General features: G+C 43.1%; 1 protein-coding gene across 1 annotated transcript; it reads left to right on the top strand.

Annotated features, from left to right (window-relative positions):
- The first annotated feature begins 23,883 nt into the window (after nucleotides 1–23,883).
- Nucleotides 23,884–134,009, top strand: STPG4 (sperm-tail PG-rich repeat containing 4). Its single transcript, XM_069768640.1, has 7 exons — nucleotides 23,884–23,934; nucleotides 59,663–59,728; nucleotides 64,185–64,436; nucleotides 70,820–70,884; nucleotides 80,465–80,519; nucleotides 104,264–104,368; nucleotides 131,886–134,009. Exons 1-7 carry the CDS (start codon nucleotides 23,917–23,919, stop codon nucleotides 132,000–132,002), a joined length of 678 nt encoding a protein of 225 aa, XP_069624741.1. The 5' UTR covers nucleotides 23,884–23,916; the 3' UTR covers nucleotides 132,003–134,009.
- The last annotated feature ends 10,170 nt before the right edge of the window (nucleotides 134,010–144,179 follow it).

Here is a 144,179-nt window from a genome sequence, read left to right as displayed (position 1 = left end):
CAGGATCGGGGCCCGACTATGGACACCCAGCAATGGGAAGCTATATAAACGTAATGCCCAGCTCAGAGAAAGGAAGACCCCCTCTTTTGCGCTGGTGGGATGGCTTTTGTGCTTTCACTAAGTAGCCTGTGTTATTTTTATATTGCTTTTTACTTTCTTATAGGACCGTTTATGTTCATTTTGCTTCTATCTTGGGTTTTGTCTGGTTCATGGCCAGTATGAACATGCTCCTACATGTTGCATGTATACCAACTTATACTCCGGTTCATTTCTTTCAGTTTTGTTAAAATTGTGCAGCTTTTCTGTTCCAAAACACAAGGTAAACAAAGATTTATGTTTTCTTTTGGAATGACATTGACAAAACGGAACCTGAGTTTTGTTTTCATGTTGGCGTCAGTCCTGCCAGCGGGAACAGCCACAAATCTACAATCTAAAATATGTGAAATCGAGACAGGTAAATGGACCTCCTGCCTGATGAGAAAACCTGTACAGACATGAAGGGAATCGCTAGAGATGCTTTCCCAACTTTGTGCTTTGTGATTATTGGCACACTATGTGCACACATTATTCCTCTGCACAGATGCGCAGACCCTGCATTACAATGTGCGCACCGCTATTGATTAGTGTCATTGTGTCCTGAGGAGTGAGAGAAAATTATAAGATGGGTTCATCTGCAATGATAGTAATGACGTGACAATTTACTAAAAGAACATACTCTGAAATGTTAATGAGCTTGGCTGGAAAACTGGTCTAACAAGGTGTCCCAGGGTAGGGTGTGAGAGTCATGTGGAAGGCTACCACCCATAACCATCACCAGAGTCTCGTCAATGGCTATCACCTATCATCATCATCCAGAGTCACATGAAAGGCTGTCACCTATCACCATCACCCAGAGTCACGTGAAAGGCTGCCACCTATCACCATCACCAAGAGTTACGTGAAAGGCTGCCACCTATCACCATCACCCAGAGTCATGTGAAAGGCTACCACCTGTCACCATCACCCAGAGTCACGTGAAAGGCTGCCACCTATCACCATCACCAAGAGTGACGTGAAAGGCTGCCACCTATCAGCATCACCCAGAGTCACGTGAAAGGCTGCCACCTATCACCATCACCAAAAGTGACATGAAAGGCTACCACCTATCACCATCACCAAGAGTGACGTGAAAGGCTGCCACCTATCAGCATCACCCAGAGTCACGTGAAAGGCTGCCACCTATCACCATCACCAAGAGTGACGTGAAAGGCTACCACCTATCACCATCACCCAGAGTTACGTGAAAGGCTGCCACCTATCGCCATCACCCAGAGTCACGTGAGAGGCTGCCACCTATCACCATCACCCAGTGACGTGAAAGGCTGCCACCTATCACCATCACCCAGAGTCACGTGAAAGACTGCCACCTATCACCATCACCAAGAGTTACGTGAAAGGCTGCCACCTATCACCATCACCCAGAGTCATGTGAAAGGCTACCACCTGTCACCATCACCCAGAGTCACGTGAAAGGCTACCACCTGTCACCATCACCCAGAGTCACGTGAAAGGCTGCCACCTATCACCATCACCAAGAGTGATGTGAAAGGCTGCCACCTATCAGCATCACCCAGAGTCACGTGAAAGGCTGCCACCTATCACCATCACCAAGAGTGACGTGAAAGGCTACCACCTATCACCATCACCAAGAGTGACGTGAAAGGCTGCCACCTATCAGCATCACCCAGAGTCACGTGAAAGGCTGCAACCTATCACCATCACCAAGAGTGACGTGAAAGGCTACCACCTATCACCATCACCCAGAGTTACGTGAAAGGCTGCCACCTATCGCCATCACCCAGAGTCATGTGAAAGGCTGCCACCTATCACCATCACCCAGTCACGTGAAAGGCTGCCGCCTATCACCATCACCCAGAGTCACGTGAAAGGCTGCCACCTATCACTATCACCTAGAGTCACGTGAAAGGCTGCCACCTATCATCACCCAGAGTCACGTGAAAGGCTGCCACCTATCACCATCACCCAGAGTCACGTGAAAGGCTGCCACCTATCAGCATCACCCAGAGTCACGTGAAAGGCTACCACCTATCGCCATCACCCAGAGTCACGTGAAAGGCTGCCACCTATCGCTATCACCCAGAGTCACGTGAAAGGCTGCCACCTATCACCATCACTCAGAGTCACGTGAAAGGCTGCCACCTATCGCCATCACCCAGAGTGACGTGAAAGGCTGCCACCTATCACCATCACCCAGAGTCACGTGAAAGGCTGCCACCTATCGCCATCACCCAGAGTCACGTGAAAGGCTGCCACCTATCGCCATCACCCAAAGTCACATGAAAAGCTGCCACCTATCACCATCACCCAGAGTCATGTAAAAGGCTGCCACCTATCACCATCACCCAGAGTCACGTGAAAGGCTGCCACCGATCACCATCACCCAAAGTCACATGAAAGGCTGCCACCTATCACCATCACCCAGAGTCACGTGAAAGGCTGCCACCTATCACCATCACTCAGAGTCACGTGAAAGGCTGCCACCTATCGCCATCACCCAGAGTGACGTGAAAGGCTGCCACCTATCACCATCACCCAGAGTCACGTGAAAGGCTGCCACCTATCGCCATCACCCAGAGTCACGTGAAAGGCTGCCACCTATCGCCATCACCCAAAGTCACATGAAAAGCTGCCACCTATCACCATCACCCAGAGTCATGTAAAAGGCTGCCACCTATCACCATCACCCAGAGTCACGTGAAAGGCTGCCACCGATCACCATCACCCAAAGTCACATGAAAGGCTGCCACCTATCACCATCACCCAGAGTCACGTAAAAGGCTGCCACCTATGATCATCACCCAGAGTCACGTAAAAGACTTCCACCTATCGCCATCACCCAGAGTCACGTGAAAGGCTACCAGCCATGAACACCCTGGTCGACAGGATACATCATACCTCTAATGATTACCATCTCACAAGCAGTAAAGATTATCACGGAGCATGAAGGTCATTAGTCACCAGGATCGAATATTTCTAGGATGTGGGAACCCAGATCGGGCTATCTTGGTGAACCATTGTAACTTTCATGACAGATCTTTTAACATGTTGGTAAAGACTATAATGGTACTCTACGGCATTTCCCATTGACATAACTGAAATTAATTGCTGTATTAATATCACATTCTGATTCTGCAGAGATAAGCAGCGATACATTGACATTACTTATCACTTTCTGCAGAAGCAGTAGGTCACAAATAACTATTGAAGAACGTTCCTTCCCTGACATTTAGCTCTCTCATAATAAAAGAGGTTCTCAAGCAGCTGCAATGTGCAAACTAAAGTTCTGTCTCGTAAGTGCTGCAGCGCCTCATAAAACATGGACAGTGTTATCTTGGTGTACTGTGAGGTAAGGAAACTGCACTTGGACACTATTGGGATCGCTTCAGGGGTGGACATAGACATAGACAGAAGATGGCCCCTGTGCAAGAACAATATATATGGTCCCTTTGCAGTCCAATAGCTCAGAATAATGCACAATTCCTTTGGAGGTGATAGTGGCCCCCTTATCTCTTGGGCCCTGGTGTGGCTGCACCAATAGTATATCCATCCCTCTGCGATTTAGCTCCAATATGAATAAAGGATTAGACACAAGATCCAATATTGACATTTTTTTCCTGACTTCAGTTGTATGACATTAGGAAACAGGAGCTGTAATTCCAGACACAACCAATAGATAAGAGAGGCGCTGTTTTCTAATGCTTTTTATGATCTTGTACACCCCTTTAATGCATATGGTCACATTTATCCATCTTACTTTTTCTTCAACTTCACTTTTCTGTCTATTCTTTCATCAACTCAGGCTAAATTTTTCACCTAAGGGAAGAATAAAATTAAGAAATTACACTGCTCAAAAAAATAAAGGGAACGCTAAAATACCACATCCTAGATATCTCTGAATTAAATATTCCAGTTGCAAATTTTTATTCATTGCATAGTGGAATGTGTTCAGAACAATAAAACATAACAATTACCAATGTAAATAAAAAATGAATATCCCATGGGGGTCTGGATTTGGAATGATACTCAAAATCAAAGTGGAAAATCAAATTACAGCCTGATCTAACTTCAGTGGAAATGCCTCATGACAAGGAAAAGATGCTCAGTATTGTGTGTGGCCTCCACGTGCCTGTATGACCTCCCTACTGTACAACGCCTGGTGCATGCTCCTGATGAGGCAGCAGATGGTCTACTGAGGGATCTCCTCCCAGACCTGGACTAAAGCATCCGCCAACTCCTGGACAGTCTGTGGTGCAACATGGGTGGATGGTGCGAGACATGATGTCCCAGATGTGCTCAATCGGATTCAGGTCTGGGGAATGGGCGGGCCAGTCCATAGCTTCAATGCCTTCATCTTGCAGGAACTGCTGATACACTCCAGCCACATGAGGTCTGGCATTGTCCTGCATTAGGAGGAACCCAGGGCCAACTGCACCCTCAAATAGTCTCACAAGGGGTCTGAGGATCTCATCTCGGTACCTAATGGCAGTCAGGCTACCTCTGGAGAGCACATGGAGGGCTGTGAGCACAACCCCCATCTGTGGACGTCGGGCACTCAGACCATCCTCATGGAGTCAGTTTCTAACCGTTTGTGCAGACACATGCACATTTGTGGTCTGCTGGAGGTCATTTTGCAGGGCTCTGGCAGTGCTCCTCCTGTTCCTCCTTGCACAAAGGTGGAGCTAGAGGTCCTGCTGCTGGGTTGTTGCCCTCCTATGGCCCCTCCACGTCTCCTGGTGTACTGGCCTGTCTCCTGGTAGCTCCTCCAGCCTCTGGACACTACGCTGACAGACACAGCAAACCTTCTTGCCACATCTCGCATTGATGTGCCATCCTGGATGAGCTGCACTACCTGAGCCACTTTTGTGGATTGTAGAGTCCGTCTCGTGCTACCACGAGTGTGAAAGGACAACCAACATTCAAAAGTGACCAAAACATCAGCCAGAAAGCATTGGTATTGAGATGTGATCTGTGGTCCCCACCTGCAGAACCACTCCTTTATTGAGTGTGTCTTGATAATTGCCAATAATTTCCATCTGTTGTGTATTCCATTAGCACAACAGCATGTGGCATTGATTGTCAATCAGTGTTGCTTCCTAAGTGGACAGTTTGATTTCACAGAAGTTTGATTTACTTGGAGTTAGATTCTGTTGTTTATGCGTTCCCTTTATTTTTTTGAGTAGTGTAGTTTGTAAACCCCATATCCTTCTCTGATTGTTTTTGGAGCCATGATCTATTGGCACTATTTCTACAATCCTTTCCATAAACACTTTTGTAAAGCCCTGGATGGTCTTTTAAAGGCAATGGATTGTCTGTGAAAAAGAAGAAGGATTTACATGTTAATTAAAGGCTATGGACATATTTAGTAACTTTTTTTTTACAGGGGTTTTCCACTACTCAGGCAACCCCTTCTCAATTACAATGTTCCCCCATGTACATCAAAACCTCGAAGTCAGCACTGTGTCTCTCTATTTTAATAATCTAATAGTTTTTCTAATATGGTTTAATTTTAGACATTAATACTTTATCCTGTTACTGTAAATCACTGTATGATCACTAACAGGATACTACCCCATAGCACAGGAAATTCCTTGATGGCTGCTGCTCAGCTTTTTGCAGAGAACCTCAGTGTTACTACTAAAATATTCCTGATTCTATAAACCTGTTATGCGAGCCTCAGTCACTAGTCACTACTATACGTGCCCTAAACAGGTCTATACAGGAGTGCTGCAGGTGTAGGATGGGAGTTGTCGTTCCAGAAGGCTTATGATTGATGTTTCTATCTCTAGAGTTCAAAGAAGCCTTCTCACTGTTTGACAAGGATGACGATGACACCATTACAACAAAGGGGTTGGGCACAGTGATGAGGTCGCTTGGGCAGAACCCCACAGAAGCAGAACTGCAGGACATGATCAATGAAGTAGATGCTGATGGTACGTTTATCTGCTGGTTTTGTATGATGTGCATCCTAGCCATTGTATTGACTTGTTTTTCTTACTCCAACAGGTAATTGAACAATTGACTTCCCTGAATTATTGACTATAATGGCTAGAGAAGTGAAGGACACTGATAGTGAAGAGGAAATCAGAGAAGCATTCCGTGAGTTTGACAAGGTATTCAATGTTTCAGCAAATAAAGGGTGGTCCTACCACTTCAAAAAAAAGCTATATAATGAGCATGAAGCCTGCACACCATTCTGCCATTCGGACACTTGTGACCGCACCGGCACAACCACAGGCAGTAGTGAGGAAATGTAGCTTGTCGTTAGTAATTGACAGTATCTGTCACACATCCCTCTACACTGTAAAGGAAGTAAAGATCAGTTAAGGAAATTTGATCACCAAAGTGTAAGCTTTTATTGCTTACAGCTGCATTGCTAAAGTGCTCAAATCAGTACTTTACACAGTCCCTCAGCCATCTTACAGCATCTTGTCTTCATATAGGGTACCTGCTGACCTAGCTTAACTTTAGCAGATTGGAACGGTAAATTTGTGATACCGACTGAAGTGCCAAGGCCATCTGAGTGTTGGCCTACATGGGACTTGTCTTGGGCAGTGTACATACTAGTTTAAGATGACTGTGTAGAATATCACAGGACTCGTACGATGTTTCACATGAGAACTCGTAACTATCAAAGCTGAATGGGTTTCCTGGATTTACTTGCCCTAGATTGTGTGATCCTTGTAGGGCTGGCATACAACCACATGCTTCACTGCATTGGCACTTAGAGCTGCTAGCTATGTGAGAAGTTTGGAAATGCCAGTGCATAATGCTTAGTTGCCTCTAAGGTTTTTACATCTTGGTAAGGGTTAGGTTTTAGCTGCCAACGCTTCATATTATCTGTAAGGCTAGATCACAGGTTTATTGTAACTTCCACTGTAGTCACTGGTTGTAGGAAGCGCCCTGGACTCCAAGCACAGATTTGCATATGGTTTATTCTGCTGGCCAGGATTGACACATCATACAGCATTTTAGTTTGCATACAGCACAATCCCAATGTAGACAGGTGCTTCCACCAAACAGAAACTTTAAAAGAATGTCTACTCCAGAGATTCAGGGTGAGTGCAGTCACTCCTTAACCAGACTGGTGGCTTGTATGGTCAGGACTTCTGCTGATAATGTGGATCTATAGTGTATCCTGCCACTGTAATCAGTAGTAGTTTCTCTTGGCTCAGTCTTTGCTGTTACTTTCCACATAAACAGGTTCAGCTGTGATCATGTTTATACAGTGGGAGTAAAGAGACATCTTGAACAATATTCTTATCGTAATCCAGGTTAGAGTAGTATCGCTGCATGCAGTCGTGACCTGGGGTGCTGCCATTCTAAGTACTGTAGCTACAGGACACCACGCTGAGTCTTCCTATCTCCTACAGGATGGAAACGGCTACCTTAGCGCTGCTGAGCTCAGTCTTGTGATGAAAAATCTGAGTGCGAAGTTAACGAACGAAGAGGTCGATGATATGATCAGGGAAGCAGATATTGACGGAGACGGCCAAGTAAACTATGAAGGTGGGTTCCAGCCTAATGCTTAACTGGCTATGCGGAAAGTTTATTTCATGGTGAACCCAATGGGTGGGGCTGAACAGTTTTATAAAGCGGAGCACTCATCAGTTAAACATGTCATAAAGACCTGATTAATGCAGTGCACATCCTATAGCCTGCCATCTTACACTATTGATGAGCACAATTTGCGCTACACTGCAAGTCTGACATTCTGTTCACTAGATGCTTAAATATCTATCTTTCTTTCTGGAACCATACAAAGGCATGGTGGTGAAATTGTCCAAGCTGCCGAAAAAATAGATATCCGGACGTATTGATGAAAAGGAATGGTGAGGATGTACATATAAATAAGTTTTTCTTTCTGCATAGCCCCATTCAACTCCTCTTGGCCACTCTTCAGTTTGCTTCCTAATGTCAGCTCTTGTTTATAAAGATAATCCCAGATGAGGAAATGTGCAATGGCCAAAGATGGACATGCATACCATATTTTTCAGACTATAAGACGCACCCCAAATTTTCAGAAAGAAAATAGGGGGAAATTGTCAAATGCGGGTCCATCTTAGTCTGAAATTGGCTTACCAGGAGAGATCTGCACAGGTAGGAGTGGTCACAGGGGTCGTTCGGTGGTCCAGGCTGGTGCGGTGGCTCTGCTTGGGTGGCTGGGCTCTGTGCTGGGGCAGCAGCGGCTTTGGTGTGGTGGCAGCGGGGCTCTGTGCTTTGTGGGGGGCTCCGCCAGCATTTTGTCAAAGCCCCTGCAGATCTATTGCTGTGATGTGGTGGCCTCCGGAAAGATGGCCACTGGGGTGGAGCATACTCATATTCAGATTTCAGCAACAAGATCTCGTTGCTGAGATTTGAATCTGAGCATGCGATGCTCCTGTGGCCATCTTTCCAGAGGCCACCACATCACAGCAACCGATCTGTGGGAGCTTTTGGGCTTTGACAAAATGCCAGTGGAGCACCCCCACGAAGCAGAGCACAGCTGCATCGGGACTGCTGCCACAGGATTTGTAAGTATATTGCAACCATAAGGTGCACCCCATTTTCCACAAAAATTGGGGGAAAGTGCATCTTATGGTCCAAAAAAATACAGTATTCACTACATGCAGGTTTCACCTGGGCACTAATATAATCTGAGTGAAGCAGTGGTCACTTATTTTCAGAAGCCACATAAGCAAATCTAAACCTGCAGATGCTGGGCACTGCTCTACAACATTCAATGTCCATAAACTGCGGTTCACTATGGACAAAATGGTCTTGTTATAGTTGACTTCTCCTAGTTTAACCTTACATTCAAAGTAACAATGTTTTGGTCATGACCTTTCATTACATTGATGTAAAAGGTAATTCCAACAACTTAAAATCAAGTGCTGTAGCTGGCATAGCAGGTTTGCCGAGGGATAATCAAAAGAATAAAGTGGCACATCACCAAATTCCTTGGGATTTAAGTAGAGCAAGATATGCAAACAGGCAACTTATCTTGCAAAAAACTTTCAAAAGGGGGTTGTACAGAAGATCTAACTTCTTACAACTATAAAATGACAACCTGGTCTCTTTGTGCAAAGAAAGCAGAAAGGTTGTCATTGCAAACACTTGTCAAAGTTAACAACAAGATTTGTTTGCTACAAATGGTTAAAGCCAACTATTAATGCTTTATAGACTGATCAGTAACTAGTGTAAATCTCCTACACTTTTGCTCTGGTCTTAAGTCTCATCAGTCTCTTTAGACTGTGCCCACAATCTGGAAGTAGCAGCATTTTGGATTCGGTGTATTTTCACTGCTTTCTATTGACTGCAGGCAAATCTGCAGGTGTTCACTGTACCATGTGGATTTACCACATTCTATTGGTGAGAAATTGACATGCTGTGGTCCTGAAAGACGTGCCATGTTTCAGTTTCTGCAGGTGGTCTGCAGGCACATGTGCATAGTAAACATGGGATTTCTAGAAATCCCACCCAGTAAGCTAGAACACTTGGCAGCTGCAGTTTTGACGCTGCATTAATGCACAACATCAAACCCTCAGCAATTCCTGATTATGGGCACATACCCTAAGTGGACGTGATATAAATGCTTCTGGCACATATGAATATATCCAGACCAAGCAAAAAGCATGCACATCTAAGGCTGGGTTCAGATTAGCATCTTGCTGGGCTGCGGATGGCTGCGTAATTCCTCCCTTAAGCTCCGCATGCATCCTGCATACCTATCTTTACCATTGGGTATGCAGATACATCAAAATGCCACATGCAGATGCATGCAACGCATGTCCCTGTGTACCCAATGTCAAAGATGGGTATGCAGGATGCATGCAGAGTAGGCAGAGCTTAAGGGAGGACGTACGTAGCTATCAGCAGCCCAGCCAAACACTAACCTGAACTTGGCCTAACTTGGTGCTAACAATTTCTGTACAGGTCAGAGGCAGATCATGTAAGGATCCTAAGGGCTCTGGGTATGTTTACTGCACTGACTTAAAGGGAACCTGTCACCCCCAAAATGGAAGTTGAAGCTAAGCCCACTGCCATCAGGGGCTTATCTCCAGCATTCTGTAATGTTGTAGATAAGCCCCTGATGTATCCTGAAAGATGAGAAAGGTTAGATTATACTCACTCAGGGGCGGTCCTGCTGCAGTCCGGTCTGATGGGTGTCACAGTCCGGGGCCTCCCATCTTCATAGGATGACGTCCTCTTGTCTTCACGCTGCCGCGCAGGAGTACTTTGTCTGCCCTGTTGAGGGCAGAGTACTACAGTGCGCAGGCGCCAGGCCTCTCTGACCTTTCCTGTGCACTGCAGTACTCTGCCCTCAACAGGGCAGACAAAGTACTCCTGCGCCGCAGCGTGAAGACACGAGGACGTCACCCTATGAAGATGGGAGGCCCCGGACTGTGACGCCCATCGGACCGGACTGCAGCAGGACTGCCCCTGGGTGAGTATATTCTAGCCTTTCTCATCTTTCAGGATACATCGGGGGCTTATCTACAGCATTACAGAATGCTGTAGATAAGCCCCTGATGCTGGTGGGCTTAACTTCAACTTCCATTTTGGGGGTGACGGGTTCCCTTTAATTTATTGTTGCCTGTGATTTCATTGTTCTCTTGTTCTTTTTCTTGCAGAGTTTGTACAAATGATGACAGCAAAGTGAAGAATGTACAGAATGTGTTAAATTGCTTCTACAAAGATGTTTATTTGCCTTTCTTTGTAACTTATCTGCAAAATGTTTCCCCCTTACTGTCAGAAAATGCATGTATAGTAATTTAGAATTCCATTCATGTTTCCCATTCCTGTCACTGTCTTTTCTTAAACTTTTTATTTCGGTTTCCATGGAAAGAGTTGATTAAGTAACAAATGCTACCAAAAAATGAGTATCTACTACCCACAGACCACTATAGCACAAATGTCATAAAATCAATAAAGTTTATTAAGAATTAATTTAAAAAGTATACATAATACCATGTGAGTATGTTCAAAGAGAATAAATCAATGTTCCATATAGAGCAGAGGTAACACCTCTGCACGTTCGCCCACGTGCACACTCCCCTTGAAAAAGCACGTGGGCGAAACGCGCGTCGGGGTGTTCCTGTGTAGCGGTACATAACAATGGGTAAGCATTGAATCTATTTCTAACACTTTTACAATGTTCTTTATGTTGAATTCTCATCATCCGGGAACAATATATTTATGATTACCTTAAAGGATGTCTCTGGGAACCTCATATTGGACTAGTACCGATTACAGTGTGTTTCAATGCTAAGCAATATGGCTATATGTGTTACCTCTGCTCTATATGGAACATTGATTTATTCTCTTTGAAGATACTCACATGGTATTATGAATACTTTTTAAATTAATTCTCAATAAACTTTATTGATTTTATGACATTTGTGCTATAGTGGTCTGTGGGTAGTAGATACTCATTTTTTGGTAGTTATACGTATTTGTCCACTATTCTTTATATGGTTGGATATTATTGATGGAGAAGTAGCTATAAGCAGGCTCGGACTGGCCCACCGGGGAACCGGAGGATCCTCCGGTGGGCCCTGGCACTGACACCTACTGGCAGGGCCCCCACTGCTCCAGGGCTCCCCCCCGCTCCAGGGCCCCCCCCCCCGCCGCTCCAGGGCCCCCCCCGCCGCCCGCCTTGAATACTCACCCTGTTCCAGCGATGGTCTCGGCGTCTGCACTGCAGCTCGTCCTGAACGAGCGGTCACGTGACACCGCTCATTAAGATCATGAATATGCGCATATTCATGATCTTAATGAACGGTGTCACATGACCGCTCAAGCAGGAAGAAGCTGCTGCGCCGGCGCCGCCGCCTGGAGTCGGGACAGAGCGCGAGGGATGTCGGCACGGCCGTGCAGTGGAACAGGTGAGTATGAGGGACGGGGGGGACGAAGGGGATGAAGGAGGACATAAGCCGGCGCGCCGAGCAGGAGCAGGAGCGGGTGCTGGTGCAGAGAGATAAGCCGCCATGCAGGGGGGAATATAAGCCATGCAGGGGGAAATATGAGCCATACAGGGGGGAATATAAGCCATACAGGGGGGAATATAAGCCATACAGGGGGGAATATAAGCCATACAGGGGGGAATATAAGCCATACAGGGGGGAATATAAGCCATGCAGGGGGGAATATAAGCCATGCATACGGGGGGAATATGAGCCATGCATACGGGGGGGAATATGAGCCATACAGGGGGGAATATAAGCCATACAGGGGGGAATATAAGCCATACAGGGGGGAATATGAGCCATGCAGGGGGAATATAGGCCATGCATACAGGGGGGGGGGTAATACGAGCTATGTATATGGGATAGGAGGGAGATGAGCCATGCATACAGGAGGGGGGTCATTATACAGTATTCAGCATCATGTGTGGCCGTTATACAGTATGGAGCATCATGTGTGGCCAATGGACATAATACAGTATGGAGCATCATGTGTGGCCGTTATACAGTATGGAGCATCATGTGTGGCCAATGGACATAATACAGTATGGAGCATCATGTGTGGCCGTTATACAGTATGGAGCATCATTTGTGGCCATTATACAGTATTGAGCATTATGTGGGATCATTATACAGTATGGAGCACTGTCTGGCCATTATACACTATGGAGCATCATGTGTGGCCATTATACAGTATGAAGAACTGTGTGTGGCCATTATACAGTATGCAGCATCATGTGTGGCCATTATACAGTATGGAGCATCATGTGTGGTCATTATACAGTATGGAGCATCATGTGTGGTGGCCGTTATACAGTATTGAGCATCATGTGTGGCCATTATACAGTATGGAGCACTGTGTGGCCATATTTTTGTTTTATATACAATAATTATAAGCAAACAGTGTGATCAGCAGTGCTAAACGGCTGCGGTTGGGACGTGGATATGGGTGTGACTAGTTGTGAAATGGGTCTGGTCAGAGGCGTGGCCTAAAATTTGCCGCGCCGCAAAACGCGCGCCGCAAACGTTATACCTCCTTCCCTTCTTCAAAAGTTGGGAGGTATGGTACCACATTTGCCAGATCACGGCAAGTGCCGCAAATCCCATAAGGAATGAATGAGGCCGAACGCAGTGTTGCCGTAAGTGATCCGTTACGCGGCAGATGCAGAAAAACTGTAGGATCTGCTGCAAAAGGCGACTTTCACATCAGCGATTCTTGCCAAAGTCTATGCCGATAGTGTCATACTCACCAAAGGGGGAGGCAGCGCTAAAAGTGCCTAGGTGCCTAGCCCTGGGGGGCTACATTATATTCTGTGGGGGGACTGCATTATACTCAAGGTACTACATAATATTATGGGGGCTACATCATACTATATGAGGGGGCTACAGTATACTCTATGGGGGGGCTGCATTATATTCTGTGGTGGAACTGCATTCTCTCGGGACTACATCATATTCTGTGGTGGGTGGCATTATACTATATGGGGGGGCTGCATTATACCCTATGGGGTGCTACATTATATTCTATGGTGGGGACTGCGTCATACCTGAGAGGGTTGCATTATATTTTGTGGGGTGCTGCATTATATTCTATGAGAGGGGACTGCATTATATTTTATGAGGGGGCTACATTATATTCTGTGAGGGGGCTACCCCAACCCTTGCTACATTATTAAGACGTGAACTACCTTATATTATACCCTGATATTAGCGCTTTTTACCGCACAATTGGTGGTCTTGTATCTATTTCTATGTAGCTACATAGTGGGCCCCAAGAATGATTTTCTCTGGTGGGCCCAAGGTGCTCCAGTCCGACGCTGGCTATAAGAATGCTTCTGGCTGAGATTGGTTATTTCTGCTTTCTGAATCTGTATTTTAACAAATGCTGCATGTGGCTTACTCTGGATTTTTATCAAAGCCCCTTGTGCACATGGAAGACCTTGATGAATTTAGTCACACGGGAACATCCGGGCTCTTCAGTTTTAAAAACAAAAATGTGTTTTTCTTTCCTTCCCCTCAAGTTGGATTTCTTCAAGTAACTTGTCTGCTTGTTGGAATGTGGAGTAAACGGCTCTAAACTACAGATAGTTAACAATATTGAACTTATGTTGCACTAATGCAAAGCTGGTATTAAGACACTTTTCAGAAGAACCTGCTTAGGGCACAATTTGCCTCAAATCCATTCCAAGTTGTATCTTTGCTTTCCAATAAAAACAAAAAAGTCAATCTTGGTGGCTGTGTCTTGTATGTGTGGATCTATGGCAAGTAAATGGGATAAGAAAGCGCCTAAACTCCTAAAGCAATTCATGGGGTTCCAGAAAACTGAAAGGGCCTGCACGCAATACAGAATTCTTCTGTCATCAAAGCAAAAAATCCTGAAGTCTCATGCACACTGCTTTTGACTTGCAGATTAAGTTTGCAGCATGTTAACTCGGCACTTTTGCAGCAGTTTTCACCCATATAAATAGGGGATAAATCTGCAGCAACAATGCACTTACTGTATTTTAAGCAGTTTCCTGCCAGGAGATGCAAACATTTCTGCACCAAATATTAAACATGTGCACTTGTCCCAATGGCTCAATCAATAAACACCCCCAATCATTTTACTAGTTTACAGCTCAGCCAAAATAGCCAGACCTGGAGAGGGTACAGGCATGGCTGACAGTGTCCCCATGCCAGAAATGTTACTAGTCACGGAGGACATGCCTGTTAAGGGCTGACGAGTACAATGCAGTAAATTCTGCCCTGAAATCGCTCCAAACAACCACAATAATATATGCCTAGGAGTGTCAATTCCCTATGCACATGGTGAACAGCCTGAAACTGGCAACTGTTGAACTCCTAAGTAACTCCGCATACAGCAGTAACTTTACAGGAAAAGAACTGGCATATTACAGCATACTGTATGTATTCAATCTAGAATGATTATCCATTACTTTCATATTATTATTATTTATTATTATTATTCATTTTTATAGCGCCATTTATTCCATGGCGCTTTACATGTGAATGGGGCAAATATAGACAAGTACAATAAACATGAGTAAAACAAGGCATACACAAGTATAGGAGGAGAGAGGACCCTGCCCGCGAGTGCTCACAGTCTACAGGGGATGGGTGAGGATACACTAGGTGAGGGTAGAGCTGGTCATGTGGCGGTTCAATAGACTGGGGATCACTGCAGGTTGTAGGCTTGATGGTAGAGGTGGGTCTTCAGGTTCCTTTTGAAGGTTTCCGTGGTAGGTGAGAGCCTGATGTGTTGGGGTAGAGAGTTCCAGAGTATAGGGGAAGCACGGGAGAAGTCTTGGATGCGGTTGTAGGAGGAAGAGATGAGAGAGGAGTGGAGAAGGAGATCATGAGATGATCGAGGGTTGCGTGTGTGTAGGTAACGGGAGACCATGTCACAGATATATGGAGGAGTCAGATTGTGAATGGCTTTGTATGTCATTGTTAGTGTTTTGAACTGTAGCCTCTGGGCAATAGGAAGCCAGTGAAGGGCCTGGCAGAGAGGAGAGGCTGGGGAGTAATGGGGAGACAGGTGGAATAGTCGGGCAGCAGAGTTTAGGATGGATTGGAGTGGTGCTAGAATGCTAGAGGGGAGGTCAGAGAGTAGGAGGTTGCCGTAGTCGAGGCGGGAGATGATAAGGGCATGTACTACTGTTTTTGTGGTTTCATATTCAAGGAATGTACGGATCCGGGAAATGTTTTTGAGTTGGAATCGGCAAGAGGAGGCAAGGGCTTGGATATGTGGCTTGAAAGAGAGGGTAGAGTCAAGGATCACCCCGAGGCACCGAGGGTATGGGAGCGGGGAAAGTGAGCAGCTATTGACATTGATGGATAGGTCGGGTGGAGGGGTAGAGTGAGGTGGGGGAAAGATGATGAATTCTGTTTTGTCCATGTTCAGTTTTAGAAAACGAGCAGAAAAGAAGGATGAAATAGCAGACAGACATTGTGGGATTTTGGTCAGTAAGGAAGTGAGGTCGGGTCCAGATAGGTAGATCTGCGTGTCATCAGCGTAGAGATGATATTGTAAACCGTGGGATTCTATGAGCTGTCCCAGGCCGAAGGTGTAGATGGAGAAGAGTAGGGGTCCTAGAACTGAGCCTTGGGGAACACCGACAGACAAGGATCGAGATGAGGAGGTGGTGTGGGAGAGGGAGACACTGAATGTCCGGTCAGTTAGATATGATGAGATCCAGGATAGAGCCAAGTCTGTGATGCCAAGAGATGAGAGGATCTGTAACAGGAGGGAGTGGTCCACAGTGTCGAAGGCAGAAGACAGGTCCAGGAGGAGGAGGACAGAGTAGTGTCGCTTGCTCTTGGCGGTTAGTAGGTCATTGGTCACTTTAGTTAGGGCAGTTTCAGTTGAGTGATGTGTTCGGAAGCCAGATTGTAACCGGTCAAAGAGGGAGCAGGAGGAGAGGTGGGAGGACAGTTTAAGATGGACGTGTTGTTCCAGTAGTTTTGAGGCATAAGGGAGAAGGGATATCGGGCGATAGCTGGACACAGAGGATGGGTCGAGGGAGGGTTTTTTGAGGATAGGTGTGATTGATGCGTGTTTGAAGGATGAGGGGAAGACACCCTTTGTAAGTGAGAGGTTGAATAGTTGTGTTAGGGTTGGGATGAAGACTTTTGCGAGGTTAGGGATGAGGTGGGACGGGAGCGGGTCAAGAGTGCAAGTGGTGAGATGTGATCTTGATAGAAGGATGGAGAGCTGATCGTCTGTCATGGTGGAGAAGCTGGCTTCGGAACAGGGCTGAGAAGTCAAGAGGAGGGGCATTGGGGGCTGCGGGCCAAAGCTTTGTCTGATGTTATCTATCTTCTGCTTAAAGAAAGAGGCAAATTCTTCAGCTGAAATGAGAGGGGAGGGAGGAGATGCTGGGGGACGGAGTAGAGAATTGAAAGTGTTGAAGAGCTGTTTAGGGTTGTGAGTCAGGGAGGATATGAGAGATAAGAAGTAAGTTTGTTTTGCGGCAGTGAGCGCGGACTTGAAGCTGGCGAGGGACTGCTTGTATGCAGTGAAGTGCTCAGCAGAACGGGATCTCTTCCATCGCCGTTCAGCGATCCTGGAAGCCCGTCTCAGTTCTTTGGCCAGGCTGGTTAGCCAGGGCTGCCTGTTGATTCTACGAGTTTTGCTATGCATGAGTGGGGTGGCCGAATCGAGTGTTGCTGTTATTGTGGTGTTATAAAAAGAGGCAGCAGCATCTGTGTCATGGAAGGAAGCTATGTCTGTAAGAGGGAGAAGGGACTCAGAGAGTGATTGTAAATTGAGGTGCTTGAGATTTCTGCGAGGGTGAGTGAGTTTGTGGAGTGGAGGTTGCGCGCTAGGAGGTGAGAGAGAAGAAAATGTCAGTAGGTTGTGGTCAGACAGGGGGAGGGGTGAGTTAGTGAGATTAGTAAGGGAACAGGGGCAGGTGAAGATGAGGTCCAATGTGTGGCCATCTTTATGGGTGGCTGCAGATGACCATTGAGTGAGACCAAAGGAGACAGTGAGCGATAAAAGTTTAGAGGCGGCTGAGGTGGAAGTGTCAATGGGGATATTGAAGTCACCCATGATGATAGTGGGGATGTCGGCTGAGAGGAAATGAAGTAGCCAGGTGGTGAAGTGGTTGAGAAAGGTGGAGATGGCTAGTTCTGGGGGGCGGTAGATGACAGCCAGCTGGAGATTGGAGGGGGAGTAGATGCGGACGGAGTGCACCTCGATCGAGGGAAGAGTAGCAGAGGGTGGTAGTGGAATTGGGGTAAAGGAGCAGGTATCGGACAGGAGCAAGCCAACCCCTCCACCACGTTTGTTGCTGGGGTGAGGGGTGTGAGAGAGGTGGAATCCACCATAGGAAAGAGCGGCTGGAGAGGCTGAGTCAGAGGGGGTAAGCCAGGTTTCAGTGATGCCGAGGAAGGAGAGTTTGTTATTGATAAAGAGGTCGTGGATAAATGACAGTTTATTGCAGACAGAGCGTGCGTTCCACAGTGCTCCAGGTAGGGAAGTTGGGGGATTGTGGGCTGGATGAATGGGTATGAGGTTACTGTGGTTGTGAAGACATGTAGAGGATCGTGGCAGGGGATTAGAAATTAGTGTGGGGATGTGATGAGGAGGGCCAGGATTTGGGGATATGTCGCCAGCAATGAGGAGCAGCAGACAGAGCGTTAGAAGGTGTGAGCTGGATAGGTCATGATGTGGCCATGTGTGTCTCGAGAGAAAGGATTGTATGTGGGGGAATAGTTCTGTGGAGGAGGTGAGGTGGCTGGGAAGGATGGAGGAAGAAATTACTAGTTCCTTACTGGGTGGAGGGATTACAGGAGATAGGAAGAAATAAAGTAGTATGGGGGTGAATGTTACAAGAAACCGATACATTATAGTAGTTTTCTATTCCTTTACCTTCCAGCCAATTCCAGTCCAATTCTAGTCTAATTCATAGTAATTAAAAATCTGTAAAGATGGTCAGACACGTCTGATCAGACTCATGGCTAACAGATGAGTTGTGCAATGCAAACTGATCACATCTAGCCAGCACCATGGACAGCTGAAAAGGTAGGAGCAACACCAAGCCTCCCCCCCTGCCCCCGGACAACACCCCTCCATGTCCATGCCTTCTGCCAATGTCTAATGTGGTTGATGCCATCTGATCATGTAAATGTTTCAATCAATTCCTATTTTAGGTGGCAGCCTGACAACTAACTTCTAAGCTGCTTTAAAGGGAATCTGTCACCCCAAAATTCACCTATAAGTGAAGACAACCAGCATCAGGGGCTTAGCCACAGCATTCTGTAATGCTGTAGATAAGCCCCTGTTGTAACCTGCAAGATAAGAAAAACAGGTTATATTATACACCCAGGGGTGGTCCTGCTCCAATGGGCATTGGTCCGGGTCAGCGCCTCCCATCTTCATACAATGACGTCCTTTTCTTCCTGCTGCGGCTCCTGCGCAGGTGTACTTTGCCCTGTTGAGGGCAGAGCAAAGTACTGCAGTGTGCCGGGCCTCTCTGACCTTTATCGGCGTCTCCTCACTGCAGTACTTTGCTCTGCCCTCAACAGGACAGATAAAGTACGCCTGCGCCGGAGCCACGGCATGAAGAGGATGTCTTCATATGAAGATGGGAGGCCCCGGACCGACACCCATCTGACCCGAACCAGGACCGCCCCTGGGTGAGTATAACATAACCTGTGTTTCTTATCTTGCAGGTTACATCGGGGGCTTATCTACAGCATTTCAGAATGCTGCAGATAAGCCCCTGATGCCAGTGGCCTTAGCTTATAGGAGAATTTTGGGGTGACAGATTCCCTTTAAGGTATATTTGTAACAGATGGGTTTTCATGTTCCGTTTGAAGGATCCAAATGTGGTGGATAACTGGACATGTTGGGAGATATTCAGGAGAAGTCTTGGAGGCGATTGGGTGAGGAGCGAATAAGCGTGCAGGAGGTCTTGGGAGGACTGGAGATTACTTGAGGGAAGATATTGAGAAATTAGTTTGGAAATATACAGAAATATTAGTTTGGAAATATACAGAGGAGAAAGGTTATGGCTTTGTAGGTCAGTGTTACTACGCTGGGAAATTGGGAGCCAGTGAAGGGATTTGCAAAGAGGGGAAGCGGGAGTGTAGCAAGGAGAGAGATTAGTCGGGCAGCAGAATTAAGGATGGACAGGAGGGGTGTTAAAAGGTAGGCCACAGAGGAGGATGTTGCAGTTGTCGAGGTGGGAGATGAGGGCATGCACAAGCATTTTGGAAGTGAGTTAAGGAAAGGACAGATTCTAGAAATATTTTTGAGCTGGAGGTGGCGAGAGCTTGGATGTGCGGTTTGAAGGACAGGGCAGAGTCAAGGGTTACTCTGAAGCAGCAGATTTTGGGGAAAGTGTTAATTTATTTTGATAGATAAATCAGGTAGGGAAGATGAGAGATGGAGAAAAGATAATTAGTTCAGATTTGTCCACATTGAGCTTGAGGAAGCGAGAGTAGGAGGATATGGCTGATAGACACTCTGGGATTCTGGACAGCAGAGAGGTGACATCTGGGCCAGAGAGGTAGAGCTAGCGGTGTCATCAGCATATGTGTAAGCAGGCTGCCAATAAACACGCAAACATCATACAGGTTGTCACGAATCCCTTCTCCGTGGTGTCACTTATTCGTCACGTGCCTGCTCTCACACGTGACTTGGGGTTGTGCCTGCAAGGGTTAATCTATCTCCCCACTCTCAGTCCAGCATTCAACCTCTGTCCTATGCTGTAATGGGAGCATAAATCACACACCGACCCAGGCCACACACCCGCTCATACACGCTGCCACCACTCACCGAATACACGGGCGATGAGTCCCGGAAATAATAATACTAAAAAAAATATGTCTATCACTCATAAGGCTCACACACCTTAGGCTATGGATTCTTTTAGAACATTCAAGGTTCAACTTGTTAAAGTTTTATACTTTAATAACAAAAGGTTCAATGCTTACAATAAGAAAAAAGGTATAAAAATATGATAATAAAAAGACATACAACTTATGCAAAACAGTATCAAAATAAACAGGAGAACTTACAGAAATTATCTAACTGGTAGTTGCTTTCTGCTCCCTGAGGGTAGGAAGAATGTAGATTGGATCACACCAGCTTTTCAGACTGCCCCCATCATGTAAACACAATTCTCTGTCTGCAGCCTAAATTTATAACTTTGATCTGAAGGTTAGGTTTCTAGACCGGCCCCTCAGGTCAATATCATAACTGCTGCCTGTTTGATTGGGCCACAGCCGCGCCCCCAATGAATATATCATTTTCTCTTGTGAAAAGGTTCTCAGGAATAGATTCCCTCAGGCCGCAATTAGCATCTCCCCTCCAAGACCTAGTAGGTGCCAAATGTTACTTTTCTTCTTGGCCCTAGCTAGACCTCCTGGTGAGATATGGAGACACAATTTCTACTAGTCCCAAGGAAGTACCTATTAACACCTAGGTGCGACTTGCCTTCAGGACAGATGTTATATTATCACTAGTCACACATATAACCCTAGACATATGTCACTACACACACATATATATATATATATATATATATATATACACATATTTCACCACACAGGTAAACTTCAGGATTACACAATCACTCGGTAGCATATTGTGCTGTGTAAACAACCTGTGCTGCCCAGTCTCTTTCCAGATTGTTCTGTTTGCATCTGAAGTGGTCAGCTTCTGTGAACTGAACAAATTAATGTGTGATTTAACAAGGTAGTTTGTTGCAGATGTCCAAAACCAGAGATCCTGATCTTCCCCCAGGTGACCTGAAGAATAGCATTGTGCCAGTGTGCAAGGATGCGTTCTATCACAGCCCACTCCGAAAGGCATCCCCCAACAAACTTCAATATCCCTTAGCCAGAAGGCCACAGAGTGGGACTGAGACAAACTATTTTCCTTTGCTGGAGCTCAGGGAAAGTCCAAACTGCTCAAGGTTGCCACCCAAGTGAAACATGGAGCCAATATAGACTGGCTCCTCTCTCAAAGGAAGGGAGCCAGAGTTTGTAAGAGGCAGTGAACCTGATGGTGACGCACTCCTTCCACCACCCACAACTTTTAAGAGGGAGCCCATAAGGGATCCGCATCTTGGAAGTTCTTGATGCAGGACCCACATGCGGGGGAAAAAAATAAATAGGTATTTTCAGTGTAAAACTGACCACACATTGAATTTAAACATTCCTCCATCTTTTCCAGAAGGTCCAGATTGTGGGTGTCTGCTTGAATAAGGGTACCGTCACACTATACGATTTACCTACGATCACGACCAGCGATATGACCTGGCCGTGATCGTAGGTAAATCGTAGTGTGGTCGCTGGGAGCTGTCACACAGACAGCTCTCCAGCGACCAAGATGCCGAGGTCCCTGGGTAACCAGGGTAAACATCGGGTAACTAAGCGCAGGACCGCGCTTAGTTACCCGATGTTTACCCTGGTTACAAGCGTTAAACTAAAAAAAAACAAACAGCACATACTTACATTCTGGTGTCCGTCAGGTCCCTTGCAGTCTGCTTCCCGCACTCAGTGACTGCCGGCCGTAAAGTGAAAGTGAAAGCACAGCCGCTGTGCTCTGCTTTCACTTTACGGCCGGCAGTCACAGTGCTGGAAGCAGACTGCAAGGGACCTGACGGACACCAGAATGTAAGTATGTGCTGTTTGTTTTTTTTTAGGTTAACGCTTGTAACCAGGGTAAACATCGGGTAACTAAGCGCGGTCCTGCGCTTAGTTACCCGATGTTTACCCTGGTTACAAGCGAACGCATCGCTGGATCGCATCGCTAGATTGCTAGATCGGTGTCACACACACCGATCTAGCGATGACAGCGGGAGATCCAGCGATGAAAGAAAGTTCCATACGATCTGCTACGATGTACGATTCTCAGCAGGATCCCTGATCGCTGCTGCGTGTCAGACACAGCGATATCGTAACGATATCGCTGGAACGTCACGAATCGTACCGTCGTAGCGATCGAAATGTTATAGTGTGACGGTACCCTTAGTGTGAAAATTTGAAGTGTTTGTGCAATGTGCCAGAATTTAAGTGGAATTACCAATCCCAGTGAATTAAGGCACCACAGGGTACCACTCCTGGGACACTCTGGGCTTTCATACTTCGCCTAATAGTGTTGATCCTGGGTGGAGGTGGGTTGGTGGGGTTAGCGTCTTCCTACAGATGACTATGCATGCCACCTGGCGTCCTAGCCAGTGCACCAAAGCCAGAGTGCATGATGTATGCAATAGGCCCACCAGACCGAAGTTGCCTGTTCAAAAGATGCTACACTTGGTCCTAGCTAAAAGGTCGATATACAGACATTTCACTTAAAGGATAAGTGATTGCAAAGATTAAGAAAACCCTAGGATTCCCCAGGGACTGCCCCTTGCTGTTGATCCCTTAAGGGGATTACTTCTTGTTAGAAATGACTGTCACAGTAAATGAGCATTGGCGAGCCTTACGTGTGGTAATTGCTGATCACAGGATCATTATTTTCTGTGGATTATATAGTTATACTTTGAGGCTACTTCCAGTTTGGGATAATGACTAATTTGCATAATTTGGCACATACATATCCAGAACTTCCTTTTGGTTTTACCATAATCTCCCGGATTAGCGGTCATTCCTAGAGCCATTCATAAGTGACTTCAGGAACGATGCGCAGGGGGAAAGTAATCTCCTCTAGTATCCTCAGTACACTTTCTTCTCACTAATCCTATAACCTTTGAATAAGGGCATTATATGGATCGATCCAAATCTTCATCTACTTTGACAATAATCAGAATACGTATGTATTAAGATTTAGCTCCTGATTGGCATATAGGAGTAAAAAGCGTCTCCTAATGAATTGGGCGCGTCTTAACACTGGCATGCACCTCGCCTTTAAGTGGTGTGACTTTGCAAGAATTTGTTGGCAAAGTTTTGCCGTGTCCTGCCCATGCCCCGCCTAAGAGTGGAGTGAAAATGCCAAAAATTGTAACATTTATACACAACTTTGAGACTGAAAAGTCACAAAACTTTCTCACAAGTGGTTTACGCTTTGATGAATTGGTGCCTTAGTTTTCAAGCAATAAGGTCAGACTGCCTAAGCCAGAAGAGGGTGATTTGAACTTTCATATTATTTTTATTTTTTTATATTTTTAAAAACTTTTTTGTTTGTACTTTGATAGTCAACTGAGGAGACTAGAAGCGGTGATCTTCTGATCGCTTGTGCTACCCATAGCAGGTCTCCAGCAGTCTGGTTGAGCTGCTCTGTATAGCCTGCAGCAGGTGTCATGGCAAACAATTGCACTACCGGTATGAGGAAGCTGCTGGGGGCCATTGTCTCGATTGTCCGGTTGGGCCACATGTCAGCGAAACGTATAATACATTGTTTTGGTTACCAAGAATTAGTAAAATGGCAGAAGTGAAGGTAAGAGGGAGAAATCCGCTGATGAAGCGACAGAAGAAGGTAACATATCCCCATCTGTCTGATTTTCTTCATGGTTGGTGGTAATTTATTATCTACAATGAATGATAGAAACTTCTGGATCAGTGTGAGCCCCAGAGGGAGCGTATTTGTTGAGAACGATGAGAAAGGAAAGTTTAGATGGCAGTGGAAGATAAACTGGTTACATTGCATGGATATTGCACATATTTAAGTTGTTTTTTTTTTTTATATAATTGATTAATGATTTTTATGTTCAAATTAACTTTTTGGGATTCGATTAAGGGGCTCACGTCAGATCCGTGCTCGACATGAAAGTATCTGTATCATACGTGGTTTTTTCAATGGACCATACTCGGAGCTGCAATTTTTGCGGAGCCCTCGAACACATCAGATGCCCACAGTCCCATCAAAAGTTTTGGGTGACCTAAAACTAAATGTGCATGGGAGTCTTAATGGGGTTGTCCACTTTTGGGGACTTTTTTATATACTTAAGTCCATATATTTGGGGCAAGAAATCATGAAAAAAATGTGATTCTTACAGTCTCTTTGTATCCAGACACATTCATCTTTGATGTGGTCTATGGTTATAAATCAGCTGAGAGCCGGTCAGAAAGAGACAGATAATAGAGTTACAAACTGTCCCATCAGATGGTCAGAACCAGCTCATACGCAGCTTCTCCGATAACTCGCCCTGCAGCCGGCAATAGACAATGCAACATACACTGGCGACAGAAGGCAAACGGTGCAACATTTGTGATGAATCCCAATTACAAAAATAATTTTAGTCCTCAAATACATGTAATTAGCCAAACAAAAAATTGTCCAAATCCTTTTATAGAAAACAACTCCATTTCAGGCTACAGTAATATGCAGGGAATCAATTTACTTTTTGGGACTAAATTTATACATTTGATTTAGAAATTACCGGTGTAAGCACTGGTGAAATAATTTAGAACATTGATTGTAAAGATTGATTATAGCCTCGCAAAGCAGTTTATTCTGGTCTGGCCAAGGTAAGCGAGTAGCATCGGACTGGGGTGCCAAGGGCCCACCAGTAACATCAACTCCAGGACCCCACTTTTCAGCTACATGCAAATATGACATTACCCTCATTCACAAATTTCAATAGCAATAAACTGGGTTGATTATTAAATTAACAAAATGCTGCCTTTATCTGTATAAAATGAGTCAACTGTTTTTGTGCCAAGTACTGCTCATATAAGAGGGTGGTGACCCATTCCTTCATGGGGGCCCACCGGAGGATTCTCCTGTTCTCCTGTAGGCCAGTCCCAGCCTGCAAGCGAGTCCAACACACAGGAGAGATACAGATAGGATAGATGATAGATAATAATAGATAGATAGATAATTATAGATAGATGATAGACAGATAGATAATGGATAGATGATAGATAGATGATGGATAGATAGATAATAGATGATAGATAGATAGATAGATAGATAGATAGATAGATAGATAGATAGATAGATAGATAGATGATGGATAGATAGATAATAGATGATAGATAGATAGATAGATAGATGATGGATAGATAGATAATAGATGATGATAGATAATGGATTGATAGATAACAGATAGATGATAGAAAGATAATAGCTGATAGATGATGGATAGATAGATAAATAGATGATGGATAGATAGATAATAGATAGATAATAGATGATGGATAGATAGATAATGGATGGATGGATAGATAGATGATAGATTTTATATATGGTATAGATGACAGACACTTTTTAACCATATCTTTGGATATAATTTCTTCATTACTTGTTATTGGGCACAAGTATTTGAAGAGGCGTCAGGACTGATTTCTAGCACCCTCCTTCGAGCTCTTCTCAAGATGACTCAGATTTATTCCCAGCACTTGTACAACATTTATAGAGGACACACCAGACTTGTACTTAAAGGGATTGTCCAGGACTTTAACACTAATGGCCTATTCTTAGGTTAGGTCGTCAATGTCTGATCGGTGGAGGTGCGAGACCGGGTTACTCCACCAATCAGCTGTTGAAGGGACTGCTCAGTTATAGATCTGCACAACAGAGCTCCGTTAACCGTAATAGCACCCACAACTGGATATTGCACATCTGTCCCTAAGGCCGGGTGCCGATGATCCAGAACGATCAGCACTTTGCATGTGCAGCGCCCCAGAGACCTGGTCGTTGCAGTATGACGCTCTGTGTTATGAACAGGTGATTCAGAACCACAATGGACCTGGTGGTTAAGAGCACACAAAGTGACCTGATAGTTACCAATAACATAGGACGAGCTCTGAGACGTGGAAACTCTGCTGACCGCAATCCCTAATCCTATCATACCACACTAGAGGTAGCCGTGGATTGCGCCTAACGCTCCCTATACAACTCGGCACAGCCTGAGAAACTAACTAGCCCTGAAGATAGAAAAATAAGCCTACCTTGCCTCAGAGAAATTCCCCAAAGGAAAAGGCAGCCCCCCACATATAATGACTGTGAGTTAAGATGAAAATACAAACACAGAGATGAAATAGATTTAGCAAAGTGAGGCCCGACTTACTGAATAGACCGAGGATAGGAAAGATAGCTTTGCGGTCAATACAAAAACCTACAAACAACCACGCAGAGGGGCAAAAAGACCCTCCGCACCGACTAACGGTACGGAGGTGCTCCCTCTGCGTCTCAGAGCTTCCAGCAAGCAAGAAAAACCAATATAGCAAGCTGGACAGAAAATATAGCAAACAAAAGTAACACAAGCAGAACTTAGCTTATGCAGGGCAGACAGGCCACAAGAACGATCCAGGAGAGAGCCAGACCAATACTGGAACATTGACTGGAGGCCAGGAACAAAGAACTAGGTGGAGTTAAATAGAGCAGCATCTAACGACTTAACCTTGTCACCTGAGGAAGGAAACTCAGAAGCCGCAGCCCCACTCACATACACCAGCGGAAGCTCATAGACAGAACCAGCCGAATTACCACTCATGACCACAGGAGGGAGCTTGACCACAGAATTCACAACAGTACCCCCCCTTGAGGAGGGGTCACCGAACCCTCACCAGAGCCCCCAGGCCGACCAGGATGAGCCAAATGAAAGGCACGAACCAGATCGGCAGCATGAACATCAGAGGCAAAGACCCAGGAATTATCTTCCTGACCATAACCCTTCCACTTAACCAGGTACTGAAGTTTCCGTCTCGAAATACGAGAATCCAAAATCTTCTCCACTATATACTCCAACTCCCCCTCAACCAAAACCGGGGCAGGAGGATCAATGGATGGAACCACAGGTGCCACGTATCTCCGCAACAATGACCTATGGAATACGTTATGGATGGAAAAAGAAGCTGGAAGGGTCAAACGAAAAGACACAGGATTAAGAACCTCAGAAATCCTATACGGACCAATGAAACGAGGCTTAAACTTAGGAGAGGAAACTTTCATAGGAATATAACGAGATGACAACCAAACCAAATCCCCAACACGAAGTCGGGGACCCACACAGCGCCTGCGGTTAGCGAAACGTTGAGCCTTCTCCTGAGACAATGTCAAATTGTCCACCACATGAGTCCAAATCTGCTGCAACCTATCCACCACAGTATCCACACCAGGACAGTCAGAAGACTCAACCTGCCCTGAAGAGAAACGAGGATTGAAACCAGAATTGCAGAAAAACGGCGAAACCAAAGTAGCCGAGCTGGCCCGATTATTAAGGGCGAACTCAGCCAAAGGCAAAAAAGACACCCAATCATCCTGATCGACAGAAACAAAACATCTCAGATATGTTTCCAAGGTCTGATTGGTTCGTTCAGTCTGGCCATTTGTCTGCGGATGGAAAGCCGAGGAAAAAGACAAATCAATGCCCATCCTAGCACAAAAGGCTCGCCAAAACCTCGAAACAAACTGGGAACCTCTGTCAAAAACGATGTTCTCCGGAATGCCATGTAAACGAACCACATGCTGGAAGAACAATGGTACCAAATCAGAGGAGGAAGGCAATTTAGACAAGGGTACCAAATGGACCATCTTCGAGAAGCGATCACAAACAACCCAAATGACCGACATTTTTTGAGAGACGGGGAGATCCGAAATAAAATCCATAGAGATATATGTGCAGGGCCTCTTTGGGACTGGCAAGGGCAAAAGCAACCCACTGGCACGAGAACAGCAGGGCTTAGCCCGAGCACAAATCCCACAGGACTGCACAAATGAACGCACATCCCGCGACAGAGACGGCCACCAAAAGGATCTAGCCACCAAATCTCTGGTACCAAAGATTCCAGGATGACCAGCCAACACCGAACCATAAACCTCAGAGATAACTCTACTCGTCCATTTATCAGGGACAAACAGTTTCTCCACTGGGCAAAGGCCAGGTCTATTAGCCTGAAATTTTTGCAGCATCCGCCGCAAATCAGGGGAGATGGCAGACAAAATTACCCCCTCCTTGAGAACACCCGCCGGCTCAGACAAACCCGGAGAGTCGGGCACAAAACTCCTAGACAGGGCATCCGCCTTCACATTTTTAGAGCCCGGAAGGTACGAAACCACAAAGTCAAAACGGGAGAAAAACAGCGACCAACGAGCCTGTCTAGGATTCAACCGTTTGGCAGACTCGAGATAAGTCAAGTTCTTATGATCAGTCAAGACCACCACGCGATGCTTAGCTCCTTCAAGCCAATGACGCCACTCCTCGAATGCCCACTTCATGGCCAGCAACTCTCGATTGCCAACATCATAATTACGCTCAGCAGGCGAAAACTTCCTGGAAAAGAAGGCGCATGGTTTCATCACCGAGCCATCAGAACTTCTTTGCGACAAAACAGCCCCTGCTCCAATCTCAGAAGCATCAACCTCGACCTGGAACGGGAGCGAAATATCTGGTTGACACAACACAGGGGCAGAAGAAAAACGACGTTTCAACTCTTGAAAAGCTTCCACAGCAGCAGAAGACCAATTGACCACATCAGCACCCTTCTTGGTTAAATCAGTCAACGGTTTAGCAATACTAGAAAAATTATTGATGAAGCGACGATAAAAATTATCAAAGCCCAGGAACTTTTGCAGACTCTTCAGAGATGTCGGCTGAGTCCAATCATAAATGGCCTGGACTTTAACAGGGTCCATCTCGATAGTAGAAGGGGAAAAAATGAAACCCAAAAATGAAACCTTCTGAACACCAAAGAGACACTTTGACCCCTTCACAAACAAAGAATTCGCACGCAGGACCTGGAACACCATTCTGACCTGCCTCACGTGAGACTCCCAATCATCCGAGAAGACCAAAATATCATCCAAGTATACAATCAGGAATTTATCCAGGTACTCTCGGAAGATGTCATGCATAAAGGACTGAAACACTGATGGAGCATTAGAAAGCCCGAATGGCATAACCAGGTACTCAAAATGGCCCTCGGGCGTATTAAATGCTGTTTTCCATTCATCGCCCTGTTTAATGCGCACAAGATTATACGCACCACGAAGATCTATCTTGGTGAACCAACTAGCCCCCTTAATCCGAGCAAACAAATCAGACAGCAGCGGCAAGGGGTACTGAAATTTGACCGTGATTTTATTTAGAAGGCGGTAATCAATACAAGGTCTCAGCGAACCATCCTTCTTGGCCACAAAAAAGAACCCTGCTCCCAATGGCGACGACGACGGGCGAATATGACCCTTCTCCAAGGATTCCTTTACGTAACTCCGCATAGCGGCGTGCTCAGGCACAGACAAATTAAACAGTCGACCTTTAGGAAACTTACTACCAGGAATCAAATCGATAGCGCAATCAAAATCCCTATGCGGAGGTAGGGCTCTGGACTTGGGCTCATCAAATACATCCCGGTAATCCGACAAGAACTCTGGGACCTCAGAAGGGGTGGAAGATGAAATAGACAGAAATGGAACATCACCATGTACCCCCTGACAACCCCAGCTGGACACAGACATTGATTTCCAATCCAATACTGGGTTATGGACTTGTAGCCATGGCAACCCCAACACGACCACATCATGCAGATTATGCAACACTAAAAAGCGAATATCCTCCTGATGCGCAGGAGCCATGCACATGGTCAGCTGGGTCCAGTACTGAGGCTTATTCTTGGCCAAAGGCGTAGAATCAATTCCTCTCAATGGAATAGGATACTGCAAGGGCTCCAAGAAAAACCCACAGCGCCTAGCATACTCCAAGTCCATCAAATTCAGGGCAGCGCCTGAATCCACAAATGCCATGACAGACTAGGATGACAAAGAGCAGATCAAAGTAACGGACAAAAGAAATTTCGACTGTACCGTACCAATGGTGGCAGAGCTAGCGAACCGCTTAGTGCGCTTAGGACAATCGGAGATAGCATGAGTGGAATCACCACAGTAAAAACACAGCCCATTCCGTCGTCTGTGTTCTTGCCGTTCAGCTCTGGTCAAAGTCCTATTGCATTGCATAGACTCAGGTTTATGCTCAGATAATACCGCCAAATGGTGCACAGTTTTACGATCACGTAAGCGTCGATCGATCTGAATGGCCAAAGACATAGACTCATTCAGACCAGCAGGCATAGGAAATCCCACCATGACATCCTTAAGGGCTTCAGAGAGACCCTTTCTGAAAATTGCTGCCAGAGCACATTCATTCCATTGAGTGAGCACAGACCACTTCCTAAATTTCTGACAATATATCTCTACCTCATCCTGACCCTGACACAGAGCCAGCAAGATTTTCTCTGCCTGATCCACTGAATTAGGTTCGTCATAAAGCAATCCAAGCGCCAGGAAAAACGCATCAACATCACGCAATGCCGGATCCCCTGGCGCAAGGGAAAATGCCCAGTCTTGAGGGTCGCCACGTAATAAAGAAATAATGATCTTTACTTGTTGAACTGGGTCACCAGAGGAGCGGGGTTTCAAAGCCAGAAATAGTTTACAATTATTTTCGAAATTCAGAAACTTAGCTCTATCTCCAGAAAATAACTCAGGAATAGGAATTTTAGGTTCTAACATAGGATTCTGAACCACTAAATCTTGAATGTTCTGAACACTTATAGCGAGATTATCCATCAAAGAGGACAGACCTTGAATGTCCATGTCTACACCTGTGTTCTGAACCACCCTGATGTAAAGGGGAAAAGAAAGACAAAACACAGTGCAAAGAAAAAAAAATGGTCTCAGAACTTCTCTTTTCCCTCTATTGAGAAGCATTAGTACTTTGGGCCTCCAGTACTGTTATGAACAGGTGATTCAGAACCACAATGGACCTGGTGGTTAAGAGCACACAAAGTGACCTGATAGTTACCAATAACATAGGACGAGCTCTGAGACGTGGAAACTCTGCTGACCGCAATCCCTAATCCTATCATACCACACTAGAGGTAGCCGTGGATTGCGCCTAACGCTCCCTATGCAACTCGGCACAGCCTGAGAAACTAACTAGCCCTGAAGATAGAAAAATAAGCCTACCTTGCCTCAGAGAAATTCCCCAAAGGAAAAGGCAGCCCCCCACATATAATGACTGTGAGTTAAGATGAAAATACAAACACAGAGATGAAATAGATTTAGCAAAGTGAGGCCCGACTTACTGAATAGACCGAGGATAGGAAAGATAGCTTTGCGGTCAATACAAAAACCTACAAACAACCACGCAGAGGGGCAAAAAGACCCTCCGTACGACTAACGGTACGGAGGTGCTCCCTCTGTGTCTCAGAGCTTCCAGCAAGCAAGAAAAACCAATATAGCAAGCTGGACAGAAAATATAGCAAACAAAAGTAACACAAGCAGAACTTAGCTTATGCAGGGCAGACAGGCCACAAGAACGATCCAGGAGAGAGCCAGACCAATACTGGAACATTGACTGGAGGCCAGGAACAAAGAACTAGGTGGAGTTAAATAGAGCAGCACCTAACGAATTAACCTCGTCACCTGAGGAAGGAAACTCAGAAGCCGCAGCCCCACTCACATACACCAGCGGAAGCTCATAGACAGAACCAGCCGAAGTACCACTCATGACCACAGGAGGGAGCTTGACCACAGAATTCACAACAGCTCTGCCACTAAGGGGAGTGATGGTACGTCTGATGGCACTAAAGGAGTTCTCCTGACCAGGTATCACCAAAACACATTACACTTCACACTCCGGCCACTAGGGGGAGAAAAAGGCTTTACTTATTGGGCCACTCCTCACACTGGTAAAACTAGGGGTTGGGGAGGAAGTTAGTCAGAAGCTGACTGGGTTGGATTCAGGCAACATCCCGTGGCAGGGGGTTTTGCAGGGAGAAGACACAAGGGGGTCCCTGTCAGGCCTGGGAACCTGGCAGGTGCCTAGCGAACAGAACAGAACGTAACGGAACCGCACCTGCACTACCTTGCGGCGGTATCCTAAGAAAGAGACACGAAGGGAAGGATATTGTGGAACAGTGTAAACGCAGCGAACATGAACTGCATGTGGAGCGCCCCCAGACACAGGGCCACGAGTTCTCGGTACCGGGCCTCTCTGGTTCAGTTCTGAGGCTGTCACGGTGGCTAGACCCGGTCCGCGACCCTGCTAAGGGGCATCCAATAAAGGTGGTGCAGTCTGTCAGGGGTTCGTGACGCCACCTGTGGTGTTCGGTCAGGGTGACCGACGCTGCTGTGGGGTCCGCTGGGGTGATGGAATGGCAGCTGGATGGTATACCTTCCCACAGGTGAAGTATGTCCCCAGGGCTTCCCAGTAAGGTAGATGGTGATGGTGTGAGGTGCAGTCAATAACGAGGACACAAGGTTGCAGTCTCTTTACGTCTTTACTGAAGACTTCAGGATCCTCAATCCAGAGCACGTTTAACAGGGCTGTCTGAGACCGGCCGGTCCGATGGACACTTCCAGAGTTTCCTTCGCAGATGGAAATCGTTGCCCACCACTAGCGCCTGTGTGTTGTAGTCCTACCCTGCTGAGCATTCGGAATAGTCCTCACAACTGCTGTTCTCGTTCATCGTTCTCTACAGCTCTCTCTCTCTTTAGTTCCAGATGTTGCTAGTTTCTCGTCCCCCAGATATGTTATGGCTAGGACGCACCCGTATGACGGGAAGGCTCGGAGCTCTTCCGGGACCCTAGAGACGCCCCTCTCCCATTGTTGCCCCCTATGTCTTCGTAGGAAATTTAAGGTAGACAGCCAACCTATAATTAACTGTCCTGCGGAGTTCGAAGTAAGACCTAGAGTCAGTTACTCCTGCGGTGTTCCTGCTACCGGCTACGCGCCTCAGTAGGATGTTGCCTCGGTCTCACGGCACGATTCCTACTGGTACTCCTTTGTGCTTGATCTCGTTTACACTTTTTTAAGCCCTGGATGGTCTTTTAAAGGCAATGGATTGTCTGTGAAAAAGAAGAAGGATTTACATGTTAATTTGAAGGCTATGGACACATTTAGTAACTTTTTTTTTACTTAAAGGGGTTTTCCACTACTCGGACAACCCCTTCTCAATTACAATGTTCCCCCATGTACATCAAAACCTCGAAGTCAGCACTGTGTCTCTCTATTTTAATAATCTAATAGTTTTTCTAATATGGTTTAATTTAAAGCCCCTACTCTTACTTATCTAATTTAACTGCTTTATTTATTTTATTCTTTGTATCTATTTCCGTTTTGTCGATACTTCATTTGAGAATCACCAGTGCTGGGATACTCAAAGGGAACATCATCAGGGAGTATATTCAGTATGTGCGCCTTTCTTACTGTGAAATATTTTCCTAAATTCACAGTGATAGTGCGCACCCTCGCCGACTCTAATGAGAAGTAATGAGCCAGCAAGAGAGCGCACTGTCAGTGGGCATTATAAGGAGATAAACCCTGGGAGCAGAAAACACACCTGCCTCAGAAAGTGACCTCTTTTTCGAGGGTGGTACTGGTCTCTGCTTGATATTTTCTTTCCTTACAATGCACACTGACAGTGCACTCTCTTGCCGCCTTCTCACTTCTCATTAGATCCGACGAGGGAGTGCACAGAAACTAGTATTAAAATAAATAGAGATACATTTAGAATTAAAATCAATATTAGTTTCGGACCACCCCTTTCATATGGATATAAACATTCAACAAGAATTTCCACAATTATGGTCACTTAAGGAGTTTTCCAGTTTAAAAAAACCTTTGTCTCCTAGCTTCAGTTTGTTTAAAAAAAATAAAAATGAACCATGCTTTACCCACCCTCTCCAGGTCCAGTGATCAGTATCAGCCGCTGACGGGAGATTGTCATTTTTTTCTATTTTTTTTCTAAGTTCCTCTCAGCACATTTATGACCTCATGAAGGATGTGGTCATCAGACTGGGGCTACATGACAAATTGTGGCAGCAATTCTCAGACAAATCGCACAACCATAAAATTCTCTGAAACTTTTGTGCAACCACATGACTGTTTTAGAGCTATAATTTTGCTGTAAAGAAATGTGCAAATCACAGGTAAGTCGCAATTGCATGCAACTTGCATTGAAGTCTATGACAAGTGAGTCGCGTGTGACTTGAAACAGAAAATCCAAGACATTTGGAAACATTTGCGATTTTGTGTTGCAGCTGCAGGAGGTTGCAGGTCGTTATGTTTGCAGCTGCAGGAGGTTGCAGGTCGTTATGTTTGCAGCTGCAGGAGGTTGCAGGTCGTTATGTGACACTATAGGAAATGTTTAGATGCAGTGCTGCACTGCGATGTAAGTGTCGCATTACATGTCACCTAGTAGTCCTAACCTAAATCAGCTGCAAAAAAATGTCACAAAAGGCCAGATAAGGGAATTCAGTCTCACTGCCAAATTCACAGTTACCTCATTCTACAGCCAGCAATGTGCAGGGAAATGAATGAGCATGTAAAAATTGCAAAATATTAATGAAACTCAATTGGAAAATTGCTTTTTAGCCCTAAATATGTGCAGTTAAAGGGGTTGTCCACTACTCGGGCAACTCCTTCTCAATTAAAGCATTCCTTCACGTAGAATAAAAAGAGCCTGTATTCACTTCAAGGGCCGGTGCCATTCTAGTGATGTTGTTGCCGGGTCTCCCGAGGCTTGCGTGACATTATGTCACATGAGCACTGCAGCCAGTCAATAATTGCTAATGGGTTGCTTCACTCTCACTTCCTTCATATGAAACTGGCAACTAGAAGAAGCGAGAGCTGCTGCTCCTCTCTGACCTCCACCGAATGTCAGTTGCATCTGAAGAAAGTGAGAGTGAAGTCACCCATTATCGGCTACTGATTGGCTGCAGGGCTCACGTAAGGCTGCGCCCACTAGACGGGTTCTCTCTTGCATACTTGACGCTCCACGTGGAGGTCAGGTAGAGAGTGATATAACCCTCACAGGGCTAGGATGAGGGTTAGGCAGGGTAGGCACCTGCCTAGAGTGCTACCTCCTGCCTACTCGAGGGGGACGCAGGCACAGCAGTGAGCGATGTTTGCATTTGCATTGCATTTGCGTCTATCAGACGTGAATACATTTGCTGTGTGCCACCTGGGACAGGAGCAGAAGAACTGCCATCTCCCCTGCTCCACTGGGATCTCCAGCAAGACACAGGCTGCTTTCTGACTGCGCCTTGTTGAAGAAGGCGCACGAAGAGAGCATTGGACGTCACCGCGCCATCCAGCGTTCACTGCTGCACAGAAGAGATGGTAAACCGGGAGCCTGGATTAGGTGAGTATGATTTTTTTAAAGTTCTTATATTACTGTGCAGGAGGGCATAAAATTAGGGAAGGGGCTGTGCAGATGGAGAGGGAAATGATTGGAGGGGCTGTGCTGATGGGAGGCAATAAAATAAGGTGAAGGTTGTGCTCAGGGGAGTTACAGCAGCCAAATAGGAAAAGGAACCTATATAAATCTGCTATTGCTGTAATTGCACCGACTAGAATATTAAAGTCATCTAATTACGGTACTTTTATCCACACGAGGAATGATGTAAAAAATAAATAAAACAAATTCTTCACCTGCTGTTGATTTGTTTATTTTGCCTCCCAAAGATAGCAGTAAGGCTCAGCGCACATTTATCCTGCATTTCTATGTAAATCTCTGAAATATGTGTTTCAGATGGAAATCTTGATTAAAGATTCCCTATAATGAGGCAGATGGAGGCACTGTGGACTGTACTCAGGGCCGTATTTAGAGTTTCTGCTGCCCTAGGCACTGTTAGTGCTGCCTCCCCCATTGGTGAGTATGACACTATCCGCAGTGACTTTGGCAAGAATCGCTGTTGGAAAGTCGCCTTTTTCAGCAGATCGGGCAGTTTTTCTGCATCTGCCACGTAACGGATCACTTACGGCAACACTGCGTTTGGTTTCATTCATTCCCTATGGGATTTGCGGTACTTGCTGTGATCTGGGAAATGCGGTACCATACCTCCCAATTTTTGAAGAAGGGAAAAAAGTGTAAAGGTTGCGGCGCACTATGTGCGCCGCGGCAAATTTTGGGCCACGCCTCTGACCACACCCATTTCACAACTAATCACACCCATATCCAAGTCCCAACCACACCCATTCAGCACTGCTGATCACACTGTTTCATATACAATAATTAAAACCAAAAAAAAATATGGCCACACAGTGCTCCATACTGTAGAATAGCTACGCAGTGCTCCACATTCTGTATAATGGCCCTACATGATGCTCCATACTGTATAATCGCCACACATGTAAGCGGTTTATACCTTGTGGGAATAAAAGGACTAGAAATAGGAAAAACCCAATGTGGCTAAACAAAGAAGTAAGACAGGCAATTAACAGTAAAAAGAAAGCATTTGCACTACTAAAGCAGGATGGCACCATTGAAGCTCTAAAAAACTATAGGGAGAAAAATACTTTATCTAAAAAACTAATTAAAGCTGCCAAAAAGGAAACAGAGAAGCACATTGCTAAGGAGAGTAAAACTAATCCCAAACTGTTCTTCAACTATATCAATAGTAAAAGAATAAAAACTGAAAATGTAGGCCCCTTAAAAAATAGTGAGGAAAGAATGGTTGTAGATGACGAGGAAAAAGCTAACATATTAAACACCTTCTTCTCCACGGTATTCACGGTGGAAAATGAAATGCTAGGTGAAATCCCAAGAAACAATGAAAACCCTATATTAAGGGTCACCAATCTAACCCAAGAAGAGGTGCGAAACCGGCTAAATAAGATTAAAATAGATAAATCTCCGGGTCCGGATGGCATACACCCACGAGTACTAAGAGAACTAAGTAATGTAATAGATAAACCATTATTTCTTATTTTTAGTGACTCTATAGCGACAGGGTCTGTTCCGCAGGACTGGCGCATAGCAAATGTGGTGCCAATATTCAAAAAGGGCTCTAAAAGTGAACCTGGAAATTATAGGCCAGTAAGTCTAACCTCTATTGTTGGTAAAATATTTGAAGGGTTTCTGAGGGATGTTATTCTGGATTATCTCAATGAGAATAACTGTTTAACTCCATATCAGCATGGGTTTATGAGAAATCGCTCCTGTCAAACCAATCTAATCAGTTTTTATGAAGAGGTAAGCTATAGACTGGACCACGGTGAGTCATTGGACGTGGTATATCTCGATTTTTCCAAAGCGTTTGATACCGTGCCGCACAAGAGGTTGGTACACAAAATGAGAATGCTTGGTCTGGGGGAAAATGTGTGTAAATGGGTTAGTAACTGGCTTAGTGATAGAAAGCAGAGGGTGGTTATAAATGGTATAGTCTCTAACTGGGTCGCTGTGACCAGTGGGGTACCGCAGGGGTCAGTATTGGGACCTGTTCTCTTCAACATATTCATTAATGATCTGGTAGAAGGTTTACACAGTAAAATATCGATATTTGCAGATGATACAAAACTATGTAAAGCAGTTAATACAAGAGAAGATAGTATTCTGCTACAGATGGATCTGGATAAGTTGGAAACTTGGGCTGAAAGGTGGCAGATGAGGTTTAACAATGATAAATGTAAGGTTATACACATGGGAAGAGGGAATCAATATCACCATTACACACTGAACGGGAAACCACTGGGTAAATCTGACAGGGAGAAGGACTTGGGGATCCTAGTTAATGATAAACTTACCTGGAGCAGCCAGTGCCAGGCAGCAGCTGCCAAGGCAAACAGGATCATGGGGTGCATTAAAAGAGGTCTAGATACACATGATGAGAGCATTATACTGCCTCTGTACAAATCCCTAGTTAGACCGCACATGGAGTACTGTGTCCAGTTTTGGGCACCGGTGCTCAGGAAGGATATAATGGAACTAGAGAGAGTACAAAGGAGGGCAACAAAATTAATAAAGGGGATGGGAGAACTACAATACCCAGATAGATTAGCGAAATTAGGATTATTTAGTCTAGAAAAAAGACGACTGAGGGGCGATCTAATAACCATGTATAAGTATATAAGGGGACAATACAAATATCTCGCTGAGGATCTGTTTATACCAAGGAAGGTGACGGGCACAAGGGGGCATTCTTTGCGTCTGGAGGAGAGAAGGTTTTTCCACCAACATAGAAGAGGATTCTTTACTGTTAGGGCAGTGAGAATCTGGAATTGCTTGCCTGAGGAGGTGGTGATGGCGAACTCAGTCGAGGGGTTCAAGAGAGGCCTGGATGTCTTCCTGGAGCAGAACAATATTGTATCATACAATTATTAGGTTCTGTAGAAGGACGTAGATCTGGGTATTTATTATGATGGAATATAGGCTGAACTGGATGGACAAATGTCTTTTTTCGGCCTTACTAACTATGTTACTATGTTACTATGTTACATGATGCTCAATACTGTATAATGGTCACACATGATGCTCCATACTGTATAATGACCACAAATGATACTCAATACTGTATAATGGCCATACTTGATGCTCCACACTTTATAATGGCCCCACATGATGCTCAATACTGTATAATGGCCACACATGATGCTCCATACTGTATAATGGCCCCACATGATGCTCCATACTGTATAATGGCCGCACATGATGCTCCATACTGTATAATGGCCACACATGATGCTCAATACTGTATAATGACCACACATGATACTCAATACTGTATAATGACCGCACATGATGCTCCATACTGTATAATGGCCGCACATGATACTCAATACTGTATAATGACCGCACATGATGCTCCATACTGTATAATGGCCGCACATGATGCTCAATACTGTATAGTGACCTCACATGATGCTCAATGCTGTATGATGGCCATACATCATGCTCCATACTGTATAATGGCCACACATGATGCTCCATACTGTATAATGACCGCACATGATGCTCCATACTGTATAATGACCTCACATGATGCTCAATACTGTATAATGACCTCACATGATGCTCAATACTGTATAATGACCGCACAGTGCTCCATACTGTATAATATCCGCACATGATGCTCCATACTGTATAATGACCTCACATGATGCTCCATACTTTATAATGGCCCCACATGATGCTCAACACTGTATAATGACCGCACATGATGCTCCATACTGTATAATGGCCATGGCTCATATCCCCCCCCTCCTCCTGTATGCATGGCTCATAATTCCCCCCCCCTGTATGCATGGCTGATGGCTCATAATTCCCCCCCTGTATGCATGGCTGATGGCTCATAATTCCCCCCCCCCCCGGTATGCATGGCTGATGGCTCATAATTCCCCCCCCTCCCTATGCATGGCTGATGGCTCATAATTCCCCCCCTTGAATGATGGCTGCCCCGCTATACTGTGCTTCCCTATCTGACTATCAGGAAGTAGTCATCTTATACTAGGACTTTCCCCTCCCACTATGGACCAGTCCCAAGCTTTAACTATGTCTGTCCATACATTATGCATCGGGGCAGATTTCCACCACAAACACTAAGTATTACATTTACACACATTACGCATATTATACCCAGACTTTGACTGGCTACAAGGAGAACAGAAAAATCCTCCGGGAGGTCACTGTGCAAGAGTGGGCCACTTTATACTTTGTTACATTAATAAGATGCTGCCTTTGTACATAGTGAATAATCTACGCATTGGATTGTTATAAAATTTGTGATTGAGGATAATGTCACATTTGCATGTAGATGTAAAAGTGGGGCCCTGGAGTTGGTTACTGGTGGGCACACCAATCCTACACTGCTTGTAGCTCGTCCTCTATCTGGTAGTTTGTTGTGTAGGACATATACTATTTTAGGGCTCTGCCTCCATAACACTTTTAATGTAATTTTGGACAGGAGATGACATTATGATACCACAATGGGTGGAGATATATGTGGTCTGCCTTCTGTAATTGGCGCCAACGCATAATTCCTGGTTCAACTTGTAGAGTATTGAGGGTAGTAATGATTACTCCCATCATTGTAACTGTATAAAAAGAAAGTGAATACAAAAAAACTCCCATGACACTTTTATGTTTTCTTTTATTTTTTTTTATTAGAATAGCAATAAGCAACATTGTAATAAAAATATTACTGGCCCTTTAAGAAATTAAACCATGATCACAATGACTCTCAGGTCAGGCCCTATACAGACCACGGAACTAGCTGTGGGTATTGAGGACCGGCTAAGAGCCACTGGACCGAAAGATCCAGAGGAAGGCGAAGAAACCCCCCGGAGAGTTCTGCCTCAGGGGGGGAAAAAATTCCTTCCTGACCCCAATTGTGGCGAACGGATATTTCCCTGGATCACATCTGTCCTGCTGCATATTGCTGTATATCTGCATGTATTATAAGCTCCGGAGAGTCGATTTGGAAGGAAAAGATAAATACACCCTGCTCCTAGGAGCTTACAATCTAATATACAATATACACCCTGCTCCTAGGAGCTTACAATCTAATATACAATATACACCCTGCTCCAAGGAGAGCTTACAATTTAATATGAAATATATACCCTGCTCCTAGGAGAGCTTACAATCTAATATACATTATGCACCCTGTTCCTAGGGGAGCTTACAATCTAATATACAATATACACCCTGCTCCTAGGGGAGCTTACAATCTAATATACAATATACACCCTGCTCCTAGGCGAGCTTACAATCTAATATACAATATACACCCTGCTCCTAGGGGAGCTAACATTCTAATATACAATATACACCCTGCTCCTAGGGGAGCTTACAATCTAATATACAGTATACACCCTGCTCCTAGGAGCTTACAATCTAATATACATGCAGGTATATTGGGCTCTCACAAGATGTCAGCACCGGTGAGCGGAGTCTCCTTTTCCATTGATTTCCCTGTGGTGAGCTTTGGAAAAATGGGTGCCAGAGGTGGCGCATGCGCAGATTAAGATCTTGGGAGACAAGATTTTCTTCAAAGGTTTCATCTCCCAAGATCTCAATCACTGCATGCGTGGCCTTTGGCGGCAATTTTCCCGAAGCCCACCACAGGGAAGTCAATGGGAAAGGGGACTCCACTCACTGCCGCAAGCATCTTATGAGAGCCCAGGACCTGCAACATCACCCGACTTCTGACGCTGCTGGCTTCCTGAAGCAGTGACTCTGCCTCCTGTGATGCCGCCCCCCCTTCCCCCCTGCCCACCAAGCTATTGTTAAAACAGACTAGAAGACGCATCCCCATGTTATTTAAAAATGCTTTTTCCTATTTTCCACCGCAAAAATTGGGGTGCATCTTATGGTCAGGTGCGTCTTCTAGTCAAAATACATATATATATAATAGAATTGCACACTCCGATCGGCATTGATCAGAGAAGCATCAGTGTCTCTTGGAGGTGGAGAGGGGGAAAAAAGTTATATTTGATTTATTTATATATAGTATGTATACAGAGCGCTGTGGAATTAATGGCGCTATGTAAGCGAATAAAATAAATAAACGTATGTGTTTCTTTCTATTGAGCCTGTACGTAGATTTGAGCCCGCTCAGGCAGAAGCTCTGTACTTTTCTATTGAACAGAAATGCTACAGAACAGCTGTTTGGAGCAATCGGTGGATTTCTCAGGACCCAGTCGTCCACTGATCCACTCCACATAAGGGCTCATGCACACGACCAATTTTGTCATCTGAATGCTATCCTTGGTTTTTCGGAAAGCACTCGTACCTATGATGTTCTTCTATGGGGCTGTGCAAATGTCAGATTTTTTCCTCGGACCCAGAGATCCACATAAAAAATCATAGACAAGTCCTATTTTGATCCCAGTGCCAGGTCAAAATCGGCAATGCAAGTCTATGGGCCTGTGAAAAAATTGGACCCCGCTTGGATGGATGACATTTGAGTGCGATCCGATTTTCACACACTGACATAATGGAGAAACCTTTTTTTCCCCTCTCTACGTCTGAGAAAAACTGATGCCACTCTGATCAAAAGCTGAGCTGAGTTTGATCAGAGTCTGTAACTTTATTACGCCAGTTGCCGTTTAATCAATTCTGCTCATAATATCCTGTGGTTCCAGTTCTGGTCCTACTGCTGCCATCAAGCTACTACGTTCTCCGTTGTTTCTACTCGGCCTTCCTGCTGCGCCACCCTCATCTGTCCGTGCTTCACTACAGCCGCTCATCTGAACTAGATGAGACATCACACACCTATCATTACAAAAAAAGAGGATTGAATGGTAGGTCCTATTTAAGGAATCCTTCCGATACACAAGAGAAAACACGTCACTCAGAGATGTTTGCTGAGATTTTTTAGGGGAAACTGATGCAGTTCTAAACTTTACAACGATCACCCCACAGCTACACAATGTGTGAATGGGGCCTTAGTGTTTAGGCTTCTTTCACACTTCCGTCTTCCAAATCTGCACAGGATCCGTCAAGACGTTGAAATGACGGATCCTGTGCAGATTGTGGAAAACGTGTGCACTGGGCCTGTCTTTCTGACGGACCCGTCGAGTCTATGTGCACCTGTTGTGTATGTGTCTTCGCAGCGGTTTTCCGCTGCGAAAACGCATACACAACACAAACCAGGTTAAAAGAAAAAAAAAATCATTCTCACCTACCGGCGTTCCCGCGCGGCGATGCTCCCGGCAGCTAGCGTTCCTAGTAATACATTGCGAAATATCGCGAGAAGTCGCAATGTATTACTAGGAAGTAACGCTAGCTGCCGGGAACATCAGTGACGCTACATGGGAACGCCTGTAGGTGAGAATCTTGCAATTTTTAATTTTTTTAAAATTTTTAACATTATATCTTGTTACTATTGATGCTGCATAGGCAGCATCAATAGTAAAAAGAGAAAGAGAGCAAGCGAGAGAGAATTTCCCTGATGGGAAATTCTTCCACGCACGCTCTCTTTGAAAAGGTGGGACCCGTCGCTGGATTCCTGCTTTTCACAGGCAGCGACGCATCCTGCGCCCATAGGCTACTATTGTAGCCAGTGACAGGCAGCGCAGGATGCGTCGCTGACCGATTTTCCGACGTGCAGAAAAAACTTTCCTCTGAATGTTTTCTCTGCCCGACGAACCGTTTTTTTTTATGCAGGATCCAGTGAAAGACGGATGAAACTGATGGCCATCCATCACAATCCGTCGCTAATACAAGTCTATGAGAAAATGCAGGATCCTGCATTCTCAAAAAAACGACGGATTGTGACGGGGGCTGAAAGACGGAAGTGTGAAAGAGGCCTAAGTGAGCAGCTACCTACTTGGACTTGTCTTCCTCAAGCTGCTGCTTCTGAGGACACAAGGTGGTTCAGGATAATAACTGTATACATTCCGTACCAATTGTGATTTTATGTGATATCTATGATGTCATGTGCCCTGTGATGTCATGTCCCCTGACGTAATACCTGCCAATGGTGTGTTAAGTATCAAGTTTCCAAAATCAAGAGTAGAATTAATAAAGCAAAATCACAGACTGCAAATAACCACCAGCCTCATTTTTAATTGAGTGAATATGTTCGGAGTTGGTCGCCGAATCAGAATTTCCCATATTCGTGCCATATTGGTGCGCTATTCGTGCCAAATTTATGTTAGCTGATTGGTTCAGAACATATTAGTTAATTTTTACTCCAATGACGTTCGGCTGTGTTTGGTGAATATTGCAAAAACAATATTTGCCGACGATCATAATTGGGACAGAATTTAGAAAAATTCGCCCAACTCTATTCATGACACACTTTAAACCCTAAACATTTCCACCCTTTTATTCTAATCTGTATCACCTACTGTTCTATGAACTAAAGGAAAAGACAGGACGCCATACTGCAATTCCTGATTTCGAGAAACCGTCAGTTCCCCGTCACCCCTGATCCAACAGGACCAAGGGAGCTGATCATGGAGAACTGTAGCAGTCTGCAATGAAATTTATGTTATGATTACGCTTTCACCACATTAATGGCAAAGCTACCCAAAAATGGAACCAAATGGAGTTGCCTCACCTGGCCCACCCCTTCCTATATGCTTTTATTAGAGCACATGGGTGTCATGGAGGGCAAAACCAGCCAATTTCTGAGGTTCTTCAAGAGCAGTAACACATGATCAGTTGATCACCAGCAAGTCCTCATTTAGGGAAGGGGTTGTCCAAATTGGTAACCCCAGTTAGGCCGGGCTCACACTGGCTTAATAAAGAACCAAAATGTTCATATTTTCCTTGGAATCTGGTCAATAACATTTTTTTTAAAATCATAGAATCATTATAACAATCGCAGGACACGTGATATAGCGGTTTTTGCTAAGATTTTCAGGTGAATTATGCCGTTCTGAATCCCACTACTAACCCCCCAAATATAAAATTTGTGAGTGAGGTCATAAGTGAAGAGTTCCCTACCTGGACTCGGTTCCTTCAGGCTATCAGGCTCTAATGAAACAAGATGGCTCAGGGGTTGCACTTTGCCACATTCTATGCCAATTGTGATGTCATATGATGTCTATGATGTTTATGTGCTTTGTGATGTCATCCAAACTGCCTGTTTAACCCCTTCCCGCCCAATGAATTACTTTGTGAACAGGTTATTTGTAAGCAACAGCGCAGACAATGAAGGGGCAATGGTAATCATCCAAAACGATTTATCTTTCTGCAACAGAAAGGAAATCTAACTATAGGGACACACATATATAGATATATGGATAGAAGCAGGTAAGCAATGTTAGGAGTAATAACAATAAGAGCAGCACTGTACTTTAATAAATGCAATATCTTATTCAACATTTTATTTGTATACATTATCCTTATGGTTCAAAAGGCAAACGAATATTTATGCCTTTCTGTCTTCTCTCAATGGGCGCCACTCTCAGCACTAGACCTGTCACTGTCGTATTCTCTATGAGCGCATTTGATTGTTACACTGGCAGTAATGGGGGTCACCAGTATTTGCCGCTAGGCCGCAAGTCCTTCATAAGGGAGTCACTTAGTATCCTGCATGTGCTCGCCACACTATCCACCTTCGTCCTCTTCCGAAGCATAGCCACAGCCCACACTCTGTACCGTATGTCTATGCTGGAATTGTCGGCCCCGAGGAACAGTCCTTTGCTACAGCCGGTGGACACGGTGACTTTGGCAACAACACCCGTCGGGTAGCACAATCATAACACAGGTAACGCATTGCAACTACGAGGGTGCTGAGACAAACCAGTTGCAAAAAATTCAACTGGGTATAATTTTTGCGTCTTGTTTGCCACGGTCCCATTACCATTTGGGTTGCAATGCGACCTGGTTCACTTGTATTATGCTGCGATTCAGCAGTAACACCTAGCAATGTTTGGTCGCCTGACGTGTCGCGGCAAAAGTCACCAGGTAGCTCCAGCCTTACACCCCCTGCCGAAGGATTAATTCCGAAACGCACGTCGGGGTGCGCTGTACTTGAGGGACGGACATCATCGGTCATCAGGTAGTTTACTGTTCGCTCTATGCTATATATATGGCTTGTTATTCTTAGGACAACGGTGTATGTTTTCTATTATTGGCCCACCATCTTTCAATATATTGCCTCCACTTTTCCTTGGTTTATTTACACTTCATAAGTGGCAGCTTCTTTATCATTAAACCACACTCCCCCTTATACTTTTTTCAACATTTATGATACATTTTACGTTTTATATCCTTCCTGACATTTCCTTCACGTTATATTATATTATATATATGTATATGATTTATATATATAAATTTAACCTCTACACGTTTGGCTAAATTACTGCCTTTGTTATCCTAATTGGCGGTTATATGAGCACGGTTGCACTTTCAATAACACACATAGCGTTGGTATTATTTACTATAGCATAGCACACATAGCACTATTTGCACTTTCTCTATATTTATTTTATGAGGTACTACTACATATGTATACATATTTTCTATATCTTCCTTTGTGGGTTTATAGTTTTCTTACACCCTGTGTCCTAAATATTGATTTATATGTATAATTGTCCGTCCTGAGATTTATTATGGTTTTATGATCCTTTCAAGTACAGGCACATGTGATAGTGCCATTTTGCCAAAATTCCGAATAAAGGCTTTTTTATTAATATTATATGCTCTTTGGCGTTTTTATATATTTTATTATTCTTTATCCAGATTTGTTTTCTGTTGTTTTTCCTGTACCGTATGTCTATGCTGGAAGTAACGGCCCCGAGGAACAGTCCTTCGCTACAGCCGGTGAACACGGTGACTTTGGCAACAACACCCGTCGTGTAGCACAATCACAACACAGGTAACACATTGCAACTGCGAGGGTGCTGAGACAAACCAGTTGCAAAAAATCCAACTGGGTATAATTTTTGCATCTTGTTTGCCACGGTCTCATTACCATTTGGGTTGCAATGCGACCTGGTTCACTTGTATTATGCTGCGATGCAGCAGTAACACCTAGCAATGTTTGGTCACCTGACGTGTCGCGGCAAAAGTCACCAGGTAGCTCCAGCCTTACAGTGCCATGAATTCCAAGGTATTCTGAGAAAAACAAGCCGGTAACTTGATGTTTGCCACTGAAACTTCAGCTAACCTTCGCCCACTGTTCTCTCTATCATATTCAGTCTTATCCAAGTGGCTGCAATTTTCCAACCTGTTTGTAAAGTAACTCTCAGACATTTGGGAGACGTTAAATCCATCGCAGGGGTGGTTTGTATAACCATTTTCTGAGACCCATAACTTTTTTTATTTCTCCATAGACAGAACTGTATGAGGAATTTTCTCTTTTTGTGTGTGGAACTGTAGTTTTGGGATCATTTCAGGGTACATTTGGACTGTTTTAAATACATATGCGTATCTTGTGTGCAGTAAACCACATATGATATGACTGTATCAATAAAGTTTCTCAGAGCCATATATAAAAACCGCAGCATCAAAATGATGATAAAAACACATGTAAAAATAACAAACTCAACGCAATTAAAAAATGCAAGTAACCTAATGTATATACTGTAATAGGTACAGAAGTGTTTTACAGAAGATCTGCAACATTAAAAAGTCACCAAATACTCAGGGAATGTATCGGGAAAAAAAAACAAACAAAGCTTGTTTAAATCATTTTTTTTGCAACTTTACTTATTTTTACCTTTTTCTTTTGCTCGTCTTTTTAAACATTTTTCTTCCACATCAGGCTGTGGAAAACACTTGATGGGAAAGTGTATGTCAAAGATTGCTTGGTGTTGCATCTCCTAATGAAAAACGCTCCAACCTCAATCAAAAGACGACAAAAATAAAACTATTCAGGAAACAAACTGAGCAAAACGCTTTAAAAAAAATTCAAAATGGTTTAAAGAAACTAAAAAACTCCTTAAAACTCCTTAAATTAATCCCTGAAGGAGAAGTATTTCCTTTAAGAGGTTGTACATTCCTAATTGATAAGTCTGCAGTCACTGCCTGAGCAGTCACAGTGCAGAGAGCCGGAAGACGCCGACGCTGAGGAGTCCGGGGCAGAGCAGCAGTCAGAGACGAGGGGCGAGTATTTCATTTTTATTTTTTTACTAGCTGAAGAGCCCGGCGTTGCCTGGGCATAGTAAATATCTGTGGTTAGTTATAGCACCTCACTTCTCTTATTTTCCCATCACGCCTCTCATTTTCCCCCTCACATCTATCATTTTCCCCCTCACATCTCTCATTTTCTCCCTCACACCTCTCATTTTCTCCCTCACTCCTCTCATTCCCCCTAACACTTGTCATTTTTACCTCACATCTGTCATTTTCCAATCACTCCACTATTTTCCCTCACTCCTCTCATTTTGCACTCACACCTTTTCATTTTCACCTCACACCTCTCATTTTCACCTCAGTATATTCATATTTGTCATCTCCCTTATATATAGTATACACCTGCATGTCATCTCCTGTATATAGTATATACCTGTATGTCATCTCCCTTGTATATAGTATATACCTGCTGTGTGTCATCTCCCCCGTATATATCGTATATACCTGTATGTCATCATCTCCTATATATAGTATATACCTGTATGTCATCTCCTTCTATATATAGTATATACCTGTATGTCATCTCCTCCTGTATATAGTATATACCTGTGTGTCATCTCCCCTGTACAGTATATAGTATATATCTGTGTGTAATCTCCTCCTGAATATAGTATATACTTGTATGTCATCCTCTATATATAACATATACCTGTATGTCATGAGGTGAGTTTTGCACTTGTGGCGAGTTTTGCGTGAGCCTAGTTTCTGCATGTGGCGAGTTTTGCACGTGGCGAGTTTTGAGCAGCGACTTTTGTGTTTCGACTTTTATGTGGCGAGGTTGGTGTATGTGTGGTGAAATGTGTGCTGAGGGTAATATGTGTTCAAGCACGTGGTAGTGTGTGGCGCATTTTGTGTGTGTGTTCATATCCCCGTGTGTGGTGAGTATCCCATGTCGGGGCCCCACCTTAGCAACTGTACGGTATATACTCTTTGGCGCCATCGGTCTCATTCTTTAAGTCCCCCTTGTTCACATCTGGCAGCTGTCAATTTGCCTCCAACACTTTTCCTTTCACTTTTCCCCATTATGTAGATAGGGGCAAAATTGTTTGGTGAATTGGAACACGCGGGGTTAAAATTTCACCTCACAACATTAGCCTATGACGCTCTTGGGGTCCAGACGTGTGACTGTGCAAAATTTTGTGGCTGTAGCTGCGACGCCTCCAACACTTTTCCTTTCACTTTTTTCCCCATTACATAGATAGGGGCAAAATTGTTTGGTGAATTGGAAAGCACGGGGTTAAAATTTCACCTCACAACATAGCTTATGATGCTCTCGGGGTCCAGACGTGTGACTGTGCAAAATTTTGTGGCTTTTGTGGCTGTGGCTGCGACACCTCCAACACTTTTCCTTTCACTTTTTTCCCCATTATGTAGATAGGGGCAAAATTGTTTGGTGAATTGGAACGCGTGGGGTTAAAATTTCACCTCACAACATAGCCTATGACGCTCTCGGGGTCCAGACGTGTGACTGTGCTAAATTTTGTGGCTGTAGCTGCGACGGTGCAGATGCCAATCCCGGACATACACACACACACACACACACACATTCAGCTTTATATATTAGACTAGCTGAAGAGCCCGGCGTTGCCTGGGCATAGTAAATATCTGTGGTTAGTTATAGCACGTCACTTCTCTTATTTTCCCATCACGCCTCTCATTTTCCCAATCACATCTTTAATTTTCCCCCTCACATCTCTCATTTTCTCCCTCACACCTCTCATTTTCTCCCTCACTCCTCTCATTCCCGCCTAACACTTGTCATTTCGACCTCACATCTGTCATTTTCCGATCACTACACTATTTTCCCTCACTCCTCTCATTTTGCACTCACACCTTTTCATTTTCACCTCAAACCTCTCATTTTCACCTCAGTATATACATGTTTGTCATCTCCTTTATATATAGTATACACCTGTATGTCATCTCCTGTATATAGTATATACCTGTATGTCATCTCCCCTGTATATAGTATATACCTGCTGTGTGTCATCTCCCCTGTATATAGTATATACCTGTATGTCATCTCCTCCTATATATAGTATATACCTGTATGTCATCTCCTCCTATATATAGTATATACCTGTATGTCATCTCCTCCTATATATAGTATATACCTGTATGTCATCTCCTTCTATATATAGTATATACCTGTATGTCATCTCCTCCTGTATATAGTATATACCTGTGTGTCATCTCCTCCTGTATATAGTATATACCTGTATGTCATCTCCTCCTGTATATAGTATGTACCTGTATGTCATCTCCTCCTTTATATAGTATATACCTGTGTGTCATCTCCCCTGTATATAGTATATACCTGTGTGATCTCCTGTATTAGACCTCATTAACACTTTATTTGCTCAGTATTTTTACCTCAGTATTTGTAAGATAAATTGGCAGCCTGATAAATCCCCAGCCAACAGGAAGCCCTCCCCCTGGCAGTATATATTAGCTCACACATACACATAATAGACAGGTTATGTGACTGACAGCTGCCGTATTTCCTATATGGTACATTTGTTGCTCTTGTAGTTTGTCTGCTTATTAATCAGAATTTTATTTTTGAAGGCTAATACCAGACTTGTGTGTGTTTTAGGGCGAGTTTCGTTTGTCAAGTTGTGTGTGTTGAGTTGTGTGTGGCGACATGCATGTAGCGACTTTTGTGAGATGAGTTTTGTGTGGCAACATGCGTGTAAGCAACTTTTTGTGTGTCGAGTTGCATGTGACAGGTTAGTGTTGCAAGTTGTGTGCAGCAAGTTTTGCGCATGGCGAGTTTTGCACGTGGTGAGTTTTATGTCTGGTGCCTTTTGAGTATGTGCAAGTTTTGTGTGAGGCAACTTTTGCATGTGTTGCAAATTTTGTGCATGTGGCAATTTTTCCGCATGTGCAAGTTTTGCGTGTGGCGAGTTTTCCATGAGATGAGTTTTGCACTTGTGGCGAGTTTTGCGTGAGCCTATTTTTTGCATGTGGCGAGTTTTGCACGTGGTGAGTTTTGAGTGGCGACTTTTGTGTTTCGACTTTTATGTGGCGAGGTTGGTGTATGTGTGGTGAAATGTGTGCTGAGGGTGGTATATGTGTTCAAGCTCGTGGTAGTGTGTGGCGCATTTTGTGTGTGTGTTCATATCCCCGTGTGTGGTGAGTATCCCATGTCGGGGTCCCACCTTAGCAACTGTACGGTATATACTCTTTGGCGCCATCGCTCTCATTCTTTAAGTCCCACTTGTTCACATCTGGCAGCTGTCAATTTGCCTCCAACACTTTTCCTTTCACTTTTCCCCATTATGTAGATAGGGGAAAAATAGTTTGGTGAATTGGAAAGCGCGGAGCTAAAATTTCACCTCACAACATAGCCTATGACGCTCTCAGGGTCCAGACGTGTGACTATGCAAAATTTTGTGGCTGTAGCTGCGACGCCTCCAACACTTTTCCTTTCACTTTTTTCCCCATTATGTAGATAGGGGCAAAATTGTTTGGTGAATTGGAAAGCGCGGGGTTAAAATTTCACCTCACAACATAGCCTATGACGCTCTCAGGGTCCAGACGTGTGACTGTGCAAAATTTTGTTGCTGTAGCTGCGACGCTTCCAACACTTTTCCTTTCACTTTTTTCCCCATTATGTAGATAGGGGCAAAATTGTTTGGTGAATTGGAATGCGCGGGGTTAAAATTTCACCTCACAATATAGCCTATGACGCTCTCGGGGTCCAGACGTGTGACTGTGCAAAATTTTGTGGCTGTAGCTGCGACGGTGCAGATGCCAATCCCGGACATACACACACACACACACACACACACATTCAGCTTTATATAGTAGATGTTTGAAGTAATATGGGCCTATCATACACCTGAGCATCATATATTGGGCCAATTATACACTGGAGCATCATATATGGGGCCCATTATACACTGGAGAATCATACATGGGGCCCATTATATATGCTGTATTATATGGGCCCATCATACACTGGAGCATCATATGGGGCCCATTATATATGGAGCATTATGGGGCCCATCATACACTTGAACATCATATATGGGGCCCATTATATATGGAGCATTATGGGGCCCATCATACACTTGAGCATCATATATGGGGCCCATTATATATGGAGCATTATGGGGCCCATCATACACTTGAGCATCATATATGGGGCCCATTATATATGGAGCATCATATGGGTCCCATTACACATAGGGTCTATTCTATATGGAGCATTATATGGGGCCCATTCTGTATGGAGCAATAAATGGGGACCATCATATACTGTATTGAGCATTATATGGGAGTCATTATACTGTATGGAGCAATATATAGGGCCCATCATATACTGTATGGAGCATTATATGGGACTCAGTATACTGTATGGAACAATATATAAGGCTCATACTGAATGGAGCCAATCCTATACTGTATGGAGCGTTAAATGGAGCTCCCTATATATAGGGCAATATATGGGACCCATCATATACTGACGCATTATATGGAACCTATTCCGTATGGAGCATTACATGGGGGCTCATCATATAATGTTTGGAACATTATATGGGACCCATTATGTGTGAAGCATTATAAGAGTCTCATTATACTGTATGGAGCATTATATGGGGCTCATTATACTGTATGGAGCATTATCTGGGGCTTATTATACTGTATGGATCATTATATGGAGCTCATTATTCTGTATGGAGCACTATGTGGTGCCCATAATGCTTTATAGAGAAATATATGTGGCTCATTATACTGTATGAAGGAATATATGGGGCTCATTATACTGTATGGAGCAATATATGGGGCTCATTATTCTGTATGGAACACTACGTGGTGCCCATAATACTGTATAGAGAAATATATGTGGCTCATTATACTGTATGAAGGAATATATGGAGCTCGTTATACTGTATGGAGCAATATATGGGGCTCATTATTCTGTATGGAGCACTATGTGGTGCCCATAATACTGTATGGAGGACTATACTGTCCGGTTTCTGAGCTGTTGCAGAATATACAATAGATATCACTCATATAATGTAAGAAGTAAGTGAAATCTTTGGCATTGTACTATATCTATATTTCTCTGCTGTAAGTGTTAAAGGGGCCCACTCAGACTCTTTCGCCTGAGGGACACACAAAAACCTGGAGCCAGCTCTGGATGTTTCCATTGATGACATTTTGGAGTTCATGAAAATATTTTGCTTGCACTCTAAGGCCTGTTTCAGACATCCTGATATTTCTGGTACCGGAAAAAATGATACCGGAGATATCTGTTTCCGTATGTCTGTGTGTGTAATACTTGTGGCACACATGTGGCAACCGTGTGCCGCCTGTGTGAAGCATCAGTTCCACACGCACTGGCGCTGCCAGGGAAGCAGCGGTACAGTTAGTGCTGTTCCCCGGCATCAGGTGCTGAAGACTGCTCGCATCATTCTCCCCTGCTCTGGTGGCGATCAGCGCAAGCAGGGGAGAATGATGAGAGTTACAGTTAGGGCCAGAAATATTTGGACAGTGACACAATTTTCGCGAGTTGGGCTCTGCATGCCACCACATTGGATTTGAAATGAAACCTCTACAACAGAATTCAAGTGCAGATTGTAACGTTTAATTTGAAGGGTTGAACAAAAATATCTGATAGAAAATGTAGGAATTGTACACATTTCTTTACAAACACTCCACATTTTAGGAGGTCAAAAGTAATTGGACAAATAAACATAACCCAAACAAAATATTTTTATTTTCAATATTTTGTTGCAAATCCTTTGGAGGCAATCACTGCCTTAAGTCTGGAACCCATGGACATCACCAAACGCTGGGTTTCCTCCTTCTTAATGCTTTGCCAGGCCTTTACAGCCGCAGCCTTCAGGTCTTGCTTGTTTGTGGGTCTTTCCGTCTTAAGTCTGGATTTGAGCAAGTGAAATGCATGCTCAATTGGGTTTAGATCTGGAGATTGACTTGGCCATTGCAGAATGTTCCACTTTTTGGCACTCATGAACTCCTGGGTAGCTTTGGATGTATGCTTGGGGTCATTGTCCATCTGTACTATGAAGCGCCGTCCAATCAACTTTGCAGCATTTGGCTGAATCTGGGCTGAAAGTATATCCCGGTACACTTCAGAATTCATCCGGCTACTCTTGTCTGCTCTTATGTCATCAATAAACACAAGTGACCCAGTGCCATTGAAAGCCATGCATGCCCATGCCATCACGTTGCCTCCACCATGTTTTACAGAGGATGTGGTGTGCCTTGGATCATGTGCCGTTCCCTTTCTTCTCCAAACTTTTTTCTTCCCATCATTCTGGTACAGGTTGATCTTTGTCTCATCTGTCCATAGAATACTTTTCCAGAACTGAGCTGGCTTCTTGAGGTGTTTTTCTGCAAATTTAACTCTGGCCTGTCTATTTTTGGTATTGATGAATGGTTTGCATCTAGATGTGAACCCTTTGTATTTCCTGTCATGGAGTCTTTACTGTTGACTTAGAGACAGATACACCTACTTCACTGAGAGTGTTCTGGACTTCAGTTGATGTTGTGAACGGGTTCTTCTTCACCAAATTAAGTATGCGGCGATCATCCACCACTGTTGTCATCCGTGGACGCCCAGGCCTTTTTGAGTTCCCAAGCTCACCAGTCAATTCCTTTTTTCTCAGAATGTACCCAACTGTTGATTTTGCTACTCCAAGCATGTCTGCTATCTCTCTGATGGATTTTGTCTTTTTTTTCAGCCTCAGGATGTTCTGCTTCACCTCAATTGAGAGTTCCTTTGACCGCATGTTGTCTGCTCACAGCAACAGCTTCCAAATGCAAAACCACACACCTGGAATCCACCCCTGACCTTTTAACTACTTCATTGATTACAGGTTAATGAGGGAGACGCCTTCAGAGTTAATTGCAGCCCTTAGAGTCCATTGTCCAATTACTTTTGGTCCCTTTAAAAAGAGGACGCTATGCATTACAGAGCTATGATTCCTAAACCCTTTCTCCGATTTGGATGTGGAAACTATCATATTGCAGCTGGGAGTGTGCACTTTCAGCCCATATTATATATATAATTGTATTTCTGAACATGTTTTTGTAAACAGCTAAAATAACAAAACTTGTGTCACTGTCCAAATATTTCTGGCCCTAACTGTATATTCAAGTGATAACAGTGAGAGCAGGTGGCGACTGATGGGACTACTACTTCCCTCAGCCTATACCTGCTGCTACTAATAGCAATGAGAGCAGGCGGTGGCTGATGGGAGTATTCATCAGCCGGCACCTGCGCTATAAATAAATAAATAAAAAAACAGCATGGGTCCCCCTGTATTTTTTTTTTATAATTCTTTATTTAAAGACTCACAACAAAATCCAGGTTAACATAATAATTGGAATCAGACAAGTAGACGAATACAAACATTACAACTTAACTCCCAATCAGGGACATCGTCCACGAGTCTTTAACAACCGGGGACTCGGAAGTAAAGGTCAATTACCCAACCCGAAGGGTCTTCCATTTTTTAACTTTTAACATACAGTATAACAAAGAAAAGAGAAAAAGAAGAGAAAAAAAAGTGGGAAGGGTCCCCCTGTATTTTTGATAACCAGCCAGATAAAGCTGAAAGCTGTGGGCTGCAACCCTCAGCTGTCAGCAAGGCTGGTAATCAAGAATAGAGGGGTCCCGATGCTGTTTTATTAATTATGTAAATAATAAAATAATTTTTAACAACCAGCTAAGCTAAAGCTGACAGCTGTGGGCTGGTATTTTCAGGCTGAAAAGGGGCCATAGATATTGACCCTCACCAGCCTAAAAATAGCAGCCTGCAGCCACCCAGAAAAGGCACATCTATTAGATGCGCCAATTCTGGCTCTTTGCCCGGCTCTTCCCACTTGCCCTGTAGCAGTGGCAAGTAGGGTTCATATTTTTGGGGTTGATGTCACCTTTGTATTGTCTGATGACATCAAGCCCAAGGCTTAGTAATGGAGCGGCATCAATAAGACACCTATCCATTACTTATCCTATAGTTATATGGTAACTAAAGACACAGCAAGTATAAAGTTCTTTATTTGAAATAAAACAAAACACGCGTTTCCATTGTTATTTAAAAATAACAAACACAGTTATACTCACCTAATGCCCATTCCATTGAATCCCTTGTCCCCTGTAATAAAACAAAAATAAAAAACAATATCTCTCACCTGTCCGTCGTTCAGTCCCACGTTGTAATCCATGTCTGGGGGATAAATAGTTTTCAACCCCGCATTACACATGGAGGGCAGGTAGAGAGTGACAGACCTGTGCATTACACATGGAGGGCAGGTAGAGAGTGACAGACCAGTGCACTACACATGGAGAACAGGTAGAGAGTGACAGAACCACACACTACACATGGAGGACAGGTAGAGAGTGACAGAACCCCACACTACACATGGAGAGCAGGTAAAGAGTGACAGAACCCCGGACTACATATGGAGGACAGGTAGAGAGTGACAGAACCCCACACTACACATGGAGAGCAGGTAAAGAGTGACAGAACCCCGGACTACACATGGAGGACAGGTAGAGAGTGGCAGACACCACACTACACAGGGAGGGCAGGTCGTGAGAGACAGACCCCCATACTACACATGGAGGATAGGTAGAGAGTGACAGACCCCACACTACGCAGGGAGGGCAGGTAGAGACTGACAGACCCCACACTACACATGGAGAGCAGGTAAAGAGTGACAGAACCCCGGACTACACATGGAGGACAGGTAGAGAGTGGCAGACACCACACTACACAGGGAGGGCAGGAAGTGAGAGACAGACCCCCATACTACACATGGAGGATAGGTAGAGAGTGCCAAACAACACACTACACAGGGAGGGCAGTTAGTGACAGACCCCTGCATTACATATGGAGGGCAGGTAGTGAGTGACAGACCCCACACTACGCAGGGAGGGCAGGTACAGACTGACAGACCCCACACTACACATGGAGGATAGGTAGAGAGTGCCAAACCCCACACTACACATGGAGGATAGGTAGAGAGTGCCAGACCCCACACTACACATGGAGGGCAGTTAGTAACAGACCCCACACTACACATGGAGGGCAGTTAGTAACAGACCCCTGCATTACATATGGAGGGCAGGTAGAGACTGTCAGACCCCACACTACACATGGAGGATAGGTAGAGAGTGCCAAACCCCACACTACACATGGAGGATAGGTAGAGAGTGCCAGACCCCACACTACACATGGAGGGCAGTTAGTAACAGACCCCACACTACACATGGAGGGCAGTTAGTAACAGACCCCTGCATTACATATGGAGGGCAGGTAGAGACTGTCAGACCCCACACTACACATGGAGGATAGGTAGAGAGTGCCAAACCCCACACTACACATGGAGGATAGGTAGAGAGTGCCAGACCCCACACTACACATGGAGGGCAGTTAGTAACAGACCCCACACTACACATGGAGGGCAGTTAGTAACAGACCCCTGCATTACATATGGAGGGCAGGTAGAGACTGTCAGACCCCACACTACACATGGAGGATAGGTAGAGAGTGCCAAACCCCACACTACACATGGAGGATAGGTAGAGAGTGCCAGACCCCACACTACACATGGAGGGCAGTTAGTAACAGACCCCTGCATTACATATGGAGGGTAGGTAGTGACAGACCCCGCACTACACATTGAGGACAGGTAGATAGTGACAGTCTACTTTCCCGGGGCAGAAAATGACGAATCCTCGTAGTCCACAGTGTGTGTGCTGGGAGCGTTCACAAGTCTGAAATCACAGAGTAACTGGAGACATTTTTTTTTAGACTGGGCAACCTCCTCAACATTTTAAGCCTGAACAACCTCTTTAAAAACCTGGATTTCTGGATTTCCTTAATATTTCACGTGTTATAATTATAGTTGTTTTCTATGTGTTTTTTTTTCTTTTTGAAGTTGATCTAATTTGCATAATATTCCCCAAGATCATTGTTTGTAAGACTCCTAACACCAGCTGGATTTCAATAGTACCTCCCTTTGAGCTGCATCAAATACGTCTCACCCAACCAACCAGTACCCTGCTCTGTACTGATGAAGAACAAGATTTCTGAAACAGCCGTCTAGATAGATATTTCTGGTTAAGCTGCTATTCCTGGTCAGTTTCAGTGCTTTTTACTGGTTGAGATATTGATTTACACCTAAAATGTTTTTTCCATCTTGTTGAGCCTCCGGCTTCCTGCTGGCTGTGGAGCGATGCTGGCCTGCTTGATTGCCACGAGAACTGTGCGCTCGCCGATGCTGCAACCAATGCAACTTTGCCTTTGTGGCATCGGAGGAGCAGCAATCAGAGCAGTGCTTGCAAGCTCTATAGCAACAAGATTGTAAATGCTGCTCCCCTCGCCTAGGAAGCCCTCATTCTGTCAGCAGTTGTTGTTATACTAGAGAGGATCTGCAAGGAAGAATGGCAGAGGATCCCCAAATCCAGGAAAACTTGTTGCATCATTCCCAAGAAGACTCATGGCTGTACTAGCTCAAAAGGTGCTTCTACTCAATACTGAGCAAAGGGTCTGAATACTTATGACCATGTGATATTTCAGTTTTTCTTTTTTAATAAATTTGCAGAAAATGCCTACATTTCTGTCTTTTTTTCAGTCAAGATGGGGGGCAGAGTGCACATTAATGAGAAGAAAATTAACTTTTTTGAATTTACCAAATGGCTGCAATGAAACAAATAGTGAAAAATTTAAAGGGATCTGAATACTTTCCGTACCCACTGTATTTCCATTGACAGATGACGGACCTGAATGGGGACTTGCTTTTTTTGTAGATTGAGTTGAAGCGTTTGTTAGAGACATGTTGCATAACATTTGGGATCACATTTATCTGGCGCTCTACGCTCCAAGTGATGTGATTCAGATGAAACCCCTGAGGGATCCATTCACTATAACACAGCAGCAATATCTGCAGTAATAAGCTTGCAACAGAGTGCATTGTCAGAAAAACTGGCGTGCAGAGTCCAGTCCACCCTTCAAGTGATGTCACTGGTCCCTTCACACTGGGTATTCTGACACCGCACACTAACAGCACTCGTTACTGCTGATCTGAACTGGAAACAGAGAGCGCACTGTCATTGTGCACATTGCCCGGCACCTGAAATGAATGCAAATGATGACGCTTTGTTTCATGGATGGGGCGGGGGGGCTGCGGCAGTGAACAAAGCCTTTACCCCCTGATGACTTTTTGTATGAGTTTCCCAGCATGCACTGGTATTCTCAAATGAATTAAAAAAGGAAGTAGGGAAAGGAAAAACAGTTAGATAGTGTAGTTAGGGAAAGATAGGGCATTTTAATACAAGTATATTAGAAAATAGTTTAGATTATGACACTAAAAAGATAGGGATTTAGAATGAAAATTACTTTGCACGTCGGATCACCCCTTTAAGACAAGAAATTGTGGTATGTATGGCACCAGTGTATATCATATCTTCTGAATATTCCTATTAGACAAATACAGGAGATGTTGCACTTGTGTCAATTATTAGGTATTTATTTGTAAAGTGTTTGCAGCTCTGGTTGTGAATGTTGTGGAACATTTGTATTTCTTGTAGCAAGCAGAACATGTATGGTCGTACTCAGGGGCGGACATACCAGTGGTACAAACTGTGCAGCTGCATAGGGCCCCAAATGGTAAGGGGGACTGTTTCTAGCTCCAAAGCAGGTGGAATTGAGTATTATGATGAGCTATTAGAGTACAAAGAACTCTTATAACGTACTTGTCCTTTTCCTTCTGAGTCCACCAGTGGTCGTATATACTCACTAGTATCACAATGATTATGGAAAACAATGGATCATGACTGTCACTATTGCTGATATGCTTTTTATTTAGTAGACACTTTTAGTAGTTTATTTCACATGCTATTGTTATCTATGGAAATAATTAACATGTATTGCAGCTAATTGTGGATGTGTTCTTCTTAACAGGATCCAGGCAGTGAGCCGGAAAAGCTGTTTACAGAGAGGGATGCATGGTGGTTATATTCATTCAGGGTAAGCATGCAAGTCATATATTAGAGTGCAGGGCGGGGGTCCGGATCTTCCCGTCACTCTGCTATGCATGTCTGTACTGTAAATGTTAGTCATATAACTGCCACATTGAGCAGCAGCATACAGTCACACATCCATGTAATATTCAGGTCATTCACTCTAGCGCCAGTCTAATATGTCCAAGAACCATATAGATTACTATGTGCCGTAACTTGCCATCCACTCTTCTTTCGTTCCCCTCTTCTCCAGTATTCTGCCAGTCTTATAGGTTCTGGAACTTTATTTGCCTCCTTTCCCTATATTGCTTCTGCTATTGTCCATAACGTATTCCTCAGGGTTTAGTGCAATATTTCTCTACAGTTTGAAAGTTCAATTGCTTGTGCTCTGGATTCAGTTTTTAGAACATTTAGCCACAGTCCGCCATATTCGCTTTCTTTCATGACTTTAACTCCTTTGTCACTTGGTCATGCAGAGATTCTAGCTCCTTCCTTTCTCAGCTCCCCCTCCAGTCAGTCCCAGAACCTTTCCATTCCCATTAGTTATTACATTTTATTTTATTAACATTAAATCCTAAGTGCTATACAGTTTGATGGGAACAAAATGAAGCAACAATGGACTTAGTATAAATATCCAAGTGTATGACATATACTTGTTATATACAGATCTCCATACTTACAGGTTGCAAACAAACTAATCTGTATTCTGCCCCTAATCTGTATCCTACATCCTCCTAACTTTATCCTATGGGGTAGAAAGATGTTGGGGCATGTGAAAGGCAAGATGATTAGACAATGCTTAGTAATATGGCCCCACAGTATGCAAATCTTTTCATGGCCAAGCTTGAATGTGATTTTTTGTCCTCATGTCCCATCAGGCCTCTGGCCTACTACCGCTACATTGATGACATTTTAATCATCTGGACGGAGTCTGAGCCGCAGCTAAAGACGTTCCATGAACCATTTACTCAATTTCATCCTACCATCAACTTGACACTCAACTACTCCTGTACTGAAATTAACTTTTTGGACACCATCATTAAGCTGCAAAACAATAAAATAAAGACATCCCTGTATCAGAAGCCAATCGACCGTCCAACGTACCTTAAATGGGGCAGTTTCCATCCAAGACACATAAAAAACTCTATTGTCTACAGCCAAGCCATCAGGTACATTCGTATATGTTCCAACCTCATGGATAGGGATGAACACCTTGGTCACCTCAGAAAGACCTTTTTGAATCAGGGCTACCATCCAAGAACAATTCAAAACCAGATCACAAGAGCAAAAGAAGATAATAATTGGGTGCCTCTAGTAGTCACCTACAATCCAAATCTGGAGGTGCTAAGGGGAGCTGCATGGATATTACAACCTTTACTACAAAAAGATGCCCGCTTACAATCCATTTTTCCAGACCCCCCACTACTGTGTTTTAGGCAGCCCCCAAATCTAAGAAGCATCATTGTCAAGAGCTCCCTGTCTTCTCCAACAGCTGCAGGAACCTTTCCTTGCAACCAGAAAAAATGTAAAACCTGTCCATCTATAATGACCACGGACAAGATAAAGATCCCCAATTCACATCAGGGCTACAAGATCCCAGGTACTTTCAGTTGCGTCACTTCTGATGTGGTGTACCTGATTATATGTACTAAATGTCCAACTGGGGGTTGTATGTGGGGGAGACAGGCCAGAAACTGAGAACAAGGATGAACTCTCATCGCCGTACAATAAGAGAAAAAAGAATAGATCTACCTGTGGCCAAACATTTTTGAATGCCTGATCCTAGCACCATGGACCTGAAATTACTTGTATTGGAAGGTAACTTCAAACCTCAGAGAGACAGGAGAATCTGGGAGTATAAATTTATAACAACCTTTGACACACTTAGTGAAGGAATGAATGTATTGCATGGATTTATGTCTTTTTACATCAATTAAGGAATTTGCACTTCAGACCTATGGGGCATCATAACACAGAACCAGACCCCAATCAGAGGACAATAAAACATTCACTCCTTATCTGTGAACTGTTCCAATATTTATGGACACAACTGTTTATCACGCATCACTCTCCCATAATGAATGATAGTTCAGTGTTGTGTTGTGTATAAATATGTGATTCTTCAGATGTTGTATTCGTCTATGCCTGATAAGAGATCTGAGTAGTCTCGAAAGCTTGCAATTTGTTTCCATCTTTTCAGTTAGCCATTAAAAGGTATCAACCACTGAGGACTCTTAATTCTAAATATTATTCTAACTACTGGCTAACACGGTACAAAGATATATATCTTTCCTGTACTTGTAACCCGTAACCAAGGATACACATAGGTTTGCATAGGAGCTGTAAACAGAAATCAGTAGGATATTTTTCAAAGCAAAACTATTTGCAATGTTGCTTCCCATTAGTTTTATATATACAGTATGTGTATATATATATATATATATATATATATATATATATATACTTCAAGAGAATGCCAAGAGTGTGCAAAGCAGTCATCAAAGCAAAAGGTGGCTACTTTGAAGAACCTAGAATATATGACATAATTTCATTTGTTTCACACTTTTTTGTTAAGTACGGTATATAATTCCACATGTGTCAATTCATAGTTTTGATGCCTTCAGTGTGAATGTACAATTTTCATAGTCATGAAAATACAGAAAAATCTTTAAATGAGAAGATGTGTCCAAACTTTTGGTCTGTACTGTATGTATATATATATACCGTATATATATATATATATATATATATATATATACAGTGGGGCAAAAAAGTATTTAGTCAGTCAGCAATAGTGCAAGTTCCACCACTTAAAAAGATGAGAGGCGTCTGTAATTTACATCATAGGTAGACCTCAACTATGGGAGACAAACTGAGAAAAAAAAATACAGAAAATCACATTGTCTGTTTTTTTAACAATTTATTTGCATATTATGGTGGAAAATAAGTATTTGGTCAGAAACAAAATTTCATCTCAATACTTTGTAATATATCCTTTGTTGGCAATGACAGAGGTCAAAGGTTTTCTGTAAGTCTTCACAAGGTTGCCACACACTGTTGTTGGTATGTTGGCCCATTCCTCCATGCAGATCTCCTCTAGAGCAGTGATGTTTTTGGCTTTTCGCTTGGCAACACGGACTTTCAACTCCCTCCAAAGGTTTTCTATAGGGTTGAGATCTGGAGACTGGCTAGGCCACTCCAGGACCTTGAAATGCTTCTTACGAAGCCACTCCTTCGTTGCCCTGGCGGTGTGCTTTGGATCATTGTCATGTTGAAAGACCCAGCCACGTTTCATCTTCAATGCCCTTGCTGATGGAAGGAGGTTTGCACTCAAAATCTCACGATACATGGCCCCATTCATTCTTTCATGTACCCGGATCAGTCGTCCTGGCCCCTTTGCAGAGAAACAGCCCCAAAGCATGATGTTTCCACCACCATGCTTTACAGTAGGTATGGTGTTTGATGGATGCAACTCCGTATTCTTTTTCCTCCAAACACGACAAGTTGTGTTTCTACCAAACAGTTCCAGTTTGGTTTCATCAGACCATAGGACATTCTCCCAAAACTCCTCTGGATCATCCAAATGCTCTCTAGCAAACTTCAGACGGGCCCGGACATGTACTGGCTTAAGCAGTGGGACACGTCTGGCACTGCAGGATCTGAATCCATGGTGGCGTAGTGTGTTACTTATGGTAGGCCTTGTTACATTGGTCCCAGCTCTCTGCAGTTCATTCACTAGGTCCCCCCGCGTGGTTCTGGGATTTTTGCTCACCGTTCTTGTGATCATTCTGACCCCACGGGGTGGGATTTTGCGTGGAGCAACAGATCGAGGGAGATTATCAGTGGTCTTGTATGTCGTCCATTTTCTAATTATTGCTCCCACTGTTGATTTCTTCACTCCAAGCTGGTTGGCTATTGCAGATTCAGTCTTCCCAGCCTGGTGCAGGGCTACAATTTTGTTTCTGGTGTCCTTTGACAGCTCTTTGGTCTTCACCATAGTGAAGTTTGGAGTCAGACTGTTTGAGGGTGTGCACAGGTGTCTTTTTATACTGATAACAAGTATAAACAGGTGCCATTACTACAGGTAATGAGTGGAGGAAAGAGGAGACTCTTAAAGAAGAAGTTACAGGTCTGTGAGAGCCAGAAATCTTGATTGTTTGTTTCTGACCAAATACTTATTTTCCACCATAATATGCAAATAAATTGTTAAAAAAACAGACAATGTGATTTTCTGGATTTTTTTTCTCAGTTTGTCTCCCATAGTTGAGGTCTACCTATGATGTAAATTACAGACGCCCACTCATCTTTTTAAGTGGTGGAACTTGCACTATTGCTGACTGACTAAATACTTTTTTGCCCCACTGTATATATATATATATACACACCCACAGTTTTATATTAAAGAAAAAAGTATCATCAATCACAAATGTATTGAAAACTCCTTATTTGCTTTGTGTCATCAGGAATCCCCCTGTCCGGGGACTTATAATGTCCGTGATTTTCTCCAAGATGCAAAACTTAATCCTGTTCAGCAAACATACAGCTTCAAAGGGCAAGGACGGAAAAAGGCCTTGAGCGCAGCTGGATCTGGAGAGGCTTTATTACCCGGCTGCTACAAGTTTTGCAAATTTAGTGATCTGGTGGAACAACTTCCACGTCCTTCTTCATTCCGCAGCACATCCAGAAGTGCTTTCCTCCCTGGGATGAAGGATAAGGTAAGATGAACTGGTAACTAGCATTGTTTATACACTGCTTTATGCTATTAAATGACACAATGTGAGTGTAAAAGTTAGGTGACAACTGTTGGTATTTTCTGTTATCAAGTGTCCAGTTTACATAATTATTCAGATGCTTTGCATATCGTGGTGAGGGCGAGTTAGCTAGGCAGCAAGTGGGTGGCAGGAACGCCACTGCACTTCTGTCCATTCACGAACTGGCCGCGGGTCCCCCATTTCAAACATATAGCTTCCTAACTACCTATGAGACCAGGGCCGGACTGGCTATCTGGCAATTCTGGCAAATGCCAGAAGGACCTCTCTTTGTCTGCTACGTTGTTAACAGAATCGGTGTTCTCAAGACACCCATACTGTTATCAGTTGTGATGGAGCACAAAAGTCGCTGACTCCTTCACTAACCCAAGTAGGCTACAGGTATCATTATAAATATTGGTAGGAAATCTTGCTTTCCTCCATCCAGGGTATAATTAGTAATATATCCCATCTGGTGCTTGGAGATGGGCACAACATGGGCCTGTATGATTGCAAATGCCAGGGCTGAATTTCAGTCCCAGTCCGTACCTGTATGTCTCATATAGGTTCGAGTCCGGAGGTAATGGATCTTGGGTGTGCTGTGGAGTTGGACTGGGAATCCCTGGGGCTGACAGTATCAGTGAACATAGGGATAGTCCAGGAAAAACAGACAGAAATGCTGTAATGTACTAAGGAATCAAGAAGCTGAGGGTGTTATACCCGAACTGTTGAGTAAACTTCTGTATGTAAAAACAAAGTGGGTGTCCCCTGATTCATGTCCGGCCGCTCCTGAAGTTGAAGATCTAGAGCCAGCTGAGGCCTGCAGCCTGCAAGTGAGTGTAATGCACACTACTCGCGAGAGCACATTAGGACTGGGGCTCGATTTTCGTGTAAAGTGCGTGGGCAACAAGGAGTAACAGTTCGCCCATGCCTACTGCCTTCTGACATCTTACATAATCACACGCAGGCCCTGGAGTCCAGGAGGGGTAATAAAGAGTCCCTTTAGCCCATATGAAAAGACCAATACTGTTAAAGACCAATGACATTTGGGGACCCTTTTGGAGATTTTGCTGTGGGGCCCAAGAGGTTAAAGTTACACCACTTCTGCTAGTGGTTGCAGAAAACTCTCTGATGTCTACAGATATTGCAGCTCCTCGGTGAATTACCGGCTGGACGGTACGGTACCCTTCATGAATTATACAGTTTTGTAGCCAAGGGCTATTTTATATTGCTGGGAGTCCGGTTGTCAAGTGGAGCCATATTAGCGAGCGAACCTTTTCACCTTTCCTTAGTGCTGATTTCCTGTGTCCTATTTCTCCCTTCACTTGGTGAATAAAATACAGACATATTTAATGTCACTTTTTCCTCCAGGCAGAGCTACAAATATCAGACACAGCATGTTGAGTGCCAGCAATCCTGTTTTATTGAGCACTGCCTGAGTCCTTCAGATATATTAACTTCCATTTATCCCACTAGCAGCTTATTATTTAAATACATATCAGTCATAGTGGGGCAGCGATAACAGGGGCGCCCATGCCCAAGTTCCGGCAAGGGCCCAAACATGACAGCAATATTAAAAAATGGCACATGGTTGTTGTTGTTGGTGGTGGTGGTGGTGGGTGGGTGGGTCTCTTTGTTCTAGTTTTTGAATTGGGGCCAATAAACTTGAACTAATTCTTGCCCATGGTAACAACTACAACTATACAGGTAAACTGTATACCTATGGGCTGTAGTTACCGTATAGAAAAATAGGGTGCAGTCAATTACAATGACACATTTGTGAAAGGTTCTGTATCACTGGGGAAAGGCCAGGTGGACGAAAAACATTGGCATATTGACCTGCCTTTTTACAAAAAAAAAAAAACACAACAGCAGTTTTTAGGGTATGTGCATGTGGTGTCTTTTCAGGCTGATTCTGCCTGCAATCCACCTGAAAAAGCACCACAAAAATTTACATTTTGTGCACATTTTCCTTTTTATGTCACTACTTTTCATCACTTCAAGGTTCAGAAGCCGCTTGCTCTCCCTACTTCACAGTATAGAGTAAAATGTGCCAGCGGCGGACAGGCAACAAGAACAACGGCAAAACCGCCGGCGAAACCGCACCAGGAAAATGACGGTCGGGAATTTCCTGAAGCAGCTTCGCCTTGGAAAACTTGGCTGCGGAGTAAAAGATGCCGTGTGCATACAGCCTTAGGCCGGCGTCACACACAGCGTAAAACAATACGGTCCGTATATTACGGCCGTAATACGCTGAAAAGTCCCGAAAATAGTGGTCCGTAGCTCCTCCGTAGGCAGGGTGTGTCAGCGTTTTTTGCGCATGGCATTCTCCGTATGTAATCCGTATGGCATCCGTACTGCGTGGTTTTCTCGCAGGCTTGCAAAACCAACATACCGCTATAGAAATGATCCATGTGTCCCAAAAAGAAAAATATATATATACTGTTATACAAAAAATATATACTATTTTTTCCAGCGCTATACAGCTTGAAAGCCGGTAATTCAATTACCGGCTTTTTCTTTCTCCTTCCTAAAACCCAACATGATTTGAGACATGGTTTACATACAGTAAACCATGTCTTCTCTCCATTTTTTCTGCAGATTCCACACTACTAATGTCAGTAGTGTGTATCTGCAAAATTTGGCCGTTCTAGCTCTTAAAATAAAGGGTTAAATGGCGGAAAAAATTGGCGTGGGCTCCCGCGCAATTTTCTCCGCCAGAGTAGTAAAGCCAGTGACTGAGGGCAGATATTAATAGCCTGGAGAGGGTCCATGGTTATTGGCCCCCCCCTGGCTAAAAATATCTGCCCCCAGCCACCCCAGAAAAGGCACATCTGGAAGATGCGCCTATTCTGGCACTTGGCCACTCTCTTCCCATTCCCGTGTAGCGGTGGGATATGGGGTAATGAAGGGTTAATGCCACCTTGCTATTGTAAGGTGACATTAAGCCTAATTAATAATGGAGAGGCGTCAATTATGACACCTATCCATTATTAATCCAATTGTAGTAAAGGGTTAAATAAAACACAAACACATTATTTAAAATTATTTTAATGAAATAAAAACAATGGTTGTTGGAGTATTTTATTCTACGCCCAATCCAGTCACTGAAGACCCTCGTTCTGTGAAAGAAAAAACATAATAAACCAACAATATACTTACCCTCCGCAGATCTGTAACGTCCAACGATGTAAATCCTTCTGAAGGGGTTAAAACATTTTGCAGCAAGGAGCTTTGCTAATGCAATGCTACTCCTCGCTGCAAAACCCCGGGGAATGAGTCTAAATATAGATCAATGAGCTATATTTAGCTTCATTTGCGGTGAGGCGCCCTCTGCTGGATGTTCATAGATCGTGGGAACTTTCTAGGAGGCGCCCTCTGCTGGATGTTCATAGATCGTGGGAACTTTCTAGGAAAGTTCCCACGATCTATGAACATCCAGCAGAGGGCGCCTTACCGCAAATGAAGCTAAATATAGCTCATTGATCTATATTTAGACTCATTCCCCGGGGTTTTGCAGCGAGGAGTAGCATTGCATTAGCAAAGCTCCTTGCTGCAAAATGTTTTAACCCCTTCAGAAGGATTTACATCGTTGGACGTTACAGATCTGCGGAGGGTAAGTATATTGTTGGTTTATTATGTTTTTTCTTTCACAGAACGAGGGTCTTCAGTGACTGGATTGGGCGTAGAATAAAATACTCCAACAACCATTGTTTTTATTTCATTAAAATAATTTTAAATAATGTGTTTGTGTTTTATTTAACCCTTTACTACAATTGGATTAATAATGGATAGGTGTCATAATTGACGCCTCTCCATTATTAATTAGGCTTAATGTCACTTTACAATAGCAAGGTGGCATTAACCCTTCATTACCCCATATCCCACCGCTACACGGGAATGGGAAGAGAGTGGCCAAGTGCCAGAATAGGCGCATCTTCCAGATGTGCCTTTTCTGGGGTGGCTGGGGGCAGATATTTTTAGCCAGGGGGGGGCCAATAACCATGGACCCTCTCCAGGCTATTAATATCTGCCCTCAGTCACTGGCTTTACTACTCTGGCGGAGAAAATTGCGCGGGAGCCCACGCCAATTTTTTCCGCCATTTAACCCTTTATTTTAAGAGCTAGAACGGCCAAATTTTGCAGATACACACTACTGACATTAGTAGTGTGGAATCTGCAAAAAAAATGGAGAGAAGACATGGTTTACTGTATGTAAACCATGTCTCAAATCATGTTGGGTTTTAGGAAGGAGAAAGAAAAAGCCGGTAATTGAATTACCGGCTTTCAAGCTGTATAGCGCAGGAATAAATAATAATATATATACATATATGTGTCTCACTGACATATATATATATATATATATATATACCTATTCTATGTGTACACATTTATTCTACCTATTCTACTGTAAGCTGTCAGTGTGATTTTACTGTACACCGCACTGAATTACCGGCTTTTCTCTCTAACAGCGCTGCGTATTTCTCGCAAGTCACACTGCTTGTCCGTGTGTAATCCGTATTTTTCACGCTTCCATAGACTTTCATTGGCGTATTTCTTGCGCAGTACGGTGACAAACGCAGCATGCTGCGATTTTGTACGGCCGTAGAAAGCCGTATAATACTGATCAGTAAAATACGGCAGATAGGAGCAGGGGCATAGAGAATAATTGTGCCGTATTTTTTGCGAGTTTTACGGACGTAGTTTCTGCGCTCTTACGTCCGTAAAACTCGCAAGTGTGACGCCGGCCTAACTCACAAAACAATGGAGCCATGATCAATTAATTTTTAGTAAAACTATATGTCAAGTACAGTTTTCGGCAGCATCATGAGCTACTTTAGTGCTTTTATACATTGCTGCTTTTCATTTCCTTCCCCTGTAAGATTATATTCATTCTGAGTTTTTTGGGGGTGGAAAAAGCCAAAGAGTATTTCAAGTGAAATTTTACATTATTGTGTTTTTTTTTCCTTATTTTTTTTTTCTTTTTAGAATATGCTTCAAATCTACTTGCAAGAAGCTTTCCATTCTTTTGAATGAGAAAACGCACCTATGGTCCACCTCTTGAGCTAGAAAAAAGAATTATGTTTCTTCTTTGGTGCATTTTGTCACACATAAATAATTTAGCATGGTTTTTTTATGCATTTTTGCAAAGATTTTCTGAAGCAGAAATGTGTCAAAAATCACACCCTACTGATACGCCACAATTTTTTAGTTAAAAAAACACATAAAAGAACCACACTAAAAAAATACATAAAAATTCATAAAAAACACATGTTCTTAACAAATACCAAAACTAAAACCAAACCAAAAATCGTGTGCTTCAGCAGCATCTTTAGATGTGGATTTATCTGGTTGAAAAATCCACGTCAACAAACTGAACCTGGGAACCAAACCCAAGCGTTTCTGAGGGGATTTTGAAGAGGTTAAGAAGCTTTTTTCTTGAAGTGTTTTTTCGCGGCCTTTGACTTGACAGCATAAATTTTGGAGCAGATTTCACCTCAGAGAACTTTTTTTTTTCCGCACAGCATTTTTTGAAACGCTAAGGCCGGTTTCACACGTCAGTGGCTCCGGTACGTGAGGTGACAGTTTCCTCACGTACCGGAGACACTGACTCACTTAGACACATTAAAACAAATGTGTCTCTGCACATGTCAGCGTGTTTTCATGAACCTTGTGTCCGTTTGCAAAACACGGAGACATGTCAGTGCTCGTGGGAGCGCACAGATCACACGGACCCATTAAAGTCAATAAGTCCGTGTAAACACGTACCGCACACAGATGCTGTCCATGTGCCATCCGTGTGATGTCCGTGTGCGTTTTTCCTGTCATAGGGTTAAAATTGTAAAAATTGTTGCAATACACGGACACACATACCGCACACGCACAGCACACGAACCCTAAAAACGTACTCACGGACATCACGCGGATCCTACATGGATGGCCGACGTGAGCACACAGACACACGGACACGAGTAACTCCGGTACCGTTTCCTTCGGTACCGGAATTATCTGGATGTGTGAGACTGGCTTAACAGAAATTAAACACTTAAAAAACTTCTCATATGAACAACAAAGTGGATTTTATATTCATGTCAATAGGAAGAGTATTCAAAGTGAGGTTGAAGACGTTTTTGAGGAGGATATTGGAGCAGATCTACTTGAAAATCCTAAAAAAAAAACTCATTCATATAGAATTCATTGAACCTTTTTATGAAATTAAAGGCCCAGTTTGGCCTCCCAGACGTATTTGGATATTATAGTACAACTCCATACAGCTCTGTTCTGTTAGTAATAAACCCTTCTATTTTTCTTCTTCTTCTTTGATAATTTCTATTTTGTCTCATTTGCAGGATATAAACACAGATCCCTGTCAGTATAATCTCATCTCCCCACCTGTGGACTGTCATGATTGCAAGTAAGTAGCACATTTGCCACTGATAAATTTGAGTAAGGCCAGCGTCACACTTGGCGTATGAAAATACGGTCTGTTTTTTACAGGCGTAATACGCAGAACTGATCCCAAAACAGTGATCCGTATGTCATCCGTAGGCAGGGTGTGGCAGCGTACTTTGTGCATGGCATCCTCTGTATGTAATCCGTATGGCATCCGTGCTGCGTTTTTTTCTCGCAACCTTGCAAAATGGACATATAATGGATCCATGGGCTCAAATATTCGTGAAAACATACAGTGGGGCAAAAAAGTATTTAGTCAGTCAGCAATAGTGCAAGTTCCACCACTTAAAAAGATGAGAGGCGTCTGTAATTTACATCATAGGTAGACCTCAACTATGGGAGACAAACTGAGAAAAAAAAATCCAGAAAATCACATTGTCTGTTTTTTTAACATTTTATTTGCATATTATGGTGGAAAATAAGTATTTGGTCAGAAACAAACAATCAAGATTTCTGGCTCTCACAGACCTGTAACTTCTTCTTTAACCCTCCGTCACATACAATATTCGGACTAACGAGTTCACATACAATGTGCCTGTCAGGCGCCTGCTGGAAAAATACCTATAATATCTAATGTTTGCAATTTCAGTGCTCTAAAAGTGATCAGTGACCTTCATAGGGATGTAATAAAAGAGACTACACATAATCAGTTGCAAAAAAAACATTTACTTAACATAAAACTAATAACTATGAAATACAAACTTTTCAAAACTCCCGCCAAATAGTCCCCAGTTCGACTCTCTCAAAAAAATGTACAAAGAAAATTTTTGAACACAAACTTAATTTTAAGGTACCTTAAGTACTATTAAAAACATATTCAATCAGAAGTAGATGCTGAGGTTTCCCCAGAAAAGTCACACTTGCAGAGCAAATAGCAAGAATTACACACCATTTTTGCATGTGTCAGGCAAATTGCTTTATGACATTTGAGACATTCATAATTTGAAAGCCTTCTGGTTCCGCTTTCCGTTTGGCAGGTGGTGCATCTCTTTCTTTTGTGAGGTGGTGCAGATGGTGACTTTTCACCATCATCTTCTGGGCGGAACCTTTTGAGCTGAACTTGAAGGCGAGAGGGGATACCGATTGTTTTCACGCTTCTCCTGCGTAGCTCTCCAAGTACTAGTTCATGGGCCAATTTTTTCAGATACAATCGTCTACGGAGTGGTTCAAGCTTGTTTTCAAGATAAATTACTTGTGAATTTATACCACCCAAATTCAACATAGCAAAAAATATGACCATTGGCCAGCGTTTGATGTTTCTGCTGACGTTGAAAGTGGAGCACATCTGATCTGCTGTATCCACACCCCCTTTGGTGGCATTGTAAAATGTAATTATCTCCGGGTTTTTTTCTGCCCCAGTCCCAGGATCGATGGCAGCATCATCATGAAGTGTTGATAGAAGAAGTACGATTTTTTTGGCATGTGGTACATAGGAAACTAAAGCCTTTCCATTATGGAATGCAAACATACTGCTGTACTGTTGTCTCTCTTTCACACTTACAAACTGTGGCGGCAATTCCCTTTTGTTTTTTCTTACAGTTCCCACATATGACAGCTTCTGAATTTTCAGATAATCAATCAGATCACAACTTGTAAACCAATTGTCAGCTGTAATATTGCGACCCGATCCAAATAAGGGTTCAGCCAGTCTTTTTACAACATCAATGGGTTTGTTGCTCACACAGTAAGGACCTTCTGGTTGTTTTCCTGCATAAACTTCCAGGTTGTAAGTGTAGGTCTTACTGGCATCAACAAGGGCATAAATTTTTATTCCATATTTGTTTGGCTTTGATGGAATATATTGACGAAAGGCACATCTACCACGAAAACCAGGGAGCATTTCGTCAATAGTGAGATTCTCTCCAGGGTAATAACTTTGTTTACAGTTTACAACAAATCTTTGAAATATATCACGAATTGGAGCAAGTCGGTCATGTGTTTTGCGTTCGGTTCGGGTAGTTCTGTCGTCAAACCGAAGGCAACGAATTAGAATCTTGAATCTGTTTATGGACATAACAAGGCTAAATTTTTCAACTCCATCCCCATCTTTACCCCAAAGTTCCTCCAAACTTTGTCTATTTGCCCTATAAGCTCCTGCAAGGTGCAGTAATCCAACGCAGTTCTATTTCATCTGTGGGCTTGATGGTTCTGTTGCAGATGTACTTGTCCTTTATAATGTCTATATATTGGTTGGTATATGTGACAATAGAGTCCAGAATGTCATCTGTAAATATACTGTTCCAGCATTCAACTGCAGTTTTTGCATTACGTGCAGTTCCTATTACTGCAGGAAGGTGAGTAATAATGTTTAAAGGTTCCCTACGTTTTTTCTGGAATGGCTTCTTGTTCCATTTAGTATTTTTATCTTTTCCAATATAATATGATCCAACTTCTTCATCCTCACCACTGTCACCATCTTGCTCTGTTTCAGAATCCAGGACACATTCTTCCACCTCATCATGAGAATCAATCTCACTTTCCTCTCCTAAATCCTCATTCAGTGTGAGGTCTCTATCATCTAACAGCATGTTTGTTACTTCCTCAACATCAAGTTGTTTGGATAAATTGTACATTTTCCTCTCCATTTCAGCAGATAATCTGAAGCAAGAGAAGGAATATGTTAGGGAACTACTGTATATGCCTGAGCATCACACTTTCTTTTATAAAATCTCCCTTATTTCTATGAAATATCCTCACATTTTGTGCTATACATTCATAAAACAAGCTAAATAAACTATTGTGATGAATAAAAACATAAAATACCAACCTTACTGAATGTGACGTATTCACATACAATGAGCCTGAGAGATCTGTGCAGCTATATCCTCTACCCTGAAGCTCTGAAATCCAACTGTGATATCAGGTTTCACAGACCTTCAAGAGACAGGAGACTACCTGGAGGGAGGGGGTTTTCTCACAATCTGGTGAGGAAGGAGAAATGAAAGTAAAAGAGAAGCGCCTGTCAGATCAGTTGTATGTGATGGAGGGTTAAGAGTCTCCTCTTTCCTCCACTCATTACCTGTAGTAATGGCACCTGTTTATACTTGTTATCAGTATAAAAAGACACCTGTGCACACCCTCAAACAGTCTGACTCCAAACTCCACTATGGTGAAGACCAAAGAGCTGTCAAAGGACACCAGAAACAAAATTGTAGCCCTGCACCAAGCTGGGAAGACTGAATCTGCAATAGCCAACCAGCTTGGAGTGAAGAAATCAACAGTGGGAGCAATAATTAGAAAATGGAAGACATACAAGACCACTGATAATCTCCCTCGATCTGGGGCTCCACGCAAAATCCCACCCCGTGGGGTCAGAATGATCACAAGAACGGTGAGCAAAAATCCCAGAACCACGCGGGGGGACCTAGTGAATGAACTGCAGAATGCTGGGACCAATGTAACAAGGCCTACCATAAGTAACACACTACGCCACCATGGACTCAGATCCTGCAGTGCCAGACGTGTCCCACTGCTTAAGCCAGTACATGTCCGGGCCCGTCTGAAGTTTGCTAGAGAGCATTTGGATGATCCAGAGGAGTTTTGGGAGAATGTCCTATGGTCTGATGAAACCAAACTGGAACTGTTTGGTAGAAACACAACTTGTCGTGTTTGATGGATGCAACTCAGTATTCTTTTTCCTCCAAACACCATACCTACTGTAAAGCATTGTGGTGGAAACATCATGCTTTGGGACTGTTTCTCTGCAAAGGGGCCAGGACGACTGATCCGGGTACATGAAAGAATGAATGGGGCCATGTATCGTGAGATTTTGAGTGCAAACCTCCTTCCATCAGCAAGGGCATTGAAGATAAAACGTGGCTGGGTCTTTCAACATGACAATGATCCAAAGCACACCGCCAGGGCAATGAAGGAGTGGCTTCGTAAGAAGCATTTCAAGGTCCTGGAGTGGCCTAGCCAGTCTCCAGATCTCAACCCTATAGAAAACCTTTGGAGGGAGTTGAAAGTCCGTGTTGCCAAGCGAAAAGCCAAAAACATCCCTGCTCTAGAGGAGATCTGCATGGAGGAATGGGCCAACATACCAACAACAGTGTGTGGCAACCTTGTGAAGACTTACAGAAAACGTTTGACCTCTGTCATTGCCAACAAAGGATATATTACAAAGTATTGAGATGAAATTTTGTTTCTGACCAAATACTTATTTTCCACCATAATATGCAAATAAAATGTTAAAAAAAACAGACAATGTGATTTTCTGGATTTTTTTTTCTCATTTTGTCTCCCATAGTTGAGGTCTACCTATGATGTAAATTACAGACGCCTCCCATCTTTTTAAGTGGTGGAACTTGCACTATTGCTGACTGACTAAATACTTTTTTGCCCCACTGTATATACAGTCTATATTTATATATATATGTCAGTGAGACAAATATATATATATTTCATTGTTGTGAATTCTGTGGCAGAGCTCCCTCCTGTGGTCACAAGTGGTACTTCGGCTGATTCTCTCTGGGAGCTTCCGTTTGTGGAGGAAACTGGTACTGCTGCTTCTGAGTTTCCTCCCTCAGGTGATCTGGTGAGGTCGTTAGGTGCTTCTCTACTTAACCCCACCTAATGCTTTGATTCATGCTTCCTGTCAATGTTCCAGTGTTGGACTTGTGTTTCTCTGGATCATTCCTGTGGCCTGCTGCTCTGCATAGCTAAGTGCTTCTTTGCTATTTGTTGCTATTTTTTCTGTCCAGCTTGTCTATTTGTTTTGCTGGAAGCTCTGGGACGCAAAGGGTGTACCTCCGTGCCGTTAGTTCGGTACAGAGGGTCTTTTTGCCCCTTTGCGTGGTTTTCTTTAGGGTTTTGTGTAGACCGCAAAGTTATCTTTCCTATCCTCGTTCTGTCTAGAATATCGGGCCTCACTTTGCTGAATCTATTTCATCCCTACGTTTGTCTTTTCATCTTACTCACAGTCATTATATGTGGGGGGGCTGCCTTTTCCTTTGGGGTATTTCTCTGAGGCAAGGTAGGCTTATTTTTTCTATCTTCAGGCTAGTTAGTTTCTCAGGCTGTGCCGAGTTGCATAGGGAGCGTTAGGCGCAATCCACGGCTGCCTCTAGTTGTGTTTGGAGAGGATCAGGGATTGCGGTCTGCAGAGTTCCCACGTCTCAGAGCTCGTTCTATTATTTTGGGTTATTGTCAGATCACTGTATGTGCTCTGACCTCCATGTCCATTGTGATACTGAATTGCCTTTCATAACATTTCATACAGCGCTAGATAGCATAAAAGCCGGTAATTCAAATGCTGGCTTTTGTTATCTCCTTATCAAACCCGACAGGATATGAGACATGGTTTACATACAGTAAACCATTTCATATCCCTTTTTTTTGCATATTCCTCACTAATGATGTTAGTAGAGTGTGTGTGCAAAATTTGGGGGCTCTAGCTGTTAAAATAAAGGGTTAAATCACGAAAAAACTGGCGTGGGCTCCCATGCAATTTCCTCCGCCAGAGTGGCAAAGCCAGTGACTGAGGGTAGATATTAATAGCCTAGAGAGGGATCATGGTTATTGCCCCCTGGCTAAAAACATCTGCCCCTAGCCACCCCAGAAAAGGCACATCTGTAAGATGCGCCTATTCTGGCACTTAGTCTCTCTCTTCCCACTCCCGAGTAGCGGTGGGATATGGAGTAATAAAGGGTTAATGTCACCTTGCTAATGTAAGGTGACATTAAGCTTGGTTAATAATGGAGAGGTGTCAATAAGACACCTATCCATTATTAGTCCTATATTAATAAAGGGTTAATAATACACACACATTGTGAATAAAGTATTTTAATGAAATAAATACACAGGGTGTTGTAATATGTTTATTATATGCTCAATCCAAATGATGACCCATGTCTTCTGTAAAAAAGGTAAAAAAAACAAACAACAATATCCCATACCTCTCCGCTGGTACAGTCATGTCCCACGCTGTAAATCCATCAGAAGGGGGTTAAATAATTTTACATCCAGGAGCCTGCTAATGCAGCTATGCTCCTGGCTGTAAAAACTGGGGAATAAATGGAAAGCAGGGGAATGTAGATACCTAGACTTGCGGTCCTGCGCCCCCTGCTGGCATAACCTCATATGAACTCGAGCGTGAGAAAATATTCTCAAAAATTCCCACGCTCGAGTTCATTCCCCAGTTTTTACGGCCAGGAGCACAGCTGCATTAGCAGGCTCTGGGATGTAAAATTATATTATCTTCCTTCTACAAAAGATATTTTTATTGACACCAGTGTACACACAGGAAAAATAGCAATGTTTTGGTCATGCAGGGTCTTTATCAGGCTAAGAAAAAGAGTGTTTTTTTTTTCTCACGGACAGTCAGACCGAGGGAAAATCACGGATAGCCCGATGGCATAACATGAGTCAGTGTGCTGTCCATCAATAATCAGACAGCACAAGTCCGATTTAGACGTTCATCTGCATGAGCTCTTAGACTATATTCACACAGCCATATTTTGTGTTCGACTGCATTCTGGGGAAAAAACTGACCTTACACTGACATGACTAATGTTATTGAATATGGCTGTTTAGATGACCGTTTTCCATATGGACTGAGTGTTTGCGTGAAAAAAAATTGCAGCATGCACTAGTGTCTTCCATATTTCAGATGAGACTCGTCTAGTCAAGTCTATGTGTGCACACAAAAAATCAGATCAGATCAGAGGCTGTCAAATAGATTATGAATATTTATTGTCAATGTTTGCCTGGTTTTTACACAAACAGTGCATCATCAATCAATTTCAATTCTGTTTCTTGACTGATGCAACTGTCGGGAAGTGACCGAATCATGGCTGCACCTCGGCTGCGCATTAGTCATGTGCAGTCAGCTGTTCGGCAGTCTCAACACACAGGTAATCCCTGCATGTGTTGCGGCTGTCAACCATCCGCGAAATATCCAGCCGCGGGAACTCGAACATAGTATTCTAACACACAGGAAATTTTTGATTAGGACACGAGCAAGCTCAGATAACACCTTATCCGAGCAATCTCATTCATCACTATTAGGTACTCATTCACAAGTCTTATTTTCTCATACTAGTGCTATCTGTGGTTTTCACTGGTAACACCCGTGTTTATAACAGTCTATGGGGCTGTGCACATGTCCGATTTTTTTTCTTGGACCAAGCAGTCTGCAGAAAATAACAGAGACAAGTTTAATTTTGATCACAATTAACAATGCAAGTCTATTGGTCAGTGAAAAATTTGTTCCACACTTGGATGACATCTGTGTGGTCCGATTTTCAAAGACTGTCAGAAGGAAGAAAGTGGAGAAAATTTATTGTAGACATTCAGCTCCCAAAAAAACAGACGTGTGAAGAGATCCAAGGACTATAATGGGTACATGATCTTCTGTACTTGATAGAACAAGTACATGAAAAAGGGATGTGTGAATGAAACCTGAGGTTGAGCTCAGACAAGGGCTAAACATTGTGGAGCTATCACATCCGAAAAATGCAAGCATGACTGGCTCCATGCACCCATCCACATGATCCATGATCTGCCTGCTATTTACATGCACTAGTCTTGTCCATAAATTAGACCTGACTAGCACATGTTGTGCTTCTCCCGCACGTACCGGAGGTCCATGAGGGTAATTTACCTTGTGCACAGGCACATAACCTAATATTGGTCCATGTACTGATCAAATGTGGTGTGTTGCCCACTTGGAGCAAAAAAAATATTCATGTGAATGTTCACTTACCTTGCACGTTTCTCCACCTATGTGTAGTTGGCGCGTCCTTAGTGAAAAATACGTGACATTTTATTTTTTTCGGACACCATTTGGTGCCTCATTTTTGAAACCGTGCAAGAGTGAAGGCAAACGTGGTCTTCATGTCACAGCCGTAACGCGAACGTGAGGCTACCGAGCACCACAGAAGTCAGAGACCCTCTAGGGCAGAGGTGTCAAACTGCATTCCTCGAGGGCTGCAAACAGGTCATGTTTTCAGGATTTCCTTGTGTTGCACAAGTGATAATTTAATCACCTGCACAGAATGATTCCAGCACCTTGTGCAATGCTAAGGAAATCTTGAAAACAAGCATGGTTTGAGGCCCTCGAGGAATGCAGTTTGACACCCCTGCTCTAGGGTTATCAAACTGGCTGTTTTTGTTTTTTGTTCACTCAGCTTCTGTATGAGATTTGCAGAGTTTTCTGCAAGTAAAATCCACATCAAATGAACAGAAGTGCACGAAATATTTTGAAAAAAAAGTGGCTTCACTTAAAGTTCCAGCTTCCAGGCCCCGTACTTTAATTAACAAGCTGCTGAATTTTGCGGTGAAGTATTATACAGCAAGGCAGTTCTTCTCCTAAAATATAATGAAACACCATAGAAGTGATTTAGGCTTCCTGCCGTTCTCCAGCTGTTGTTCATTGCCGGCCTCCGCTATAATATTAAGCCGAAGTTTAAAGCCCCCAAAAATACAGTTGAAATAAATTATCGCGGCAGGCCAATAATGAAAGCTGCTAATGTATTTCATTTACAGTTTTGCACAGGATTAGAAAAACATACCTGAATTCTTCCAAAAACAGCACCACACTTGTCCACAGGTTGTGTCTGGTATTGCAGCTCAGCTCTTTTCAAGTGTGGCACTGTGTTTTGGAGGGTAGCGGCCATGTTTTTTCAAAACCTGTAGGATCTTTTATCGTAGAGGTTTAGCAACCAATCACATTAAAGAGCTCAGTTTCGGGGGCCTTTTGGAAAATTAATTTTAATCCAAATTTAGCTAGTTTTAATAAATCTCCCTTTTTTTAAATAAATACTTAATAGGGTTGTGCAGTACTAGAAAAACAAAGCTGTTGTCATCTAACAACGGACAGTGCCACACCGGTCTGCAGGTTATGTGATGTAGTGCAGGTCAGCCCTTTGATTATTGGAGTGGAACTGCAGCGGCTCAAAATCAACAAAACAAGTCACTGGCGTGTGAAAAAAAACGGATGATATCTGAGTGTGGATTTTTTATTTCTTTATTTCTCCGCTTATGAGAATAACGGATGACACTCGGAAAACACTCTGCTCAGAACGATCCGTACTTTTTTTTCGTACGTGGAAAAAGCGAACATGTGAATGAACCTCGAAGGACCTGGTATGGTCATTATGCAATACATGGATATTGATTTCAATGAGCATGGTGCAATGCTTCGTTGTTCCTGCGGGAGTGCTGCAGGGAAACTTAGCTCCTGCTGCCTGGTTTTCCTACAGGTGACAGCTGAACACTAGGGGTTCTATTAGCCCCTGTGGCACCCCCTCTGGGTGTGGGCACAATATGTCTGGTGTTGTATCCTCTCTAATATTAGCAGCTTCTTCTGCATCAAGTCCCAAAATGACTCATGGATGAATGAAATCGATTTTTGCTGTTGCCATCACAGTGAACACCTTGTAGCCTAGAATTATTGCCAGGTGTAGCTCGAGCTTTTCACAGAGAGCAATGTAGGGTAAGGCATTAAGACAATTGACCTGTTAACGGTGTGCATAGTTGTTGTCTTTGTGCATCTACTGTTCGCTAATCATACCAAGCTGGCATTTTCTGTTTTATCCCTGCAGGAATTTTATGTTTCGATCCACAGTACAGAGATTCCCCACAACTCACTTTATTCCTGTAAGTAATGTAATATTTTCTTAGCTGCCATTGAATGTCTGGGACAATAGGTTGCTTGCCTTCCTTCACCCCTTTCCATTAGTCTTGGGTCAATTCCCCAACCTCAAGTGATACCGAAATTACTCTGCTGACCCTTCACAGTCTACACAGCAAAGTTGGAAAAGTTACTGCTGTGTGTTCTCAACTGGAATAGTTCAGTTTTTTATACCAATGGTCACTTAAAAATATGTTTCTAAAGGTGGTTTCACATTATGTTCAGGCACTCGTTGAGTGGCCCCTTCTGAGCTTACATCCAACCCCCCCAAACGGGATTTGGAAATATGCGCCGACAGGGCCGTAGCCTATAATGGTGCCGGCAGACAGAACGTGCTCTCTGCCGTGCATCATTTTTGGGCATATACGCTTACTGGATGCGGACACTCAGACGCAGTCTACTACGTCAGCCTACAGTAGGGGTACATGCTCGAAAATGATGCACAGCAGAGCACACAGCACATTTTATGACACAGTATAATTTGCTTTGACAGCAGCTGCCTGTCTTCAAATAACTCCAGGTCTCTCTGAGTGTCAGTTTTACCAGGTGTAAGGTTTAGAATTTGTAGAACTTGTGCATAACCTCACTCTATCTATATGAATGTCTCTGTACTTAAATATTGTGTGTGTGTGTGTGTGTGTGTATATCTACTATATAATTGTCTAAGGGTCATTTCCGTCTGTCTGTCTGTCTTTCTGTCGGTCACAAATATTCATTGGTCGTGGCCTCTGTCTGCCATGGAAATCCAAGTCGCTGATTGGTCGCGGCAAACAGCCACGACCAATCAGCGACCGGCACAGTCCGGCGGAAAAATGGCCGCTCCATACTCCCCGCAGTCAGTGCCCGCTCCATACTGCTATCCAGTCAGCGCTCACACAGGGTTAATGGCTGCGTTACACCGCGTTATGCCGCGGTGTAACGCACTCCATTAACGCTGCTATTAACCCTGTGTGACCAACTTTTTACTATTGAAGATGCGTATGCAGCATCAATAGTAAAAAGATCTAATGGTACAAATAATAATAATAATAAAAAAAAGGTTATTCTCACCCTTCGCCGCCGTGTTCTCTCCTCGGGAGTGCAAGCGGCAGGTTCCGGTGGCAAGGATGCTATGCGAGAAGGACCTTCCATGACATCACGGTCATGTGACCGCGACGTCATCACATGTCCTGCACTCATACCAACCCTGGGACCGGAAGCTGCCGCGTGCACCGCGCACAGGCGCCAGAACTACAAGGGGCCCTCAGAAGGTGAGTATATGTTTATTTTTTATTTTAAGTCTTTTTTAACCTGTTACATATGTGGCTGGGCAATATACTACGTGGCTGGGCAATATACTACGTGACTGGGCAGTATACTCCGTGTCTGTGCTGTATACTACGTGGCTCTGTGCTGTATACTACGTCGCTGTGCAATATACTATGTGGCTGGGCAATATACTATGTGGCTGGACAATATACTACGTGACTGGGCAATATACTACATGACTGGGCAATATACTATTTGACTGGGCAATATACTACTTGACTGGGCAATATACTATGTGGCTGGGCAATATACTATGTGGCTGGGTAATATACTACGTAACTGGGCAATATACTACGTGGCTGGGGAATATACTACGTGGCTCGGCAATATACTACGTGGTTGGGCAATATACTACATGGCTGGGCAATATACTACGTGGCTGGGCAATATACTACGTCACTGGGTAATATACTACGTAGCTGGGCAATATACTACGTGACTGGGCAATATACTACCCAATACATAATGAACAGCGCTCCACCCAGGTGTAAAAAATCTTCAAAACACCAGCAACGTTTTGACCACAACTTGGTCATTGTCAAGCATGACAAGCAAGCTTGACAAAGACCAAGTAGTGGTCGAAACATTGTTGCTGTACCATGGCTCAATAAAGCGTATTTTGAAGATTTCTACACCTGGGTGGAGCGCTGTTCATTATGTATTGGATGGTTTGGAAGTGTCCGGGACGGTTCCCTGGACGTTGAACGGGCGCCCCAGAGCAGTGAGTGCTGTCAGCCTGTATATCTTTGTGGGCAATATAGTACGTCGCTGTGCAATATACTGCGTGGCTGGGCAATATACTACGTGGCTGTGCAATATACTACGTGGACATGCACACTCTAGAATACCCGATACGTTAGAATCGGGCCACCATCTGGTGTATATATATATATATATATATATAATTTATTTTTTAATAAGGTTTGTCTAAGATAAAGCTACTTAAAGTAATTCATACAGAATTAGACATGCTGTATTTATTTCTTAACAGTATCTGGGCTGGATCTTGACCCCTGCAGTTCCCCAATTGATACACAACTCCACAACCTAAATGGACCCAATGCTTTATTTCTCATTCCTTTTTTTATGATTGTCATAGAACAGGCTTGCACAACATATGGCCCGAGGGTCACATCTGGCCCACCGAAGAATGGACTCCTTTTTCGTGTATTCAAATGTATTTGCTTGTTTCTGACACGAATATATTTGAACATTGTGGCGCCAGGACTGGTGGAAAGGAAGGTCCATCAGCCCCAGACCCAACGTGCAGCAGCGTGATGAGGTCAGCACACTTCTGATGTCATCACACTGCTGCTGACATCTGACCTCCGAAGCACCACAAAGGAAAAGAGACGGCGTGGCCAATAGAAAGTGCTCCATCAAGAAGCCAAAAATTAATGTCATATCATTAATGAGGAGGATGAGGGGGTTAATGTTGATGTCAGGGCACATAATGGGGGGACAATTGTGATAGGGCGCACAGTTCTGAGAGGGGCAGTGTTGGTGTGGGGATATTTTGCATAATGGCAGTGTGATATTGTGTGTGAGGGGGATAGTTTACAGAGGGTCAGTGTGTGGGGGGTATATTTTGCATAGGAGCATTATGTGTATGCGTGAGGAGTATCTTTTGCAGGGGGGTAGTGTGTGTGGTGTGGGGGTAATATTTTGCAGAGGGATAGCGTGTGTGTGTGTGGGGGGGGATATTTTGCAGATGGGCCATGTGTGTGGAAGGGATATTTTGGAGAGGGGCATTGTGGGAGATATTTTACACAGGGGCAGTATGCAATGGATATTTTGGAGAGAGGCAGTGTGGGGAGAATATTACAGAAAGGGGCAGTGGGGGGGAATATTTTGGAGAAGGGCACTGTGGAGGGTAGATATTTTATGCAGGAAGCACATTGAGGGGCAATTATTTATTCAGGGACACAGCATCGTAGATATTTTCCATTTATGGGACAGTATAATATCTTTATTTTTAAGGAGACCATGCCGGGAAGTGCTGCAGAAGACTGGAGAAATATGCAGAGACTAGCTCTGGGCATGAAATCTCATCATGAAGTCAGGGCTACATGGACACAAAAGGGATGGGAATGACTTCAATCAAAAATGTCAAATATAAGGTACCTGGAGGTAAATTTTTATTTGTGATCCTGACTATGTCTCATCAGGGCTGTGGTTCTTGTATGGTCTGCATTCTGATGATGACTGTTAACAACTGTCAGTATCTCCTTACCATTGTTAAAGACATACTGTGAGTTGTATGTTCATGTGATAAATTGTACATGGGGCTGACCTGACATTGCATTCGATCACTCTAGTAAGCGTAGTGATTTATTCATGTAGTGACGATGGCTCTGACACTGCATTCATGTACTGATGGTGGTTCTAGCGCTTCATTCATGTACTGACAATGGTTGTGATGCTGCATTCACATACTAACGGTGGTTCTGGTGCTGCATTCACATACTGACTGTGGTTCTGGCAATGCATTCATGTACCGACAGTGGTTATGATGCTGCATTCACATATTGATGGTGGTTCTGGAACTGTGCTACATTCACGTACGAACGGTGGTTCTGGCACTGCATTCATGTACTGACGGTGGTTCTGATGCTGCATTCCCTTATTGATAATGGTTCTGGCACTGCACTGCATTCATGTACTAACGGTGGTTCTGGCACTGCCTTCACATACTGATGGTAGTTCTGGTGCTGCATTCATGTACTGACGGTGGTTCTGATCTTGTACACATGTAGAAATCTAAAACATACTTCATGGCTATGTTAAAACTTTAAAACTCTCAAAATTTAGAGTTTGAGATCATGAGGGGCATTTGGCGAATTTCTGCTCAGTGGAAGTTAGCGTCTGTTCATGCTTGTTTTTTTTTTAGCAGAATCTCTCCAAATTCTCCTCAAATATTCAAAACTTGGTTCTGGTGATTTATTATTAATGTACTCATGGGGGTTCTGGTGATGTATTGATGTAAGTAGCCCTTTCATTCTTTTGCAGCCATTCGGATTTGTTCAGTGTGGCATTTCGGCCCTTGGACCCAAAAATGTTGTGCACCTCTGATGATCTTAGTCATAGAAATTGTGCCTGCCTAATTTTTCCTATTATGTCCCTCTATGTGACTTCTGTCCCCCTTGTGGGTAAAAATTAATCCCTCCAGACTTTTTAAACTTTTTATGTAATGGGCCACCCTAATATGTGGATACTGATCATATGCCATATACTTATAGCACAGGTACAAATTCCACATAATAAAAGTACCCATACGTTGGCGACTCATAACAGATGAGCAAGTAAGGAGGAGCAGAGCCATTTAAGCCATATTAAAATTCAATACAAAACTTTATTATCATAAATATTACAATGAATGAGAAATACATAAATAAATTCTATGAATACATGTACGTCTCTGGTCATGACCCAGGTTAAAGAGGGGCCAATGACAAGGCAAAACAATTTAATGATTTGTGTCCAGCTCTTATGTTAATGGCTTTGATGAAAATATATATATATGTGTTAAGTTCCCATCCAAATGCCAAATAGCACTATGCTGTCCTAAAGGGCAACAAATAATTCATACTGGCAGACAGAAATGATAAAACTCACTTAGATGCACTAATCAAAGTCTATGCTTGTACATATTGCTGGAATTGCAAAAATAACTTGTCCGTGTTATTAGGGTTATTTACCCATGGTTGGAGTCCTGCCTTGGCGTTGGTCCCTTTCCCCAACGTACTGTACGTTTCGCGTTCGTCGCTTCTTCACATTATAAGCATATGTAAAGTCAATGCACTGTAAAACTCTGGTATTTATAGCAAGTCTGGCTGTCAGCACAAAATAACAAAACACTGACTGGGACACCCAGGCTAGTGTGAATAGGTGCATAGTAGGAGCAGCCACCTTCATATATAATATACAAAAGAAGTTGCACTCTATCGTGCTAAAGCATGTTAATGTGAAATATATGAAACATGAATAGCAATACGGCTTCTGAAATTTAGGAAAAAAATGAGCCGCTTTGCACATAATTTGGCCAATTCATGTCTGCCCATCAACCAACATCAAGGTGGTCTCAAAAACTGATGGGTTCCTACATTTCAATGTGAATACCTCTCTTAGGCTGATGTCTGAATTCCTCGGTGAATGTGGACACCTCCCTCAGTAATGCCTACATTTATAGGTAGGTAGAAATCTGCTGTAATTAAAATTATCACATGATGAAGGGCGGAGTGCTCGGTCAGTAAGTTAACTTACAAATATCAAAAGACTGACTGGCACATCCAAGCTGTTTTTTTTGTATATTGTATATTGAGGTAGCTGCTCCTAGTATGCACCTAATCACACTAGCTTGGATGTGCCAGTCAGTCTTTTGTTATTTGTATGTTAGCTTATTGACTGAGCACTCCACCCTTCGACACGTGGCGATTTTAACTACAGCAGGTTCCTACCTACCTATAAATGCAGGCTTTACTGAGAGAGGTGTTCACATTCACCCAGGAATTCAGACATCAGCCTAAGAGAGGTATTCACATTGATAAGTAGGGACCCATCAGTTTTTGAGACCACCTTGACGTTGGTTGATAGGCAGACATAAATTGGCCAAATTATGGGCAAAGCATCTAATTTAGCACGACAGAGTGCAACTCTTTTTGTATAATGTCAGCACAAAATGACTGTTCCAACCAAGCACAGGTACTCGGTGCACCCTTCGAGTGGCCGAGCTGTTTGGGGCATCTTCCCATCTACTGTACTTGTTCTGCATCTATCATGTCTTGATTGACAACTCCAGCTTTACAAGGGTCAGAAAAAAATGGACATAGTTGGAAACCAAGTAGGCGGGAAGGTGCAGTTATGCCAAGGGTATACTAATTGCCTGTGCTTAGTCTGCACAATCATTTTATGCAGACTCAATTAAAAAAAAAAATTAACACTGGCCGTACACAATAGATATACAGTATATCTGCCAAATACTGCCCTCAGCAAAACAAGGGTAGAAGCTGCTGCCAGATTCTTCTGAGAGCAGCTCATATCAAAAGGATTTTCCAATCATATTCCAAAAGATCCGAAGCACCAGATCCTTTTCTTCATGTAAAACTTTACTCTTGTTCTTTGTAACAATACCTAGTTATGCATTTTTTTAAAAATAAAAAAACCCTTAAGTTTCCAAGCAGAAAAGAATCTGGCGCCTTGGATTTTTTGGTATATGATTGTCTGAATTAACTTGGCAGGAAGCTGAACCGATTAAGCCCTGAGATCATCTAGTGGTGCATGGGATTCTCTTGTAAAGCAAAATGATTGGGTGATTAAAATCCATCTGTCTGATCCTCTGCTCCCCTGCGTATGTTAGCGGGGGAGAGTAATGGAGACCCCTATACACAACGGATAGCTGGCCTGTCCGGTCCTATTGAAATAAGAACATTCATTGTGTATGGCCAAATTTAATTTGTTCTGGGCTAATGGCCATACTACATTAAAGAGTTAATACACACACAAAAAAACTACATACATACATACATGCAGGACGCATACGCATACATACAGTCAAACATACAGAACATGTCGCAATATGCTGTACGGTAAACACTCTTTTTTGTCTGCCGTCAAGCCCATTCCTGCCTCGCACACGCAAGGATTAGGTAAATAATGCATTGAAATTTTAGATTTGTTTGCCTTACACGGTTTAGGTTACATCTGCTTGATACGCGCGCAGGGTATCCATGGTTCCCTTTTCCACAACCTGCTGTTTGTGAGCTCAGGGAGGATTAGATCCGGGCGTCCCTATTGTCACCATTTTAACTGTCTCGGAGGGAAAAGTCAATGGTGTAACCGCCAAGTATTATTTATACACTGCTATACATTTATAACACCTAAGATCAAGCAGAATGCCCATCATACCTGTGTTATAGCAGAAATAAAGGACCATGGAATATGATGACTATGGTGTAACTCCAGTGCAGACCTATGGCCAGCGGAGAATATTGCCATGATGACATATGAGAGTATATGAACACGGCGGCTTAGAGACGCTGGTTCACTCTCTGAGCTTTTCCTGCGGCGGCGCTTTATTTTACATCCTATTTAGGTCTTTTGCAGCGACTTAGCCGCCGGCATTTTATTTAACAAATTGTATGTATTAATAGTGAGCTGTTTTCAAGCAGAAACTGCCAGAAGATTGGTTAGGTCACAACTTTAAGCCACTTTACGGATTTTGCAAAAAAAAAAAAGTTACAAAAGACTACACATGTGCACAGCTAGTCGTTACTAGATCACTCTACGTATGTTAATTCTTTTTAGCATTTTTAAGTGCTTTTTTAGGTGGGTTCAAGGTGGAATCTATCTGAAAAAGTCATGGTATGAACCAGGGGCGGACATACCATTGGTGCAACCTATGCAGACGCACAGTACAGAAATAAAGGTGGCCCCAACTTCCATATCCAAAGTACTAAACAGCTTTTCTCACATATACATTATTGGACGGCAAAGGGCCCATATACTGTTCTTGTGCAAGAGCCCAATTCTATCCCTGGCATGCACATGTCCTAACTAGCAGAAATCTACAGTTTATTTTGTAGCAATGAAAGAAAGTTAAGCTGGTGGACCCTAACGGCATGTGCCTCATCATGCATTTTGTGTACGACTAGGCGAGCTTTGACCTCCAAACTAAACACATTGATATAACTTGCCTGCCATCTTGCTGATATGGTACAACTCGCTTTCATTAGGTCAGTGAGAGGAATCTACAACTTCTGTCAGTGTTACAGTGATCCATAGTTTCCTAAAGGAGATTCTCACTAAAAAACAGTGATTGAGAAGTGCCATCACTTCCCAGCTGTCACTCAGAATAACAGGCCACAGCACTTGAAAATGCAAACTTTGCCGGATCTTCACATGCAAATCAGAAAAATTCACAATGAACACTTCCTTGAAGAGAGTTTTAGATATTCTTGACCATACATGAGCAATGTCCATTTATCAGTGGTCCACGGAAAGGAGTATGGAGATCGTGACCAAGTCAAAAAGAGCCGTTAAGAGAAGACTCATGGTGTAGGACACAATATTTTAAGGAAATCCATATTTCATGCACTTAGGTACTGCACTATCAATGTGTATTAGTTTAAAGGTAATCTGTTAGTAGGGTCAACCCTCCTAATTCATCTATATGGGCATGCAGGTTATAGGAAGCTGAATAAAACAATACCTTGATTTCTGCAGTACGATGTCTTATTCCAGAGAAATCCACCTTTTTCCCAAATATAAATGATGAGCTGAAACAGACTATGGTATGGACACTATTCTCCTTGAGAATCTGCCTCCAGAGCTTATTTTACATGAAAGGGGACGTTACCAGTGACAGACATGACATGTAGATCATGAGAACAAACTATCAGTCATTACATGTCTCACACTGGGGTTCCACAAAGCTCTGTCCTGGCCCCAGATTTGCTCAGCATTGTTATAAATGATCTAGGCCAGAGAACTGAAGGTAAACTAATAAAATTTGCAAACAATGCAAAGATAGAAGGGATAGCTAAAGGTACCGTCACACTGAACGATATCGTTAACGATATCGTTGCTTTTTGTGACGTAGCAACGATATCGTTAACGAAATCGTTGTGTGTGACAGCGACCAACGATCAGGCCCCTGCTGGGAGATCGTTGGTCGCTGGGGAAAGTCCAGAACTTTATTTCGTCGCTGGACCTCCCGCTGACATCGCTGGATCGGCGTGTGTGACGCCGATTCAGCGATGTCTTCACTGGTAACCAGGGTAAATATCGGGTTACTAAGCGCAGGGCCGCGCTTAGTAAACCGATGTTTACCCTGGTTACCAGTGTAAAAGTAAAAAAAAAAAAAACACTACATACTTACCTTCCGCTGTCTGTCCCCAGCGCTGTGCTTCTCTGCAGTCTGCACTGTGTACGCCGGCCAGCCGGAAAGCAGAGCACAGCGGTGACGTCACACAGTGCAGAGGAGAGCACAGCGCCGGAGGACAGACAGCGGAATGTAAGTATGTAGTGTTTATTTTTTTTTACTTTTACGCTGGTAACCAGGGTAAACATCGGGTTACTAAGCGCGGCCCTGTGCTTAGTAACCCGATGTTTACCCTGGTTACCTGGGGACCTCGGGATCGTTGGTCGCTGGAGAGCTGTCTGTGTGACAGCTCTCCAGCGACCAAACAGCGACGCTGCAGCGATCGGCATCGTTGTCGGTATCGCTGCAGCGTCGCTTAGTGTGACGGTACCTTAACACTAGAGAAGTCAGAGAAAGGATTCAGAAGGATCTAGATAAGCTTGAACAATGGGCAGCGTTTAATAGAATGGTATTTAACAGAGAAATGCAAGATTCTACGTCTGGGCAAGAAAAATGAAAAGGACATCTACAGAATGGGAGGAACAGAACTAAGCAACAGCATGCGTGTCAACAGTGTGATGCAGCAGCAAATAAATGGCAAACACAGTTTTAGGATGCATTAAGAGAACCATAGAGTCTAGATCAGGTGAGTAATTATCCCCCTCTTTGGTCACACTTCATCTGGAATACTGTGTCCAGTTCTGGGCACCACATTTTAAAAAAGACACACAAAAAACGAGAGGAATGGCTACCAGGATGGTGAGCAGACTGCAAAGTATGTCCTACGAGGAATGGTTAAAGGATCGAGGACTGTTTAGCTTGCAAAGCAAAAGGCTCAAAGGGACTTAAAGGGAACCTGTCACCCCCAAAATCGAGGGTGAGCTAAGCCCACCAGCATCAGGGGCTTATCTACAGCATTCTGGAATGCTGTAGATAAGCCCCCGATGTATCCTAAAAGATAAGAAAAGGAAAGAGGTTAAGATTATACTGACCCAGGGGCGGTCCTGGTCCGGTCCGATGGGTGTCACGGTCTGGTCCGGCGCCTCCCATCTTCATCAGATGACGTCCTCTTCTGGTCTTTCCGCTGCGGCTCCGGCGCAGGCGTACTTTGTCTGCCCTGTTGAGGGCAGAGCAAAGTACTGCAGTGCGCAGGTGCCGGGCCTCTCTGACCTTTCCCGGCGCCTGCGCACTGCAGTACCTTGCTCTGTCCTCAACAGGGCAGACAAAGTACGACTGCGCCGGAGCCGCAGCGTGAAGACCAGAAGAGGACGTCATCCTATGAAGACCGGACCGGACCCGACCGCGACGCCCACCGGATCAGACCACCCGCCCAGGTGAGTATGATATAATCTCTTTTTCTCATCTTTTAGGATACATCAGGGGCTTATCTACAGCATTACAGAATGCTGTAGATAAACCCCTGATGCCGGTGGGCTTAGCTCACCCTCAATTTTGGGGGTGACAGGTTCCCTTTAATAACTGTCTTCAAATATCAGAAGAGCTGTCACTGTGTAGAGGGATCATCATTATTCTGATGATCTGATTATGAGTGGAACAGGCTGCCACAAGAGGTGGTGAGTTTTCCTTTAATGGAAGTTTTCAACCAGAGGCTGAACGGACATCTGTCTGACATGGTTTAGTGAATCCTGCACTGAGCCGGGGTTGGACACGATGACCCTGGAGGTCCCTTCCAACTCTAAAATTCTATGATTCTATTGCCCTCTTTCATTTAAAATAAGCTATAGATGCAGATTCTCAGGGAAATTTATGTTTGGCCCATAGATCTTACCAGCTCATTTACAGTGGCATGTAAAAGTTTGGGCATCCTTGGTCAAAATTACTGTTATTGTGAACAGTTAAAGGGAACCTGTCACCCCCCCCCAGGCATTTGTAACTAAAAGAGCCACCTTGTGAAGCACTAATGCTGCATTTGGACAAGGTGGCTCTTTTAGTTATGCTCCTTGCACACGCTGAAATAAACACTTATAAAATGTGCCCCCTCATACCGTGAAATCGCCGGGGAGGCGGGACTTTCCTTCCTAATCAGACGCAGCACAGCCATCATTCATTCCCCCTTGGTGCTGGGCGCCGCCTCCTCAGCGTTGTTTGAATCTGTCCCGGAGCCTGCGCTGTTATGTTATCCCTTGGGCATGCGCAGTTAGCACTGCCCTTCTTCTGACATCATTTGATGTCAGGCTGACTGCGCCTGTGCGGCTGCGCTGCCCGAGATCCCGCCCCGCAGTGTCTTCTGATTTATTCACACTGCGGTGCTGGGATTCATGGGCATGCGCAGTGCATATCTTCGCCTCTCACTCATCTCCCTCCGCCTTCTTCAGACTGTGCGGCGTCAGCTGATCCCTAATCGCTGTGGCATGCGATTAGGGTTCACAACAGCAGTAAGGGTGACCAAACTTGTACATGCCACTGTACATATTAAGATAAATGTGGATTACTGTGGAATAAAACATCAGATCGCAGATATCAAGGTATCATTTTATTCAGCTTCCCATGACCTGCATGCCCATATAGACGGCTTAAGATGATGGATCTTACAGACTGATTTTCTTTAAAGGGAACCTGTCATTAGATTCATGCTGCCCGAACCACAGGCAGAATCAGAATCTGGCTGACTGATGATGAGTATGTCTTTTCTCTAAAATGCTACAACATTTCAGACGTAACATAGTTTGAAAAGGCAGCTAGGAACTATAGGAAGAGACCTGACTGGTCAGGTACGCCGCCAGCTTTTCTCACCTTGCTCCAGTTTATTGACAGCATTTCAAAGTAAGCGATCACAGGCTGCAGTTGCATATTGAGATTCTGATTTATGCTTCTCGTTGTTCAGGCAGCATGAATCTAATGCCAGGTTCCCCTTAAGCAGTAGTGTTTTTAAAGGAAAGGAGCCTTAAGAAGAAAATCAGTATAAGGGAAGTACCAATTTTGACTTTGCATGGGCTGCCATCTCCCCAGGACATAATGGCTATGAATAACTTTGCACTGTGTTTTAGGTAACTTTATAATTAGTCCTAACCCTTTTTGCCTCGGAGTTTGTATACGTCCCTCACTGAACCAGCTGATTTGCAAAATCTGAATTCTGGCTCTGATGGATCTCTGCTTTTCTCCTCCTTTTTTCAGTGTTAAAAAGTATCTGAGATTATGGGCGGGGGAGGGGATTGTACATGGCAAATCAGAGTGTGGAGAGGAGGAAAAGCATCCAAGCTATCAAGGAGGGCAGACCACACAAGACCTCACATCTAGTGTGTATTATTACTATAAGGCCATGATCACACTAGCAGTATTTGGTCAGTATTTCACATCAGTATTTATAAGCCAAAACCAGGAGTGGGTGAGAAATCCAGAAGTGGAGACGAGTGTATATTATACTTTTCCTCTATTTGTTCCTCACCTGGTTTTGGCTTACAAATACTGATGTGAGATACTGACCAAATACTGATAGTGTGACGGCAGCCTAAGAAACACCCTCACAAGATAAATGTCTGATGCTAGGAGCAGGTTGGAAGCAAAATACCAGGAGGTCTGAAAACGGATGACGTTTCCAGACTGAAACTTTATTTTCTATAACTAAATGTAACCACTAACACAAGTACAAGAGAGAGTACAAAGGAGGGCAACAAAATTAATAAAGGGGATGGGAGAACTACAATACCCAGATAGATTAGCGAAATTAGGATTATTTAGTCTAGAAAAAAGACGACTGAGGGGCGATCTAATAACCATGTATAAGTATATAAGGGGACAATACAAATATCTCGCTGAGGATCTGTTTATACCAAGGAAGGTGACGGGCACAAGGGGGCATTCTTTGCGTCTGGAGGAGAGAAGGTTTTTCCACCAACATAGAAGAGGATTCTTTACTGTTAGGGCAGTGAGAATCTGGAATTGCTTGCCTGAGGAGGTGGTGATGGCGAACTCAGTCGAGGGGTTCAAGAGAGGCCTGGATGTCTTCCTGGAGCAGAACAATATTGTATCATACAATTATTAGGTTCTGTAGAAGGACGTAGATCTGGGTATTTATTATGATGGAATATAGGCTGAACTGGATGGACAAATGTCTTTTTTCGGCCTTACTAACTATGTTACTATGTTACTATGTAAGTAAAAAATCTTTTCTTCCATGTCAAAGGTGTCCATAGCCTTCAAGTCTACACCTGGAATTATAAGTTTTATCACTGATGTCACTGTCATTTTATGTGATGCCAATTCCCGCCTGTGTCTGATTCTCTTTCATTTCTCCATTTTGTGATTTATATGATAGAAAGTACCATAACATATGATATTACGTCTCCAGTGGCCCAGTATGCAGCACGATGAGTTTCTGCTGTTAATACTCATGCAGCACAATCTCCTGTAACTTTTACCATCAGCGAGTGATGCTCTTTATTCAAGTAGAACACAAATCTCTTCTGGATTATTGCTTTTCTTACAATTCATTCCTGCATTCAAGGTACAAAGCTTCCTCTATTCCCTTCTGTAATGTCTTTGAAATTAATTCTAGGTTTTTTTTTCTTCATTCTTACTTTCAAAGAAGACGGTTGCAATTTTTTTGTGCCACACTTCACATCACACATTCTCATCAGAGCTGACATTTAACCAAGTGATATCATAATGTGATTAGAAATGCGCATTTTCTGGAAGGAGAAGTTTACTTTAGTGTGTGACTGACTTGTCATTTTAGTGCTGTAACGTTTTTATGGATAACTGGATTTCTACTAGTTATCAGCCACAACCGTGAAGGCAGATAAATACCGAGTAACAAGTAACCTTGTTCTGAGCATTTATCTCCATTATAATAGAAATGTCTGTTGTAAGGACAAAATGGGTCAAGGAAATGATGCAAACAATCAGATTACAGAATATTAATGGTGACGTGTCCAGTTTACTTAGATTATAGTTTAGACTAATATCACAACAATTAGACCAATCCCATTGTTGGGATAAGCCGTGCCATGGGTATTTTATCCTCTTTCACTAGTGCAAAAAAAAAACGCTAAAACAGCCAAAAGTGAATATTCATGTTTATGGAGAATTTACAAGATTATTTATTTATCTTTGCTTATATAGCACCATTATATTCCACAACACTTTTCAGACATAATCATCCTCACAATCTAAGTTCCCTATCAGTATGTCTTTAGCAGAATCTGGGGGGAACGGGAGAACCCGGAGGAAACCCACATAAACATGGGAACAATATACAAACTCCTTGTAGATGTTGTCCTTGGTAGGATTTGATCCCAGCGCTGCAAAGCAAAAGTTCTAACTGTTAGCAGGTACCATACTCTGAGAATATTATTATTATTATTATTATTATTAATAATGGCCTTCAGCGCGATCTTATTCCGCGGCAACTTGATGGATGAACGCTCTGTAGAAAGACCGATCTGCATGGTCTTCTCCGTTATCTTGATTGTATCAAGCCATCGAGTTGCTGGTCTTCCTCTTCGCCTTGTTCCTTCTATTCTTCCAAACATGATGTCCTTCTCCCAGTGATTGCTCTCTTCGTATGATGTGTCCAAAATAGGCAAGTCGTATTTTGGTGATTCTTGCTTCTAATGATATGTCTGGCTTGACTTGTTCCAAAATTTGTTTGTTCTTCTTACCATCCATTGTATTGATAGAATCCTTCTTCAGCACCTTATTTCAAAAGCACTGATTCTTTTTTTGGTCTTGTTTCTTTATAGTCCAGGTTTCACAGCCATTTGTTACTACAGAAAAGACCAGATTATGGACGAGGTGTGTCTTAGTCGTCAGTGAAATGTTCCTCGATTTGAAGACCTTGTCCAGTGACTTCATTGTTGAGTTGTCCATAGCTATTCTTTTATTTACTTCTGATGTCGTCAGTGCATCTTGAGTAATCATCGATCTGAGAAGGTTGAAATCCTTTACCACTTCTATTTCATCAGCGTCCATCTCAAATGTGTCCCAATCGTACCTAGTAGTAGTCAATATCTTTGTCTTGCTTATATTGAGTAAGAGTCCCATGCTTGAGCTTTCATTCCAATTACGCTTGTTGCTATATCGTATCATCTGCGTATTTAAGATTGTTGATAATTCTTCCAGCAATTTTGATTTCGTCTTTTTTTTTCCGGCAAATCCAGCCTTCCTGAAAAATAGCTCCTGAATATGAATTGAAGAGAAATGGTGACAGGATGCAGCTTTGTCTGACTCCTCAGTCTACTTTGAACCATGCCGTGTCTCCATGTTCTGTTCTAACTGTTGCTTCTTGGTCGATGTATAGGTTCCTAATGAGGCTGATCTGATGGCTTGGCATACTCATATTCTTCATGGTATTCCAAAGTTTCAGGTGATCAACACAGTTGAAGGCTTTGCTGTAGTCGATGACTACAATAGATCTCCTTGTTGTATTCTTTGGCCTTTTCCATTTTCCATCTAATGTTAGCAATTACATCTCTTGTTCCTCTGCCTTTTCTGAATCCTGCTTATTCCTCTGGCAGCTCTTTGTCAAAGTAATGCTGTAGCCACCTTTGTAGGATCTTCAGTAGTATTTTGCTGGCATGAGTGCAATAGTCCAATAGTTTCCATAGTTTATTCCTACTCCTTCTTCGGAATAGGAATAAACACGGATCTTGTCCTTTCTTCTTTCTTTAGGCTATTTGCCAGATGTCCATATAAGTTGACACAGGTATGTGATAACATCAACGTCTGCTTGAGAAGACTTTATTAGTTCTATTGGAACATTGTCACATCCAGACACTTTTGTTTTTTTGCCAAAAGCTCTATCGAAGCAACAACTTTCAAGATGTTCGGTTCGCTATCATTTCCAGTCTCAGCTTCTTCCCGTATCATTAAGTCGCTCTTGTAGAGGTCCTCCGTGTATTCTTTCCATGTTTCCTGTTCTAGCTCAATTAGTTTGTTCCCATTGATATCTTTCAACATTCCCACTCTTGGTAGAAACTTTCATCATGTACCTTTGATCTTTTGGTACTGTATGTCTTCCTGGTCTTGCCCTACAGATGTTTCGAACTTTCTTTCTATGTACATATCTGTTGGTAATAAAGTTCTTTGTCTGCTTGAATGGCTCTCTTTTTAGTTTAGCATTCTGAGAATAAATCCCATACACGGACAACACATTTAATATACTTAACCGGAGGGGTTTATACATTACACAGAAATCCACACTGCAATGATCAACACTTTTGGAACTCTTTCATTAGCATCTACCTTGCCCTGTTGTCCCAAAATCAACTCTATTTTATTCCCCACCATCCGATTTAAACTTTTATTTGGATGACCAGCATGGTTAGTGAAGAGAGCCACTCTTTAAAATTAGTGGTTTCTTTTTTTATGCTTCCAATAATGCAGGCTTCATACAATTATATTTTCTATTTTTTTTTAAAGAAAGGGTAGTACATGGTGAACCTTACTCATTTAGCACAAATACCCATGGCAAACAATATTGGGACAAAAAAAAGCTTGTTGCACTAGCTACTCTTCATTTAGACCACCATACAGTTGGGAGAATGTTACCTTACACGATGTGCAGGAGTAAACCTTCTCTTGACCCTTCTCCTGGCCCTTCCAAGTAATAAGAGAAGTGCTGACTATGCACCTCCACTCGCTACCACCGAGCAAACACTGGTCCATCCTGACCAAACTTGGTTGTTGCATGAAATCGGTCATGAAGGTTGTGTCCTCTTCAGATGAAGATCTCTGACGCATAGTGTGTAGTTATCTTGCTGTGGTCCATATCTTGCATACATGTGGAGTGCTTGATTCCTGCCTTACAATAAAGAACATCAAAACAAAACTGTTTTACTCTGTAATAAAGAAACAAAAATTGCCCCTTATCCTCTCCTGCCATTTTTAAGTCCCCCTCCCATACAAATTCACCCTTAATCTCCTTACCCAATTAACTTTACATCTAACTCCGCTGCAACCTGACCCTGCCAACTCTATTTTGCAGAAAGATACCCCTATTCCAGGCTATCCCAACCTTTATCACTATGCCCACTAGTAACGCTCGATTCCTGGGGGCAACATGGCCCTCCATATAGTTCCTTATAGTCATTTTTCCATTTTTGACTGTAAGGTAACAGATTTAGAAAACCTGCCATTGTGATCGTCCTTCCTATTCTTGATCCAATATTGTTCATGTCACTGTTGGACCGTCACTGGTGCAAAAGAATTTGTCCTCTATATGGATAGTGGCGACCACAAAGTACCCTGAATGGGGAAATTGGAGTGAATAATAAAGGTAAGTACAAACAGCTCTAGTACAAAGTATGATCATTATAACATTTTACAATCCAATAGACATTGCAGTATGTGACGAGCATGGGAAAGATTGCTTAGACTTTGCCATTTTAATTGACTAACGTGAATATTCTTGTAGTTAATAGTGATAGTAGTAAAGCCTCCTATAAGCTAATTGTAAAGACTTGACATAAGCAGCACACGAGTCTTAACTCCTGTATTAATCCTGGGGATCTCTGACTCTGACATAATCCGTACAATGGAGCCTAAGGGATGTTTGGCTTAAGTCATATATAAATTCCTAGCGGCAGTCATGATCACATTTTCTTGTCAAAAATTAAAAAAAGCTCAGTTGCTTTAGCTTTTCTTAATGATGTATTAAAGTCTGATGTATTACAAGACTTCTCCCGTGCTTCCCCCCTACTCTGGAACTCTCTACCCCAACACATCAGACTCTCGCCTACCACGAAAACATTCAAAAAGAACCTGAAGACCCACCTCTTCCAACAAGCCTACAACCTGCAGGGATCCTCAACCTACTGAGCCACCGCACAACCAGTTCTACCCTCTCCTATTGTATCCTCACCCATCCCCTGTAGACTGTGAGCCTTCACGGACAGGGTCTTCTCCTTCTGTACTTGTGTGTGCCTTGTTTTTGCTCATGTTTATTGTACTTGTCTATATTTGCCCCTTTTTCACATGTAAAGTGCCATGGAAAAAATGGCGCTATAAAAATGTTTAATAATAGTAATAATAATAAAAAGTTGCCAATCTCTCCATTTTCAATGCCTTTCCATGGCAGATCTGCAGCAAAATCCACCACTAATCTGTACGTAACGCAATTTTTTTTTTCCCACTCTGTTCCCCTAAATCTTGCACATATCATTTTTCAGTTTTGCCCATATAAAACTTCTATCTTTTAGGACACAAAAGTGTTGCATCTAATTCCCTTTGAAGCATAAAATAAGAGATATATTGCATATTCCCATCTTGCTTCATATTTTTGTCAGTATTTCACGCAAATGGATTCTAGGAATATCTATAAGGAATAGAACAAGCAGTTACTGTAAATGTCTAATCCTGTTCTTGTGGGAAAGGCCAAGCTCTACTTCCCATTAACACTGTGCAATAGACTTACAACTGGGGATCCCACTAAGTAGGGGCTTAGCTAAATAATAGGTTGTGTGACTCATCTTACTCCACTTCACTCCATGTTATTCTAGTTATGTGGAGTGGGAATTTATATATGATTTAAGCGGAACACCCTTTAAGCTCCAGAGTACGGCTTATTACAGAGTCCGAGATCTCCGGGATTAATATAGACGTTAGGACTCATGTTCTGCTCATGTCAAACCCTTACAATTGGCTCATAGGAGGTGTTTGAGATGCATTACGGAAGATACCACATTTTAAGCTGATATTTTAGCAAATAACTCATCATCCTTTCATGTAGTGGAAATAGAAGTATGACAAACTTAATGATAAGCCTAAAAGTCACCTACTCAATGGTCATCAAAGGAGAACAAGGTCAATGGTCACTTAAAAAGAACGCTACTCAATGGTAATCTTAGAAGACTCCTTCTTAATGGGGTCTAAGAGGCAAGGTTTCTCCTTATGGAAAGTGACATACCAGCACTGGCTTTTCAAGGTAAGGAGACTTATTCACCGTGCAATGCTCCTCTGGGAAATTTAATATGCAAATTGCCTCTTCAGAGAAAAAGAGGGCTTAAACTCTATAGCGCCACCTGTTGGAAGTAGCGATCCTACAAGTCACAATCAACCTTTTAACGAGTCGTGCAAAATGACTTAGGATAAAAGCCAAATCAGTATCTCAATTCGCAGACATGGTGTTTCGGGCTGTTGGCCCTCGTCAGTGCGAAGCATGAGAACTAATTTGGCTAGGTGAGAGGCTCTGGACTGGGGTCTAAGGGGCAAGGTTTCTCCTTATGGAGAGTGACATACCAGATCTGGCATGTCAAGGTAAGGAGGCTTATTCGCCGTGCAATGCTCCTCTGGGAAATTTAATATGGCAAAAGTGCCTCTTCAGAGAAAAAGAGGACTTATATTCTATATATCCCACAAGTCACAATCAACCCTTTAACAAGTCTTGCAATATGACTTAGGATAAAAGCCAAAGCAGTATCTCAATTCGCAGACACGGTTAGACCCCAGTCCAGAGCCTCTCACCTAGCCAAATTAGTTCTCATACTTCGCATTGATGAGGGCCAATAGCCCGAAACACCGTGTCTGTGAATTGAGATACTGAATTGGCTTTTATCCTAAGCCATATTGCACAACTCATTAAAGGGTTGATTGTGACTTGTAGGATCGCTACTTCCAACAGGTGGCACTATAGAGGTAAGTCCTCTTTTTCTTTGAAGAGGCAATTTGCATATTAAATTTCCCAGAGGAGCATTGCACGGCGAATAAGCCTCCTTACCTTGACAAGCCAGAGCTCATATGTCACTCTTCATAAGGAGAAACCTTGCCCTTTAGACCTCAGTTCAGAGCCTCTCACCTAGCCAAATTTTCTCATGCTTCGCACTGACGAGGGCCAAAAGCCCAAAACACCATGTCTGTGAAGTGAGATACTGATTTGGCTTTTATCCTAAGTCATATTGCACGACTCGTTAAAGGGTTGATTGTGACCTGTAGGATCGCTATTTCCAACAGGCGGCGCTGTAGATTTTAAGTCCTCTTTTTCTCTGAAGAGGCAATTTGCATATCCTTCTCAATGAACACTCAAGGAAAACCCTGCTCGATGGTCGTCTAAAAAGAGCCCTGCTCACTGGTCACCAGGGAAGACTCACACTCTGCTGCATTGTCACAAAAGTAAAGCCATGCCTGGTAGTCACCAAAGAAGAACTCTACTCAATGGTCACCTATTGTATGTAAAGCCCTACCCAATGGTCACCAGAGAAGAGCCAATATTAATGGTTACCTAAGTATAGCCCTGCTCATTGGTCACCAGTGAAGAGCCCTACTCAATGGTCATCGAAGGATAACCCTGCTCAATGTCCACCTATGTAAAGTGCTACTCAATGGTCACCAGAAAAAAAGCCCAAATTAATTGTCACCTTAGGATCGCTCTCCTCTATGGTAACTAGAGAAGACCCTTGCCCAATAGTCGCCATAGAAGAGACTTGCTCATTGGGCATCATAGAAAAGCCTTGCTCAATGGTCACCAGGGAAAAGCCCCACTCAATGGTCACCAGAGAAAAGCACTGCGCTATGGTGACTAGAGAAGAGCCTTGCCCAATGGTTACCAAAAAGAACCCTGCTCAGTGGTCACCAGAGAAGAGCCCAGCTCAATGGTTACAAGTGGACTTTGCTCAATGGTCACCAGAGAAGAGCCCTGCTCAATAGTCACCAAAGAAAAAGTTTGCTCCAGGGTCTACAAAGAAGAGGCCAGCTCCATGGTCATCAAACAAGAACCTTGCTTATTTATCACCACTGGTAAGCCCTTCTAAATGGTCACCGTAGAAGAGCCCTGCTCAATGGTCACTGGCATATATTTAACTCACTGAAATTTAATGTGAATTTAACTATGGACATCTCTGGAGGCATAGAGCTAAATTTGCTATTCGGCTTAACCCATTTTATTATCATGACATTTTTTGTTTTGTGTAGCATGGCAATCCCACTGCTCTGCTCCTTTTTTACATTTTGCACCTTTAATAAACTGATACAGTATAGTGTAATGTTACAGCTATACATTAACTTGGGATGTGCTGATAAGTCGCTGGGCTTGTTTTTCTCAAATCCTCCGACACATAATAGAATTTGTTCCTTCCTGAATTGTTGCTCAGCAACAGACTGGCACTTCCGTGTTGTCTAGCACTGCGAGTATGGTTACACGCGGGATACGCTGTGCGTCGGGAGAACTTTGCACTTGTTAAGGTGACTTGTATAAACAGGTGAAGTTATTCTGAGCTCAGGATGCCTGGCTGGGGACACGCAGGGGAGTTCATTAGCATAGCAGAAACGCTTCAAATCTTTAAATAATGAATTATAAGGAAATTCCATTTATTTCCGCTTTGGCGGTGACTCAACACTGTTCCCCCGTTTCAGTGCTCATACAGACGGACGTATTTTCGGTCGGAGCGCGATGTAATAAAACATTGTCTTGCACTCGGACCAATGTTATTGCATGGGGCCGTGTACATGCCTGATATATTCATCAGAATGGCAAAAAATCGCAGCATGGACGAGATGGAACCGATTCGGATCACATTCGACCACGCAAGTAAATGATTCAGTGGAAAACATCGGTGTGCACTCGGATGACAATGCGAGTATGGAGACATTTTTTTTCGACATCTTCTCTTCATTGGAGAAAATCAGATCACACTATGAGTGATCATATGATTAGGGTCATACATTGGTGTGACCTTAGTCTTAACCGCAGACTATTGCTGATCACTGGAGGTCACATCAGCCGGACAGCTCATCGCCCTAACGATACAGTAGTGATGTTTGTCTCATCAGAAAAATTAACTACTGCTTAAAAAAATGTTTTAGATTAATCATATTTGTATAAGAATTTAGCATTTTTTAAAAATTTCCATGTCACTATCTATAGTCATAAAATCCTGAAATCTTGCAGTTTTCTCTCTAACCACTGAGCCTTATAATAAACTGATTCTTCCTGTCCTGTAGAAATCACTTCTTCACAAACTTTTCATTATAATAATACATAGGACTACAATGCAGGGTAGCATAAAAATATAGATAACAAAGGATTCATCATTCACAATAGATAATGTTAAAGTTTATCCCCTCTCTGTGTAATGACCTCTGCACAGGTCACAGAGCAAGCCTAGAAAGCTTTCCCATAGAAGATAATGAGTCAGGTCCTGCCTATAGTTTCTTATGGTCCATGGAGCTGCTGTAAAGCATGTCTCTAAAGGCTGTTAACAGAGCAGCAGATGAGGTAGAATAGCTGCCCCCATAATCATGTACGAAAAGAGGATAAAAACCCCACAATCAGACTATCCAACGTCAACAAAAAAAATCTTAAAAGGCAGGATGTATGATAAAATCATGAAGAAGCTAAAATTATGGGGGAAGGGTGACATTTAAGCTATTCCTTAGTATATTTGCATGACTGTCCAAATGTAATCCTACTTGTAAAATATTCAGAATTTGTGTGGAACATTCATAAATATTCCTTACTAAACAGTTTGGTGATGTGATGTGTTAAATACCACTCTGTAATTAGCTGCTCTTTAACAGTAATTATATTGGGTACAATGTGTATCACTGTCAACTTGGCAGTAAAAAAGATAGCAGATGAATCCACATCCTCAACTAGAAAAAAAAGAATCGTTCAACAAAATATTAAGAAACATAAAATTCTGGACTGCCTGCGCACTGAGGTATCAGATTACAGCTCCTGTTAAAGTCTACATAAAGGGCAGAGGAGGAGGAGCGCTCAGTACAGTATATGAAAAGCAGGTGGTGCTGCAACTTCTCCTAAGTTATTTATCTCACTTTGTTACTGGACTCACAGCTACAGCGTTCAGTGATGATGTATAACATCCTCCATGATGCTGCTGCTGCTTTTTTTTGTGCGATTTAGAGACAGGAGAGCAGGAATACTTTATGCATAACAGCTAGAATCTTTACCCACTAGCTCAGAGACAACTGAAAATTATAGAAAGATCCCGCAGAGGGGAAAACTGGTGATAAATGCAAGATACAAGTCAAATAATGGCCAGAAATAGTGATATTCCTCAAATAAACACAAATGACACAAAAGACAGGTACGCTTTAAAGGGAAACTTGCAATAGATTCATTCTGCCAGAACCATAGGGAGCATTATGTAAATATTGGCTGCATTATTTCAGCCTGAAAAGCTGCTGTGTTTCAGAGACAACATGCGTGGAGAAGCCATCTGGGAACCATGCATCTTGGTTGACTAGTCGGAGGCAGGTCTTGGACAGCTTCTCCCCACCTCGTTACTATAGTCTGGCAGATCTCTCCATATACACTCATATATGTAGAGAACTGTCAGTCATGGGAGCGGGAAGAGGGAGAGGCCACCGGGAACCTGTCTTGTGGACTAGTCACCTAAGACGCATAGTTCCCGACCGGTCTTTCAATGAAAGGCATCTCTGAACTTAGTGCCGCAACGTTTCAGAGTATAACATGCATGGCTGTAATCATGCAGCTAGCGTTGGATTTCTGCTGCCCGCGGTTCGTATAGAATGACTCTATTGTCCGGCTCCTTTTAATGGGGCCACCTTTAAATACTGTTTAATTTCAGAATCATCATATAGCAGTGAGGATTTTCTTTTGTATTCCAGCGAGAAGGTCCAGGACCTGGAGACTACAATCTGAGAAACATCTCCACTACCAGCATTTCATCAAGCTTCAAGTCCCGTGTGCCCAGATTCCGCTCAATAATAAGTGTAAGTTTGGAAAATGTATAAAAGAATATGGTTTACAGATAAAGGAATCTACAGAAAAATCTTTTTAAACATAGTTTTTTCATTTTTTACACTTAAGGAGGACAGTATTGACAATCCTAGATGCTTCAGAACATTCCTAGATTCTTCAGTGTCAGGGATTATTTTGGTGATTTACATTACATGAAGAATTTAGTCTTTACAGTATTCACTGTATGTCCACTCTTTGCACTCACTAGAAAGTAAAGGCCCTAAATGGTAGACCCCCATCTAATAACTCAAACAGTCTCCACGAAGAAGACCTTTCACTGGATTTTTTTATTTATAACTGAGCACCTTCCACTAATCCTGGAACACTTTTTCTTTTTCTTCTGTGCCCCATCTGGTGTAAATTTTTCCTTTAACCAATGGGTGTATACCATAGCACTTCTCTGTGGGCGTTGTTTTTTTTTGCCTCAGATTTTGGCCAATCAAAACTTGTCCATGCCCACAGATAATGTCGGTGGAGGACGCCTAGTTGGTTAAATGCAAAAAATTTGCACCATTATTACCTTGGGGCACAACTTTGGAATGGAAGAAAGAAAAAAACTGTTACAAAATAAGTGGAGCATCAGCAATTGGAGGAGGTACTCAGCGTAAAGAAAAAAAAAATCCAGTGAGAAGTCCCCTTAAAGTCCAAGTTGATATCAGAATATTGGAAAAATGCACATACAAGGCAGTCGGCTAACTATATTGCGCCATAGGTATATAATTTGTAATAATAACATGTCCGGTTTCCCTCCTGTGAAGTGCTTTGTGATTGCTCCAGAACTAAAGTCAGCGCATTGTTAAAATTAGGCTGTGTAACTTATACAGCGAGTCACTTGGATCTGAGGAAGTGGACTTGGTGGGACGCCAACACTTCAGGACTAGTTTTCACGGAGTGGCCTTTATGCTGTGCACCGTTTAGTGGCACTGGAGACTGACAGCTGTTTTATTATCAGGTGCTAAGCCATTGAAGCAGCTGCAAATTACACATTTCCTCTGTCTGCTGACAAGCAAACAAGTTGTACGGCCTCATAAAAGTGATTTACACGCATACCGGCTTCTGGCCTTCTCGTGCTGCACACAGACTTATATTCTGTTTAATACTTACACTCTTGCCCTTTCTATACCTGCATTCTTTTTTTTCATTCCATTTTTCCTTAATTTTATTATTTCAGGTAATCTCATTTGCTATTTCCCCAAGATGATTTTGTAAAGAATGTTTTCTAACATTCCTTGTTAGGCCGGGGTCACACTTGCGAGTGTGATGGGAGAAACTCACGCGAGTCTCTCGCATCAATACCTGGCACTGCCGCCAGCACTTGGGACTGGAGCGTTCAGCTGCATAGAAATACATGCAGCTGCACAGTCCGGTACAGAGTTTCGGCGGCAGTGCCGGTTATTGATGCGAGAGACTCGCGCGAGTTTCTCCCATCACACTCGCAAGTGTGACCCCGGCCTTAGAGAGAGACAAAGATGACAGCGAGTCCGATTCATCACTTTAATTTTATTTTAAGTCACTTTTCTTTTGTTTTGCTTTGTGTCATTCTTTGACTTTTTTTTGCACCAAATTCTTCAAAACGACAAACCTGATTCTAGAATTCTATGCAAAATCAAGAATGCGCTTGTTTCTTTTTTGTTTGTTTTTTAACATTTTTTCTGTAACTTTTTAGCACAAAAGAAGGTTCTGCCAAAAAGTCACAACATTTGTGCAAATAAAATCACTCTAATGTGGGGGACTAGAGAATACTTGTGCAAGATCAATCAAAACTACAAAATCCTACTTAAAACAGTGAACATAAAAAAACATAAGTAAGATCATAAAAAGCATAAAATAAGGTATGTGTGGAGACAAAATGGCACAGAATTTCAGGAAAAGAATATCTTGCAAACCATTAAGCACGAGAGTGGATCAATCTTGCTTTGGGGTTGTTTGCAGTCAATGGCATGGGGAAAATTTCACAGGTAAAAAATGGATTCAATGAAATTTCAACAAATTGTTGATGCAAACATAATACCATCTCTAAAAAAGCTGAAGTTGAAAAAAGGATGGCTTCTACAAATGGATAGTGATCCTAAACACACGTCACAATCCACAATAGACGACCTCAAAAGGCACAAGCTGAAGGTTTTACAATGGCCCTCACAGTCCTCTCATCTGAACATCATTGAAAATCTGTGGCTAGACATCAAAATGGCAGAGCATGCAAGACGACCCTGGAATCTCACAGAGCTGGAAGAATTTTCCAAAGAAGAATGGATGGAAATCCCTCAAACAAGAATTGAAAGAAAAAAATTGTTTACAAGCTGTGATGCTTGCAAAAGGGGGTGCTACTAGGTCCTAACCACGCAGGATGTCCAATCTTTTGCATCGGACCATTTTCCTTTTTGTAATTTTTAAAATGTAAAAGATGAAAATACATATATTTATATTTTTGGCCTAAAATATAAATGAAATGTGTCATGTTTAACTTTAGGCCTGTTAGAGATCATTGAGGGTATGTGCACATGTCAGGATTTCTTGCAGAAATTTTCCTGACAAAAAACGGGCATTTTTGCCAGAAATCCGCATGCTTTTTTTTTATGCGTTTTTGACGCGTTTTTGGTGCTTTTTTGGTGCGTTTTTTTCCAAATGCATAGAATAGCGTGAAAAACGCAGAAAATCCGCAAAATTAATGAACATGCTGCTTTTTTTACCGCCATGCGTTTTTTTCGCGGAAAAAACCTGAATGTGACTTGCAAATTAATTTCACATCTGCAGTCCACATAGCATCTTTCTGCTTCATTGCTGGCAATGTTCCTAAACATTCCAGTTGTAGCTTCTGCAGTTAGTGAGGTTGGCAATTAGGCTACTATGAGGCTGTAAAGTTCAGGTCAGGAGACCCATGGATAGTCTGTGCATCATGGTCGGGGCTCGGAACGTGACACGCTAATATACGAAAGTAGTATGAGGCTCATGAACACTGTTCTCTGTGGAAGTCTTAAGATCCTTGAGTCTTAACCCCTTCACCACATGTGCCGTACTAGTACAGCGCATGTCGTGTCTCCCCCTTTGATGTGGGCTCCGGCGGTGAGCCCTCATCAAAATCATGATATGTCAGCTGTTTTGTACGGCTGACATGTGCGCGCAATAGCGGCGGGTGAAATCGCGATTCACCCGCCACTATTAACCTGTTAACTGCCGCTGTCAAACGCTGACAGCGACATTTAACTATCGCGCGGCTGGAAATGAGCGCATCGCCGACCCCCGTCACATGATCGGGGGTCGGCGATGCTTCAGGATGGTAACCATAGAGGTCCTTAAGACCTCTATGGTTACTGATGCCTGCCTGCTGTGAGCGCCCCCCTGTGGTCGGCACTCATAGCAAGCCTATAATTCAGCTACATAGCAGTGATTTGATGATCGCTGCTATGTAGCTGGCCTGATCCAGTGGTGCCTGCTTCTAGCCTCCCATGGAGGCTTTTGAAGCATGGTAAAAGTAAAAAAAAATGTTTTTAAAAATATGAAAAAAATTAAAAAAAATTCAAGTTTAAATTACTCCCCTTTCGCCCCATCCAAAATAAAAAATTTAAAAAAAATCAAACCTACACATATTTGGTATCGCCGCGTTCAGAATCACCCGATCTATCAATAAAAGAAAAGCATTAACCTGATCGCTAAACAGTGTAGCGAGAAAAAAATTCAAAACGCCAGAATTACATTTTTTGGGTCGCCGCGACATTGCATTAAAATGCAATAACGGGCGATCAAAAGAACGTATCTGCACAAAATTGGCATCATTAAAAACGTCAGCTCGGCACGCAAAAAATAAGCCCTCACCCGACCCCAGACCACGAAAAATGGAGACGCTACGGGTATCGGAAAATGGCCCCTTTTTCTTTTTTTTTAGCAAAGTTTTTAATTTTTTTTCACCAATTAGATAAAAAATAACCTAGACAGGTTTGGTGTCTATGAACTCGCAATGACCTGGAGAATCATAATGGCAGGTCAGTTTTAGTGAAGCTAGCAAAAAAGCCAAACAAAAAAAAAGTGTGGGATTGCACTTTTTTTTGCAATTTCACCACACTTGGAATTTTTTTCCCGTTTTATAGTACAAGACATGGTAAAACCTATGGCGTCGTTCAAAAGTACAACTCGTCCTACAAAAAATAAGCCCTCACATGACCATAAGAAATCCAGCAAAAAAGAAAAAAGCAGATGCACTCACCAAATGCAGTTTCAAGCGTCCTTTATTTCAATACCAAGCGGTACATACTTCACGGCACGGGGGAATGGAGAGTGAACAAGGAGAGTAAAATAAAGGACGCTTGAAACTGCATTTGGTGAGTGCATCTGCTTTTTTCTTTTTTGCTGGATTTCTCTTGGACTCTTTTTTTCATGCGGATTGCACCTCCATTTCTATTTCTCGGACTGCCATACACATTGGTTGTGTGCCACACTTTTTTTCTCTGATTCAGGGGCTGTGCCGCTCCTTTTCCCCTTGTTGTGCTCACATGACCATATTGACGGAAAAATTAAAAAGTTATGGCTCTGGGAAGGAGGGGAGCGAAAAACGAAAACACAAAAACGAAAAAGGGACGCGGCGGGAAGGGGTTAAGAACACTGATAGAGGGCAGTGCATGAGTAAGGGTATGTGCACACAACTCTGACAGACCCCCATACCCAACACCACCCACCTCCCCCCAAGTTTTTCAAGCAGGAAACAACTCGGGAAACTATGGTGTTTTTTTCCTGAAGTGCCCTTTGTGTCATTTTTTTCATTTATTTCCTGAACATTTTTATGATACTTTGGCCACCAGCATTTTTTAGAGGACTTTCCCTTATTTTTTATTAGGACGTCTCTTTTACTGTCGTTTTCCAGTTGATTTTTCTCACTCCATTAAATAGCGAATAAACCACTAGCATTTTTCTTAGCAGAAATGATGGCAAAATGCTCCAAGAAACAGGCATATTTTGAGCCGCAATAATTACATTGCGCCAAACCAGCTAAAAACCGCGTCGGGGATCCCAGACGGTAAGAGATTATCGCGCCTCCTGTCCAGAGGCCAGAGACTACCAAACTAGCCAATGGGCCAGAGTCCCACGAGTAAATCCGCCCATCTCTAGTGACTGGAATGAAAATTGGACATGTCGCTTTGATTTTTCAGTGGACAAATGGGAAGCAAAAAAAAGGCCAAGGACGTGTGAACAGATTATGATGCGCATTGGTCTATCCGTTGTGGAAGGTTGGCTCACGTAGCTGCTCCTTGAGGTAGACACAGGCACACGTGTGGTTAAAGTCTCTGGGTGGTTTATTACTTCATAAACCAAGACCCCAAACTGGTAACAGAAAAACAACCTGTCCGGCTCAAAAGAAAATAAACAGTTCATACACAGTTCCGCCCAGTGCCTCCCTCCAGCCACACCCTGGAGGTGGAGATATGGCGGGTAGGTGTCCCGCCCATCTCTGACCTACCCACCATAAAAGCCATGCCCATATAGCGACTGGATTGCTCTGAGCACATATAGTGCTGGAGAAAACACTTATGGCTTTCAAATCACACAGGAAAGCAACCTTTGTGACATGTACGGCACCAGTGACCCTGTCACACTGTGAAAAACACAAACAAATCATGTACATAAAAAACAGTCATCTCAATGAGGTCTTATGGATCATCCACATGGATATCATTTGGTTTTCTAAGGCCATATTCAAATTTTGAACATGTAAAAGAGCAAAAAAGCAGAGCGCACTCACCGGTGTTGAACTGTCAAACTTTTATTCGGACATAACTTAATACAGCAGGGAGGGATGTGAACACACACGGACGACGGCCGTTTTGTGCACAAAGCATTTCAACAGGTCAGGATCAGGACTTGTTGAAGTGCTTTGTGCACGAAACGGCCGCTGTCTGTGTGTGTTCACATCCCTCCCTGCTGTATTTAGTTATGTCCGAATAAAAGTTTGACAGTTCAAAACCGGTGAGTGCGCTCTGCTTTTTTGCTCTTTTACATGTTCTTTATGATATGATTTTGGAAGCAGCACCCGGGTTGGTTTTTGCAAAAAGGGGTTTTTTATATGGTTATCACAGCAAAGTAAGGTTTAGAGGTAAAAGGGTCTAACCAATTACAGCAGTGCGGAAGTGATATTTTTCTTTTGTTATTTACATATTCAAATTTTGGCTTTGTCCCGTTACTTTGTTGGGAGCTTCCATCTGTATCCTCAAATACCAAAATATAGATATGCGCTCAATGGGTACAGTGACTTCGTTTAAGCAAATGGAAGCCAAAATATGACATTTTGGTCCCCGTTCGACCTTCTTATAGGCTTTGTCCATCATTGTAGCATAGATTTCGATGGAAGCCCTCAACAGGGTAATGAAAGAAGTGATGACAGCCAGACTTAGTGCTTGGTGAACTGGCCCTTGTACCTCTCTATGCCTCTATAGTCAGACAGAGATATGCGAAGGTTTATATGTAATACTTGTGTTCTGTCGTTAAATATCACATACACTTGTACATGGCATGTCCCCCATGATCCAGCTTCTATGGCATGTGCCTGAGGCCAAATTGTTAGGTCCCTTTTGGGCGCTGCCGCTTTCAATTTATCCAGATAACACTAAAAAATAAATAATAAAAATTCTAATCTTAAAATCTTATTCAGACTGCAAACAGAAAACCTAAACCAACGCCCCATGAGTCATCTACGATGCAAAGACAGGTGCAGCAGCAATTTGGACAAGGGCTGTGCACAAAGTACAAATGGATTTATGTATCTGATATCACTAATGCAAACACGCCGCCGCGCACTATTACTCCTCTCATCTCCCCGCAGCACCTAGCACAACAGTCAACAGAGGCAAAACAAAGGTGCAGCATCAGATTATCACCCACAGTTATAAACATTACCTCTAGATGAAGGATTCAGAGGTAATTTGTGAGTTAATTATTGTTCGGTGCGTTAATTACTGGTTAATTAACTGGTCTCTGGTTGGCGCTTATTGTATCATATTTTTCTGTAGGATTGTTTGGTGGGTAGAATGAACAAAATGACTCTCTGAATGGCTTTTTTACATTATAATGGCTGCTAAAAAAAAATGAAAACATTAATTACACGGCATGTAAAGTGTCGGTGAATATGAGGAATGGAAACATCTATTTAATTTGGCTTTAATCATAGGTTGTCTTTATTGGAAGGGAAGGACTGGTAAGATGAATTGTGGGAAGTTCGCCCTGGGCTCTTATTGTCCTAAGAGAAGGATCTTGGCAACACAAGACTGACGCTTCTATTATCTGTAATACTGATGCAGCAGAGCTGAGTTTGTTATGTAGTCATTGTATTACCTGCTGTTTTTAGGCAACCCTGAATATTTGGCTGCTCTCCCGGGGATTCTATTAGCATAATGTTATGCTTGCCCACCTTTGGGGGGACTATTTTTATTTCCTTAAATGCATGTCTATGGGACTAAAAAATAATTTTTGCAAATGGGTTTCATTAAAATTTTTGCACTGCTTTTCTTCTACAGCGTCTATTGGAGGCTGCAGAATGAGTTATCTGAGAATCCGCCAGTGAACTCGTTCTGACGGAAGAGTTTGTATCTCTTTAATCTGTCTGTTTCTGAGCTCCTCTCATCTGACCATGGACGATGTCAAAGTTGAATCTGCAGTGAAACAAAATGCCTGTAAAAGCAAAAAGGTGCAAACTTTTCAGTGACACCCAGTTGAAAAAATGAATGTTAGCCCCAAATACATATAATTAAAGGAAACCTGTCACCAGTTATTTGTTATCTCAACAAATGCCGCCACCTTTGTCTGCTCCTGTACGGCTTTCTACCAACGTGACTCCTCCTGTATACCCCAAAAATACCATGTGAAATGCTCCTGTGCTGTATTTAAATGAGGATGGTCTTGTCAGATGGGTGACATTGTTGCGGCGTCACTTCTCTCTGCTCCCGGTCGCCGTCCTCCAGCTCTGATTGATTGGATGACGCATCCTGCACCATTCACATAGCCCTTGCGCCTGCGCAATAGCGTACAGGCCCGAGCAGGCGTATTTTCGCCGGGGCCTGACATCTTTGGCACATACTCAGGGACATCATTTGCAGAGCAAAGTCCACCTGTGTGTGGGCCTGTGATGCTACTGCGCAGGTGCGAGATTTCGTTGCGCTATTATTGACAAGCCTGCCACTTGTGATTGGTAATTTTTTCTTGGCCCAGTGTAAATGCTGCTGTCCTCCTGGATCTGCCGATGTTTTTTCTCCGCTCCTTATTTCCTTTATATAAATCTAGTCTATTTAGACAAGGGGGTGTGTACCACAATTCTGCTGTATGAGAAGAGGACCATACCCAGTTGGCTTAAAAAATAACTATACATTAGAGATGAGCAAACTGATTGACAGGACCCTGGTGCCGCGTCCACGTCACTAGTCCATGGCCGCTGGATGGTAGTCCTGTGAACTGCCTCCAACCTGCCAGACTCCCCAGCTCCTCTTCTGATTTGTAGCAACATCATCATGCGGCGTGTGGCGTCGCACCAGGCCAGCTAATAAAAAGACGATCAGCAAATCCTGACAAGTAGGAGGTGGTTCTCAGGGCTCCCGTCCAGTGGCCACAGATTCCTAACATGGCCGGCAGACTGGGCCCTGTGAATCAAATCGCATCAACTCCATCTAACTAGCCTAACATATGGCCCAGATTTATCGGAAAAAACAAACCTCTCTTTGTTGACGGTTACAGCCAATCAGAACTCAGCTTTCATTTTGTAAACCGCTCTGGTAAAATGAAAACTGCATTGTGATTGGTTGCTATGGGCAACAAAGAGTGTTTACTTTTAGACAGTTCGGATAAATTTGCACCATATATAACAAATGGCTGGTGGAGTCCAGAGTTTTAAAATAATGGATTTTAATAGTCACCTGGGGCTGTGCACAGTATATACTAACGCGTCAGGGAATTGTTAGTGGTTTTCAGAGTTGGCACAATTGGTATGAGATATGCGTCATGTAATAAGAAAATAGGGAATCCTCCTGGCTATTAGTTTTGAGCAGGTCATACGATACGATACGATACGATACACTTTATTGATCCCGTGGGAAATTATGGTATCACAGCAGCACGACTTAACTCATAAAAATCATAAAGGAATTACATAGTTGACATGACAGTGGAGTTGACAGAAGAACATTATACATTATACATTAGAATAGGACATACACAACGAGTGAACTGAAATGTAGAGAAATAAGTAGACATTCACCTTGGTGGTTTAACCCTAATGTTATTGTTGTACATTCCCATGGCAGTTGGCACAAACGATTTCCTATATTTTTCCTTCTTACACCTCAGAAGTATAAGCCGGTTACTGAAGGTGCTCTTCTGTCCCATGAATAGCTCATATAATGGATGTGCATTATTGTTCATAATTGCCACACACTTTTTCAGAGTTCTTTTCTCCACTACCTCCCCAAAAGAGTCCAGATTACAGCCGACAGCAGAACTTGCCTTCTTAATAATCTTATTCAGCTTATTAGCATCAGAGGCCCGCACACTACTACCCCAGCACGTGATTGCAAAAAAGATGGCACTTGCCACCACAGATTGGTAGAACATTTCTAACATTTTGCTACACACATTAAAAGACCTCAGTTTCCTTAGGAAATACAATCTGCTCATCCCCTTCTTGTAGACAAACTCTGAGTGGCATCTCCAGTCCAGTTTGCTATCCAAATGGACCCCCAAATATTTGTAACTCTCCACCTGCTCGACCTCCTGACCAGCAATAGTGATCGGTAAGCATTCCAACTTAATCCTGCTATAGTTGGCCACCAACTCCTTGGTTTTCTTAACATTTAGTTGTAGATAGTTACCATTGCACCAATCCACGAAATTCAACACCACCCTTCTATATTCCTCATCCCCCTGATCTCCCCTAATGCATCCCACAACCACAGAGTCATCCGAAAGTTTTTGAAGGTGGCAAAGTTCAGATTTATACTGAAAGTCTGAAGTATACAGTGTGAATAGAAAGGGCGCAAGCACCGTTCCCTGGGGGGCACCTACACTGCTCAATAATCTGCTTGACACAACTGCTCCCATCTGTACAAACTGTGGCCGATCTGATAGGTAGTCAGTTATCCAATTTCTCATCCCCTCCTCAACCTTCATATCAGTCATCTTTTTGTGTAGTAAAAGTGGCTGCAGGGAGTTAAATGCACTCGAGAAATCGAAGAACATCGCTCGCACCGTGGTTCCGTCAATCTCCAGAAATGAATGTACCCTATGTAACAGAGAAAGGATAGCATCATCTACCCCCAATCTATGTCGGTAAGCAAACTGAAGGGGATCGATAAAAGCGTTAACCCTCGGTCTTAAGTGAGCAAGAACTAATCTTTCCAAGGCCTTCATAGCATGAGATGTTAAGGCTACAGGACGATAGTCATTTAGGGTTGCAGGAGAAGTCGTCTTGGGTACCGGCACCAGACAGGAAGTTTTCCATAACACTGGTACCCTCTGTGTTTGTAGACTTCCATTAAATAGGCGTGTAAAGACAGTACACAGCTGGTCTGCACAAACTTTAAGGACACGTGAGCTGAGTCCATCAGGTCCTGCAGCTTTACCAATGTTAAGTGACTTAAACTGCCTCCTCACATCATTTTCGGATACTCTAAAATTAGTCTGCTCATCCTTCAATATCGATGTTGCAGAATTTGCACCCAGTTCCCATCCACTATCAGTTGGTATTACACATGTACTACACAGGTCATTAAGCTAAGCAAGCAGAGAATTTATCATTGTAATGATGATGGGCGATGCTCAGAGAGATAAATCATATGGACATCACTGTACGTCAGCCATAGAGTCCACATGTATGGAGCAGGCTCAGGAGTTGAGCTCTCGCCATATGCGACAGATCCTGGAGTGAACTGATTTTTGCTGTCTAACCATTTTGATGCCGATGTCAATGAAAGCTTATTTAGAGATCCGTCAAACACTGTCCGAGTACGGACCACAAGGAATAGACTGGCAGCATGTGTCCCGAACTGAACATACACACATGGACAAAATTGATAATTCCCGTCTGTTAAAGTAAGAAAACCCCACAACGGTCATTGAAATAACTAGAAATTGACAAAAGTAATTTTCACTTTAAATTTATCAACTAATGGAAATTTTGGTGAATATCTTGTTCCACAACCTTTTGAGGCAGTCACTGCAAATAAACAATTTCCGTAACCTTCAATGAGATTTCTGCGCCTGTCTAGTGAGCAAACTGCTTCTTGTGTCTTATGTGTGAAGGCACAATGCAAGTTTCAGCTCCTTCCACAGATGTTCAATAGAATTTAGATCAGGGCTCACAGAATCCTCTGCTGAATAGGCCAATGCTTTGCTCTCAGCCATTCTTGGATGTTTTGGGCCATTATCCTGTTGGTGGATCACTAATATACGACTCACACCAAGCTTTCTGACACTGGGGAGCACATTTGGTGACAGAATGCCTTGATAGTCTTGAGATTTAATTGTACTGTGCATAGATTTAAGACCCAGATGCAGAAAACCAGCTCTAAATTATAACCAAGCCTCCAACATGTTTCACAGTAGGTACACTGTTCTTTTTTTCCTATGCGTCATTTTTGTATAAGTGAACAAAGAGCTTATGTGACTTGCCAAAATGTCCAGAAATCCTCCCAGAGACTTTGTGGTTTGTCAATATATATTTTGCCAAATTCCAGTTTTGTTTTTTTATGATTTGCTTTCAACAGTGGTCTCCTCCTTGGTCATCTTCCATGGCGTCCACTTTGGAAAATACAGCGATGGATGGTGCAATCTGACACTGATGTACCTTGACCTTGGAGTTCACCTCTAATCTCTTTGGATGTTCTTCTGGGCTCTTTGGTTACCATTCGTATTATTTGTCTTTTCAATTTGTCATCAGTTTTCCTCCTGTAGCCATGTCCAGGAAGTTCGGCTTCAGTCCCATAGACCTTGAACTTCTGAATAATATGTGCAACTGTAGTAACAGGAACATAAAGCTTTTTGGAGATAGTCTTATAGCATTCATCTTTAACACATTTGTCTATTGAAAGAAAATTGATCACCTGAGACAACTCTCTCTCCTTAGGTTTCTTAGGTCAATGTTCAGTGGTACACACCATGATACCAAACAGCACAGTGACTACTTTTCACCCATCAAATGGGCCGACTGACTGATTACAAGTTTTTAGACACCTGTGATGCTAAATACAGGACACACCTTAGTTTCACATGTCCCTATGGTCAAATTATTTGCAAGCTTTCTTTTCTAGGGGTAACATCATTTTTGTGTGTTTTTTCTCTTGAACCACAATTCAAAAGCAATGTTTGATGTTTAAATTGAAAACTTCTTTTGTCGATTTCATGCTATTTCAGTGACCATTGTGTGTTTTTCTTACTATAAGAGAATGGTACCAACAATTTTGTCCGTGTGTATCTGGCTATGAGGCTGTGAATTTTGGGTTTGGAGATCCGCAGTCAGTCCGTGCATTGTGGGCTGTACTCGGTCATGGACGTCTCAATGAGGCTCAACTTACAACGACATTTAAATTAATTGGATACCGACGTATGCATGAATCTGTTCCCATTGCCCCACCTCACAGAATCTGTCACTAATATAATTATAATAGTTTCAAATTATTTAACCCATATGATAAATATTGTAAAGCAAAAGAAAACTCCAGAATTGCTATATTTTCTTTGCCACACATTCCCCCCAAAATTATCAAAACATCATATGACCCCCAAAATGGTACCAATAAAAACTCTTCATGCAAAAGTCAAAACCTCACACAGCTTCACCAATGAAAAGTTAAAAAAAGAGACTGGTCTAGGAAAATAGCGACAGAAACTACCGTCATTTTTTTTAACCGCTTAAATAATAACACCCAAAAAAACAATGGCTGAATTGTAGGTTTTTTTTTCCACATTTTGACTGCAGTTGGATTTTTTTCTTTTCCTGTTTTCCTGCACATTTTGTGGAAAAATTAAAGGTGTCATTCAAAACAATGACCTGTCCCTAAAAAAAACAAAATCCCTAAAAATTGCTTTTTGGGATGCAAACATAAAAAAGTTATAGCTATTTGGAAAAGTGGAGGAAAAAAAACAAAAGTAAAAAAAAAAACCTAAAATGGGCTATGGCAGGAAGGACTTAATCAGTCTTAGGTCTTATACTGATTCTACTTGCTGTCGAAAACAATGACTTAAATAACCAGAATACGCTTGACCCACAGATTGAACCTGTGAACGTAATGTCTCTTGAGCCGCTAAACATAAACATGAAGCCTTTGGAGAAAATGTCCAAAGAGACAAAGATAACTGAAGGCCTGCTCTAAAGAGATGTTGCCCGGAGCGGTCCAAATAGAGGTCTGAATGCAGGTTCTGTGCTGATCATCTCCATTGAGCGAGGAGCTGGGCAGTGATTTTTCTGCTTACGAGCTTGGCATGGAACCAGCCAGTGATTTCACTCTGGCGCTGTAATAATAAGTTCCTCCTCATTAGCAGATGGGTTTTCAGGCAGCGCAGAGGCCAACATGTTAATCCCTCAGCTGTCTAAAATCTTAGCAACAACCAGCAGCAATGTGTAGAAGCAATCTGACAAGAGAACGACATCACTATTAAATGTTCTGGGCGAACAACATAAGAGAAAGGTTTATGCTAAAATGTAAACGGAACCAAAATAAAATGAGCATAAAGTAAAAAAGGGAAAATCAATAAAACATCCTAAACAAAAAACAAAATCACATTTCCAGAATATCATAGCAATTAAATTAAATTGCTTTGTTTTGTTTTTTTATTCTCGAAGGCAGAAAATAGGTCTGCCATGATTTTGCATTAGAAAAAACAACAAAATGATGGTACATTGGTTGGATTGCAGAATTAAAGGGGTTCTCTGGTGAAAATAAGTTCACTTCTACCACTGCTGGGACCCGCATCAATCGGTAGAACAGGGAACTTTTTTCCGTGATAGAATTCAACAATTGTTTGTATGCTCTACCGTTACTCTGTTCGTTCTCTATTGGTCTGCGCTCGACTTTTTCCGTCAATTCCATAGAGAGTGAGGAGCGGCAGTTGGGCACCTGACCTGCCACTTTATTATACAATGAGGATAAAAATTCCCCGTTGGGGATAAAAATTCCCTATTTTGCCGATCGACCCCCTATCTCACAGGTGGAATATCCGCCGATTAGCAAGTTATCACTAATGCCATGAATAGGTGTTAACTTATTTTCAATGGACAACCCCTTTTACACCCATCACAATGTCCAGTTACTCCATGGTAATTCGGAAAGGTTCTTTTAATTTATAGACATCAAAGTGATGGTGCTTGCAATCTAGCCATATACTGTATGTGCCATCACTTGCAGGCGTTGACTACATTACACAGCGTCATCCAGCTGAAAAAGAAATTGAAATTGGCACCACCACACAAAAAATAAAGTTGATATGTAAATTACAACACACAATAATTCCATAAAAATTAAAATTGTATTTTTTAGCATCTCCAAAAGTTTTCCAATACATAATATGTACTCCATTATGCATATACTATGCCTCAACACTCTGCAATCAATGACTACATAAATCCTAGAAAAGAGTGGTTTGCCAGCTTTATCGAATTTTCCACCAAAATTTGATTTGCAGCAAATATATTTGGCTGAATCACATAACTAAAAAGCCTTAATTGTCTTAAAGGGAACCGGTCACCTCGTTTTTTCAGATTGAGATATAAATACTGTTAAATAGGGCCTGCACTGTGCATTACAATAGTGTATGCAGTGTACCCTGATTCCCCACCTATGCTGCGAAATACATTACCAAAGTCGCCGTTTTCGCCTGTCAATCAGGCTCGTCAGGTCAGGTGGGCGTGGTGACATCGCTCTTTTCTTCCCCAGCTTTCCGTTGGTGGCGTAGTGGTGTGCGCATGTCCAAGTTCCGAATTCCCTGCGCGCACGTGAAGAAACAGCGCGCGATCTGCGCTGTTATCCTTGTCATCGGTGGGGGCGGCCATCTTCCTGGGGCCGCGCGTGCGCAGATGGAGTGCTCTGCTGCACGGGGCTTCAGGAAAATGGCCGCGGGATGCCACGCGTGCGCAGAAGAGATCGCGGCGGCCATTTTCCCAAAGCCGAGATGCAAACTCGGCTTTGGGAAAATGGCCGCCGCGATCTCTTCTGCGCACGCGCGGCATCCCACGGCCATTTTCCTGAAGCCCCGTGCAGCAGAGCACTCCATCTGCGCACGCGCGGCCCCAGGAAGATGGCCGCCCCCACCGATGACAGGGATAACAGCGCAGATCGCGCGCTGTTTCTTCACGTGCGCGCAGGGAATTCGGAACTTGGACATGCGCACACCACTACGCCACCAACGGAAAGCTGGGAAAGAAAAGAGCGATGTCACCACGCCCACCTGACCTGACCAGCCTGATTGACAGACGAAAACGGCGACTTTGGTAATGTATTTCGCAGCATAGGTGGGGAATCAGGGTACACTACATACACTATTGTAACGCACAGCGCAGGCCCTATTTAACAGTATTTTTATCTCAATCTGAAAAAACGGGGTGACAGGTTCCCTTTAAGCACGTGCAGAAGGCTGTGAGTTCCCCTTGGAGTCAAATTAACATGTTTTGAGCTCTGTAATGCAAACACAGCCTTTCTAATGTCCAAATTACTTCAATCCCCTCTATAATGTACAAGTCCCCTCTATAATGTAAAGTGCTGCGGAATATGTTGGCACTATATAAATAAAAGTATTATTATTTTATTAATCTATCTGGCTAGAGGAAAACAGATGGTAATCAAAGGTAACCAGCAGAATATTGAACAACACACTGCAATATCAGACTTTTTAGGCTACTTAAATGGTGGAAACCGTTTAAAAATCACTTTTTGTTGGGGTGCGGGAAATGCATACATTGCTATTGTTTATAGACAGGCCTTGCAAACAGAAGAAGTCATGGCATTTGGATGCAACAATTATTCCTGTTTGGGGAGAATAAAGAGCGTTGCACTTAGCTAAGGGAAGAAGCAATACCTTTTTCATAAGCTGTCTAAAAATTATCCCTTTCATTAGGGAGACAAAACAGGTGTACTGTTTCCAGTGTGAAGAAGTGAAAAAGATATCCCTTTTTGGGAGTCTTTAACTGGTTTACTAATTATAAAATGATTAGGCAATTACAAAGGCTTTTTTCTCAAGCCTTCCAAAAATTACCTCCTTTTTTCTGCAGTCAAAATCAGGAGAATTGTTTTTAACAAGAAGCCGTTATGATTAGTTGTCACCAAGCCATTTCAAAAACTAAGTGTCATGATCCGTTCCGGAGTTTAGTCCTGTCTGCTCTTTCTCTGGGTGGATCATGTCAAGGGTTAACTTTGCTCTGCCTCATTCTGGGCTCGAGTTTGCTATTTAGCTCCCAGGTATCCTGAGGGTGGTGTCAGCTATAGCTCTGTCTTTGGCGTGTGAAAATGATTCTGGAAGCCCTTGATTTGTCCTACTGTGAACCTTTAATTGTCCTGTGTCTGTTATTTCCCCCTGCCTGCCCTTTCCCAGTGTCTCTTTGTTTGTCTGTAGATCTGCTTGACTCTCTGGTTCTGACCTCCTGGCTTGGTTTTTTGACTCCGTTTCAGTTTGTCCCTATAGTACCGTATTTTGCCCGTCCTGGTTTACGGATCTCTTGCTACGTCCTGACTATCCATTCTGTCTAAATCCTTTTGTACTGTTGTGCTGTCTTGTGCTATGACTTAGGTTTCCTGACCTTGCTCTCGCCACTAGGTGGCATCTGTTCAGTTGCTCTGTGTGTGCAGTCTGGCTTCCCTACCAAGCTCCCCATGGTGGAGGTTGCACTGTACTGCACTGCAACTGCATGATGCTAAGCCCTATTTTGAGAGCTGTTTTTTTTTTTAGTGTACAAAAACATAATAGCATGTTTCTCAACATCAGTAGTACTGCACCATTTAACAGTGTAAATCAAAGTGGTCAGCCAGGAGATGTGTGACTGGTGTGGCAGAGCAGTGGCTTCAGCAGGAGCAGAATGGTAGAGAATTTGGACAGGGCAAGTAAGGTGATTTTTAGCAGTTTAAGGCCAGCAACTATAGGCTCAACAGAAGCAGTAGAGTCTAGCACTATAAAACATACTGGACAGTCAGGAGGTGTGTGGTGGCCCAGTGGCTGCTGTAGAGAATTATGATGGGCATTCTGGAAGATGTCTGGCAGTGCAGGTCGAGCAACAGTAGCCCTGGCAGCAGCAGTACTACAGTATAGATGACTTGATGGACAAGGCGTAGATGGCTATTGGAGCATGGGCCACAGGCACTGGCGGCAGCAGAATGGTGTAGAAGACAGACAGTGGACAGTCAGGAACACAGATGGTATGGCTGATGTTATAAGTGGCATCAGCCATTGGTGAATGAAAGTCGGCACTTATCCATACCTGATTCATTTTCACTTCTTTTCACTGATCCAATCTTTTGAGCCAGATGTCCATTGGATCAGAATTAAGGGTATCTACCTAGAGAAAGGACACAGTTCAGGTATGGCTTAACCTGGCTGTTCAAGTGGTGCAACTCTGTTTGCTGTGAAAAACCATTTGGCCCATCATGTCATATCGATTCTTTTTGGTGCTGCTGAATTGGTTAATTATAATTCTTTTATTTTGTAAAAGAAAATTGCACCTATGGAATTTAAAAGAATTTTGGTTTGAGAATTTTAAACAATTTTTCCCTTTCCTACCTGACCTGCATAAGGGTGATACAAGCAGGAAAGTGTTGACTTTGTAGGAACAGATAGTAGTTACCTGGTGATACATGTGACTGCCAACTGTCTGCTTTTCCGGAATTCCACCAATTAGGGAACACAAATTTTCCTAGTAATATGCCAATTCTCCTACCCCAAAAATGTATTAACAATTTTGGAAAAAAATTATAATTTTGATAAAGAAAATTGCATTTGATAATTTTAAACAATTTAGTCCTTTCTGACCAGTTCTGCACAGAGGTTGCACACGTGGGATAGTATTGACTCTGAAGGGAGTGAATACTGGTCCCCTGGTCATATATGTGGTTGGCAATTGTCCTCTTTGCAAAAGCTTCAACAATTAGGGAACACAGATTCTCCTGGCAATATGTGAATTAATTCCCCAGCCCCCAAAATATATTACGAATTTTGGGCATGGAATTCAAAGAATTTTGATTTGATAATTTTCAACAAAAAATTGTGTTGTCCATCTCCTCCAGCACAATGTCTTCTGACTCTGATATCAGAGGCTGACTGTTCATGTCTTCCAAAATATCAACTGGAAGAAGATTTTCTAGTGTAGTATGATCCTTGGTTCCAGGGTGCTGTGGGTTAGGGGACTTCTGGAAAGAACAGAAACAGGTATCATTGACGGATTGCAAATTACACTATATACAACATTAACCGTTATGGTGGTGGAAAAAGTGGACCGAGCAGACCGCTGACTCCAGCCAGGGCCGGTGTCAGCATCCAGCGCATTTGGGTAAATGCCGGGGCTCTGAGCAGGCGAAGGGGGGACCACTTGCTGTCGGGGACACCAGCCCACTACGGGGGCTCGGCACCCATGAGTGGGCCCATGCTCTGAGCCCCAGTACTTGCGATACTCACCTCCCCCTGTTCCACCGCTACGCCATTTTCTGCATCCTCTAATTGTGACGTTCAGGTCGCAGGACGCTATGATGCCACTAGTGTTTGTCTTCTGCATGAACAATCACAGTGCAGAGAGCCGGAAGATGCTGACGCAGAGAAGTCTGGAGCAGAGCAGCGGCTGCGAGGAGAGGTGAGTATTTAATTTTTTTTTTTTTTAATGTTTGGAGCACCTTATGGGGACAATTACATATGGAGCATCGTATGGGGCCAATTACATATGGAGCATCGTATGGGGCCAATTAGATATGGAGCATGTTATAGGGCTAATTGCATATGGAGCATCTTATTTGGCCAATTACATATGGAGCAGTATTTGGGGCCAATTACATATGGAGCATCTTATGGGGCCAATTATATATGAAGCATCTTATGTGGTCTATTCTGTATGGAGCATTGTATGGGCCCATCGTATACGGTATGGAGCATTACAGGCTCATTATACTGTGTGGAGCAATATATGGGCCCACTATTCTTTATGGAGCATTATATGGGTCCCATTATACTGTATGGAGCATTAGATGGGGTCCATTATACAGTGTGGAGCATTATATTGGGTCCATTATTCTTTATGGAGCAATACATGGGGCTTATTATTCTGTATAGAGCAATATAAGGGACTCATTATATTGTATGGAGCAATATATAGGGTTCATTATACTGTATGGAGCAATATATAGGACTCATTATACTGTATGGAGCAATGTATGTGGCTCATTATACTGTAAGGATCATTATATGGGGTCCATTATTCTGTATGGAGCATTATATGGGGCCCATTATTCGGTATGGAGCACTATGTGGGGCCCATTATTCTGTATGGAGCAATACATAGGGCTCATTATTCTGTATGGAGGACTATACTGTCTGGTTTCTGAGCTATTGATATTACTCATGTAATGTAAGAAGTAAGTGAAATCTTTGGCATTGTACTATACCTATATTTTCTCTTCTGTATCTGTGCTCTATGAATTGTGGTATGTGTTGAAGGGGTCCACTGAGACTCTTTCGCCCGGGGCCCACGAAAACCAGGAGCCAGCCTCGACTCCAGCTCATGGTGTCGCTGTCAGAGGCGAACATCATCCAGATGTGATTGATATGAGGGATGGGACATAGACCTCGTTACACCTTCTGCCTTCTTCTCGATAATGTGCATGTCAGAGGCAAAATAGACCAAATGTGACTTGTGTTTGATACTTTCTACCAATAGCAAACAATTGCAACTGGCTACTGTATTCAGGTAGTGTGTGTACTACTCTATATTAGACCGTTGGAGCTATGAAGCAGCTCAAAAAATTGTTTAAACAACGAGCACACAGTAGTAGGTCAACACTTGTGTTTACGTTTCAGGATTAGGGAGATTTTTGTTTAAAAAAAAATAAGAATAATTAGTGGAGCATCTCAAAACAGAAATTTTACTTTGATTTGCAAACACAAATAAGTCTTGATTTCAGAATTTTGATTTAGTTGCAAATCTGCAATAAGTGGTTTCATACTAACTTTGCTTGCTTGCCCTGTGTGAAAGCACAAAAAAACAAAAGATATTAGGGTGCTGTTGTTGTCGTGTTTCAAAATCACATCCTGAGACTTAGGCTACTTTCACACTGGCGTTTTTTTCAATACGTCGCAATGCGTTGTTTATGGGGAAAAAACGCATCCTGCAAAGTTGTCTGCAGGATGTGTTTTTGCCCCATAGACTAACATTAGCGACGCATTGCGACGCATTGACACACGTCGCAACCGTCGTGCGACGGTCGCGCCGTGTTGTGGCGGACCGCCGGGAGCAAAAAACGTTACATATAACGTTTTTTGCTGCCGACGGTCCGCCATTTCCGACCGCGCATGCGCGGCTGGAACTCCGCCCCCACCTCCCCGCACCTCACAATAGGGCAGCGGATGCGCTGGAAAAATGCATCCGCTGCCCCCATTGTGCGGCGCATTCACTGCTAACGTCGGTACGTCGGCCCGACGCACTGCGACGGGCCGAGTCCGACGCTAGTGTGAAAGTAGCCTAACACTCATATTTTCAATCTGGTACATTAGTACTGAAGAAGGACACCACAATCATGTTGGGTCTTTTTCTATCTATTTCTTTGCTGTGTGCTCTGAGTCCTCCTATCCCTACAGAGTACAGTCATAAAATGGCTTTCCTTGGTTGGCCCCTATGTTTTTTTACTGCCTGTGATAGCCCTTCTGTTTGGCTATGCTGCACCATACAATCGGATTGTTATGGGGAAAGCCCACGCTGCTGCGCCATATGCCATTAGCCCGCTCACTGAGTGTGCAGCATGTGTAAAATGGCTTTGGGTATTTTTCCTTATTTTTTTCTGCTGATCTTTGCTAATTCTATTGTAGATTATTTGAATTCGAGTGGAACTGGATTTCAGAAAATTCTACTCAATTTCAACACTCTTTGCTGATCGATCTGCTCATTTCTAAGGAATTCCACTATTGCTAGACACTTAAAAAGTGAGGTACAAAAAATGTATAAGCAGTACGCCAGCGACAAGGTGACCTCAAAAGGATGGACCCTAAGCTCTAATCACTCACTTCTCTATGTGCTATTTTATTGCATTGTGCATTGGGGGTCTAGTCGGCCCCCTGGGCTCTACATCCTTATCCACCCGTATTTCCCAGACAGGTTTTAATTAGAACTAAGCTGGATCATATTGCTTTCCCCTAGTTTATTTGAGACCTTGCTGGGCTCATAGAGAGGTGAGTCATTAGAGTTTAGTTTCAGTCTACTTGAGATCACCTTGTCGCTGGTCACTGATTTTTCTTATACACAAAAAAACAAACCGTTTTTCATCATTGTTCGGTTATGGATTTTAGGACTAATAAACCTGCATTGGGGAGCTTGATCCATGACTTTGATAAAAATTGCACTTGTCTTTGATTTTGTTTTGTTGGCCGCTCGTTCTGCAAGAGAACGCATGCATCTGAACAGCTACATACACTGTAGTGGATATGGATTTCTGTCTATGAAAAACATGGATAGAAAATGTCCATAGAAAACAGTCATCTGAGCGACTGAGTCATTCATTTTTTATTTTTTTTTGTAGCAGTAGTGGAATTCATGAATTCATTGACTGCAGTGCGCTGCGCATAGTGAATACATATATGTTGTATATTGGCCACAGTGTATATGTACACAAAATGGTGTCAATTATAGATGAGTAAATATCCTAAAATTCCATTGGGGCGATTGGGGAAGATTTGCTTGATGGGGCTGACAGAATCCATTAAGTCCTAATGAAATGAGCTCAAATCACAGTGCCTTGATTGACATGAAAAGTCATTTATTATACTCTGGAGGTTTATTTTTCCAGCCTTGAAAGCATGATAATCAGAAGGGAAAGAAAGGGTTAAAAAAGGATAAAATAAATCTTACTCACCTGTCTTCAGTCCTCCTTACCTCTCTTAATGACATAGCTGCAGCTTTGAGGTCCTCCATTGCCAGTCTTCGGTTCTTCAAGCACTTAAGCCGAAGACTGGCCTCATAAGGTCATATGGAGGGCAATACACCTCATGATTCTGAGTCCACTGACTGTGTGAGGCTAATCACAGGTCTGTGCACTGGAAAAACGGTAGAGCATTGTGAAGGATTCGAGAATTGTGGTGTCGGCATAGGGAGAGGTGACGGCTTAGGACAGGTGAGTATTGTAATATTTTAACCTCTTCCCAGCTCTCAAAAACTGGCAGCCGGCTGACTATCAATTTGCTAGATTTGTACAAATTGAATCCAAAAAATGTCTTTGTATTTGTCAGAGTATGAAATATTAAAAAAATTATTAAGAAATGATTTTCTTATGCATAATTTCATCATCTCTAGTGCTAGAATCTGTCCTTGTCTGGCTAGAAAACTCTTAAGGTACCGTCACACATAACGATATCGTTAACGATATCGTTGCTTTTTGTGACGTAGCAACGATATCGTTAACGAAATCGTTATGTGTGACAGCGACCAACGATCAGGCCCCTGCTGGGAGATCGTTGGTCGCTGGGGAAAGTCCAGGACTTTATTTCGTCGCTGGATCTCCCGCTGACATCGCTGGATCGGCGTGTGTGACGCCGATCCAGCGATGTCTTCACTGGTAACCAGGGTAAACATCGGGTTACTAAGCGCAGGGCCGCACTTAGTAACCCGATGTTTACCCTGGTTACCATTGTAAATGTAAAAAAAAAAACAGTACATACTTACATTCCGGTGTCTGGTCACGTCCCTCGCCTTCAGCTTCCCGCACTGACTGTGAGCACCGGCCGGCCGTAAAGCAAAGCAATGCTTTACGGCCGGCGCTCAGTCAGTGCGGGAAGCTGAAGGCGAGGGACGTGACCAGACACCGGAATGTAAGTATGTAGTGTTTGTTTTTTTTTTACATTTACAATGGTAACCAGGGTAAACATCGGGTTACTAAGCGCGGCCCTGCACTTAGTAACCCGATGTTTACCCTGGTTACCCGGGGACTTCGGCATCGTTGGTCGCTGGAGAGCTGTCTGTGTGACAGCTCTCCAGCGACCAAACAGCGACGCTGCAGCGATCGACATCGTTGTCTAGATCGCTGCAGCGTCACTTAATGTGACGGTACCTTTAGTGTTGCTCTGATCCACTCTCATTTTAATTACTGCAACTCACTGCTAATTGGTCTTCCTCTCACTAAACTCTGCCCTCTCCAGTTTATGCAGAATGCAGCAGCCAGGATCATATTTTTGTCCAGCTGTTACACTAATGCTTCCACCCTGTGCCAGTCATTGCACTGATTGCCCATCTGATACAGAGTACTACGTAAACATCACAGTCACCCCTAAAACTTGCCACAGCTCTGAACCACCCCCAAAATCTCCTCTTCATCTCTGTCTACTACCTTATCCTTTCTCTCCATTTTCCTAATGATCTAATATTATTATTATTATTATTATTATTATTAAGACTAACACCTTCCCAAACCACAAAGAACAAAAAAGACAGCGCCACAATGGATGGTGAAAAAATAAGAGCTTACATTTATTCTGCCTCCTGTAGCGACGTTTCAGTCAACAGACCTTTATCAAGTCACATTGTGGCGCTGTCTTTTTGTTCTTTGTGGTCTTGGTACTGTCCGGGATGGGCTCCCTGGTTTTGGACGTGCACCCTTCTGTCCACTGAGACCTTCAATCTATAAAGAAAAGGGTGCGGTTTTTACTTTCTTTTGTTTTGACTTTAACACCTTCCCTAACCTGAACCACCCAACTCCTGTTTTCCAAAACTTTTCTCATGCTGCACCTGTTCTCTTCAATGCACCCAGAAAATCAAGTTAATTCTCAGTTTTAAGAGAACCCTAAAAACCACATCTTTTTAGGGTAGATCTATTACACCACCTTACTAATCTAACTACTCCCAGTTTCCCCAGAATCTGTTCCCTTCCTTCATCTGTTCCCAAACTTTCCTTAGACACATATCATGCACTTTGTATATGGACATAGACAGATACTGGCTTGTGACCGGTTCATGCAGCTTTACATATATAACCTTATTCATTATCCTAGTGATTGAGCCATACAATACAGGCACTTCACTTTTTACCATTGATGTCAGCCCTATTTAGTCATAGATTAAGAGCTCTAGTGAGCAGGACCCTCACTCCCCTTGGTTGATACACTGAATTATGAGTTGCTTTGTCATGTCTGATACTTTTTGTGCTTGTTACCTCTGTATTATATAGTGATATGGAACATTCACAGTTGAAGTCTCTAGGGTTGTTGTATTTTTGTTGTAATTTTCTAAGGGTTAATGGAATTAGAGTTGAACTTGGACAATCACTTTTAAAACTATTAAAAATACTGGAATAAAATCCACAATCAAAATATTTATACAAAAAAAATAAAATTATAAATAGATGTAAAAATTTATTTTTGGACCTAAACTCCAAAAACAAACAACTTCACCAATACTTTTATTGTCATTTCCATAGATATAGAGAGAAAATGTAGCAAACTGAAACTCCTATAACCCAGCGACCGCATGCTCTTTATCACATTATGGAGACAAGGGGGAGAGTTGCTATTTTTATTTTACCTCTGATCATCTCCGCCCGTGTCAGCAAAGGAGCTGGATTTCTCAACGGGAATTTATTTCCAGCCTGCGGCTTCATTGCCCTTAGTATTAGTTGTTATTACATAGTAGTACAAGAGACAGAGCCAAATATAGACTTCTTTCTTTGGTGACTCACTCTCTTGTGTATCATTAGTTACTTAAAGGAAAGCTGCAGTTCCACTTTTCATGTGTCATATTAAACATGTGGGAAGCGCCAGGTAAATGTTATCAGTAATGGTGAATGACATGTTACCTCCAGTACAGGGGTGTGTACTGATATATTAGTGAAAGTCATGTTACTAGACAGAATATGAACTAAACTCAATAATACAAGGCAGTAAATACTTTGTATCTTATGTAGATCAATAAAATTGAATGCAATATTTTATTTTCTGTTATCGGCCATTTCAGTTTGTGCAATTACCGTAACTGTCACGGGTGTGTCAGAAGCTGCAGACAGTCGCACTGCATCTGGCTGCAGAAGGTCTCAACGGTTGGCCTTGCAGACTAGTGACCACCTTCCCCGGACTTAATGGTGTCACCTGGATCTGGGTGTTTGTAACTCCCGACTTCCTGTTGGGAGGTGCTGGTGCTATTTTCTATTTGCACTTCCCTGTTGAGGCTTGGAGCTGCAGCAGTCGGCTAGCGTCCTCTTTGGAGTTTGAAAGTCGACAGTGTTTCTCTCTGAGTCTACTACAGCTAAGTTTCCCCTTGTTTTGTGAATCCTGACTGTCTTTAGTGTTAGTGGGGTTCGACCAGCAAACACCCCTTCCTTCCCTAAGCAGGGCTTACCGTTAGGGCCTGGCAGGAACTAGGTATCCTGCTCGGCGATAGGTGCGGAACCTATTTAGGGTCTCTTACAGCAGTCAGGGTGAAGTTAGATCTGCCTAGGGGTCTCCACTCCCCGCTTCCCTAGCATTGGACCCCCTACCCCTTATCCCTTTGTGTTGCACTTGGTCTGTCCTACACTGTGCGTGACATTAACATAGACTAGGGTTTCTTTGGTACACCAGTCCAAAATAATTCTGAAGACCCACTGTACATGATATTTATTTTCTGTGCTTGCTGCTTTCCAGCTCAGTTCTGTTAGGGCAGAGCTGTGGTCTGTGACTACAGTTTAGCTCCAGTGCTTACAGGAAGCCTGAGGTAGTCTGAGACACGCCCCCTGCCTAATCATTGGCTCATGCTTCTGCTATCTTTCTCTTCCCTGCTGCTCTGCCTCTTTAGATTGTCTTCCGTGTATAAGCACAAGCCCCTCAAAGGCTCACCATGAGGTCAAATGCATGTAGAGCTGATTTCTGTGCGAGGGCAGAAGTATTATTATAAAGTACAGATTACTAAAAAAAAAATCAGTGAGAAAAAGAAAAATATCACTTAATGGCCTCACATATAATGATGAAAATGAACGTTTAGGCCCACAAACATATAAGATAGCTGTTGGCCGACATTTACCTCTCCCGATGCCCCATGTACATGATGGCATGGCACGGCAAAATGCTCCTGCGTTCTCTGTGAGAGAGCCACTGCCAGATATCTCTAGTAGAGGCTTAGCCATCCATCAAACAAAAGAATCGTTCCAATGGTTGGATTCTTCTCTCCACTGTTGGAAAACAGCCATAAGGTCTCCATGCACGCTAGACTGTTTGTTGATCCTTCCGATGTCAGAGGATGCGTAGTACCCGGCCGCAGCCAATGCTGTGCAGCACCGCAACTGATCATGTCTAGCTGCCGCCGGCACCGAAAACAGCTCATAGGCCGGGGTGCCAGGTGTTGCTCCCCCACGATCTGATATTGATGACCTAAGTATATCATCGATATAAAAGTACTGGACAACCCCTTCCATTTGTACCGGGGGCCTGTAGTATGGGGAATACACAAATAAAAGGGCTAGTAAGTGGGGGCCTTTAGCAAGGAGAAGCCACATTAAAGAGGGCCAGTAGGCTGCATGCAGCTATTCCTCTTGGAAACCTATCAATAAAAAATTGGCAATCGGGTGTGTAAATAGGGAGTGTCCCTACAAACAAAAGAAGGGTCCATGAGAAGTGAGAAAATGTTAAAACATAACTTTTACCGTCCAATTTAAAAATATGATAAAAAAAGATTAAGGATCCTTAAGCTTACGCGTTTCGGGTTATCAACCCTTATTCATAGCTGTTTCACTATAAAGTTTACCACTCAATACTGATTGCTGGATTTTACAGAGGCATGTCCTATTAATGGGAGGCATGGTAATGCCCAGTTGTCAACTAATTCAAACATTTCCAGGAGGAATAGTAGAGAAAAGGCCACCATAGCTGAGTTATCTGGAATTATTAAAACGGGCATGTGAGGAGAGCTGCCTGGATCACTTTCCATATGTGTGAGCGTGTAATATATAAGCAAATGATAAATAAGCTGTAAAGTTCTCATATTTACTATGGAAAAATACAAAATGGAAATAACCGAAAAATATTGATATATAATCTATTCTTTCTCCACAAACCCTGACACACAGCGAATATCTGGATTATATAACATGATGGAAAAGCTTCTGTCTAGGTGTTCCTGCATAAGAGTACATAAGGCGAGGACCAAGCCTGCAGCAAAACGTTAAAAGCCACAGAGGAAACAATGTATTCTATCATGGGAACTAATGAAACTCATCTCCAGTCACTTCATTTAGCCTGGATAGAGCCACATGTTCTTCAGATCCCTGTGCTTTCTCAAGCGTTTGTGCTGCTGTTCGGATCACTTAACTCAAATTTTCTTTCTTCTTATTTTAGAAAACTCCCGGCCCAGGAACATATGATCCAACGAGACAGTTACCGAAACAGCCACCCACCGTTGCCAAAATGGGTCGCATGCACGGCATCTTCTTCCGTAATTCATTTGACTTTTAAGCTGTGAATCATGGAACATAATTAGATCTGCTTCTTTCTATTAAACGGATTTTGCTTCTAAAATTCTAGGATGCTTTGTATGTAGCAGCCTATAGCTGGCGGCAGCACACGGCAAGTCATTCCGAATGTGTCTGGTCACATAGGTGGATTGGGGGTGCATTTATACACCTGTATTATACACTTGTATTATACACCTGTATTATACACCTGTATTACGGATGCAACTCATGGCCGTCAGCAACGTTCACACTAGCAGTATTTGGTCAGTATTTTACATCAGTATTTGTAGCCAAAACCAGGAGTGGGCGATAAATCCAGAAGTGGTGCATATGTTTCTATTATACTTTCCCTCTGATTGTTCCACTCCTGGTTTTGCCTTACACTTACTGCGGGGTTTTTGGGAGACCCTTGTATTTTAAATATGCAGCTGAAATCATTCATATATGAGTATCCAAAAGACATGTGAAAAACTATAGCTTGCCTTTAGGCATTTATGGGTTAACAAGTCAATATCCTCTTGCTCTCGGGAGACTGATGGAGGCACAGAATAGGTCAATTTACAGCAAGTTGTTAATAGTGAGAACAGGAGATTGTTTTCTATATTATACCAGTAGGCCCGGATAGATTGCAGCCACGCACGCATCCTTCATTACTGTACTGATAGTGATCAGATAGTTTACCAAAAGTGAAATGCTAATTTGTTTGGTAAAAAAAAAAATTGTACATTTTATTGGTGATCAATTTTATATCTTAATAGCCGTCGGATAAGGAGTTTAAGAACTTCTACTCGCCAATAAAGTAAGAGATAATATTGTGGCTCCCTGCAGTCACCACTAGAGGGAGCCGAGATGCACTTACTACAGCATACTAATCTGAGAGAAGCATGATGTAGGGGCTGAGACCCTAATTCCAGCTTCTTGTTACTCACTGGTCTGCATATTGTCATTTTGACACACAGTTTTCTCTGCTGCATATATAGCAGAGCTCAGAATGCTGATCCCAGTATAACCCCTCCCACACCACGGATTGGCGGCTTTTTGTGTCCAGTGTACGTTGACAGACAGCTGCTAATCAGTGGACAAGAACGGGGTTACGCAGAGCAGTCGACAAGGAGACACGAGACACCTAGTCCTGTAGTGATAATTTCCACTGATTTGATTGAAATAGCAGCACACAGCTTATTAAGTGACACATCGCTGGAATCAGGGCTTAGCCCCTATATCATGCTGCTGCCAGATTACATAGAAAAAACTGCTGACAGATTCCCTTTAATAAACAGAATGCACAAAGCTTTTGAGCTCCCCCTATGGGCAACTGCATTCATTCAGAATTTTATGTTTTATTATCTTCTTCATGTCTTTATTAACTACTCCATGTATTAAAATCCTTACCGAATGCCGCCTTTCTCTGTTCATCCTCCGCACCGTCCCAAACGTTTTCTGCACCACATGACTGCAGTTTTGACTTCTTTGTCGACCAGACGTCAATTTCTCAATGTTACGTTTAGGAAACTTACATCAGTGATCTTATAAACTTATACTGAGAAAATGACATTCATTCAAAAAAGAAGATAGAACTCCGGTCACATGGTGCAGAAGAGGGGCGAAACGGTGCAGAAGAGGGGCGAAACGGTGCAGGGAATGGATGGAGGCAGAAGTCAGAAAGTATACTAATGCGTGCACTGTGCACATAATCACTATGGTTAAGAGGGTAGATAATAAGAAAATTGTCAGAGTGCTACCTTCGGGTGGACAGTCCCTTATCCACTTATCTATTTAAATTCTGGTTTTATCTGGCTTTCCACAAATTCTTATCCGTCTTTGTAAGAAAATAGCTATAATCATAAAAAAAGGTTAAAAGAAAGCTTAGACTACAATACAGTGAAAGGAAGTACAAATGCTATCCCCATGTCACTAAGCACCAACGCTGAGAGAGAACTATTCTTCAGGTCTCTATTTTGCTGTTGTCTTTAAAAACAAAATTTAAATAAAAAAATTAAAGAATTAATTTGGAGTCGGTTACATTATATTATATATTACTTTATGTTTTTATCTACTGGCAACTTTATTTCTTCTAATAATGAACTAATTCCACAGAAAGACATGGATTACTGAGGAGCAGACATCTACATCTATATACCTCCATCAGAGGTGGGCAATTAATATTCCCGAGAGGCCACATGAGACCGTGATTGTTGTGGAGGCCGAACCAATAGGCTGAAATTAATTCTGCTCAGTGTTAATATTAACATATTATTAAGTGATGCAATTAATATTGATACAAAATAATAATAAGTATGCTGACGCCCCCTATATACAGCATGAGCCCCCTATATACAGTGTGAGCCTTCACTCAGTCACCTCTATTCAGTATTAGCCTCAATATAGCCTCCCTATACACAATATAGCCCCTTTATATACTGCATGCTCCCTCACATCGCCTCTGGATATACAGTATGAGCTGTCAGCCTCCCTATATTCAGTGTATTCACATAGCTCCTCTATATGAGCCCTCATATATGAGTATGAGCCCTCACATGGCCTCTCTATATAGAGTATGAGCACTCACATGGCCTATCTATATTCAGTGTGTGCCCTCACATGGCCTCTCTATATAGAGTATGAACCCTCATATAGCCTATTTATAGAGTACTAGATGGTGGCCCGATTCTAATGCATAGGGTATTTTAGAATATGCATGTCCACGTAGTATATTGCACAGCCCACGTAGTATATTGCCCAGCCATGTAGTATATTGCCCAGCCACGTAGTATATTGCACAGCCACGTAGTATATTGCCCAGCCACGTAGTATATTGCCCAGTCACATACTATATTGCCCAGCCACGTAGTATATTGCCCAGTCACATACTATATTGCCCAGCCACGTAGTATATTGCCCAGTCACATACTATATTGCCCAGCCACGTAGTATATTGCCCAAACACATTGTATATTGCCCAGTCACGTAGTATATTGCACAGTCACGTAGTATATTGCACAGTCACGTAGTATATTGCCCAGTCACGTAGTATATTGCACAGTCACGTAGTATATTGCCCAGTCACGTAGTATATTGCCCAGTCACATAGTATATTGCCCAGCCACATTGTATATTGCACAGTCACGTAGTATATTGCACAGTCACGTAGTATATTGCCCAGCCACGTAGTATATTGCCCAGCCACGTAGTATATTGCCCAGTCACATAGTATATTGCCCAGTCACGTAGTATATTGCCCAGTCACGTAGTATATTTCCCAGTCACGTAGTATATTGGCCAGTCACGTAGTATATTGCCCAGTCACGTACTATATTGCCCAGTCACATACTATATTGCCCAGCCACATAGTATATTGCCCAGCCACGTAGTATATTGCCCAGCCACATTGTATATTGCCCAGTCACGTAGTATATTGCCCAGTCACGTAGTATATTGCCCAGTCACATACTATATTGCCCAGCCACATAGTATATTGCCCAGCCACGTAGTATATTACCCAGCCACATTGTATATTGCCCAGTCACGTAGTATATTGCCCAGTCACGTAGTATATTGGCCAGTCACGTAGTTTATTGCCCAGCCACATAGTATATTGCCCAGTCACGTAGTATATTGCCCAGTCACGTAGTATATTGGCCAGTCACGTAGTATATTGCCCAGCGCACATAGTATATTGCCCAGCGCACATAGTATATTGCCCAGCGTACGTAGTATATTGCCCAGCCCGCGTAGTATATTGCCCAGCCACGTAGTATATTGCCCAGCCACATAGTATATTGCCACGTAGTATATTGCCCAGCCACATAGTATATTGCCCAGCCACGTAGTATATTGCCCAGTCAGGTACTATATTGCCCAGTCACGTATTATATTGCCCAGTCACGTAGTATATTGCCCTGTCACATACTATGTTGCCCAGCCACATCGTATATTGCCCAGCCACGTAGTATATTGCCCAGCCACATTGTATATTGCCCAGTCACGTAGTATATTGCGCAGTCACGTAGTATATTGCCCAGTCACGTAGTATATTGGCCAGTCACGTAGTATATTGCACAGCCCGCGTAGTATATTGCCCAGCCCACGTTGTATATTGCGCAGCCCGCGTAGTATATTGCCCAGCGCACGTAGTATATTGCCCAGCGCACGTAGTATATTGCCCAGTCCACGTAGTATTTTGCACAGCCCACATAGTATATAGCAATGTGGGCATCATATCCGTGTTAAAAAAAAGAATTAAAATAAAAAATAGTTATATACTCACCTTCCGTTGGCCCCTGGATCCAGAAAGCGTTTACCAACGCTCCTCGTGCGCTCCGGTCTCAAGAGTGCATTGCGGTCTCGCGAGATGATGAAGTAGCGGTCTCGAGAGACCGCTACGTCATCATTTTGCGAGATCGGAATGCATGGACCTGTCACCGGAGGAGCGGGAAAGGTGCCGAAAGGTGAGTGTATGATGATTTTTATTTTTTTTTTATTATTTTTAAGATTAGATCTTTTTACTATTGCTGCTGCATAGGCAGCATCAATAGTAAAAAAATTTGGTCACCCAGGGTTAATTGCAGCGTAAATGGAGTGCGTTACACCGCGGCATAACGCGGTCCATTAGCGCTGCCATAAACCCTGTGTGAGCGCTGACTGGAGGGGAGTACGGTGCGGGCACTGACTGTGGGGAGGAAGGAGCGGCCATGTTGCCGCCGGACTGTGCCCGTCGCTGAATGGTCGTGGGCGTTTTGCCACTACCAATCAGTGACTTTGATTCCATGACAGACAGAGGCCGCGACCAATGAATATCCGGGACAGAAAGACTGAAGTGACCCTTAGACAATTATATAGTAGATGAGCCCTCACATAGCTCCTCTATATAGAGTATGAGCCCTCACATAGCCTCTTTATAGAGTATAAGCCCTCATACAGCCTATCTATAGACAGTGTGCGCCCCCACATAGCCTCTCTATATACAGTGTGTGCCCTCACATAGCCTCTCTATATACAGTGTGTGCCCTCACATAGCCTCTCTATATACAGTGTGCGCCCTCACATAGCCTCTCTATATACAGTGTGCGCCCTCACATAGTCTCTCTATATAGCGTATGAGCCCTCACATAGCCTCTTTATAGAGTATAAGCCCTCACATAGCCTCTCTATATACAGTGTGCGCCCTCACATAGCCTCTCTATATACAGTGTGCGCCCTCACATAGTCTCTCTATATAGCGTATGAGCCCTCACATAGCCTCTTTATATACAGTGTGCTCCCTCACATAGCCTCTCTATATACAGTGTGCGCCCTCACATAGTCTCTCTATATAGCGTATGAGACCTCACAAGCCTCTCTATACAGAGTATATCCTGAGGATGCGGATAGGGGTGATATCGGGACGCCGGATGGGGGAGGGCAGCCATATGGTCCGGCCCATGGGCCAGTGTTTTCAGCCCTTTGGATGTCTTGGTCTGCGGGTTGGACTGTCACAGTCAGAGGGCCGGATGTGGCCCATGGACCGTACTTTGTGCAGGTCAGTGATCCATCTCTAGACATATGACAAGTAATAAAACCTTCATAAGTGTTTGTTTGTTTTTACTTTTCAACTGCAACCAGAAATTGCCACATAATGTATGAGCAGGAAGAGTTTGCACAAGATAAGACCGTCGTTTGTTGGTTTGTCCATGGTTGCCATTTCTACTAACTACAGTTTGTCATTACTATTGTAAACTTTACAAAGCAGCATCTCCTAGTGACTGTGGTCAATGCTATATGCCACAGTATAACCAACCGGTAATTAGACATGACACAAATGTCCGCCGCTATGTGCTCTTAGTTAAAGGGAGGTTTTTGCTATGTAACATGAAAAAAGCATAATGTAGGGGCAGAGACCCTGATTCCAGCAATGTGTCACTTACTGGGCTGCTTGCTGTCATTTTGATACAATCCCTGTCTTCTGCAGGACTCTGCCCCTCCATTGTGCTGCTCTCAGATAGAGGAGCAAAAGCCTAGCGACAAGGTCCCTTTAAGTAATAGTATTGAAAGTTTTAGTGACATGCAGATGTTTCATTCTTTGTTTTTCGGCTGTGTTTATTTTTTATTACATCTATCCTAATGATTACAAGGCATTGATATTCTTTCTGTAATTTATGAGTGAGCACTATTCATATAATGTCAAAAGTTGAATATTAATAAAAGTTGGGGAAAAACAAATGTGGCACATGTTAAGGTCGACCATGCGGCTGCTATGTCTTAGTGAAAGAACGCCCAGTGAACAAAACCCCTTTACTACTGCGGAGTACGGACCTTTTAGCAAATTTTGATTTTGGCGATGATTCTGCCATTTATCAATAAACAGGAGTTATGCAAAAATATGGAGTCAGGGGGACTGATTTTCATTAATGAGCAGTGATATAACTGGGGGGTCTTTATTGGTGACGCTGCTCCTTTAAAATACAATATCGCTGTAGAATGCATACGCTCTTGTTTTACCTGGTTACCACAGCAACCACCGCCTTGAGGGACAGCAGCCCTGGCAATGAGACACTTCATGTATTTTTATTTTAATTACTTTATACACAGTAGGATGGTAACGGAAATGAAATTATGCGCACAAGCAGCGAGAGGAAATTGATCTATGCTAACCTTAGTGCTTATGGATTTACTGGCGCCTTAAAATAGCACAATTACTGAATTTTATCTTTATTTTCCTTCCACACTAACAAGAAAAATATTCAAAACACCAGAATTACTTTTTTTAGTCACCGCTACATTGCAAAAAAAAAGATCGTATCTACATCAAAATCATATCAATAAAAACATCCTAAAAATAAGTTCTCACCCAGCCCCAGATCACGAAAAATGGAGTCGCTATAAGTCTCGGAAAATTCATGTTTTTTTTTTTTTTTTTTTTACAGATTTGGGATATTTCTTCACCGCGTAAATAAAAAAAACCTAGACCTGTTTGGTGTCTGTGAACCCATAATGACCTGGAGAATCATAATGGCCGGTCAGTTTTAGCATTTAGCGAACATGGTAAAAAAAAAAAAAAACTAACTGTGGAATTGCACTTTTTTTTGCAATTTCACAGCACTTGAAATTTCTTTTCCCATTTTCCAGTACATGATACATTAAAATCAATGGTTTTGTTCATAAGTACAACTTGTCCTGCAAAAAAAACAAGCCCTCACATGGCCATATTGACCCAAAAATAAAAAGTTATGGCTCTGGGAAGAAGGGGAAAAAAACGGAAATACCCCTGGTCGTTTAGGGATCTTCTAGCAGCTATTTTTCACCCTGTCATCTGATATAATTCTTGCTCACAGTTGTATGCTTCCCTCTGTGATGAAACTTCACATCCACGTTCTGTAATGGTGGGGTCATCTCTTCCTCATGGGGCAGTGCAGGATGGAGCTCCTTCCATGCTCCTCTTTGACCCCGACCTGGCACACGAATCGGCGAGTAGTGCACACCCCACTTAGTAGCTACCTGTCATGCAAATATTGTCCCTGCCAGTGCCACAGCCTACAGCTCTCTGTACACATCCAGGGGCCATAGGCAGAAGTGCTTGTGCTAACTTTACACTCCCAATGACTCAGGATTTCACGCAGCATCTCAGTGTGTTCATTTTCTATACACTGCATCCATTTCTGCAGACATTCCTTCTGTCCAGTGCCATCCTGCCTGGGCATGTTAGGACCTGGACATATCTCTCCTTCATAATGTATTGATGCACACAAGAGCAATCCCTTGCATCACACATACATCTAATCTGGATCACAAGTAGTGATGAGCGAGTGTACTCATTGTTCGGGTGGTCTCCGAGTATTTGTTAGTGCTCGGAGATTTAGTTTTTGTTGACGCAGCTGCATGATTTACAGCTGCTAGCCAGCCTGAGTACATGTGGGGGTTGCCTGGTTGCTAGGGAATCCCCACATGTATTCAGCCTGTCTAGCAGCCATAAATCATGCAGCTGCGTCAACAAAAACTAAATCTCCGAGCACTAACAAATACTCGGAGACCACCTGAGCGTGTTCGGTAAAGCCCAAGCAACGAGTATACTCGCTCATCACTAATCACAGGTTCTTTTTCACAGTTGTAGCAGCATACTGTACATATAAGCATGTGGCATAGTATATGCAGTACATGACAAAAGTGAGTAAACCCCTCACATTTTTGTAAATATTAGATTATATCTCTTAATTGGATAACACTGAAGATACGTCACTCACTTTTGTTGCCAGCGGTTTAGACATTAATGGCTGTATGATGAGTTATTTAGAGGGCACAGCAAATTAACACTGTTATACAAGCTGTACACTGACTACATTAGGCCCCCTTCACACGTCCGTTTTTGTGTCTGTATGCAGTCCCTTTTTTTATGGACCGCAAATACGGACACATGCACAACCACTGTATTCAATGGTGGTGCGCACATGTCAGGTTTTTCACACGCACCATGTGTCCATATGAAAAACCCGCAGACATGTCCGTTTTTTTATCAGCAGCTCAAGCCGCAAAAAATGTCTTAGACATGTGCACACTGATGACACACAAATGACATCCATGTGTCATCGGCACGACAAATACCGTCGCCTGGGAAAAAGTGGTGCAGTTCTTGCTGTTCCCAGGTGTTGGGTTATGAAGACAGCTCTGTTCATTGTTGCCTGGTCTTCCTGAGCGGAGCGTGACAATGATGGGAGTTGTATTCAGCATCCGCTGTGTATATCATGTGTAAAATTAAGAATTAAATTTAAAAAAAACGGTGTGGGCTCCCATGTAATTTTGATAACCAGCAGAGGTAAAGCCCACAGCTAGAAGCCGATGTTACTAATCTGGGAAAGGGGACAATGTCCCAAAAGAAGGCAAAGTAAGCCGATCCTGGGCTTTTATCATTAATTCATATATCATATCATTACTGATAAAAGCCCGGGATGTGCTGAAACGTCTATGGATTTGCTTTGATTGCAATAAAACAGCAACTACTCAATACGTGAGTGCTGGGATTCTTTGCTTTCCTATTTATACTTCCTCCATGAGCACCACACTGGAACACGGAGTGCCGACCAATATCCCAAAAGGTTCTATTAATTAAAGCTCACAGCTGTTTGCTTAGCTTTAACTGGTTAGTTTACAGGGGACCCCGTTGTGAATTCTGTGGCAGAGCTCCCTCCTGTGGTCACAAGTGGTACTTCGGCTGGTTCTCTCTGTGAGCTTCCGTTGGTGGAGGAAAGTGGTACTGCGGCTTCTGAGTTTCCTTCCTCAGGTGATGTGGTGAAGTCGTTAGGTGCTTCTCTATTTAACTCCACCTAGTGCTTTGATCCTGGCCGCCAGTCAATGTTCTAGTATTGGACCTGTTTCCTCCTGGATCGTTCCTGTGGCCTGCTGCTCTGCATAGCTAAGTTCCTCTTTACTATTTGTTTGCTGTTTTTTTCTGTCCAGCTTGTCAATTTGTTTCTTACTGCTTGCTGGAAGCTCTGGGATGCAGAGGGTGTACCTCCGTGCCGTTAGTTCGGTACAGAGGGTCTTTTTGCCCCCTTTGTGTGGTGTTTGTAGGGTTTTGTGTTGACCGCAAAGTTACCTTTCCTATCCTTGCTCTGTTCAGAAAGTTGGGCCTCACTTTGCTAAATCTATTTCATCTCTACGTTTGTCTTTTCATCTTAACTCACAGTCATTATATGTGGGGGCTGCCTTTTCCTTTGGGGTATTTCTCTGAGGCAAGGTAGGCTTATTTTCTATCTTCAGGCTAGCTAGTTTCTCAGGCCGTGCCGAGTTGCATAGGCAGCGTTAGGCGCAATCCACGGCTGCCTTTAGTGTGGTTGGAGAGGATTAGGGATTGCGGTCAACAGAGTTCCCACGTCTCAGAGCTCGTTCTTGTTTTTTGGGTTATTGCCAGGTCACTGTATGTGTGCTGACCTCTATGTCCATTGTGGTACTGAATTACCTTTCATAACAGTACTGGCGGCCAAAAGTACTAATGATTCTCAATAGAGGGAAAAAAGAAGTTCTGAGACCATTTTTTTTTCTTTGCACTGTGTTTTGCCTTTTTTTTCCCCTAGACATTTGGGTGGTTCAGGACACAGGTGTAGCTATGGACATTAAAGGTCTGTCTTCATGTGTGGATCAGCTCACGGCAAGAGTACAAAGTATTCAATACTTTGTGGTTCAGAATTCTATGTTAGAACCGAGAATCCCTATTCCTGATTTGTTTTTTGGAGACAGAACTAAATTTCTGAGTTTCAAAAATAATTGTAAACTATTTCTGGCTTTGAAACCTCGCTCCTCTGGTGACCCAGTTCAACAAGTTAGGATCGTTATTTCTTTTTTGCGTGGCGATCCTCAGGACTGGGCATTTTCCCTTGCGCCAGGGGATCCTGCATTAAGTAATATCGATGCATTTTTCCTGGCACTCGGATTGCTGTACGATGAGCCTAATTCTGTGGATCAGGCAGAGAAGAATTTGCTGGCTCTGTGTCAGGGTCAGGATGAAATAGAGGTATATTGTCAGAAATTTAGAAAGTGGTCCGTACTCACTCAGTGGAATGAAGGTGCGCTCGCAGCTATTTTCAGAAAAGGTCTCTCTGAAGCCCTTAAGGATGTCATGGTGGGATTTCCTATGCCTGCTGGTCTGAATGAGTCTATGTCTTTGGCCATTCAGATCGGTCGACGCTTGCGCGAGCGTAAATCTGTGCACCATTTGGCGGTATTACCTAATAATAATAATAATAATCTTTATTTTTATATAGCGCTAACATATTCCGCAGCGCTTTACAGATTGCACACATTATCATCACTGTCCCCAATGGGGCTCACAATCTAGATTCCCTATCAGTATGTCTTTGGAGTGTGGGAGGAAACCGGAGTACCCGGAGGAAACCCACGCAAACACGGAGAGAACATACAAACTCTTTGCAGATGTTGTCCTGGGTGGGATTAGAACCCAGGACCCCAGCGCTGCAAGGCTGCAGTACTATCCACTGCGCCACCGTGCTGCACCGTGCTTACCTGAGCTTAAACCTGAGCCTATGCAGTGCGATAGGACTTTGACCAGAGTTGAACGGCAAGAACACAGACGTCTGAATGGGCTGTGTTTCTACTGTGGTGATTTCACTCATGCTATCTCTGATTGTCCTAAGCGCACTAAGCGGTTCGCTAGGTCTGCCACCATTGGTACGGTACAGTCAAAATTTCTTCTGTCTGTTACCTTGATCTGCTCTTTGTCATTGTATTCTGTCATGGCATTTGTGGACTCAGGCGCTGCTCTGAATTTGATGGACTTGGAGTATGCTAGGCGTTGTGGGTTTTTCTTGGAGCCCTTGCAGTGTCCTATTCCATTGAGAGGAATTGATGCTACGCCTTTGGCCAAGAATAAGCCTCAGTACTGGACCCAGCTGACCATGTGCATGGCTCCTGCACATCAGGAGGTTATTCGCTTTCTGGTGTTGCATAATCTGCATGATGTGGTCGTGTTGGGGTTGCCATGGCTACAAGTCCATAATCCAGTTTTAGATTGGAAATCCATGTCTGTGTCCAGCTGGGGTTGTCAGGGGGTACATGGTGATGTCCCATTTCTGACTATTTCGTCATCCACCCCTTCTGAGGTTCCTGAGTTCTTGTCTGATTACCGGGATGTATTTGATGAGCCCAAGTCCGATACCCTACCTCCGCATAGGGATTGTGATTGTGCTATCGATTTGATTCCTGGTAGTAAATTCCCAAAAGGTCGACTGTTTAATTTATCTGTGCCTGAGCACGCCGCTATGCGGAGTTATGTGAAGGAATCTTTGGAGAAAGGGCATATTCGCCCGTCATCGTCGCCATTGGGAGCGGGGTTCTTTTTTGTAGCCAAGAAGGATGGTTTGCTGAGACCTTGTATAGATTACCGCCTTCTAAATAAGATCACGGTTAAATTTCAGTACCCCTTGCCGCTGTTATCTGATTTGTTTGCTCGGATTAAGGGAGCTAGTTGGTTCACCAAGATAGATCTTCGTGGTGCGTATAATCTTGTGCGTATTAAGCGAGGCGATGAGTGGAAAACTGCATTTAATACGCCCGAGGGCCATTTTGAGTATCTAGTGATGCCATTCGGACTTGCCAATGCTCCATCAGTGTTTCAGTCCTTTATGCATGACATCTTCCGAGAGTACCTGGATAAATTCCTGATTGTGTACTTAGATGACATTTTGATCTTCTC

The sequence above is a fragment of the Ranitomeya imitator genome, chromosome 5, assembly GCF_032444005.1.
Source record: "Ranitomeya imitator isolate aRanImi1 chromosome 5, aRanImi1.pri, whole genome shotgun sequence".
Classification (NCBI taxonomy): Eukaryota; Metazoa; Chordata; class Amphibia; order Anura; family Dendrobatidae; genus Ranitomeya; species Ranitomeya imitator.
Note: the sequence above shows the minus strand (reverse complement) of the source record. Positions and strands in the feature narration are given on the sequence as shown.

Bases quoted from the DNA above. Each gene is read 5' to 3' on its own strand.
- STPG4 (XM_069768640.1), top strand. The intron at 70,885-80,464 runs GTAAGTAGCACA...TTATCCCTGCAG, and splicing joins GTGGACTGTCATGATTGCAA to GAATTTTATGTTTCGATCCA. The intron at 104,369-131,885 runs GTAAGTTTGGAA...TTCTTATTTTAG, and splicing joins GATTCCGCTCAATAATAAGT to AAAACTCCCGGCCCAGGAAC.